The sequence below is a fragment of the Zosterops lateralis genome (genome assembly GCF_965231275.1).
Source record: "Zosterops lateralis genome assembly, chromosome: 5".
Lineage (NCBI taxonomy): Eukaryota > Metazoa > Chordata > Aves > Passeriformes > Zosteropidae > Zosterops > Zosterops lateralis.
This window is the reverse complement of record NC_139766.1, coordinates 57,022,626-57,131,812: the sequence shown is the minus strand read 5'-3', so window position 1 is coordinate 57,131,812 and position 109,187 is coordinate 57,022,626. Positions and strand designations below refer to the sequence as shown.

Here is a 109,187-nt window from a genome sequence, read left to right as displayed (position 1 = left end):
TTGGCCGCAGTCAGGAGGTTTTTCGATGTGGGTCCGAGCGTGGGGAAGGCAGGGGAGGGCTCTCAGGGGCTTAACAGCGGGAATTGGAGTGGGCACTTGTTCGCGAGGCCGGTGTCTCCCGGGGGAAAGCAGGAGTGAGTGTCCCCTCTGCACTTTGCGTGCCGCGACCGTCGGGGTACGCCGATGTGCAGCGGGCGATCTCGGCGGCCCCGCCCGGCGAGCAGGGAGGCAGGACGTGCCCCGGCCCCGGCGCAGGGGGCGGGCAGGGCAGGGCAGGGCAGCGCGGTGCCCGGGCGGAGGCGGCGGCGCGGGGTCGGGCGGGCAGCGCCCGCGGGAGATGCGGCTGCGGCTCGGGCAGGTGCTGCCGGCGCTGTGCCTCGGCGCCGCCCTCCCCCTGCTGTGGTACGCGGCGTGGCAGGGGAGCCGAGGTGAGAGCGGGCGGCTGGGCTGCCCCGTCCCGTCCCGTCCCATCCCATCCCGTCTGTCCGGGGCGCGAAGGGCGGGGGGCGCGGCGGCACCTGCCGTGCCCCTGTCGCCGGCCGTCGGGGCAGTGCGGCGCTGGCTCCCGCCCGGGTCTGCCCGCCCGGCGGTACCGGGGTCAGCGGGGTCGCCCCGGCCGTGGTGCGGCTCCGTCCCCCCGTGCGGCGGTGAGTCCGGGCAGGGCCGGGGTTGTGGCGGGGGGCGCGGCGGGTCCCGTCCCCTCCCGGAGCTCCGGAGGCGCTGGGCTCGGCGTGCTGGGCACATGGGGAACCTGTGCGGCCCCGGGTGAGGCTTGGCCGCGTGTAGGGGACAGCGTGCGGGTCTCGCCTGCTCCCCGGGGTCGTGCCTTAACTGCACAGCCTTGCGAAACAGCTCACAGGATTGGACCCTTGGGCCGTACTCGCCCTGTTAAAAATACAACCCTAAATTTAAGAAAAAATAAAAGTTTCTTTTAAACTTTTTTTCCCCCCCCTAACTCTTTTAATATATTTTTTTCAACTCTTTTTTCTAACTAGCATCTTGCATTAAGATGGAAGGAAAAATCTAAACACGCTTGCTGTGGCTGACACTTTAAAAGTGGTTTTGATTGTATTGTTGGGGAGGATAAAGTAGCATTATCCATCCTGCAATTTTTTTTGTGTCTCACCTACAGTCACTTTTTCCTTTGCATTTTTCCAGGACCAGAATACAAAGAAAAAACCCTGAATTTTTATATTTTATTTCTAAACTTTAAAACTATACACTATCATTTTAGTAGTTATGTAGGCACATGCCAGATAGATCTACATAAAGCCATGTGTAAGATTCTCTGAGCCAATATGGGAAACATAAAACTGATGATATTTTCCAAAAAGAAATGAGAAGGTCTTTCTAAATGGTAGCTGTGAGACTTACAGACATGTCTTGTTATGGGTAAGGGGGAGCTTGGTTTGGGATGAAAGATAGTGGGTCTTTGAGTGCTTCCTACGTACACCTTTGTAATAGGTTTGGTTTTATAGGTGCAGAACAATTAGTATAAGCCAATTAGTAATTTCTGGGATGAATACAACTCCAGCTAGCGGGTAATTAGTTTATATTAATTATTCCTGTAGCAACTGTAGCACGTGGTGTAGAGATCTTGGCCCCACAATGGAATATTGAATAGAGTCAAGGCAGTGTTGGTCCTCCTGCCTTTTAGGTCAACTATATGGTTGTTTATCCTTACAACATTTTGCGTTTTCTTCAGTAGCACTCCTGCTAGGAGTGGGGAGGGAAAAATGAAGGGTGTATCTTAGGAGGCTGAGATCCAAGAGATGTCAGAATGAAAGTATTTGTCCAATCTGCAGTTATCATTGTGTTGTCTTGTGGCTCATGTTTTGGGACTCCTCATTACTGACATTACATTTTCATTTCACTTTCTTTTTGACATTTCTCTGATGACACCGGGCTGTCTTGCTTGGGGATTTTATTAGTTTGTGTTTTGTTTGTTTGTTTTGGGCAAGAGGGATAATGTGTGTTGTGGTGTATATGTGTTGTCTTAACTTCTCTTTCCACAGTTGGCTCTTCCTCCACAGTAAACGGAGTAACTAATTCCTCTCAGATGGTATTATTATTATTAGCACCTGTTTTTTCAGCAAACTTTTGACCATTGCATATGTGAATATGTAGTCTAAAGTCTAAAAGACTCTCTTAAGCTAAGTAAATCTCACAAATGTGTAAATAAAATAGTTAATATTAGTAACTAAAGTAGCAGTACATGGTGAATGACTTTTTTGCGTATTATGTTTATTTTTATGTATTATGTATTATTTTTATGTATTATGTTTATTTTACTGTAAATACAGTCTTTGCTCCCAAGGGACAAGACAAGCTTCTACCCATCCAGAAAACCTTAAGAGCAGCCAGCCATAGGTAACAACAACGGAGGTTGTTGCCTCTTTCTACAGAGAGAGAGGCATTGAGAGCAAACCCACTAATGCTCTGTTGTTGTCACAGGGTATTTGTTTAAGAAAGTGGTTTGAAATTAATCTTTTGCTCTGAAAACAAGCAGATATCTCTGCTTAGATGTTGTTAAACCTCTGGTTTTTTTTCCTTTTGCACTGCTGAATTTGTTCTCCATTGTCATGCTTGGATCACTACAGGAATTTCCACTTTTGGTGCCTCTCAAACTATGATATGTGTTTTTTATTCTAATGCTCTTTTTACTTAGCCCACCAGTTACTGTGAGTACTGTTGCAGCTTGTCAGCTCCCCTCTCTTTCCCTCATTTGTCAAATGTTTTCTGGCTCATTTTCTTTCATGCATTTGTTAAATCTCCCCTAACTGTTGTTACTTCTCTGCTCTGCCCATTGAAATGTTTAGGCTGCTCTTGATTTTTGACTCCAATTTATCACACTAGCAGCAGTAGTATGTAGTATTCCCTCAGGTTTCTGACTAGTTAATTGTTTATTGGACAGCATTGATTTTGAGATGGTAAATAAGCTTTGTAAGGGCAGGGCACCCAAGCTCAAGACTAGTGGTCTTAAGTACTTCTAGAATATAAAAAGCACATAATAGTCCTGTAAAATATTGTTCAGTTTGCCCACAGTCTCAGAGCCTGTCAGACCTTGAATATTAGAAGTTTAAATCAGATATTGCCTCTGTCCCGATTTCTGTACAAATAAAAATCAGTAGCTTAAGTCTATGACCTTTAAACGCCTTACAATAAAGGTAGCTTGAGAGATTTGAGTTGAAAGGTATTTGCTGTCAATGACATCAGTAAATAATTGGTTCCTTGGTGCTGCTTCTGATTATAATGTGCAGCCTGAGTACTGACTTGGAGTTGTGAGACTAAAATCAAGTACAAGTAACTCAAACTGACATAACAGGGAAGATGCTACTCGCTTTTTCACTTAAAAATAAAACATAAGAATCTACCACAGTCGCTAGTGGTTATTGTGGATAATACTGTGTGTATTTTAACTATGGTTAGGAAGATGTTTTTATAGGCACTTTTCCCATTGCTTTATAAATATAAGCAAAGGTTTCATACTAAACATGACGATATTTTTGCGGCCAGGAAAAAAAAAACAAAACATAAAAGTAATTGTGGAGTCATCTGGTAATGATCAGATCTTCAGTGAAAGCTGTGTCTAAAGTTGTGTGGTGATTCCTTCAGCATCCACTGAAGTGCTTGTGAACACAGGTTGCTATCAGCTGGGCTGCTGCAGCAATTCCTGTTCCATGTCCTGCATGGTTTTGCTGTGAGCATTTTGGTCCCTCCCCAGGCCTCAAGCAAAGAGTTTGTATCTGAGCAGAGGAAATGCAGTTTTTAGGACGATGCAGAGTTTTCTGCTTGTGAAGCTGAGTTACAATTCACTTGTGAATTCACCTGACCAAAATTGTTTGCTCTCACAAAAACACTCTTCATATAGGTTTGGAGTTCTGAGAAATAGTATACAACTTACAATATTTGTAGTGATTTTGTCACACAGTTTTAGCTATCATTTTCCTCATAAATACTAATGCATTAAAAAAAAATCACAGATCTATAAAAACAATTAAGTAAATATAAGGAGGGAGCAATGTTTTTCCCCACTTGAAAAATGGAAGGCAAAACAACATTATAAACTCATTATGAACTTAGATAAAGTTTCTTCAGAGGAAACAGTATTCCTGAATAAAAAGAAATTTTGGTGTCTCTGCTGGATAATGGTGACATTTTTGTAAGTCATAGCAGCGAGGTAAATCAGATAATCTCTTTTGGCAGTGCTTCTTCATTTTGCTCTCAAGAGTTACAAGATTAAATCTCTTTGAAGTGATTTGTGACATGTTGCTGCCCTCTTCACCTAAATTTGTGGGATACTTTGTCCAAGTAAATTAAAAGTAAGCTTTGCCTAGAAGTTAGGAGAAATTGATGCTGAAATATGATGTCACTAGGCATGTTAATATATGCAGACATTGTGAAACCTGAATTTCAGTAGTTATTCCTTTGAGGTGGGATGAACAGGAGAGAAGCTGCTCATACAACTATATTCACAGAAGTATACGTAAGGATCATATATTTTTTAACATCTACATTTTGAATTTGTTCCACAAATTGGGGGGGAAAAAGTTTAATTATTGCAAAGGGTTAAAGAGGTATTTCTGATGAAAGTATTTTTTTTCCCAGTTGAAATACAGTAATGTACATGCTAGTCCAGACACCATGATTACACATTTCTTGTATTTCTAGTCATCTTCTGTCTGTGGTGTTATGCTTTGTTTTGGCTGTGCAGCCAAGTGCAGGTCCTCAGGAGATTTTGTTATTTGTGATGGAATTCTTTGCAGATTTCCTGTCCAGTCCCAACTGGCATACTCTGGCTCAAAGCTTCAATTAAATAGTGGCAAATTGACAGATTTGATAAGGAAGTCTTGAATTACACTGCTCTCACTTCAGCCAATACAGCTTATCCAGATTTCTCAACATGCAGAAGCCAATCTTCTTGTCTTCTCTAGGACTGCTGGGCTGTGTTTAACCCTACTTGTCCCAGCTGACTGATAGTCCATGTCTTCCCTTCATGTGTACATTTCTTTCCAGTCACACTGAGAGCAAACAGAGGTTATTGCACATAAAGGTTTTGCCTCAACATGCAGTTGGGTTGTGGCTGAAATTCACAGTGTGATAAGGAAAGAGGTTTTCAGTCCATCAATTGCTTACTCAGTTTCTTTGTGTAGTTCTGCATTTTGGCATTAAAAAAAACTCTCCAACATACAACAGCCTCAAATGGTCCACTTAAAGCTTAGTATTTACTGATCCAAAAATTTTCTATAAAAATTCATATCCAAGACTTAAAAAAGCTGTGTAGTTTTACTGGCTTCAAACTGTGTAATTTACTAAATGAAGCTTCTGCTGCTTCTTACTTTTACTCCAGGCAGGACTGTGCCTAAGGAGTAGAGGAACTTAGCCATAAATCCTGTGGTACAAAAGAAGGCCAGTTATTGTTGGGTTTTGTAGAGAAAGGGATAAAGGAGCATTTCAGACCTCTCTTTGTTTGCTGTACAGTGTCTCCTCATAACCTGTACTTAAACAATTGTAAACCTATGACCTTCATGCTTTCGTAGTGTTGGGCACTGAGTCTTGAGGAACAGAGTTTTGTCTAGAAATACCTTAGTGACTAGGCATTTAACTAAATGTGTGTATAATTTAGTAGTTGTTGCTACCTCAGGAAGAGAAGTAAAATATTTAAAATACCAACCAGAACAAAGCAATAGCAATCACTTGAAGTGAATGAGTACTACCTTAAAACCAAAGTATACCAATTATGGGCAAACACCATACAATATCCATTCAATTACTATATTTTTTCACTTATTTTAATAATATTGTTTTCCTATATGGTGATGTTCTGACTGAATGTTCTAAGATCACTTTTCACCACATTCTAATATAGGAAAAGACTTGTGTTTAAGATGAGGCTTGTTTGCCAACATTTAAGAAAGTATTATTAGACCTTAAGTTGTATTTTCTTTGAAACAAGTTTGCTTATCTGTTTTCAGTGAGATACAGTATGTAAATTGTTCAGTAAAAAATACTCTGTGCCAAACTCAAGACTGAGTCCATGTTCATTAGACAATATTGTGAGTTTTTTAAAATCCAGTTATTAACTTTGATCTGCCTTTAACTCTGTAAGGTGTTTGTTTGTTTTAATACTGAAAGTATTCTGATTCTCCTCCCAGTATGGGAATAGAGGAACCCTATCTCCTCTGCCCCAAGTTGCTGGCACAGTGCTTTTCTTTGATGTCCCTGGGTTAATGCAAAGTCCCTCTGCTGCTTTGTAGCTCCTGATGTAGACACTGTCAAAGGCAAGTAAATGTCTCTAATTTTGGAAGACACAACACTGTGCTGTAAGACTCTAAACAAAACAGTTAAAGGTAACGCACATTGTTGAATTTAAGTGTTTGCATAAGAACTTGCTATTCTGACCTGAGACAGAGGCATTGTTTGGGGATTTTTTTTTTCCCTCCTTGCTCAGAGAGCACAAAACCTGAGCATGCCAAGCATGTAACAAGATTCAGAAAGGTATCTCGTATTAGATCAGTTATGGAGAGATAATCAACTGCAGTTATTAGTGCAGTGCATGCCTCAGTGGTTTAATATGCCTCATTAACCTGAACAGTGAGCAGTGGTTCCAAGCACAGAGTATGACAAGATCTTTTGCAGTTAGTGTGCTTATATAGTTTTCCTTTAAGGAGGCCTTTAACCAAATAGCAGTTTCTCAAAGAAACAGTCCTTGGGTATGGTAAGCAATGTAGCTTGTAAACAAGAGACAGGAACAAGATTCACTGCTAGACTTGGAAGTGTTTTCTTCCCTCCTTTCTGCCACTCCCAATTCTCCTTTATTTTCTTTTCTCTTTGAGTGCTAGGAGGAGATAGTGATGAATTGTTCCACAGCTCTTAGATATTGCTAGAAATCATTAATGAGATTGGAAGCATTTATGATTATATGGGAAGTATATATGTGTGGAGCTAAGAGAAATAATCAGTTGGCTTTTAGAATGGGTATTTACTTTAGAGATTGGTATTGTTTCTAAACAGTTTCAATTTGCAGTGCAGAAAGTTTTATATACATATAATGTATCTATTAGGAGATAACATAAGAACACATTTAAAACCATTTTAAATGTTGCTATCTTAGAATTACAGTATCCATAGCTTTACATATGCCAATGTGTAGGTAACAGTCAGAGGAAAGCTGCAGTAGAGCTGAAAATTTACTGCAAAAGCTTTTGAGTGCTGTCATTCTGTCAGGGAGGTGACGTGGTCTATTTTTTGCTCCCATGGCTTGTGGGTAGTATAGCCCCATTGATTTTTCCTAGAAGGGAAATTCAGTGAACCACTCTTAGCCCATCAGAGTGATTCATCTTCAGCTCACCAAGGGGAGATGCCTTTACACAGAATTCCAGAATATGCTTAGATGGAAGGTACCCACAAGGATAATTGAGTCCAACTCCTGGCCTTGCACAGAGTCACACCATGTGCCTGAGAATGTTGTTCAAAAGCTTATTGAACTCTGTCAGGTTTGGTGATGTGACCACTGCACTGGGAAGTTTGTTCCAGTGCCCAACCACCCTTTGGGTGAAAAATCTTTTCTGGAAATCCAACCTAAACCTCCCCTGACACAACTTCATGCCATTTCCTTGGGTTCTGTCACTGATGACCACAGAGAAGAGATCAGTGCCTGCCCCTCCACAGCTCCTCCACTTCCCCTCTCGAGGAAGCTGTAGACCACAATGAGTCTCTCCTCAGTCTTCTCTTCTCAGGCTGAACAGACCAAGAGGCCTAAGCTGCTTCTCATAAGTCTTCATTTCAGACCCTTCCTTTGGACCCTCTCTAATGGTCTCATGTCTTTTTTACATTGTGGCACAAACCTGCCCCCAGCACTGGAGGTGAGGCCGCCCCAGTGCAGAGCAGAGGGGACAATCCCCTCCCTTGCCTGGCTGGCCATGCTGGGCCTGATGCCCCCAGGACAGGGTTGGCCCTCCTGGCTGCCAGGGCACTGCTGGCTCACATTCAGCTTTCCATGGACCAGGACCCCCAGGGCCCTTTGCCCAGCGCTGCTCTCCAGCCTCTCATTCCCAGTCTGTCCATACAGCCAGGGCTGCCCCATCCCAGGTGCAGAATCTGGCCCTTCACTTGTTAAACTTCCTCCAGTTGGTGATTGCCCAGCTCTGCTTTGTTGGGGTCTCTCTGCAGAGCCTCCTTTACCTTCATTTGCTTTTTGTAGTTTTGCCATAGGTCCTCATCTTGCTTTTTGCTGGTTTTACTCTGACACTCCTCTCTGCTGATGGAACCATTGTTAGACGAGGCATTGCCAAGTCAGGCTGTTGCTGGGCACAGAGGGTGTTTAATGCTGTACCTAAAATTCCATCTCCTTGACCCTCCTTGTCAGAAAGCACTGTATTTGTAAAAATGCCCTGTGTCTTTCTAAGCAATCTATTGAAAGCAACTGTTTTAGTCTCTGTGGATCATTAGATGCTGAAAGAACATTTTCCACATGCACAACCACACAAACCCATTTAAACTCAAAAACTGTTGAAATATTTAGGGTGTTTAGCTTCATATGGATTTCTAAACACATATTTTTTGGCAAAGGTTTAGTAATAGTTAATGTTGGTTATTTACATGTGCTCTAGTAAAATTTAGAATATTTTATATTCTATTTCCAACTATATATTTTTATAATAAATTTATTCTTCACCAAGGGTGAGTGAATATTATGTTCCTTGTGTCAAACCCTTGCTTCCTGAGCCATCGAAATCAAGTGAGATAAGTGATTTCTAAGAACCTTGTTCTGCTAACTGAACAGAGGGTTCAATTCTGAAAGACTTAAAAATGTAGTTTCCCTCTTCTGGCCTGAAGAAATAGATAAGGCCAATCACAAATGCCAGCTTATTTGGCTGCACTCAGTGATAGTTGAGTGTTGACATTTTATTTCCAAGAGGCACCTTGGAAATAAAAGGTAGGTTTTATTTTGGTAGGCTCCCCTGTAAGTAAGCAAATACAACTGCCATTACTTGGTGTTTGCCAAATTGTCAGCCCAGTGGTGACATTGGTCATTCTGAGTCACACTGACACTGCATAGATGAAACAATTATGAAGACAGGGACTAGGATGTTATAATTTGTCTGCAATTTCTTTACTAATTCTTTCTATAAATTTGAATTTAAAGAAAAAGTCCCATCCATTACTGTGTCTTTAGCTTATACTTCTGAATTGGTCTAGGAATTGCAAGGTAAATCTTCACCATGTTTACGTGTATTGATGTTGTATTTGGAATCACTTTCTTGCTATGAGAATGGTGTGATGATTATCTGTCAGTCACCTGAATCAGCTTAAACCTTTTGTTTTAATTTTATTCTTATACATTCTAAAGGAAAAAGCTCTAAAGATTGGATTATAGCATTGGAAACATAGCTACAAAAGAAAAGCATAAATGAGAAAATGTATTTCTATATGGTAGGGGATGAAAGGGATCTTCCTTAGGTATGCCAAAAAATTTATTTTGTCAGGGGTTCTAGCTCTGCAGCCTGATGCCTTGTGACAGATTTTTAAATTTGAAATCTATTTTAATTTATTTAATCTATTTTTATATTGTTTAAAGATAGACTCTTCATTTGTTTTGATCTTCTATTTGTTTTTTGGGTTTTTTTAAAAATTCTTCTCCAATTTTCTTAGGGAAGCCTACTTCAATCAAGTAGAAATGTCTTGTTGCATGAAGCTGAAATAATCCAGATTTCCCCTCCCTTCAGCAATGCTAGATTTATGTTCATAGCTCCATGGTATAACATAGATACAAATGCCTTTCTTGAAGTCAAAACATTTTTAAGAGTGTCAGAAATTTTAGGAAGCATTCATTTAATGGGATTTTGTTAAACATCCTTTAAAATTTTCATGAGGTAAATAATGATAATACACATCACATGTTTACTTCTTTTTTTCTAACCACTTTCTTCCAGGATATTTTCAACTGATTCTTCCAATCACACATTTATTGATTAAATTAAGGATTTGTGCTTAATGCAAAAAACCCACCCTGTTTATCCAAAATGCAAACGAATTCCAGTTTGAAACATCTCTGCAAATCCTCACAAATTTGCATTACCTCTGCATTTCGCTCGTAGTGTCTTTTACAGGGAATTCACTTTTCCAGAGAGACAACGGTGGGTCCTAGAAAACAAGAGCGGCCACAGATAAGACTTAGCACAGCCCACAAATAGAATGGGAGAAGTCTCTAAATAACAGCATTTCGCTAAGAAAAAAACAAACCCAACCAACTAAACCACAACAAGACCAATAAAAGGAGCAGCATTATAAAACATTTTTAAATGAGGCAGAAGTTCCCTTCTACCTTCTTTACTCTCTGTTGCAAAGGGGTGATGTTACTGAAGTATTGCTTTATATTAACCATCTTCAGTAATAGTTCTTAACATTCTCTAGATACCTTGTAACTCATAGATGAAGACTGAATGCTTTTAATATCTCTGTTTTATTCTTAATAGTGTTTGATACACAGGACAAGCCATTACATAATTATACTTTTCAGTGTGAAAAGGGTCATCACAATTTGTTATTTGGTGAAAAATGTAGCACTTTCCCCTGCAACTCACAGTCTTTCACTGAATTTTTCCTTATTATAGATTCCTTATTCTTGGTTTTGTCTTCAATTGACCTTTACCCAGCTGTTCTCCCTAAGCTCTACCTTCTTAATACTCTTCCAGACTACTTCTTCTCCTGAATAAACTTTATTATTGTTTATGCACTTTGGTGATGTGACCTTCTGGACATCTCCTATTCTTTAACTTTATTCCATCATATAAATCACCTTTTAGAAAAGAAATTATGTTCTTATTGCAGGAAATGACTTAGATATGTACCAAAACCAGTTGCTGGAACTTCAGCAAAGACTATTGTATGTTCAAAAGGAAAATAAAAAAAGATCACATGAACTGAGCAGTGCCTTAGATGAAATTAAACATATAGTTGCAAGAAGAATGAACACGACAAAAAATCACACAGGTTTGTAGGGGTTTTCTCTGGGTTTTGTTTTGTTGTTTTTTGGGGTTTTTTTTGGGGCGCCAACATGTGAAGTTTAGTGATCTGGCTTCTTCCCATTGTTTAATTGAACTTTTTAGTTACCTTGCCTTCTAGACTTGTACATCTCTATTTATCTGCACACTGTAGTTACATGCAATAGATTGACAGTTTCATTTTGTCACCTCAAATAAATTATGTAGTTGTGCAGGGTCTATCTTCCTCCTTGTTGAGACTGACAGAGCTTCTTCCCTGGGGAGAGAAGGGAAACTAGAAGAGGCATCTCTGTGCTGGAGGCATTTCGCACTGTACCCCAACTTCAGAAAGAGACTGGGTGTGACTGAAAACTACCATTTAACAGTCCTTATTTTCATTTAGTACAGCAGGCTGATAATCAGACTAAAATAGGGAATTAACCAGGACTGTTACAGGGGAAGAAAGAACAAGGTGCATTTCTTCTTTGTATAGTTAGAGTTGTTTCTTCTTCTGTTCTCCCCTGCCAGTTTTTATCTGTTTATCTGATATTAATTCCCTGGGTCTGTTCAGATGTGTATAAACAAAGGGCTGAGCACTGGCAGGGTGGTGGCCTTAGGAGCTTTAGAATAGAGTAATTTTGTCAGCTCCCAGTAGCCCCCCACACTGTGGGCAAAGAGTTACTGCCTAATGCACTGAACAGCAGTAAAGGAGAGTGCAAATTCCCCTTCCCCCTGCTTTTGATTCTTACTGGAGCCAGGTAAATTTCAGAAAGTATTAAATCTGTCAGTTCACAGGATTTAAGGCAGAAATTTCTTCAAGTCGCTGAATAATTTTCCTTTGATTTTTACTTACCCTTCTGCTTCCCATTCCAGAGGTGTTTTATTATACGACCAAAATTGAAAGGTTTATTGTAGTCAATGGAACTAAACTCCCTTACCCAATACTTGATAGGTGCTACTTCCAAATAAAGAAGGAAAGTCCTTGAAAAGTTGTTTTCTTTCCTTGAAAAGGTGGTTTCTATGCAGCAAAATTCCAGTATATTTAATGGCTTAACAGTATGGAAGAACTTGTGGGTCTCTGTCTCATACACAAATTTCTGGGCAGATATATATGGTTGTTTGGAAGGTTTTTTAACTGTTTTCTGTAAGGTAGGAAATCTTCTTTTAGTCCTAATTTTCAGTGAGAGTATCTTTTGGAAGTTGAAAAACTTAAGATATTGACCAATCAGTAAGCTTCTGCCTTTCTTAAACTAAGCTGAGTGAATAAAGCTGATGATGGTTTTTGTGATACTTGTATGTAACTTTGAAGGGTGGTAAATTTTGGGAGTTATCTTAGATGCATTTTTTGGGAAAAGTAACTTTCCATCCCAATCAATAGAAGTTCTGTTGCTTTCATCTTTATTTTAAAGTAGTAAAGAAAAATAAAATCCCTACATTTCTCTTTGCTACTATACCCTTTTGTTTCTTGAATAGTTTTTAAAGGCCTGTATGTGGTTATTCTTTTTACCATGGACTTTTTATAAACTGAGAACTTTTGCTTGAGCTGTGAAAGCCACCACGTGTTACTTTTTGGGGAAAGCATTTAAGTTTATTAAGTAGTTAAGAAGATTATTATTCAGAATTTGTGTTTCTTTTATTTAAAAATTGTTTGCCAACCATGAAAAAAAAAAAACCCCAAGCAAATAGTTTTTTACTGCTGCCTTTAAAATAACTATTTACTGTGTTTTAAGATGACTCAATCCTGCAAGTGTGCAGACAGAGGGAAATACAGATGGTATTCCCAGAATATTCAAACTTGGAGTTCTGCACCACCACCTGAGTGGGAAGGAGTTGTACTGGGAAATTCTCAATTTGATATAGTGTAATATATATGACATACAATCACTTCTGAGGAATAGTTCTAATTGGATAACCTTGTGTGTGGTAATCTACCAGCATTCAGCTGAGCAGAACAGGTGAAGAAATAGGCTCCTCTGCTTGCTCTTTATTTGATGTGCATCTCTGTGTTTGTTGTGTCTTTAAGGCGATACGAAGTGGAAGGAGTTAAATTTCTCCAGAAAGCTCCCCATACATCTTACAAATATCTACTACTACCTCCCTCACCTTCGAGAATATGAAGATGCAATTTCCCCAAATGTTATTTTTGGGCAACAGAGAACTGGAGGTAGGAAATAAAGTTTGACTTCTATTTTCTATGTGTTTGTATTTTTTATTAATTTCTAGCAATGAAGCATACTCAAAAGTTTGGAATGGATTTTCTCCCTTAACTTTCTAATGTTGCTAAGCTGAATGAATTTGACTGGCAATAGCAAAAGTACTTTTAAAATGCCCACCTTTATTTCAAGTCTTCATCTCAAACTATTCTGAAAACCTTTTGAAATATCAATTAAAAATAATCTTAATTGGAAAAGATTTTTTTTTTTTTGTTTTAGTCATATATTCATATAGCTAAGATGCAGTAGCTGACATTTTTTCCCCACAAAATTAGTGTGGATGAGGAAGCCACGGCGAATTTATAATGCATTCAGTTTGCCAATGTGAGAAGCAAAAGGAAAGGTGATGTGATCATTTAAAGGATATTAATATATCTTCAATGTAGCTTTTTCATCCACATGAGAAATCAGCAGACACCTGTAGAAATCACAATAAATTCCAGTGAACTATAATACAAATTTTAAATGCATTGTCCTAACCATCATGGGACAGGTAAAAGGAACATGCAAAAATAATAACCAAAGAAGTAGCCAGTCGTCCATTTTGCTCAGTTTTGTGTTTTGTTGAAAGTTTTACTTTTCTCTAGGGTGATTTTATATGAAGAAACATTGGTAGTGTGTGTGATTTAACTAAAAACCCCAAAGCCTGGGCCATGCTCATGACAATGGATAACTTTCTACAGACTCCTTGTTAGTAGGTATAGTTCTACAATGTGATCTAGTGTTGTAGTTCTCACTGGAGTGCCTCTAGATCAGTGTCACTAATAAACAAATACTCTGTGTTTAAGCTTCTTTTATTTGTATGGGAAAATCACAATAGCAAGGCTGTAGTTTAAGAAGTACAGGTTGATCTTCAGTGTAGAAAATTAAACAAACCCCAGTGGTTTATCAGGATATATGCTGGGAAGGAACATTGGCATTTGGGTGTTTTTGAGCTGACACTGGCGTAGAAGTTAAAGTCAGAAACAAGTCCCTAATTGCACCTACTGTTTTATGTCAAACTGTTGCTTCCTCACCAGCCTTCTGGGACTTTGGTGAATAGAAATCATCTGCAAGGACTAAGATTCCCTAGGTTTACTGAGCCATGTTTGGCTGCTGATTTAAGTAATACCCATAGTAATGAGAAAAGAGACATCCTGCTTATGGGTTAACGATGTAATAGAGCACAGGTTTGCTACTGGTGGAGTCTTTGCCAGAGACAATTTCAGTTCCTTTATTTTTAATCACAGTAGCATCTTAGTTCTTTTATTCTTACTGATGCTATGAAAACCATTGATGCATATCAAGTAATCTGCTCAGAAGGATTTTTAAATTGGATTCCTTTCTGAAATACACAGCATTCACTTCCTGAGAACCTGCTCACCAGAGCGGTGTTGGTTTAACCCCTACTTAGATCTCCAAAGCAAGAGCAAGCACTTATTTTGCAATACTCACTTTTGATTCTCAGTACCAAACATGTGTTTGTCAGTGTCTCCCAAGTTCTCAAGTGTAGACCTGGTGTTTATAACACAGACACAGGTGTCTATAAACTAAACATAGCTGAAGGTATCTCTCCTTCCAGGTAGCAGAGCAAATGCTGTCACAGTGCTAAGGAAATAGTAACTGTCACCAAGTTTTCATGGTCACATCAAATAAAAAGTAAAATGTAATTTTAATTTCCCTTAAAATTACATGGTTTGAGACATTCTCCCTTTACAGTCTCTCTGGTGATGGGTATTCCTACTGTGAAAAGGGAAAAACAAAATTACCTGATGGATACATTGCATTCCCTACTGTACCAACTATCTGAAGAGCAAAACAAGGACTGCATAATAATCATCTTTATAGCAGAGGTAAGTTTGCATGGAAAGGTGCAGAATGCTGATAAACAATATAGAGATTTATGTCTAAATGTAACAGTGCAAAATACTGTCAGGTTTGGCCTTTGGGAGGGATTTCTTCAGGGCTGGAGGAGATGGTGAGTTAGTGCCTCAGTGTTCATGTGTGGAAAAAACCCCTGTAATGCAGATGATCAAAGGAAAAAAAAGTCATATTGCATTTACCAACACAGTTGTTGGGTCAGATTTTCCAACAAAACCATATGAATCATTATTTATGTCTGAAAGTAAGGTTTTCTGCTTCCAGAATGAAATAAGTCCTCCACAGACAAGTGCCATAGAACCTGAAGAAAGTAAACTTAGTCTTACAAATGCTCACATTATGTATCTGCTAGTTTGATAACATATATCTTGCAAAGCATCTTAACATATTGGAGCCTTCTGCATGTGTTTGGGCATTTCCCATTCAAAAGAAAACTGTTCAGAGCCTTGAACATGTTTGGGAAAGTAAACATTGCTCAAGGTAAATATAATGGATAAATGCTTTCTTTTTCTCTCACTCAAAACTTGATTATATCAGAAAAAGAAAAGGTGCAGGAGGGAATTAGCTAGTAATAGCTTCTAGCAGGTAAAATGACTGCAGTTAATTCAGATTTCATATTTCTTTATCCTTCTGTAAGAGCATTAAATTCATGCATGTATTCATTAACGTCATAGTTTGCTATTTTTATTATTTAGTCATCACTTTTGCAGGTGTAGAAGTGTCAAACAGAGTATAGTTCATTTCATAAAGTTTGGCTATGACTTTCACGTTTCTGTTTGGATCACAATGATGAGTATGGAGGACCAATTTTATTGGCTGTAGTTCCTCTTCAGCATAGCTTTTAGGGGCTGAACTTACTTCACAGTTGGTATTTCCCAATGAAGAGCCCTGGCAGTGATGAGCTTTGCCTGGCTGCCACTCAGGTAAACTTCTTATCACAGGGCTTCAGAGGAATCTGTGAGTTTTTAAGGGATAACTTTTGAATAGTTTCCCAGTGTGGAGAGTCCTAATGTGACACTTTGAACAAACAGGAGCTGTGGTTGTAGTAAAAGTCCCTATCAGCCAATTTAGGATTAAACTGCCATTGTAAGAATTACTGTCCCATTTCTCCCAATCCAAAAGTTATGTTCTCACAGCTGCCATTTTTTGCAGTGAATTGGAGCAGATAACCATGCTGATCTGAGATGTGATGAGAACATTTTATTATGAGAGCAGGGCAGATGTGTTCACTCCTCATGAATCCACACCTTGCTTTTCCCACAAAGTTGTAAAAGATCAAAGTAAATGTTTACGTCATAGGTTAACCTTGAGCAACTTATTGACTGAGAGTGAGTTTTAAGTTCTGGGTATTTTTTTTCTTATCAAAGTTCTTTACTTCCTTTTTTTTTTTTTTTTTTTTTTTAACTTACTACAAATTTAATATATAATTGGTAGGCAATTATATATTCAACAATTTGTTTATTTAAACAAAAATCTGAACGCTAGGACAGTTATTTTGTTGCTTTAGAAATCACATTCATAAAACTTTGCACTCTTAATATAGTTAAGAGATATGTTTGGCACACTAAAACTGTTACTTTTATGAAACAGCAGTAATGAATGTCCTCAAAATTTCCAAACAAAGAGCCATGAGTTTGTTATATTAGGAAAAGACTAAATAAAAAAAATTAAGTATTGCTGACTTTAGAATATTTTGCTTAGGTGATTTTTCTCATCAGCCATAACCCTCTTTTGTCCTTTTTGGATGATTAACCCAAACCAGCTCTTTTTACTGATATATCATATCAGTAAAAATATATAATGTATCATTCTGATATATGGCTGTGCTTTACTGGCATAGCTGAAAAGAATTTTAGCCAGAAAATAGCCTGGCCTTCAGCAAAGGCAGTGAAAAACAAAGTGCAGAAATGGCAGCTGGAGATAGTTGGAAGCAAAAGTGAACTACATCGAAAATTTGGTTGGCTCGAAAAGCCCATACTGTTCCTTAGTAGAGTAGAAATGCTGCTGTAGCATAACACGTTTTTTTGGAAGGAAAAAAATTAAAAATGAAAAAAAATTGCATATACATATTCCCTACAAAGTCTTGTTTAATACAAAAATTGATGACTTTTAATAAAATCCTCTCTTCTTTTCTTTAGGTGGATGCAGAGTATGTTAAGAGTGTTGCAGAAAGTGTTAAAACCAGGTAAGTCCTATAGAGTGTAACACTCAACCACCAGTGTGAACATATTTGGAGCTTTTATGAAAAGAATTAGGACATTTCAACACCGAAATGGAACTGAGGCAAAGGTGCACTCTCAGTATGTGTGCCATAACACACTGTGAAATTGAGAGCAGAAATATGTATATCGATTTATTTTTCATTTTTTATTTGATAAATACATTTTAACTACCTAGTCACAGTCTCAGCTTAAATCTCTAATAAATATTTACTTGAGCGTAAGTCTTTTCCCCATGAAATTAATGATGCAATTCATGCATCTGAGGCTACATGTATGACTACACAACCCTGCAGTGTAATCTGCCATCTGTCATAGAATCAGAATTCATTAGCTTGGAAAAGACCTGTAAGACCAAGAGAGTTCAACCATTAGCCCAGCACTGCAACCACTAAACTATGTCCCCAAGTGTCACAACTCATCCATGTTTTCCCAGTCTTTGTTCCCTTTTTTAACTATTTTTCAGGAAGGCAATAGACTTGGGATAGGACATTATAATTACATTTATAATGTTAAATGCTACTACATTATGGGCAGCATGAGATGGGTAGTCTTTGCCCTGCCAAATTAACCTTGGAGATGTCAAATGGAAGCTTGGTTCCCATCACAGTTCTGCTTGCTCTTACCTTTCTTGAACAAGATCCCTGGAGGACTTGACCTTTTCTCCTCATTTGAGGGTTTCTGCACATCCTCCTTCATTCAAGGGTTTCCCAGGCTGTATTTTGTGTGTGGGTCTCCCCAGAAGGCTCCTCATACTGAAGCTGTTAGCTAAGTAATATTCATCATTTCCTGCCTTCAGTAGGAGTACTGTGGCAAGGACAAGGGGAAGAGGCACTCCTTGGCACTGCCAAGGTACAATGTCTACAGCAATTTAAGCATTCAGATAATTTTAATTACTGCTTTATGCTTTTGAAAAAATTACTGCAGAGTATTTGCTTTGTCAGGGTTACACAGTAAGATTGATATTTTTCCCCATAATGCTGGTACTATGATGTGTTTAATTTTTAGTATTATCTTTTGTTTACTAATCATAGGAAATGGGAAACTCAGTTTTGAAAGCTCTACCTGTTTTGTGTTGGGGTTTTAAAATGTTGTTTGTTTGTTTTTGTTGGGTTTTTCGTTTAATGGTTTTTTGGTTGGATTTTTTTTGGTTGGTTGTTTTGTGGGTTTTTTTGGAGGAAGGGGAAAATTTGCCTTCTAGGTTTGGCTCCCAAAGTAGGTTACACATTTCTTTCAATGTCTCTTTAAACGGAAAATTTAATTCTTGGAGCAGAGACTAGAGCCAGACTCCCCATTTTAAACTCCTGCTCCGGGACACTGTAATTTTGCTTAGAAAGTAGAATTAGAGTTGGAGCAAGGGTAAGGAAACTGGGAGCTCTCGTGCAAGGGGGAACAGTTGTGTGTTGTTCTAGATAGTGGGTTTGGCTGTGAATTACTGCTGCATTTTGGCAATCATCTCAGGATTGTTAAGTAGCATCTACAGACGTAGGAGGGGCAGGATTTCTGGGACACACTTCTCTCCAGTGTTTTCTGAGACTTGGATGAGTTTCTGAGCTGTCTGTTCTGATAGTTGTTAAAGACTCCTTCTTGATTCCAAATTTGCAGTCAGCTTCTTTGCTAGAGTTGAGAATTCCACTTCTGGAGGAGCAGACCTAACTTAGGGGAGCTGCTGTCTGTGGTTGCCCTCAAATGTCTTTTTGAGGAATGGGGTCTTACTAAGCTTTTTCCCAGCTTCCCCAGAGAAGTCCAGTCTGGAGTCCTAGAGGTTATTTCTCCTCCTGCTTCTTATTACCCAGATCTTTCCAACCTGAAGGAAACACTTGGAGATTCTGAGGACCGAGTAAGGTAAGATTGCTACAGAAAACCTAAGAACTTTTGCTAAGAGTGTAAAATGGAAAATTCAGATAAAGTCAGTGTTGTTTGAGCTCATAATGTTTCCATGCTTCAGAGCTAAAGGACCTCAATTGTACTTGTAAAACAAATTTACAAGGGGATCTTGAGAAAAGCTATGCTGCAGATCAGCTTCAGGGTGAGAGCCAAGGCATCTCCTTGGGGGTCTTGACTCTAGGCATCCAACAGGTTTTAAACCAGATGGATAATGCCAATGAGCAATAGGCTATATGATCTGGTCATAAAGGAAAAAATAGAAAAACCTTTAAGGTAACTGATAAGGGAGAGTCTCTGTGAACACACAGGAAACCTCTCTAGCTAACTACTGACAGCTACTGTGGGTTTAATTAGTGACCTAACTTCTGGTGATCATTGACTTTTTATCTACTGTTAATACATCCTTAATGTCATTCACTCACATGCCCCAAATTCACTAAGACTAAAAAAAATATATTTGTTTATTTATTGGAGGAAAGTAATTTTCTTTCAATCAACAATAACTAATTTATCAGAAGCCACTGCAACAATGCAGCAAGAGAGTTGCAGTACTGAGAATTTAGGCTGGAGGAAATCAGGTAGTATATTTATATATATGTGTGTATGTGTATTGGCTTTATAGGTAAACCTTATGTGTTCATACCATAGACCATAAACAAGTTTACATGCTTATAATTTAGTTTTGGATAGGATTAGATTTGGATCAGTTATACATTTATGTTAATTAAATACTGATAAATTACTCTGTAGTCTTTCAGTGTTGATTATCAAACATCAATGTCATCCTCTGGTAAAATGAGAGACTGTACAAAATATGTGTTTATATTTAAACCTGTAAATTAAGGTTCTTGCTGTTGTGCTGATCGTGTGTAAAACCACTTTTTAATCTTTAAATAATCCATGGGTGTTTATTTCTACTGTTCATGAAATGAGTGTAGAATGTTTTAAGTCATTTGACATGAATAACTTGTTAGACATTTTGTTTCAAGCTCCATTGACAGAGATCAAATTTTTTGTTTATTTAATGTTTACTTTTATAGGAAAATAAAATTATTTACAAATGTTTACACTGATTGTAGAGGAATGCTTTTGCACTTCGCACTGGGTTAGAATACTCAACCTTACAGTTTTATTGGAGAGACAAAAAATGCAGAGCATTAGAGGTTCTTGTATTATAGAAATAACTCTTGCAACTCCCTCAAAAAGCTTATCAGAATTTGCTGCTTATGTTTAGGTGGAGAACTAAACAGAATTTGGATTATAGCTTTTTAATGCTATATGCTCAACCTAAGGGAACATTTTATTTACAGGTATGTCCATATTATCATTAAGTAGCAGCAATATCTCTGTACTGATTATTAGCTTTGGCAATTTTAATTTGCTTCAAAGGCCTCAATAAAACCAGCACTCTGTTGTCATTTTCTGTGTATTTTGCCTGGGCTCTTTACAAGCATCCATGTATTTCTGTATTTATACACATCTTGCAGCCAGGTTCTATTTGATTAAAACCATCTCTGCCTTCCTGTCATTTGTGAGGTTGAAGAGCAAGGTAACTGAAGCATGAAACTCTGATTTGATTAGGTTAAGAAAGTCAGGGTTTAATATCTTTTTACTTACTGCAGTCAGGAAAAACAGTGGCAATAGGTCCAGCTTATAGCCCTGAATGAAGTGAAATGTAGAATGTGAAGTGAAATATTTCAGACAGGGAAACACCAGTAGAGTGATACTTGAGATAAGGTCAACTACAAGTTGGCACAGATCCTTAATTCTCCAGAAGATTTTGTGTTAGCCTTTAAGAAGATCCCCATGCATTTAAGCTTAGCTTTAACCATCATTCTAGATTTGTGCTAATTTGCACTCCATACAGATCTTAATCACCACCAGAGACTCCAAAATTTCTAAGAGCTGGTCAATCATGGAACAGGTCTATAAAATTTCACATAGCTTAATAATGTCAACAGTTTTTTAAAAAAACTCAGAAGAGCATTTTGCCTCAGAGTCTGTATTCCAGAAGGACATCACCAGATTCCTGGAAGCAGAAGGCTGCAGGATCTGGCATCTCCCGCAGCTTTTCTCAGGATTCAACACAAACACATTTGAGCTGGGATACATAAGAGTTCCCATGCTCTGTTCTCAAATGTGGCATAGGTGCTCAGGATGTAGGTGAACCAAAAAAATGCTGTATTTTGAACAATTATGGTTTAATGGAAAATGGAGTATTTTCCTGTGGCTTTTGTAGATTTTTAAGAACATTATAAACTCCAAGTTTACTGAGTGCACTACAGCATTAAGGTGTAGGAAACCTGGTGAAGTGAAATGCTAAGATGCTGCCAGACATTTGATGTCCCTTCCTGTTACCAAGCTCTCCAAGCATTCATATTTGCACCACAATGACTTACTTATGTTTTTGTATTTCTAAAGGAATTTAAGAGCATGTGTTTTCTTATCTGAGACGTTATATAACCACTGAACTGTGTTATTAAGAGCAAAGGCTGGATGGTGGTGGTCTGGTGGGGGTTATCTCTACTTTCAGAATTTTCTCAAAAAGAAACTATACATTCCTCCTACCATTCCTCATACTGTTCTACCATATCTATTCCTTCTTTGTATGTCCAGCCTGCAGCTGCTCTTGTAGCACAGATGCTGCTCTGCCCAAAAACTACTCTGTAGAGAGCAGATGTAAAGAATGAACATTTGCTACCTTAGTTATATCCTCCCTCTATTTAGAAGTCTTGTATTAAAGGAAAGCGAACAACTTAGAACTACTTTTCCTTAGCCTGGTACAAGATTTACTTCAGTAATCTTAAAGAAAACTTGAGCTAGGTTAAATTTTTAATTTAGTTTAGTCAGGAATAGTATTGATTGAGTGGCTGATACTAACTCGCGAACCTTGAAAGAAGATAAGCACACATAATTAGTCTTGATGTCTACAGAACAATTGATGTCATGAGTCAAACAAGATCTTTGCTGAATAAACAGTTGGTCCAGGATACTGCTGAACCAGGATTTAAGTAAGTAGTTTTGTGAAGTCCACTAAAGCTAACAGGCTTACACTGGGGATGAACCTTACCCACTGATTACTCACTGATCAACTTTTCTACTTAAAGCATCTTTTTTTTTTTTTTTTTTTTTTTCCTGAGAGAACTTTGAGGTCCTTGTTTCCACTTTCACTAAACCTCCTGGCATTCACCAGAGGCCATTGAAGCACTTAAAATAATGGGATTATAATATAGCCGTAAAAGCAGGCAATCCAATCCCAGCCTGATAGTGAGGATATGCATTTGTTATTTCTGTACATGTAGACTTAATTCACTGAGGAATCAAACATTTCAAATCTGAAAGAAACACAGATACAGCAGTTTTTAAGTGTTTTCTGTTAGCACTGAGATGAAGGGAAAATAAACCATTAAATAAATCTTAGTTTCTTCAGTTAAAATCTGTTATCAAGTTCTAACTCAACTTGTAGTAGTTACCTGAACTACTGCTATGATTTTTTTATCACCTCATATGGAAGCTGGGAAAACTTTGTATGTATATATATATATATATAAAAAAATATATATACACATGTAATATATATTGCCAGCAGCACTTCTCTACTGGGATTAAAACCTGAGCAGTACCTCAGTGAGTTTATTAGGGCTCTTTATATAGATTTTTTTTTCTTCCACTCACTAGACTCTAGGTTAGGCCTGCTATTTGGTAGAGCTCCTAAAAGGAGTTCCGGTTTCCACATATTTATTGTCAGTGAGACAAAATGTAAAAATACTCTAATAAAATTCAGAAAGGAAGAACCTTCCTGCCTGATGCCTAAACTTTCATTGTATTCTTCCACTTTTTTGTTACTGCTTTATTTTTACTTCTCTCAGACAACCTGCATAAGAAAAATGAATGGAAATCCATTTGTTACCTATCATGTAGGAAATTTTCATAGTCTTGCTGTAGTGGATATGTATTTTTTCATTCAAAAGCACGGATGAGTGAAGGGAAGTTAGTGATTATGTGTTTTGCTGGCCTTCCCATGGCAATGGGGCAAGTGGACTAGGCAGTTCATATCTTAAACTTCCTGACCCAGCTATGTGCAACCACTCCACAACTTTCTTTGGTAGATAACAGCATATGAGAAAACAAGTGGCTGTAAGCTGAAGGCAGAAAATAATTCAGATTAGAATTTGGGTGCAATGTAGTAAACATTCAGGATAATAACATGTTGTATAACATAGTAAAAAAAACCTGATACTGGAATCTCTAAGCAATGGGAGATGTTCTCAAAGATGTGCTTTAGTTGAACACAAATTACAGGGTTAAATAAATCATTTTAATGGTTTGTACTACATGGGATCAAACTACATTGTCTAATAATCACTATCAGCTTCAGGAAAGGCCATCTCAGACATCAAAATTACTTTCTGTTCATAACCACATTCACAGTCACTTAGCATCAGAGTCTCTGTGCTTTTAATCTTCACTGGTTTTGCATATTTTCTACGGTGTGTCTTGATAGGGTGGCCTCCCTAGGTTTTTGAGATACTCCAGTCTGCTTTTCATCCTTTTTTAGTGCCCCTCAATTTCTCTTCAAGAATTCTCTAAAACATTCTTTGATTCTTTGTTCTTCTCCCTTTACATTTTGCTCCTGGCAAATCCTCTAAGCTCATTTAATTTTATGCCAAATTTCTTGTAAATTGATCTTTGGGGTTTTTTTTCCCCTGTTCTCTTCTGCATGACTGTCAACTCAGCTCAATCCCCAGACCTCAGGATCTGTTAAGATGCATTCATCTTGATCTGTTTGTCTCTGTCCATCTATTTTTTATCTTGCCATCAGCCAAAGCTGACAGGGTCAAAACAGATCTCTTAATCTCATCTTTCTAACCTCATTCTATGTACTGCTGGCCTCACTGTTGCTAACACACTTCTTGTCAGCCAGCCCTAAACTTCCAGTGATGCCCAAATTCAGCTAAAACCTGTGGCTCTGATCTCTCAAGCTCTTGATGATGACTCTGTGCTGCATCAGTAGAGGACACAAAACCAGCAGGAAAGCATGGTTTGTTTGTTTGTTTCTCAAATGATTAATTTTCTAGCTACATAGCTTTCTGAAGCTGGTTCCAGCACAACCAGACATGCAGTAGGGCCAGTGAAGTACAGCAGTTAGAATAAATTACTGTATGATTACACTGCACCCCAGCAATATTTTCCTGAAGTCTTGGTCTCCTCTTCCTGTGTTTTCACACCCATACTGAATTCAAACCATGAATTACTTGCTCCTTAATTATTTCTGGAATACATTTATACATTTATTCCTTTGTGTCATTGCCTCCAACCTCCTTGTCTGGATTCATAATGCTCAGCTTTAGCAGCAGGAACAGCTTCTGGCTTTTCAGATGCCCAGATCTTGTCTGAAAGCCAGGCAAAAATGAAGCCAATGCCTTTCCCATTTCCTTGATGGAGATCAGTCTCCTCTTCCAAGTCCCTTTACCTGGCTCTGCTGCTGTACTCTGTGCTGGCCTTTACAACACCTTGAAAGCTCCATGCATTCCTGTCCTTCAGTGTGATTCACTGAGCACATCCCTTCATTACCAGTATTCCCTGGGACAACTTGCTTTCTACTGGCATCTCAGTAATCATCCACAGCCCTTCTCAGTCACCTTGTATGAATGACAAAGTCTGCCCAGGCTACCAGAGCTTTTAGACACCTTTCCTTTCAGACAGTTTGCTGCTGCTTATCACTGTTTATACAACCTAAGAACAAACTGTTTATTGTTGTCTTCCTTAACCTCATCTTTTTGCTTAATGTTTTCTTCTAAGTGAGACCTCTTTAAGGCAGGGAGTCCTCCTTCATCAGAAAAAGGAAAAGTACCCATGGTGTTATGGTCACTCCTGTAGATAATTACTTAATGACTGATACTAAACCAGAGTTACATGTAGAAGCTAAATAACAATCCACTATTTGAAACAGCTTCAGTACATGCGGTACAGCAGTTAAACACAACACAGTTTTCACTTGCATATGGCAATGTCAGACCCCCTCTGCAAGGAAGAAAATCACTGTTTGCCTTCTCTTTTTCTGTTGCATTTTTCCCCGCCAGCTGGAAGATGATATTATAGCCAAACCTGATTATATTGAAAGTGTAAAAAGCTTTGCTGCTCAACAGTCCCCAGACTGGATGGTTCTCGAGTTCTCACAACTTGGATTTATTGGTAAGTATTAAGACCTCAGTAGGATCAGTTGGATCTGGGGCTGTGTAGATCAAAAAGGTCTCATACATAATTACATCTCAAAGCATGGAAAGACTTGCATATCAAAACTTCACTGGTTCTTTGGGAAACCTCCCACTGAAAGTAGTTTACTTTTTATTCTCTGTAAATTGTGTTTTTAATACAGAATCTCTTCAGCATAGAATCTATAATTGAATTCCTGTAAGGAAGAAATTGTTCCACCTCAGGGAACTGTGTGCCCCTGTAAAGTGTAGCTGTCTTTTCAAGAATAGAATTTGAACAATATATTTAAACGGAAAAAAAAAATAAAAAAAGCTTTCTCCTTTCCTTTGTGAAGAATATGCATACCATAGGGCTGGATGATCAGCAACTCTTCAAAGCCAGATTCTATTTGAAATTTTTCATTAAATATCATAATTACATTAATGCGTGCAAGGCTGGTGTGATACTTAAACTATTTAAATAAATTACATTTAAACATAAAGCTGGTGATTCTCGCATAGCAATAAAAATATAATTTCTCGTCTTGCTTTCAGGAAAATTGTTCAAATCAGAAGACTTGCCACTCATAGTGGAATTTTTTCTCATGTTCTATAAGGATAAGCCCATAGACTGGCTTATAGACCACCTGCTCTGGGTTAAAGTGTGCAATCCGGAAAAGGATGCAGTAAGTATTACTGTGAGTTTATGAACATAAATAACATTCAAGCACTCTCAGTGACAAAGTTTATTTTCAAAAAGTGGAATATAAATATCTCAAACTGGTCTTACTTTGGACTGACCAGAGTTTCTGCTCCTTCTTGGGTTTTATGGTTCAAGACTTTTAACTGGTGCAGCCAGTTCCTGCTCCAGGATTTGCAAATGTTACTTCTGTGTTGATAAAGGAGCAAGAAGAAACAGACAGGAGTTGTGCAGAGCAGGAGATTAAGGGGAGTGGAACAAGCAAGCTTCAAGTTCTACTCTATAGCATAAGTGACTTCTGGGAATAGCAGAAGGTCCCTGGTTTTGCAGAGTCTCCAGACCCACTTCATACAGATAGGAGCAAGCTTTTAAATCCTGCTCTGTGGGTTAGGCCAGCTCATAGGAGTTAGAGTGAGCCTAAGTTCTTTCCTGCCTGTGAAAACAGATTAAAAACCTGATGATATTATGTTGACATCACCCATTCAAGATCAAACACGTGCCAATCTCCATCCAATAGATGAAATACTTTATTTATGGGTGCCCCATCTTCTGAGACCTAATTTCTACCTAAAATGAAGCTGTGTTCCCAAAAGGCACACAGGAAGGCAGCTCATGGAAGTCTGCTCTGACCAAGCCAAAGCAGAGTGGTGTCCACAGGTTTCTACTGAGCTTCACTTCTGCATTTGCAATTTTAATTGCTGTGGGTAGCGAAAACCTACAGAGACAAATCAGTCTCACAAGGCCCTTAGGTGAGAAGGACCAGTGGCAAGACCTGCTGGGACTATTCATAAGAATGCAGAAAATGGAGACTGGGAGAAGGCTGGGGATCCCAGCTGTGGTGCCTTCTCTGTTTGACAAGTTAAAGCTGTGAACTTTCCTATAGGCACCAGAGAAGGCAAGCTGACAACTCCTCACACTTTCTCATTTCCAACCAACTAAGAGTGTCACAAAGTGATGACATACTGTGCTACACAGGAGAGTCAGCAGGGCACTTGTTTGTGGTTTCTGTGTCCCATCCTGTGGTGATGGATGTTTGGCATGTATTTATGTAGAATCATAGAATTGTTTGGGTTAGAAAAGACCTTAAAGATCATCTTGTCCCAACCCCCTACCATGGGCAGGGACACCTTCCACTAGACCACATTGCTCAGAGCCCCATCTGGCCTGGCCTTGAACATCTCCAGGTGTGGGGCATCCACAGCTTCCCTGGACAACCTGTTTCTGTGCCTCACCATCCTCACAAGAAAGAACTTCCTCCTCATAGCTAATCCAAACCTATTTTCTTTTAGCTTGAATCCATTCCTTCCTGTCTTTGTCACTGCAGGCTCTTGTAAAAAGCCTTGCTCTATGTTCCTTGCAGGATCCCTTCAGGTACTGAAAGGCTGCAATTCCCAAAGCCTTTTTTCCAGGCTGAACAATCTCAATTTTCTCAGCCTTTCCTCATAGGAGAGGTGCTCCAGCCCTCTGATCACCTTGGTGGCCTCCTCTGGATTCAACAAGACAAGTCCATGTCTTTCCTGTGCTGGGACCCCAGAGCTGGGTGCAGCACTGCAGGGGGGCTCTCACCAGGGCAGAGCAGAGGAGCAGAATCCCCTCCCTCCCCTGCTGCCCCTGGGGCTCTGGATGCAGCCCAGGACACATTTGGCTCTCTGGGCTGGGAGTGCACATTGCTGGGTCATGTCCAGCCTCTCACCCACCAGCACCCCCAAGTCCTTCTGGGCAGGGCTGCCCTCAATCCTCAGCCTGGATTGACACTGGAGGTTGCTCCAGCCCAGGAGCAAACCCTTGCAGTTGGTCTTGTAAACTTCATGATATTCCCATGAGCCCACTTCTCAACCTTGTCCAAGTTTTCAGCCTGAACTATTAACATATCAAGGTGCATCTACGTCTGCTCGCCAAGTTGGAAAAGACAGTTTGTGATGATCAGAGCCATCAGATCTCTGCATGGTTCAGAAACTTTTTCATGCCTCCTGTGAACCATCATTCACTGCTGGGGTCCCCAGTACAAAAAAAAGCCATGGACCTGTTAGAGCAGGTGGAGAGGCCACAGAAATGGTCAGAGGGCTGGAGACAAGCTGAAAGAGTCAGAGCTCTTCAGAGTGAAGAAGAGAAGGCTTCAGGGGAGACCATTTAGCACCTTCCAGTACCTAAAGGGAGCTTGTAGGAAAGAGGGAGAAAGTCTTTTTATGTGTTGTGACAAGACAAGGGGCAAAGTCCTAAACTGAAAGATGTTTAGATTGGATATAAGGAAAACATTTTTTATGGTTAGGGTGGTGAGTCACTGGCACAGGTTGCCTGGATAGGTGTAGATGCCACATCCAGTGTTCCTGATGAGGCTGGATGGGGCTCTGAGCAACCTGGTTTAGTGGAAGCCTGTCCACTGCAGGGGAGTCAGACCAAGATGATCTTCATAGGTTGCTTTGAACACAACCATTCTGTGGTTTTGTGATCATATGCAGTGGCCTGTATCTATCACATGCAGTGGGAACTACAGGCTGCAAGCATGGAAGCCCTGACTCAACAAGCAGCCTTATCTCAGCTCCTGCAGAAATGACCACACCTGCCTCATGCCACTGATTATCCTCACCTGCTGCCAGAAGCAGCTCTTTTGATAGTGCCGCCATAGCACAAAACAAGACATTCTAGAGTCTGTATTATTGCAGGGGATGAATTGCAAACTCTGGCAGTAGAAAGATCACAAGTTTATTTTCTTAAAATTATTTCTTCTTTACTGAGTTATAGTGTACCTTTCAGAGAAACAGCTGCCAGCAAATCAATTTGCACACAATGTGTTGTGGTTTTACATTGTTTTGCTGAACACCTGCTGTGGACAAAAATAAAAATACTTAGTTTTTTTTCAATAGGTTTCCTCAGGGTGTTTTGAAATTTTAATTAGTACTCCTATGGAAACTATAAATCCTCATGATGGTTTTAAGCCAGCTGAGTGAAGATTCAATCACTCCTGGCTTTAGAAGGCATTAATATAGTTAATGTAACATTTTTCTTTTATAAAACTGAAAGTCATTGATGGAAGAAGTAAGCACATTATCCTTTCAAATTTTAAGGTATGAGGCCTGGGATACAGAAAAGTTAAATGATCTTCCAAACTCATATAATAATTCTGTGGCAGCACCATGAGTACAACCCAGGGAGTCTCAGTTTCGCTCTTTGCTTTGTTCCTTGCCATTATGCAATTCATTGTTGTATTAATTACTGTGGCATGTTTGTGTCATTGTATCAAACCATGATGCTCTATATATACACAGAAAAAAAAAATGACATTTAAAGAAGTAGTTTGCTATCATTCAAAGATCAAGAAATTCCAAAATTAATACCAATTACGGTTATTTAATTCCTTGATATATGTCATGTCCCAGGTGTAGTAAACCAGAAAATTGTGGTTGAAACACAGTATTTAAGGTCTTTATCTAATGGTGGGATAAAAGATCCAAAACTTATAATACATTAAAAGCCTCCCATGCACAACAGAAAGAGGCAAAATTATGAAGATTGAAATGTAATCAGGATCTCTCTTAAGAAGATCAGTTTTGGTCAAAATAGTTTAATTAGAGTGATATGGCAAGGCTAAGAATTGAAATAAAATTTGTTAGAAACAGCTAAGAAATCAATCAGTTTCAGATTTGAGTCCATTTTTGTCACCCTGAGATGTGATTCATCACGTACTGTCCAGAAATCCTGTGTTACTGGTGGTTGAGCCTTCAAATCTAGATAAGAGCATGAATGGAATTGGGAGTTTTAGTATAGAAAGAGTGTGTTTGACATAAGGTGACTGTCAATTTAAGGAATTACTCATTTAAATATGGTACTCATTTAAAAAATCTGGACTCATACAATTAACTACATAATGAAATTGCCTTATGGAACATAGTTTGTCTCTCTTTGGTTAAATAATCCTTCACTCCTTTTACTTTCTTTCCAGACACACTGTGAAATGGAAAAGTCAAAGTTACGTATCCGTGCTAAACCATCTCTCTTTCAGCATATGGGAATTCATTCATCATTGGCTGGGAAGATACAGAATTTGAAAGTAAGAATAAGAAACTAATGCCATATTTTTACATTACATTTACATATGCTTGTGTTCTGACTTAGTTCTCAAATGAGTTTCAAGGACCACATCTTTGGCATTAGATGGCATTTCCAAATCAAATTATGTATTTTGCAGATTTGGTAGAGAATTTTGATCTGGCATCTAAGCTGCAGGTGGAGCACTGCTCCTGCACAAACACCGTTGAATCTCTCATTGAACAGCAGCTTTTCATGGCATGTAGGAACCCACTTCACAATGCAAGGTTTCAGATGCTCTCCTCCATGCAAACAGAGCCACGATTGTTTGTTTTGGCTGAGCAGTTCACATTCCCAATATGAGGGAAAATTAAGAAGGTATATTGGTAGGACAAGGTGTGCCTAACATGATGGCCACAGATTTTTAGGAAGAGTTTGGAGGGTAAACCACATATCTGATAAGGACATGAGCAATGATGAACCAGACTTCAGGAATCTCCTGATAGTGCCATCTAGACTAGTGACAAGACTTATCAGTTGGCTCAGACTAGAGATTCAGGTAGCCCTTAGCAGAGCCCAGCAATCACATGTTCTGGCAGAAGGCATCCTAGACTGTAGGAGAATACAGGTGACCTCACCCCTGATAAGTAACAGCTGTGTTAATTACCCAGTACAGCCTTGCTCCTGATGGGTCACAGCTGTGTCCAGTAAGGATGAGTGAGATAAAAGAGGGGGTGAGCTGGTAGGGGGAGGATTGTCATGGAGGAGGATCCTTAAGGAGCATGAAGGAGAGAATCACGAAGAAAGATCCTGGGGAGAGAGAATCCCTGCTGTGAGGTCAGTCTGGGTCTGCAGTCAGGGCCTGTTGTTGGAACCTGCAGTCACAGTCCAGCCAGGTAAAAGCTGCAGTCAGAGTCTGCACACTGATCCCTGCAGTCAGAGTTCAGCAGGAAATAACCAGCAGTCAGAGGCTGCAAGGGAAACCTACAGCAGGAGCTGCTGCAGGCAGAGTCAGGGAATGGTTGGAGTCAGGATGGCTGAGCTATAGAGAGGAATAAACCAGGACCCTTTTCATGCTGTGATAAGCAAGAAGTCTGTGCCTCAGCTCATTTCTATCCTCTAACAAGATGGCTGTTGAAACACTAGGCAACTATGAAATAGCCTTCTATGAAGGTTTTTGTTTTTAAGTCTTGGCAGCTAAGAAACAATCAGTATGCCTCTGTCTTCAAATTGTAACACTGAGTCCCAGTGATTACTCTGAAATTAATATTCTATATTAATTAAAAATAGATTGTATATTTTTTGACATGGAGGCGATTATTTTCTGGAATCGCTTCCTGTAGTAATTACAGATACCGATGCACTTTTTTTCCCATTGTATGGGTGAAATTACATTTCCTTATATCAACAGGATAAAGATTTTGGAAAAAATCTACTATATAAAGCACATAATAATCCACCTGCAAAAGTGTATACAAGCCTAAGAATATACCAGCAATATACCCTGGAAAAAGTTTACAAAGGACAAAACTTTCTTTGGGCTTCAGCTCCAGTGGCAGGTGACTACATCAGGTTCACATTTTTAAATCCACTAGAAGTTGAAAAGTAAGTATTACGTTATATGGAACGTAGAAACCTACATATATCCAGTTTGGAAATACCTGAGTCTGTTGGAAGTTATTGGTGTTCAACTGTTTACATAAACCTTGTTACTGAAAAAAAATTTCCATGATTTGCTATTTCTCTACTCTTCTTCTTGAACTCCCTTCCTGAAATACATTTCTTCATTAGTAGTTAGAAAGCTTTGTAATTTTTTTTCTTTCTTCAGCTAAATATTTTACACTCTCTTATGATAATTCTCAAAGGAATTTGTATTTAACTGATGAACTTCATCAATGGTGTCACTGAAAACTTTGTGTAGCTGCCAACAGAAAGGCTGTTTGTGTGATGTTGAGTCTGTATCTCCACCTAGTGAATAAACAATAAACACGAGTGTAATGTAGTGATTAACTGGTTCATGCTTTCTGAAACCTTGGGTAAGCTATAGTTTTGCATATTCCTGTTACTGAGAGGCTGCATTGGATGAAGGTAACTTACATATGGTATTGTCCAGTTGCTGGTTCCAGCCCCATTACACTGCTAGTCTGTGAAAATGTATGGTTAATCCTATAGTATTTGGTAGTTTTAAGCCTTGAATATTTGATATCAGAGGATAGAGTTTGGTGCTTTAAACTATCTTAGCTTTTCTGGATCTAAACCCCTAAGAACTGCTAATTTTAGAATGTAATTTTAGAAACTTCAAACAGAGATTTTTATTCTTAGATGTTTTTGCTTGGATTCTTGTTTGGTCAGTGCTCTTGCTTATTGGCTATAAAGGAAATTGTTTAGAAGCACCTGAGTTGACCAGTACTGGTAAAGGAGGGGAATTCTCCTGGCATGTAGTATATGGCCTAGTAGAAATAGAAATTTTTGCTGCCACTAACCTTCCAGAAGCCCATTTCAGTCTTCCAATTATAGGAGCAGATCAGAGGGCATAGCCATTTAAACATGGGAAGTTAATTTATTTGGAACTTGAGCTCTAGAAAGTGGGAACACTTGCATTTGTGGTCCCAGAGAAAGTTGGTTTATATATTTGTTATTTTTAAAACAAAGCTACTATATTATGGTTTGGTTTGTAGTTCCAAGGCCTATTTCTGTTCTCCATAGCCCAAAATTATATAAAGAAAAGCTATCTGAAACTTTCCTTCCAAACTGGAAAGAATTACTTCCCTAGAAGTCTTCTAAAGTATAAAATACCTGGAAATAATACACCTTTATCACCAGGTACTTGTTCAGAAGTGGGAACATGGAGCACCCTGATGATAAGCTGTTTAATACTACTGTGGAAGTATTGCCAGCTGATGTAAGTCTCTCATTTAGAACCATATTTGATTTTCAGAATTATATTCAGCATAAAATGTCATACCCTAGAAAATACTTCTTGAAATGTTATTGTTTTATTTTTTTTACAGAAAACACTAAGGAAAGAATTGGCTGATGAGGGAAGTAAATTTAACTACCCAGCAACCAAAGATGGATATTTAAAAATAGGTAAATTGTTTATTGTCACTGCAAAACCAGAAATTTTGTTCCTACATATGAAATGTTTCTGCTCTTAAGAATTTCATTAACTCTATGATAAATTCAACATTCTAAGGTGAGCTAGTAAGGAAAAGAAACCCTTTGCATTACTGCATGTTGTAGTGTATGGTGTTTGACCAATGACTCTCCTATTTTGTTTTAAATACTATCTGTGGTAAAAGCAAAGACATCTAATTAGAAGAAAACCTAATTACAGTCCCTGTAAAGGGTTCACATGGCAAGGTTTTGGTAGCTGGGGTAGGGGGGTGGAGGGAAACTACAGGGGTGAAACTTCAGTGAAAAGCTGCCAGAAGTTTCCCTTATGTCCAGTGGAGCCAGGGGCAGCCAGCTCCAGGACAGACCTACAACTGGCCAAGGCTGAATCCATTAGGGATGGGGTAGTGTATTGTGGGATAACACATTTAAAAAGGGGGCAGGAAAGCTCTGTCTAACAGCAATTGCAGCTGGAGAGAAGAGGGAGAATACATGAGAGAAAAAACTCTGCAGACACCAAGGTCAGTGAAGAAGGAGGGGCAGGATGCCATTCTGATTCCCCTGAGGAGGCAGGAGCAACAGAGTCAGCATGTGATGATGAACTGACCATCACCCCCCATTCCCTGTCCCCCTGCACACCTGGGGGTAAGAAGGTAGAGAAAATCAAGAGTAAAGTTTAGAACAAGAAGGGAGGGTAGGGGGAAGGTGTTCTTAAGATTTGGTTTTACTTCTCATTACCCTACTCAGATATGATTTTTTTTCCCAAGTCAAGTCTGTCTTGTCCTTGAGATTAATTTGTGACTGATTGATCTCTCCTTGTCCATATTTCAACCCATGAGTCTTTTCCAAAATATTTTTTCTCTAACGTATTCCTGTATTTTATTTATAATTTGTAATTTAGAGCTTTTTCAATTATTTAATTCTAATAAATGTTCATATGGGTCTTGTTTGTGGTTGTTTTTTTTTTTTTTTTTTTTTTTTTTTTTTTTTTTTTTTTTTTTTTTTTTTTTAGGGGCTTTTGAAAATGGCATTGCAGAAGGCAGCGTCAATCAGTCCATAGGAAAAATCCAGGCTATTCGTTTGTCAGTCACTTCTGATTCTCCAGTCTGGGTAATACTGAGTGAGGTAAGCATGTCAATTAAAGCATTTTTATTCATTATTAAATGAATTTTGGTTATTCCAATCATATAGTATTTCCAACCGTTCATCTTGTTTAATTTTGAATAGAATTTAGTGTGGAAAAACACAAGTGAAGAATTATATTAATTATTTTCAGGAGAGAAGTTAAACATGCTTCATTGGAAATGCTGGAAATGCTCAGATGGGATGATTCCCCAGTTTTGCAGTGCTGTAACTGTAGTTGCTAGGACTTGGGGTTTGACAAACAAAGCTTTTTTCAGTCACCATCTTGGATATTACATTCTGTCAGCATTTTCAGATGAACCTCTGATTTTTTAATTCTTCCGAGTTTTTCCCGAGTGTTTAAATGTCAATAAGTCTATAAATAGGAAATACACAGCAGAAGTCACTGAAGAGAATTACTACAGCCTTAAACACTAGCCATAGCTGGAAGAAGGGAAAAACTAATGTCATAGGAGAAGCTCCTGCAGGTTTTAGAAAGTAATAGATTTTGTTTTTTTCCAGGTCCTTATCAAGACATCTGAAAACTGAAAAAAATACACTTTTGATGTGTCACTTGTTATGTATTGCTTGAAAACAAGGCTGACTGCAAATACAACAAAAGGACTGGGTCAAAAGATCAATTCCATACCTGTTTAATTATTAACACTCTGTATTAGGAAAGAGTTGAGATAAATCTTACGTCTTTACATGACAAGGTATATGAAAAGAATGTTAGTAATTTCTATAAAATGTTCTTGAGTAATATGTCATATATAAAAATCTTGCCTTAGTTTGACAACATTAAATAGATATTATTATAAACAATTGATAAGGCATTATAGCCTGCCTCAGGGACTAAAGCATAAAGGTATAAAAAGTTTCACCAGAAATAAAAATACAGATATTTTTGAAAAATATTGAGGACATGGTGTTCAACTCCATTGAAAATACTGGTCAATTTTGTAGGGAAATTAGAACTGAAGGAAAAGTTGTCAATGTTCATTGCAAGTATTTAAAGTAGTTCACAGGAACAATATAATGTTATGAAAATTGATCTCAAACTTAATATAAATGTGTTTCAGCCTTAATGTAGCATAAGTTATGTGAATTTTTTTTTAAATGAGAAGTGCCTACAAGTTACCATTTGAATAACTTGAAACTTAAGCAGGTTTGTTTTTTTTTTTATGATTGTAAAACTTCTCAGTGAATTGTGCATTGAATTAATTAAAGGAAATAAGGGTATGATGGGTGACTATATTTTTGTAGAAAGAAAATCTATTTAAATAAATTTTTGGATCTGAGAATTAGATAATCAGTGTGTACTGTTATTTCAATCCTTGTCACAAGTTCAAATTCAACCTAAATTTGAAAATAAAAGCTAAGCCACAATAGGTTCATTTGAAAAGTTTTTGGGAAATGACAATCCACCTTGGACATCTGCCTGTTAATGGGCAGAATTCCAGTATCACATCCTTAGCACATGAAGCATGGCTGCATCCTCATTCCCCTGCACAGGCATTGCATCCTGACAGCAGCAAATAAACTGCAATAAGTGGATTTGTATTCAATGGGTTGCATTAATGTACAGTTGTATTCCTAATGCCACTGTGTTTTACATTTAGAATGAGATGGGATTAACTTTTTACATTAAAACAATGCAGAAGAGTGGGTTTTTTTCAAAGACAACCTCTAGTAATATTTCTTAATATTGCTTAGAGGTTTATTGTTTATTTCATTTAGACTTTTATGTACGAGATTGTTTATATACTCTGGTGCTATCTATATGTGCATGTAGATATAGGTACATAGGTGTGTTGGACAAAATGTTGCAGCCTTCATTAAATTTGGAGTTTTAATGCCAGTTAAGAATTAGTGCACTAATCCAGCATTCTTAGAGGTATACTGGGGGACACCTTTGTCCCTCAGCACTTACAGTGAAAACATAAAACCCTATGTTGCCATTGCTTTCACTGCAGCAGATTCATTCTTGGGAGCAGTGTCTGCATTCAGAGTGCCTTATGCTCACTTGTTACAGTGTCACTATGCAGGAAATTCCAGAGCAATTATTTAAATCAGAGAAAACATAGATTATACTAAAATAATAGATTTTGATACCAAAACATCCTATTTTCACAGTGAAATGAGATTTCTCTCTAGTTGTTGAAGTATACTTTCAAAAAGGTCATTAGAATACTTGAAATTATATTAGGAAACGATGACTGGGTTTTAAAAAAGTATTTTAAATGAATTTTTTTATTCTGTGCTGCCAGCTTGGTGCTTCGTTCCTTGTTTCGTTTTTACATATTTTATATAACTGTTGCAATCACAGAATTCCCTTCCCATTGCTCTGATGTAAACAAGGTTTTAGTTGATGATGTAAATAATGAATGCTTCACAAGAACCATTAATTCTTCCCTGTGCTTTTGCAAGAGAAGAGGTTTCTTGCACAGTCTCCAGAGCCACTGTAAAACCAAAGGAACCTCCTAAGAGGAATTCTGGATTTTTCACTGGAGAAGCAATAGCAAAAAAGTGAGTATTCCAGCCCCAGGAAGTTTACAACAAGGGAGTGCAGTGGAAGAATACTTCAGCAATAACACTTGTGTGTGTTATTGGCAGCAGCTACCACTGGTGAGTGGATTACCTGGCTTTGTTCACAAGGAGTGGTTACAGAACACCTGCAGCTTCTTTTCCACCCTGCAAGCAAGATCTTACCTGTGGTTTTCCAAGTAATAAACCTATGCACTGAACCTTTACAAACCACACCTCTGAGCCCAGATCAAAGACTGAATATAGAAGCCGTTCCATAGGAAGGCTTCAGTTCAGGTCCAGGGAATAAGGAACTTCCTCTAACTTTACAAGTGACTGGTTTTGAAGTCTAGGCATTGTGATTACCCAAGGTGCTAAACCATAAGTGAAAAAAACCTAAAACCTCTGAAATGAGTTTCAGAGCATAAATCACATCACCAGGCTGACTGAGTGAGAAATTTTGCTTCAGTAATTTCATGTGGTTTAAAATGTAAGTCTCAAAAATAAGGTCTACCTCAGGCTTATTGTGCCTGTACTTAATCATGTTAAATGTCTGTGTGGTAAGAAACCACAATTTTCAAGCTTAGTTCTGTTACCAAAATTCTCTGAAAACATTGGGGAAAATAAGACTCTCTCAACACTTGTCTTTTTACTGTTAGGGAGTAAGGCATTACTTTATTCTTGGCCAAGAGGTGTGTGCAGCTGGCAGTTTCAGCCTCTGTGCTGGCACACTTCCAAAACTTTTTCACTTATGCCTGCATTTTTAGCAAAGAAAGGATTTTAAGGCTCATTGGTTCCAAGTTACATAATTCTCTTGATGAATTAGTATTCTGTCCTCTAATGGTTATTGATTTTGTGCTCTTCATGCTAATTTGGTCCACATCATCTTTTTCTCATCTTTTTCTCAGATGGGAGGTGTCCAGATTTTCTGGTGTTAATCCCCTCTGTGTCTTCTGGTTACTTCAATATCCTTCAAGAGCCACAAAATGAAGATCCCAGATGTCCAATCTTTAGTTCCCTTTGGCTCTGTTTACTGAAGCTAGTCAGGTTATTTTTAGCAAAATTAAGGTTTCACTGATTTAATGATCACAGTAACAATAAGTCTGTGAAGAAAACTAGTGCTGGCTAAAAGCAGGCACTGCTTACAATTAATTAAAAAAAAAACTAATTAAAAATTAGTTAAGAAACATACGACTTTGATCAGTTCAATTTTAGGAATTCAAACAATTTTGATTTTCACTGGAGCATAGGTATTAATTTTCTGAATGATGTATCTCCATTCTCGTCTTAAATCTTTTTAGGGACTTTTGAAAAGGGCGTGCCAACATTTGTCTTCAGTACAAAAAGCAGACAGGAAATTGGCTTTAATATTTTATTTAAAATGTTTTTATTTCGCTGTGTATATTCAAGAGTCAGGGAGAGCGTCCAGGTGTAACTACGGCTTTCGTTAATTCGAGGTTACAGGCTGGAAAATTCTTTTTCCCGGCCGCTGTCTGGCTGCAGCCGTGTGGGACAGGCCATGGGCGCTGCTGGTCCCGCGGCCCTGCCGCCAGAGCCCCCGTCATCGGCGCCCACCGCCGAGGGGCGGGGCCGGCCATTGGCTGAGGAGCGCCGTGCTGGGCGGGCCGGCGGCCGCGGCTCCAGCCCCTCATTGGCTCTCACCTCAGGTCGGGCAGCTTCGATTGGCGCGGCTCGCTGCCAATCTCCCGCGCCCACAAGCGCGCTCCGTGGCGGCTCCGCTCGTCCGTGCCGTGCGCGCGGGCCGGGCCGGGCCGCGCGCGCTGAGCCGTGATTGGCCGGCGCGGCGCGGCACGAGCGGCGGCACCTGCTCCGCATCCCCGGGAACGGCGGGGGCGCTGCGCGCGTGCGCGGCCGGGGATGCGCCGGGACCACCGCCCGTAACCACCGGTAACCGCCCGCCGCGGGCCGGGACCGCCGCCGGTAACCGCCCGCCCTGGGAGGAGCCGCGTCGCGGTGCTTGGTAACCAGGCCGGGAGGAGCGGCGGCCGCCCAGCCCCGCGGTGCTGGCGGGAGGTGCGTGTGGATCCCGTAGCGAGGGGAGGGGGCGGTGGCTCCCCTGCTCCGGCCCGCTCCCCTCAGCCCTTGGGGGGCGGTGGCCCCGGCTCGCCCGCGCCTCACGGCCAGCGGCGGGTCCCGAGGAGGGAATGGGGAATGGAGGGTCTGGGAGCTCGGCCCCTTAGCCCGGGCCGGGCAGGAGGAGCGCGGCCTCGGGGGTGAAGGATGGGCGCAGCGCCTGCTGCCCTCGTTCTCCCTTCGACGTATCCCAAAAAGCGGGTTCGTCTTGGCTGCTGACGGAACGCCGGGTGGCCGTTTGACCCAAACGTCTATTTTTTTATATATATATATTTTTTTTAATTAGAATATAAGGGGTTCTTGAAGATTTTTTTAGTGGAGCTCACTGTAGCAGCAAAATATCTGGAGGCACCTGCAGATGAGCAGCATTGCGGCTGGAGTAGCTGCTGAATTTCACATTCGGCATCCATTGCAGCACAGAGTGCTTATTAACAGCCCGGGTAAAGGGAGGGAAGTGCAGTTTTCACACCCAACAAAGGAAAAATTTTAAACGTAACAATTCTTGCATGCTGTTCATGGGGCAGTTTCAGCTGGATGTTGTCTTATGTCGGGCTGATGGCAATGTAGTAGAATGGGGGAGGAATACAATTGCAGCTCATGGTTAGGGATGGAAAAAGGGGTGTGTGAAAAAAATCCTCCACTTTTCGTGGCCCTGGATGGAAGGGGTATTTGGCCCTATGAAAAGCCCATGTGTTGATGCTGGATGCAGGAGCTTTGGACTTTGGAGTGAGAATGCCTGTCTTATTCCCTTTCTGCTTGAGAATCCAGAACTCTGAGAGTTATGTGAAAAAGGCATGAGCATTTTGCAAGTCCAAAAAGAATCTAGATCTAGTCTAAAAGATCCTGACCTCTTACTTAGTTCTGCAGCAGATGGAACAATGATGCCACTAACTTGTGGCATGTATGCAATACACAGAAGACCATGGTGCAGAGTTACAAGGGTTGACACGTTTTCACTGTGCAACCCAAATCATATCATTCAGGTGGGAAGAGACACCAGGAGGTCTCTCCTGACCTGCTGCTCGCAGCAGGGGCAGCCTTGAGGCTGGTCCAGCTTGCTCAGAGATTTTATCTGGGCTGTTTTGGAAAACCTCAGGGACTGAAATTAGGCAGCCTGTACCCGCTGCTTACCTGCCCTTGTGGTGAAAAAGAATTCTAATGTCCAGTCAGAATATGTTTTCATCTTCTGCCATTGTCTTTTATTAATACTAGTCCGTGTCTCAGAAAAAGCAGCTTGTTACTTGAGGTGCAATATTGTGCTGATGTTGCAGCACTGTTGCTGGTCCCTGGAGCATGCTTTGCAATAGCACTGCTGCCTTAAATGTACTTCTCATTTGTAGCTGTGCTGCAGCTACCCAGGGTGAAAAGGGACCAAGCTATGCAAAATGTAAGCTTAAAATTACAGGTCTGAATTTGACAAGATACATTGACAAGACTGATATTAAATATGTTCAGGGCTTTATGAGAGCCATATACTTTTAATTTGCTTTGTTCTCCTGAGGAAATTTTAGCAGTGGGAATCCTTTTGGCTTATTTTCATTGCCACCTTCAAAATAGAATTCCTCATAAGTCTTCATGTGTTAATTAGGAAAGTTCAGTAGGTTTTAAAGATAATTAAATGTGTAGTGTGAAGTTCTGTTTTGAGACGGGAAATTCATTGGCTTAGTTGAAAGATTTATTTTATATTCTAAAACTGTAGTGTGGCAGAGTTCACAAAAGTGAAAGATGCCATGGGTTGGTTAAAACCATCTTTGCCTGGCATTTGAGTGATGACTGTAAATGGTCTTGATAACATATTTCAGCATTTCTGGGATTATTTTAAAAGTCTAGCAAAAGATCAAAGGTTAAAATGCACCTTCTGTTCTTGAAGAAATAAGAGATATAATTGAAAGCTGAAGGAAATTAGGGAAGTCCTAGGTAGGATGAGGGTGTAGTGATAAGATTCAGTGGGAACAAAGTGAAAGCATCAGAAATTTTGGCAGGGAGCTGTTTGGAAAGGTGAGTACTAGTGTGACTTCTTGGGTGCCCTTGTTTGTGTATGGAACAAAAGTGAGTGGGGCTAATTACAGTAAAACTACAGCTACATAAGTGAAAAGCATTTTGGATCATACACAAACACACCTGAAATGTACTGGAAGAGAAAGTTATCCCTCTTCTTCTGCTTCAGGAGAAGCACAGAGCATCTGCATGGCAAACTAGGTAAGGTAAGGTAGGCAGGCTGTATGCTAAAAATGTAAATCTGATACATAGTTAATATATGACACTTGAGCTAGGAGCAAACGAGTCCAGAAGGTATTGATATGGAATTCTTTGCTTGTCCTAATAGGATGATTAAGGAACAGGAAAATGGGGTTGGTAAAACTGATACTGCTCAAGCAAAGGTGTTTAAAAATACACTGTAAGATTAAATGTTCACCTGTGATAAATTCAATTACTTTAAGTCCTCAGGGCAAGATTATTTTAAGTGCTAGAACTGCTAAGGAGGTCTATGAATTAACAATATCTCTAGTTTATTAATTTAAATTTTAAAAAAGGTCAAATACAAACCCCTAGTAAAATTTGCAGATAACTATTGAAATGTATCATCCGAAAAAAAGAGGGAACCACAGACTCACCATCTTCAGGCAAGGTTGTCAAGTCCCACAAAGAATGGCAGGGATTGTGGATAGTAGTGAGGCAGAAAATAAGAGTGGTAATATGATTAATGTAGTTTTGTGGAAAGTAGGTGTTAGTCCCAAAAAAAGAGGCTTTTGATTATTTCCTAGTATTGACTAGTACTATAGTGTGAAACACTTCTTTGAGATAATCCTGTGTTTTGGCTCTAAATATAATCAGTGCAGTTAATAATAAATTAATAGATCTTAAAAGAAATAAAACTCTGATACTGTTTGATCTCTGTATGTGTTGCTTGATAAAACTTTCAGGTGTTAAAAAATGAATGATGAAATAATTATTGGTGCAGTTATAATGTTTGAATTGCTTACCAAGTTTGATAAAACCAGGAAGGAAAAAAGAGACTCACACTTTCAGTGTAAGATAGTATCTGTAATTGCTGGGATGTTAGAGTTGTAGGGTAAACAATTTAATCTCTAAGGAGTGATGATGTAACTGAGAGCCTGGCTGCTTTCTCAGGTGCAAAAGGCACCTCACACCAGAGTATTTAATATAACTAGTAGTGGCTACAAGTAATGCAAGGCTTGGAAATGTCTTACAATAGCAAAATGAATACCAGCATTTATTTAAGATTACTGTGAATAGAAATTAGTAAGGACTAAGTGATAAATACCTGTGCAGAGGTGTCTAGAATCTGTCTTCATTCTGTTTCCAAATTCAGACAAAAATGATTTCAGAAAAAAAGCTTTTTTGCAAGACCTTTGAGGAATCTTGCATAGGCATTTTTTGACACTGCACTTCCTCAAACCACTGGATACTCTTAACACAAAATTAGATTTGTATGTCTTACAGATGTGAGGCAGAAAATACTGGGCAACCGTCTTTTTCACAGCAGATTAAATTAAGAGGCTGGGGCAGTTGTCTGCTATTGATATTTATACAGATTAAAGATTTTCAGGTTTCCCTGTAATTAGGAAGGTATTTGCATTTGGTCTTAAACTTTTGCTCTACCTAACTTAAACTTGAAAATTACTGGATAATAATTTTGAAACAGAAAATATTTTCTGATACCATCTACACTTTCTTTTGGCACTTACAGCTGCAGCGGCATAACACTCTGCACTTATTTAAATGTAGTCATTGGAAGTGGGGGCAAATACAGATGCAGTTCTGGCAGTAGATAATAATACATTCTAAATCTGTAATTTTATTTTTCCTAGCAAAAGGGGTGTTACTTATTGCTGCATTGTAGAGACTGATTCAATTTAATTACTTGTTCAGATTGTTGATGAATGAGAAAAATAAGAGCAGTTTTACTTAGTTCTTAAAAAAGCATATATATTGCAGTCAGATTCTTGCTAGATTTGGCAAGGTAAAGCAGCAGGCTACAAGCACTTCCACAGGGAAAACAGGAGGGAAAAGAGTGTCTGAGTCAGGGCTCAGTAATAATAAAAAAAAAAAAAATAAACAAATCAGCATATTATAGTGACAATGCTTTCTGATAGTGATTTCTCATTATTTTAGCGGGTTATCTTTCTTTTTTTAGACAAAGTCTGGGGTGAAATTGAAACAGTATTGATAATATCCTTGAAATGATATTTAAAATCTAAAACTTTGAATTCTTCAGCTAACCAAGATGCATTTCCAGTGGGACTGGCTGTGCTTGGGTGTCCTGATAATTACCTCAGTGACTGCAGGAATGGAGAACGAAGAAAATCTGGATGCAGATGTTGAAGTGGAGAATTTTGACAAGCAGTCCCAAGAAGCTGATGTTGACAGAGATAAATCTTCTATAGAGGTAAGATTATAGAAGTCTTTAGTTCAAGCTGGTTAAATACAAGATGCATAGTTATAACTAGGGCAAGTTAATCTGCATTTGAGAACTGAGTGGGTCTCCAGTATTGCAATCTGAGTTTTTCAGTCGCTCTGTGTGACATACAGGGCAAACTTAATGAATGAATCTCTTATGCCCAAGTGTAAAATCTCCTGCCTGTGGTTGATAGTAATGAAAAAGGTTTTTCTTCAATCTAGATACAGAACCTTTTGTTGCAAGTCCTAACATGCCACTTCTAAAAATGTGTATGGAAAGCACTTCGGTCTCACTGAGACTTTGACTTTGGACCAGTTTCTTGACTTCATCAGTCACAGCTGCCTTTTGACATTGTCTTTATTACCAGGAAATCTGTATGCTATTCTTCAAAACAGATGTGGACAGTAGATGGGAAAACAGGAGAATGGAAAATGTACACAGAAGGAAACAGGAAGGAAGCGGATTTGGTGGAAGTTCAGAAAAATTTTTGTGTTTTGTTTCACATAAGATGTAACAAAACTTTAGTTACGAGCTTTGAACAGAAGGAGCAACTTTTAAAATTCAGAGATGTGAAATTGCTCACTGATGGAGGGATGCACACAAACTATTAAAACGTGGGTGGGGGTTTTATGCTGCTAGGTATTTCTAATGAAAAAAATCTGTTGCTCTGCCTGGGTGGATTACTTCTGGAGATATGAGACTGGATTTCAAATGAAAAATTGTAATTTATGTTGGGACGTGTATCTGTATGTATCTCTTAGGTTGTGTACCAGACTCCAAAGCCAACTGGGGAAGTGTATTTTACAGAAACATTTGATGAAGGAATGTCTAGGTAAGCTTATGCCTTAAAATGATAAACTTTTACTCTCAGCAGTTTAACTTACAGTGGCAGGACTTAGTTGGTATTCATTTTTCTGCTACTATCTTTATAAAAATTATCTTTATGGGTATTAGAATTGGAAAGACTATTAATGCTTGCTCCAAATACATCATAATGTTAAGCTGGACATTTCATTTGTATATTGTACATATATGTATATTGTACATTTCAGATGTATTACTTTTTTGTGTGCGTGTTAAGGAAGCTTTTAATAAACTCTGTATTTATGGACGTTAAGAAAAATAATACAAAGATTCAGCTAGTTGGGTGTAACTAGCTGAGAGGTGAAGTGCCATTACATTTCAGTAGCAAACTCTTTCTTTTCACGTCACCTTGGGTATGTGTCAATTCTAAATGTCAAGTGCAAAAGCAGCACCTGTGATGACAGAAAAAATTTTATGAAATAGAAGAGGTGATAATGGTTGTTAAAAAACCCAGACAAACAAACCACTGAAAACCTTGATTAACAGATGCAGATGTTTAATGGGAGTACTTGAATGATATCATTCATCCAAGTTTCTAGCTTTTTGAGATCTGTTCAGAGATTAGTTTGCCTTTCTACTAAGTCTAATGTTCAAAGTTTTAGCTGCAGTGCTTGGGATTTTTTTGTCTAACTATGCATAATTTACGTAAGACTAAGGAGTATGGAAGAAAGATTTATGAGAATGTAAACAGCCTGCTGCCTTTCTTCCCTAAAATGTGGAAAAGAGTACCTATAAATTGACTAGGTAAGAATAGAGTAGCTTTTTTGAGGATGGACCTTGAAAATCCTTCACATGACTTGTAGAGATGTTTTACATCCTCACTGATCTCTCCCTTGTAGGCCAAGGATCTAGTTTGCTATTTATTTTTTTTAGCATCTGTTAACAGTGGACAAATGTGACTGCAAGGAGGAGATCAGGAGTATGTTTGCCCTGTTGGATGTCCTGTGTGCAGTACACTTGGAATCTTACCATTCCCTTTTGTCCTCTGCTATGCATGTGTACTGTTGCTGTCAGATAAAGCTGCTTTGGCAGATTTTTTTCATATCATATTGAAGGTACTATATTTGAAACTTGCTATTTTCTATGCATTATTTACACTACATGCATATCCCATTCTGCCAAACTGAACTTGTATATAAAACCGAAGCTTATTCAGAATTAAATAATTCAGGAATGTAATTACTTTAGACTTATAAGCATCTATTTATTTATAATTTTAGGAAGTATTTTGAAATGCTGCATTAGACTACTCTCCTTTAATTTTTCTTTGTATGTTCTTTGAACTACATGCAGTTCCATGATGCTGACTCAAAATCAGTATTACAAGTTCACAGCCTAGAAGCAAAAGCTGGTTTTCCTTTGTTTGTTAAATAATACAGCTTTGCATAGATAGACCAATGACCAGTATAATTTTTGTTTTAGATGGGTGTTGTCTGTAACTCTGAAAGAAGACATGGATGATAATGTGGCTAAATATGATGGTAAGCAGCTTTAATGTTTACCTCCACTATGTAGTTTGTGATGTTCAGTTGCTTTTTGAGAAATAACTACTATTTCTTTGAGAAATAACACAGAACTTATCTTTGAATATCTAGATGGCATAGGTCAAGAATGTTAGTTTGTATGATGACTGTTATCCTGAAACTGAGATGTGAAATGTTGCTTAGTGTGAAGATAACTTTTTTGTCATTCCAACAATGTATTGCCATGGATGATACCAGAATAACCTTTGGCATCTGAATATTTAATAATATTAATTTATGACTATTGTTTCTTTAGAACTGTCTTCTTTGAAATCATGTGAGAGAGATTTACCACTTCAATTTCAGTTGTTAAAACAGTTTTCTAAAGCACTGTGTTCCATTTTGCTCCATCTGTCCTGCTACTGATTCATGGATTGGTCTCTTGGTACGGCCTCTGAAACAAGAAAGTAAAAACTGCACAATCTTTTATTTTTCAAATACTTTTTCAGATTGCCTGTGCTTGAATGTGGGGCTCTTCAGTGGTTCTTGTACAGTTTAGTCTTAGAGTAGCAAAATACAAATTTTGAAAGCAATAATGAAAACCTTGTACTGATGGTTTAATCATTGCAGTTTGCACTTGTGATTTCCTAGTCTAGAATTGGCTGCTTAAAATTTTGGCAGATGTGTGATCTGCAGCAATAACTTTGTGACCTGAGTTTGTTTCATTCAAGAGGGAGTGGGGAGAAGAGGAAAAAGTCTCTACTACAACAGAGAAGTATTTGCTACTGTTCTTATTCTTAAATGAAATCAATTTATGTTAATAGAAAGTGGTAAAGGAAGCATAACTTGCAGAACTCTGTGCAGAACAGAGTAGAATTGATGATTTTAGATTTAGTGGTTACAAAAAATAATTAGTAAAATTAAGAAGTTGCAGAGGAGATAGTCACACAGATGAGGTGCTTATGAGGAATGAGAGCTCTATGAATACTTGGCTTCATATTAGATAAAAAATTGTCTTTAATGTCAGAACAGCCATATTTGCTTGAAGTCAGAAAATTCAGCATTTAATAAAGTCTGTGATAGACATATTTTTGAACTACTTTCCAATTCTTTTTTCCAGTCTTCTTGTTTTGCCTTGCGTTATTGTTTGGCCTTAGTTTCCTGGAAGGAACAATAGTGAAGAGGATGGAATTTTCCTCCTTTCTGCTATTAGGCTGGAAGGAACCAGGAATTTGTTGTTGACTTGCATATCTGCCCTTCCTTAACAACTTTGACTAATCACACTTCAGCTGAATAAAAGTAAATCACTGTTTTGTTTGCAAATCATAATTATGAATCTTCTCCAATTATATGCTGAGGAACTCCTGATGTTTTCTTCCTTTTTACATTGACACAGGCATTCTTCAAGATTACAGTGGGTTGTAAAAGGAGGGTTTTTTTTTTTCTGTGTTCTTTCCTGGAAAAAAACTCAGTGAATCTTGTCCTGTTAATCTGAGAAAATGTAACTGCCCTTTTAGAAGAAATCTTGTTCTTTGGATATTGGGCACATGTGTATTCAACTGTATTTATCCCAAAGTTGGAGAATGTATAAATATAGAATCTTCTACTTTCAAAGCTGTAGCCTTGTTTTGGACCAAATCTGATAATTCTTGGAAAGACTTTGGGGGAGGAGGAGGGAACTTCATCAATGCTGTGATGAGATTTGACTCAAGATGCTAATTCTGTGCAAGGAGAAAAAAGTAATGATGCAGGTCTTTAGCTTTACACAGTTCTCTGTGACTAATATTTTTTATGTGATGATGGTAGAAGTAAATCTACAATCTGGAGAAATATTTTATTCCTCTAGCCATTGTAGGATACCACAACCTAAAGATACAGATCTGCAGTATTAAAGTTTACTTAGAGATTTTTGTAAATTTGAGAACAACAAGGAATAACATTTTTGATGCCAACATTTCTTCCCTACTGTGGCAACTAGTCTTTATTTGTTGCTAACTCTTTGCTTTCAACAAGGCTGTGATTTCTTTACTTCAGATTGCATTTTTTCAGACTTTGTGTGTGTTTGTTTTAGGAAGATGGGAAGTAGAAGAGCTGAAAGAAAATGCAGTGCCTGGAGACAAAGGATTAGTGTTAAAATCAGTGGCAAAGTATCATGCAATATCAGCAATGCTAACAAAAGCATTTGTTTTTGATGATAAACCTTTGATTGTTCAGTAAGTAATACTTCAGATTTTTTTTCTTGATGTCTATTAGTAAGTTAAAACATTTTGCTTACATAGAAGTGTTTTGACAGTAGGTACTATACACAGTCTTAATATATTCATAAATAGATCTGCAGATTAGCAGTTATTTCCTATTTTCCTGATACTCTGAATGTTTTTATCACTTTCTTTTTGCCTAGATATGAAGTGAATTTTCAAAAAGGCATTGACTGTGGTGGTGCATATATTAAACTTCTCTCCAGTAGCAATGACTTGAATCTGGTATGTCCTCTTGCTTAATATTTGCTGTCAGTTGTTCATTTAAGGAACAGCTTGGTTCTCCATGGGTGATGTCTGATATCCAGGAAGGAGGACTTTTGTGTATGTTTAGTATGAGTTTCTGTATTAATAGAAGCTGTAGGATCTTAACTCATGTGCATGTTATTGGGTATTCAAATACAGAAAACATAAGTAGTCAAGAGATGCTCACATAACTGTGTAATGCAACATATTCTCAAGGAGAATAATTATATCTTATATTTTCAGGATTGTTTGTTGCTGTTATTTAATACAGAGAGAAAAATGTACTGATAAAATACTGGATATTAATATCCTAGGGTTTATCTTTATTGGAAAACGAAATTGTTATGAAGAACCGTAACTAGTTCCTTTCCATCTTTTAGTTTAATGTTTGTAGAGGGAGAGGTTAGTTGGCTCTTTTGATTTGTGACAAGCATTCCTATTTAGCATAAGGATAAAATCTAGAGATATAAATGTATTCATCTTCCTTGAAGAGACTGAGAGCTAGTCCATTCCCTGAGAACAGAGAGCTCTCGTCAACTCCCGAGGATTGATGAGTTCCCTTCATGCTTTACCCTATCACTTTTCATTTACTTTTTAGAAATAGATAACTATGCTCTGTGCCAAGAAGCAGAAGTAGCAAAAGTGATGTAATAAAATGTCCAGTATAACACATGCTCAGCTTTCTTGCTTCTACAGGAATACTTTTTTGACAAAACTCCTTACACAATTATGTTTGGACCAGATAAATGTGGAGAAGATTACAAACTACACTTTATCTTCAGACATAAGAATCCTAAAACTGGAGAATATGATGAAAAACATGCTGAACGTCCTGATGTGGACCTAAAAAAATTCTATTTGGACAAGAAGACACATCTGTATACTCTTGGTATTGTTTAATTCTTTAAAGTGGAATTCCAGCTCTTTAATTGGAAAGGAGAGATTGAAAATGTGGTTTCCTCTGCTGAAGCTTTGTAATTGAGTCTTTGTTTGTAATAGCCTGTAAATACTGAGTGGTGGTTGCTTAATGATTCGGGTTAATGGTTTAATGACTGGGCTTAACTGCAGGACATAAAAGTAGCTTTCAAATACTGCTGCTGCTTAATATTCAGTTACAGGAAAAAACATATCAGCCCTGTCTAGCCTTTACTAATAAATGCCTTCAGTAATTATTATATTAAAACTGTTTTTACTGGGAAAGATGTTAAAATATACAACTGCCCAGTATTCTAGGAAGGTGTCAGAGTTCAGAGGAATGCAGTTAAATCTGTAGCATGCCACACACCACTCCTTTCCACGTGTTAAGAGTTCTCACCAACACCTGCATCTGAAGCAGAGTGCCTGAACAGATAGGTCTGCACAGACTCTGAAGTGAATGAGTATGGGCTGGTTTTAATTCTTCTTGTACCAGTGAAATGTACAGAGAAATGAAAGTTAAGTGAATTTTTACCCCCTTTTTCTAACTTCTGAGGAAGAATAGCAATCAGAGAATGGGCTAATCTGTGGCATGCTGCAAATCCAGCCAAACTGACTGTACCTTTCAGCTTCCACTGAATAATGATAACAATAACAGAAGACACGTTCAAGTGCTGCTGATGGGAAAATTTAGTGGTTTCTAAAATAGATTGCTGTAGTATGCCACAGAAAACTTAAACTTCAGGGTAATAGGAATCTCATAATAAAGGAATGCATGCATTCCTGTACTTGGATTGTTTGTTAGAAATTATGAATCAAGGTACTTGAACTTGGTTTGCATTTATTCTGTTATAATTGTTCAAACAGACTCCATAGAGCTATGTGATTCCAATGCATTTATGTGACTGATAAGAGTAGTTTAAAAATTAGTTCTTTGTATTTTATCTAAAGGTGATAGGGAGAGTTCATTTTTGCATTTGTGGATATTTTAATACTGTTGAAAAATTTCAGGCTGGAAGGCCATCATTAGATATTATCTAATTGTTAGATATAATTAGATATTATCATACCGTTACAAGACTGTTACTCTGGTTTTCTTAACCTGTCTTTAGAAAACTGTCATAAAAGTAGAATGGCAATTCCTTTTACTTAATCATCTTCATTATGTTGAATGGACAGTGGAATATGATTTTTAACCAGTGAGCACATTTATAAGTGCTTATTAGAAATAGATGTGGATGCTGAGTCTGACACTGCTCGGTTCTGTGACCTTGGCCTCTCAGTTACTCACACTTGCTAACATCCAGGAAATGCTTTTCAAATGTTGAAGCATTTGCAGTATGGCATTTGAGAGAAATGGCTGTTAGAGGTTAGAATCTGATAGAAAATGCTGCTTTGATCCTACTGTGATGTTATTGGTTCCATTCTTGTTCCCACACTTTCAAGTGTGAAGTTATAAATTAGTAGCAGAGATGCCTTTTGGGACAAAGATCCTTTTTTCCACTGTCTGTGCTTTTGAAGTAAAACCACAGAATTTTGGCCGAGTTGGTAGGATTTTGAAAAGTCTCTTAGGATGTGTTTGGATGTGTTTCAGCAATTGAATTTTCCTCAAGTTTCATCTTTGGAGGCCTGATGGTGGTCATACATCCCCTCAAGGGCAATGTTTTGTGTCCAGATGCAGTGCCGGAGTGAGGAGTCTGTCTCTTCAGCTAGTGAGGGTCCTGTTAGCTGTTAAGTTGGCTAAGTCTGCACTTATTGTATAGTTCTGGTTAAATGTGTCTGTAAAATTAAATGGCTCCCTTATTTCTTCAATTTAGTGCTGAAACCAGATGATACATTTGAAATATTAATCGACCAAACAGTTGTCAGTAAAGGAAGTCTTCTTGAGAATATGATTCCTCCAGTAAATCCTTCCAAAGAAATAGATGATCCTACTGATCAGAAGCCTGATGACTGGGATGAGAGACCAAAAATACCTGATCCAAATGCTGTCAAACCAGATGACTGGTAAGGAGAACATTTTAATTTTTACAATGTCTTTTACATACAGGTTATTTTATTTGAAAGATTTGACTGGTTTTGTGTTGGGGTTTGCTAATGACAGTTGGAATACATTTCACTAAAAGCACTGAAGTTTGAAAACATAATTGAGGTGGGTGTAGGGATCTGGTCATGTTCCAAGGAGACAAATACAATTGTTATTTGCTGATTTTGTACCCTGCATGGTTTGAAGTAGTAACTAAGGTTGCTACATGAGAATAAGAAGTTTTTTCTACCGTATAGTCTTAATTTACAATGAATTTCTACTTCTGTGTGAACCTACTGTTCTTGTGGCAACTCAGGAAAAGTAGGGAAAACCTCAATGGGAAGACCTGACTGACACCTGTCACTTGATATCAGCAGTTTCTGGACTCAATAGCACTACAAAACAACGTATATATAATCCAGATATTTATAAGCAGATAATTAATTATATGTCTGATGTTCATGATCAGTGAGTCTAATTCTGTTGTGTTTTTGAAAATCATTCCCTTAATGCCAGTTGTATTCCTCAGAACAGAACATTAGTCCAAAGTCAGGCTGCTGTATTTTCTAACATATCTCTGTAATTGAAGGGATGAAGATGAACCTGCCAAAATAGAAGATCCTGATGCTGTTAAGCCTAAGGGGTGGCTCGATGATGAGCCACAGTATGTTCCAGACCCTAATGCAAAGAAACCAAAGGACTGGTAAGTGCAGGTTGTTACTGTATTTAGTAGATCAGACTGTTCTCTGTGGCAGATTATTAGTTGTGGAAGTCAGTCCAAATCTCATTGTCTTTTGAGGTAGTAAATTGGAATGTGTAAGGTATGGCCACATATTTGTTGATGTGGGGGACTGCTTCTATAAAAACATGAACTTGTCCTTGCCTGTTGTTTTCTGAAAATAAACAAGTAATACCAGAATATGAAGGTCCCCTTGGAAAGAATTTACTACAGTTTAAGCTGATAACTTAAAACCATAATGTAAGTCTCAAAGGGATCTGTAAACATACTGGGTAGAAGTCTTTCAAGCTGTCTACAGATTTAGGAATGTAATTCAAGTCAGTCATGCTGTGGTAGTCATGAACGTGAGACCTTTGAATATAAAGGTGTAGCACTCATTAAAACAAGTGTTTATACTGTTGGGTAAAGTTCTGGGAGCTCAGAGTTCTGAGGTTTTTACAATAATATGCATGGACCCTAACTTCAGACTGCTGTGTTTGACACCTGGCTGATCTTAAAGCAGTTGTTAGGAATTTTTTTTTTCTCTCTAGGGATGAAGAAATGGATGGGGAGTGGGAAGCCCCTCAGATCCCTAATCCAAAATGTGAGACTGCACCTGGTTGTGGAGAGTGGGTGCGTCCCATGAAGAATAACCCAAAGTATAAAGGAAAATGGAGGGCACCTATGATAGATAATCCTAACTATCAGGTAATAGCCAAACTCTTGGTCATTGCTAAAAGACAGAGAGTTCAGCAGAGCAAGCAAGTCAAAGTAGTATATTTACTTAGGCTTTTTTGCAGTATACTTATATTTTAGAATGAGTCTGAATACCTCACTAATTTGAGATTTTTTTTGCTTTTAATTTTTTTTTGCTTGATGTATACTGGGAAACAATGTTTCCTGTGCTAAAACAACTTAGGTGTTTAAAGTTGCCTTTTGTAGTTTGCATTGGTACCATTTATTTAGTCTGGTCTTCAAAATTGTATTCTGAATTACAGTAAGGTTTTAGATATGAATCTTTTGAATTAGTTTGTTTTTTAATATTAACAAATGAAACCTTTCAGTAAGCAGATTGCCTTACCAGTTCAATTTCAGAGGAAGCATCAATTTTGGATAATTAAATTCCCCACCTCCCCTCCAAATATAAGAGGTAATCAGGTGGATATTAAAGAGAGTTACTTGCATTAGTTATGGCTGAGGAGTACTTGAATCTGTTTCTGAGGATAAGATCCTAAGCAGGTTTGCAAACAAAATTTGGCTCTAGTTGCGCAGGTATCATAATACTGAATTTTCCTTCCCTAAAATTTTCTCTAGCACTTCTGGTAAGAGTCAGTTATTACTGTAACCTCTACAGTAAAAAAGAAAAAATTACTTAGGAGGTCTGCCCTAAGCCATAAATTTGAGACCCATCTGCCAAAAATCCTACAGGCTATTTCCAGTTGTGTTTTAGATGGGTTAAACTCTTCTTCTTGTCTTTTGAAATGAAAGTTCTTATTATTTTGAAATCTCTTTCACAAGTTGTTCTTTTGGCGAGCTATAGGTAATATGGTTACATTTGTTTCCATTAACAGGGAATCTGGAGCCCTCGGAAAATACCAAACCCAGATTATTTTGAAGACCTTCACCCATTCAAGATGACACCTGTCAGTGCTGTTGGTTTAGAACTCTGGTCTATGACATCTGATATTTACTTTGATAACTTCATCATATGTTCAGAAAAAGAAGTAGCAGATCGCTGGGCAGCAGATAGCTGGGGCTTGAAGAAATTAGTAGCAAGTGCTAATGAGGTATAAACTTTATTATGTTCTTGATAGTAGAAAGTAGTGAGGAAGCTGTGGTGTTGGAAGAATTTTCTGTCAATGCTGACAGAGTGTTAATTTGTCTGCAATTTATAATTATGCTGAGTAACTGATGGGTTTTCAGTCTTGTAGTTTGGCTTTTTTTACCTTTCCCGGATGAATATTTTCTTGAGGTTAAAAGAGTACTGCATTTTACTTAAACACCTAGTGAGACATTGACATTGTGAAGCCTTGTGCTGTTCACATTGATATTAGAAATTCAGTACCTGACAGCAAGTGAAAGAATGAAGGCTGAGTTGCTTACACTCAAAGACTTCCCCTCCTGCCCCCTCACCCCATTTTCCCTTGTGGCTATATCCATGATATATATTCCTGAGATGCTTCTATCCCATGAGGAATGAATAGTCTAATGTTTGTTTCTGTTTAATAATTTTAGGCCTTTGGCTGCTTAGGTGTGTGTTATGCAGCTCTGAAAATATGACATGTGTGTTTATAGAGCTGCATCTGTTCTGTTTGTCTGTGTGCATCCGCATTTTGTTTGTGCGCTGCACTTTGACAGCCTTCCCCTCCCTTCCCTCGGCTGTGGGGTGGATGTGCCCGGCCATTCGGGATCGTGGGGCCCTCTAGTGGCTGCCTGCGCTCCTCTTCTGTCCAACACTCCTCTTATTCAATGGCAACAGCAGGCTGCACTTGTGGGGGAGAAACCATGGCTTGGTGGCAAATGTGGCCAATTCCTTACAGCTGCTTCTTGTCACAGAGTGAGCAAGTAGCAACAGCATATCCATCCGTGCCAGCAGGAAAGCTCTCTCTTCACACAACCTTGCCCTTTTCCAAAATATTTGGGTTTATGTCTGAACCTGTATCTGTACCTTTACACACAATGGCAAAAAAAAATTCCTTGTAAGTCCCCTTGTTCCACTGTGCCTCTCAAATTTCCTCAGTTCCTGATGTAGCTCTTACAGAGATGCACAAGGCACTTGCCTAAGTGTCTCCACTGTGTAAGTCAGAACTGTTCTGGGACAACAATTTACTCCCTGAATAATTGGCTGCCAAAGGAGAGAAGGTGGTAGTACAGGTGGAGCCAGCATTGCTCCTCAGGAACTGCTGCCCTCAGGCTCTTCATGCTTTGGAAACTTTCAGCTGAGTTGGCACAGTGGGCAGGAAAAACAGAGTAGCTGGGGAAGGGTGTAAAGTGTGAAGTTGCCAAGACTCCAAAAGTTACTTTACAAAGCTGAGTTGTGGCCACTCTGGTATGCTTGGAGTTGTACATCTGTTCCTTCTCACTCAACACCTCCCATTTATTTGTAATTTATAGAGTCGTTGCTTTACTAGTATTGAAATACAGTATTGTTTTAGTCATTAAAAAGAAAAGGTAAAGAAGGGTTTTGGACAATATAAATGTATACAGTACATTTCATGAAGTTATTTAAGTGTTGAGAGGGATATAAATACAATTCTTTTATTTATTTTTTTATTTTTATTTTTTAATACAGCCTGGTATGTTTAGTCAGTTGTTGGCTGCTGCAGAAGAACATCCATGGCTTTGGGTTCTTTACATCTTTACTTTAGCACTCCCTGTTGGTCTAACTGTGTTGTTCTGCTGGCCAGGAAAGGTTAGTGAAATCTACTATATTTTCATTTGGTTTTATTCTTAATACTTTATTTGAAAACTCCGGAGCATCTGTGCAACAATATCCCCTTTTAATATGCCATTGGTATTACTTAGCTTACAGTGCCTATTTAATTCTTAATTGGAGTTGAAATATAAATAAGTTTTTAATTTGTTCTAGAAATCTGATGAATATATTGACTTCAAAAAAACTGATGTATCTAAGCAAATTGCAAAGGGAGAACTAAAAGAAGAGACAGGAGAGTTTGAAGATGATGAACTAGAAGAGGAAAAAGAAAATGAATATACTGGTGAAGACGGTAAGATGAGTGTGTCAGCTTGCAGTTTGGTTAAAGACATAAATAGAACTAGTTCATGGATTGCATTGTCAATAATCACACCCTGTTATCTTAGACTTTGTGAAATGTGCCTTGCTTTAAGCCTTTTGTCCTCTTTGATAACTTCCCGTGAGTGGTACCCCATGGCTAATAGCTCTGATAAATATAAGCAGAAAGTAAGGCTCTACTCAGCATTTTTTCACTCTCAAGAAATGAATATGCTTCCAGCACTCTTTTTTGTGTTTTTAGACAGTGATACATATGTTATCCCTTCTAAATATTTCATGTATTAAATACATTTTAATTGTTCAGATATAAGTACTTGAAACAGTTAAAGACACTTTATCCTTTAAAATAGGACTGGAATAGCTTTGAGTTTCTAACAGAAATACACCTCTCTGGGAGGGTTATGCTATTTTATTGGTCACTGATTTGAGTTATTCTTGTTAAAGCTTGAAAATACAGTAGGCTTGACCTACTGAAATCTGCAGTTTCCTTTATGTTGCTTTTTAGCAACTTATTGCATGCCTGCCAAGGTGTGTCTACTGCCCAGGGGAGAAATTAATCAGTAACAAGTCAGTAGGTTGAGCTGTACTTCAGCATCCAAGGATAAAATCATCTTGTGTTCCTGTATTGAAGATCACTGGGTACTGCTCAGCTATAGCTTTGAGGGGCTGTTAGCATTTCCCTGTGTCTATATAATGAATAAAAACCAAAGCACCTAACTCACAATGCATTATCTTGACTTTGATGAGAAAATTTTTAGCTTCAGAACTTTGCAAGATTCTGCCTCTTATTTCACTCTTCCTTGGTGAGAACAAAGGAAGTGACAAGGGACTGGCATGGATAATTAGAGACATAGCAGACATTCATGTTTTGTTGGGGTTTTTGTCTTGGTACTGACATCACTTTGTATTACTGAAACTTGGTGGGTTTTGTCTGTCTTTGCACCATGTTCCATGAGTGTTGATGGCTTCTGTCTGTGTAACTTAAAGGTTTTCTCAGCATCAGCATTTCCCATGCCAGTACTGACAGAATTGAGTGCATATTTGGCACAGTGCTTGCCACACCAAACTTAGTCCATCTGCCTTGCTGTTGGAGAGCCTTACCAAGGCACTTAATTATTCTGGTTATGCTACATACATTCTTTACTTTAGCTTAAATTGTAGGTACATGATTTCAGTGTTGTATCTTCCTACATTTTCCTTTTGATCTTACTCTACTCGACCTGTTCTTTGCTCCCGAATTACAGATTCTGTTTTATTCTACCCAGTCTTGGCGTAGATCACAGTTTGTATCTAATATGCTGCTGTTGCAAGGCTGCCATTCCTCAATTGCAATATTCTTCTGTTAAGTCACTTAGTTTATTTAATTACAACACATCACTTAATAAATAATACGTTAAAATGTGTGTTTTGATGTTAGAAATAAAGCCCGGGCAATTGCAGAGGAACATTGTTCAGCTCCTACAGCTGTCTTAAATTGTACTTGGAACAGCTGTTCATGGTGCTGCAAAGGTAGGTTCTATTTTAGACCTTTACTTTTTAGTTACTAAACAGAACAGAGAGTAAAACGAACCTATCTAGCTTTTGCATGACTATTCCAGGGTTTTCAAATTCTAGGCTTCAGAGGGAAGGATTACACTTTGCTGTCATAAGACTTCATGGTTTCATGCTTTAAGAATTGCTTGCCTTGCCTTAGCTTCCTGCCACCTTTTACCACTTGCAGGTTGAAATATTCCCTTTTTTTTTCCTATTGCTCTTTTGCCTCTTTGTATCTTGAGAGCTATAGAGAATTTGTCTTCTGCCTCCTTTTCCTGATTCTTTTTGCTACAGAGAGAAGAGAAATGGATGAGATAAAACGAGAGCTTATAAAGGAGACAAAGAAGATGGGAAGGGAGGCTCCTGTTTCAGGTACTGGAAGAGGGAAGTAATTTGGGCCAGGACTTGCAAGTCGGTCTCTCCTATCTGTTTTCTTCCCTCTACTTGCTCTCTGATGATAGAACTTCAGGCTGGTGGATGCCAGCTTCCATCAGGTGCAGATGCAAGTTTCCTCTGAGACTCCTCCCTATGATATTTGTAGTCATAAATATTTTCTACTAGTATTTTGTCTCTTTATGATTTTTATAGTTTTTTCATAGTCATTACCTCCGCCTTTGGTTTTTTGGAGTTGAAGGCAATGAGGTTTCGAGCTGTGGAATACTGAGTGACTTGAGATCCACATTGTATCATGGGACCATTTGAAAAAGGAAGAAAAAGAAAGTGCAGCACAACAGCAAATATTAGAAACACTTGGCAATTTCTTTAACACCAGTGACAATGAGTTGCTGGCAGACTACTTCTTGAAGGGCATTGTTCATGGGATTTACTGTTGTATTTTGTTCTGTGTTAGTTTTTGTGGCCTTGTTTATTTGTCTGCTTTGTCTTCTTGCTTTCCTTGACCTCTAGAAAGATGTTGCAGGATGTAAAAGAATGTTGTCACAAAATGAAATTTCAGGGGCACAGTCTGAACCTTATTTGTCAAGCTCTACATTTATTTATAGGAAATAATACTTAAATTACTATTTGATTAAATTTAAAATAATAATTTTAAATAGTATAGTTTTCCAGTTCTGGGTTCTACAGCTTCTGATGTCTGAAGTATTTTTTATTTGGGTTTTTTTCCTCTCTATTGAAATTCGTATGTATGGGAGGAGCTGGATTTGCATAATTGATAATTTCCAATCTCTTTATTAGAATATGAGTAAAAGTTTTGTGATTTTCTGCCAAGCTCTTCTATTAAGGGCTTATTTTTAGGACAGAGATCTTTGTCTACATCTTTCTTAAACCATTTTTATTATTTGGTCATATTTCTCCTTCTGATAATAGAAATAGAGACATAGTAGATACAAACCAGGTATATTGATAGATGACAAAACTAACGTCTTACTTCATAACAATTAGTGAAACTCTGTTTGGCTCAATTTATAGCTATATTGCAACCAAAGTTCTTGGTATTTCTACAGAAATCTCAAATATTTTAACAAATTAGGTATTTCTAGATTTTCATCACCAAGAATCAGGAGAGTCTGGTCTGATATGTCACTACATTCTAAATTTGTATGGATACTTCTGTTTCAGTTTAACCGAGATGCAACAGTAAGAATTTGGTGTAGGTACAGATTTTTGATATTTGTTTTTGGCTTTTTTCCTATTTTTTTCACACCTAAGTGGTGCTTATGAGATGTAGATATGACCTGACAAAGACAGGATTGAGCACTGCTTCACTGCTGTTTTAAAATAAGCCACTGGCAGACTGCTAAGTCGCAAAATGCTGATGACTATCCTTTTGTCAGGTCTAAGATTTCTTTTTTACTCTTGATAGAAAGTATTGTAAAGGGTACTAGCAGTGCAGTAGTAGTGCAAGCTGGGCATACTTTGAGTGAGCTAAGGGGTGTACAGCACTTTTCTGACTAGTTTCTGCATTGCAGAAATGCCCAAAAAGGGGGGAAGTAAAGAGCTGCTTATCCCTCAATCAAAACAGTATGTCAGAAGGACTCCCTGCTGGAAAGGGGAGTACCCTTAGGATGTAGGAGTCTCCCATGCTGGATGACTGATAACTGCAATATTGTACTTCCCCATCGAAATCAGGATTTAGTCAGATTTGGGATGCCTGAGTTATCCTATTTTGGACTCTGCTCTCAAAACTGTCCAATACAGTAGCTAGTTTTAAAATAAAGTACATCAAGTCCTTTAAGTTAGTAACTGAAGACAGTATGGGCTTTTATGAAAAGAGGCAAAGTTGGAGCTATTAAAATTGTTTATTAAATCTGGCCATTACTACTTTCTACAAATTACTACTTTCTACTACATTCTACTCTCTGTATCACAGGGATGTTTTTATGGGGTCTTCTAAACAAGCAGTTCATTCTAGGACTGAAATTGGCTTATTTTTCTTACTAGTATATCTGGATATAGTGTATTTGTAATTTGGTTTTGTTTACCAAGTAAAATCAACTTCTTCTGCAGAAGATGAAGGTGAATATGTTGAAGATATTTATGATGATGAAGAAGAAAATGAAGTTCCACATGAAGAAGAAAATCAAGTTCCAGATGAAAGTCAAGAAGGTGATATATTAAATAAATCTGATTCAGAAGATGAGGTAAGTTGTATTTTTCCCTACTTTCTCCTTGCCATTGTCTGATATCATACTTCTAACGAAGCCCAGTTACCTACAAATGTTTTTCTTCTGTTGAGGCATAAAACAAATCCTGAGGCAGAAATATGTTTTCCTTTGAGTTTGACACCTCAAATGCTCTGCATCAATATGGTTATAATATAGAAGTGATTGGGCAGCTCCCTAAACATGAAATGTTTTTACAGGAGTATAATTTTTAACAGATTATAAATGAATTGCAAGTCTTGAAAATTTGGATGCTGCAGCAGATTGGTCAGTTTTCATTGTGCTTCTTAATTGATAGAACATGTGCTTCCAACTGAGTAGCTTTTTCCAAAGACCTAGAAAAACCTTAAGTTTTTCAGTTACATATTGGGGGTTTTTTATTCCAAGATAAAACTTAAGCAAAATAACAATACTGTTTTTGAACACAGTATCTGCAGTTTCATTTTTCTCGTGCAGATTAATCCAGTCAGCCAGATATTCCACAGAGTTATTTTCATAAATAATCATTGCAGAATGGAATATTTACTTTTCTTGTTTGTCAATTACTCATTATTTATTTATTTAGAAACTGGTAGTGTATGAAACACTTTCGATCCACCCATTGATCATCTTGTGGTTGTCACTCCCTAAATGAGTCACTTTCCAGGTTAAAGGAGTTGTTCAATGTAATGTTAACTTATTTTCATGTAAAACTCTTCTAGGAAACTGTACCTTGCATGAGGTTGCATTGTTTCAGCACTGAAAGTCTTTGTCAATTACCCCTTCTCTTTGTTCCTGTAAGAAGTTTTCTTTTCCTTGTACATTTACCCAGGAATACAGTATGTACTGAACCTTACTAAGATTCAGGTGACTCCTTGTGAAAGCAATAGCAAGCTCTGACTGTGTCTGTGGCATGACACAGTGTCACAGTGAGGCCATGGCTTCCTTCTCTCTGAGTGTTTTCAGTGTGTAGGTGTTTCTGTTGTGAGCTGTGTGGAACACATCATGTACCCATGTCCTCACTCAGGCTGGGCCACATTCTGTCAGCTGTTCCTTCTAAAGGAGGTGCTGCCATTAGGTGATGCAGGAGAGTGAGGAAGCAATGCACGGGCTGAGAATGGATTTCACATTGGAAAGGCTTTCTCTGAGCCTCTGTAAGCCCATTGCTTTGAAACTGGGAACACCACATCTGATTTAAGGACAGTTTGCTCTATTTGTAGCTCTCCAAAGGGAACAGTTCAAATGTTTTAAATGTGTCTTACTTCAGAAGTGGAAATAAAATTAGCAGAAGGTGCATTTTAAGGAAGTTGCTAAATTAATTTAAAAGTAACTGCTTTTAAACCAGCAAAGACAAGGGCAAAACCAAATTTCAGACATCAGTTTAGACATGCTGTTCTCTTCCTTCCGAATATAGAAATGAAAAGTCTTCTACCCACTTTATTAATCATCAGATTAGAAGTGTGGAAAAAATGTCCTATCACTTAAATGCTGCATTTAGTGATAAAATGACTGGGGAAATCACGAAGAGGAATAACGTAGCATGTCAGTTTCAATAATTAAAAGAGGTTTAAAATGTTAATGCTGAATTTTATTTTTTTTTCAGAAGAAAGAAGCTGTTGAAGGAATGGGAGATCGACCACTGAAATCAGTGCGCAAAAGAAGAGTTCGAAAGGACTGAGTTATTTCCAGCCGTGAGACAGAGACAGTAACTTTTGGTGTGCCACTTCAGTGGGCCTGGCGCAAATTCCTGAGCTTTGACAGGAAAAGGGGGGGCTTATTGCTCTTTAACCTCCTGTTTTAATTCTCTGACCTCTTTAACAATCCCAAACTTCCTCAATTCCCTTTTTTTAAGGATAAATGCTGTCTGCGAAGAGTTAGCTGGTATTTCACATTCAAAATAAAAGGGAAATTACAAGTTGACCAACTGATTTTTAGGTGAAGATTCTTAAGATTTGAAGTTTCTTAGAAATTAGTATTAGTTGGAGATAAACTTACTCTAAATATTTTTTTAAATGAATGCATTCTAATACTTTTGTAGCTCTAGCACAAAATAAGCTGTTTACAGTTTTCAGCTAAAAGAAGGTGGTAGTATAGATGTAGCATCTATAGCAGTTCACACTGCTATGAGAAAAGGTACTTTTTTCTGTGCAGAGCTAAATGCAATAATTGTTTTTGTATGATGATTTTGTGCTAGCAACAATTTTTATTGTAAATTATTTATTTTAGTTGATCTTGTTACATGGGTGGTCACCTGTTCACTTTAGGCATTGGTTACAGTAATTTATTTTCAAGATATATTTTAAAGTAGAATACAAGTGGTAATTGATGTGACTTGTTTTACTCTTGAATGCAGGTATCAAATCTGCAGAAGTCATATACAGATGATTTTTCAAACTTTTATAGTTCTCATGTTCTAAAACAGTGGTATGACCTTTTTATAGAATACTTGCTAAGTGTATATTGTCACCTAAAAATATTTATTAATTCTTGCTTAATATGAAATTTATTAATATAGATAAGAATTTTTGATGGATTAAGTTTTTTACTATGTGAGTAACTTGGGCATTCTCATAATATGGTTTAAATAAACTGCTTATTGTAAAGAAACTTTGTTTTGTTGAAGTTCAGCTGTGTATTAAACAATAAAATTTCAGTCACCAGAAACCTCTTTCTGCTTGGCAGCTGCCTGTAGTAGTAGTAGAATATGTAGATGTTAGCAAAAGTAGTCATACATTACAAACAAGTAGAAATATATTGACTCATAAGGAATCTTAACAGATTTTTTGTGCCTGACATAACATTTGTCTGCTTTAGAATGAAATGTTTTCACAGCAGATTCCATAGAAGTCTCTAAGAAATGAATGCTTTGCCCTAATGGAGAAGCCAATGTCCTCAAGTGCTTGTTTGAAGTGTTCAAAAGTTAATTATATTTGACTTTTACTTGGTGTGAATTACATGGAAATGTCTCCAGGTTTTTGTTTGATTTGGGGCTTTTTGTGTCTTTTTTTAAGTTAACTGCAAGTTCCCACCTCTTTATTTAGGGTCTCCATGAAAAAGGTAAGAAGTGAAGACTCCAGATTACTCCTCAGGAATGGATAGAAGCTGTTAGCAGTGTAGTGTCCTGCTGGCAATAGTTGCTGTGAGCTGTTTGGAGCATTTCAGCTCACCTTTAAATGAGTTATGACTGAGTCTGATAGAAGTCCTTTGGAATTATTACAGCATTTGGGTTTCCTGGGGGTCTGATTTGTTTGTTTGCTTAGGGGGTTTGGAGTTTTTTCTTTTTTCTCTGATATGTGATAGTTACTCTAGTTTCTTCGATGTAATTCAGTTACTCCAGGTATTGGTCACCCCATGGGGTATGCTTATCTTCCCTTAGGGTTTTGAACTTGAAGTTCCCATGAAGTATTAATTGATGCCCATCAGCTTTGATCACCTAGAATCTAGAGACAGCATACATCCTTCTGCCCATCAGCTTCCTTGGATCTAGATTTATGCTGGTAATTAGAGGAGAAATAACAGAGATGTTGAGGATTTGAGGCTCTAGAGGTAAAAATCCAGGCAAAAGGGCAACCCCTGTTCATTGATACAGTGTAACAATGAGATTTTACCCACACTTCCTGTGCATTGTTCATTTTTTTCTGAATGGGCATTTTTGGGAAACACACTTCATCTTGCTATCATGGTTGCTTGAAAGAGCTTTAAAGTTAACAAAATAATGATTTTCAGTTCCAGCATGTCTTGCTATTAAAACTGTCAGTCATCTTTGGAACTCCCTAAGTAGCAAGATCTCCACAGCCTGTACTCCCTCTGGCTATGTTGTAGCTTGGTGAAAGAGCTCTTACTGAGGATGGCAGATCCCATTACTGAACACTTTTTACATGCAGGGAAGGCCAAGTAGTACTGAGGCCCTTTTATTTAGTTACAGCTGAAGCTACTTTTCACTTGGCATCTACATTCATGAAGGCATGATGAAGTAATAATTCTGGTTTCTGTCTCAAGTAAAGCTCAATAGAAGTGTAGGATAAAGTAACACTTCTAACTTGGCTTAATGGTCTCCCACATGAAGGAGTGCAAACTGTAGCTTTTTGACAACAGTAGGTGCTTCTCCTTCCAATCTGTTTCCTTTTTACTTCAGCAAGTACAGAAAAGTAGACAGAAATACAAGATTGATGGCTGAACATAGCAAGTGAGTCAGCAACTGAAGCTTTGCTAAAACTAAATTCATTAACCCAGGTTTAATCTCAATTCCATCTAGTTTTTCAGACAGTTCAGCTACATCAAAACCATTAAGATGATGACTAACCCTACTGCTTTTTCACCTTTTGATTACAGATAGTTATGAGAAGTTTTAGGGTTTACAAATGTTAAACCAAACAAATCAAGACAAAAGAAAAGTTTTTATTTGGTGTAAAGTCAGAAATACAACATCTTTAAAACGTTCATAAGTTAAATGAAGGCCGCAGTAGTGAGATGTAAAATGGCATGAGGATGCAATAACTGCTGTATACACACTGATGGATAAAATACCACTATCCAATCTACAATACAAAACCATGATTTTAAAATTACGTTATCTTGGGAATTGCTGAAGCCTAACAAGCACATGCTGTGTTACCAGGTGATCTACAGTGCGAATGGAGATGGCAGTGACGTGGCTTTAAAGCTACGATGGCTGTAATGCAATGCAGTCTTTACAAGTCAAGTGCCTGCTGTGATTGTTCTTCCCTTAATGCTCAAACTCTGGACTAGCCATGCGATCTGCTCTACCTGCTAGCAATCCTTGGATTAATCTAGAGTTCCAGTAATGTGAGAAAGTAGTCCATAGAAGATTAAAATTAATTTTAGATGTTGACAAGGACCCCATGACACAAATGGTATCGTTCATTTTTTGTCATTGGGTTTCTTGACCCAGACTTGTAAGCAACCCTCAAGACTGTATTGTTAGTGTTTTCTTTGCAGTGTTTTAACTTTTGACTCCTGTGAGCATTGTGCAACAGTTTTAAATGGGGAGAAATGGGAAATGTCACCTTTGGGAAGGGGAAGCCTCACAATGTAAACTTAGACTTAAGACACAGCAGTACCTAGCTGCTAAGAAACTTGGGATTTGAGAGGGATTTATTCTTCCATTACACTGACTCATTCACACCATGCTTGAGAGCGATCCTTGAACTAGTGGTTTCCTTTTAAAAAAGGTCAAGTAAAATGGCTTCATTACTGAAGTGAGAACTCAGTCCTAGCCATGTCCTAATGTCCATGAATAAGTCTGTAGGGCAAGAGGAAAGAGATGCTACTAAGTACTGCTGAAATTTACATACTTGTTTGTATTTCAGCTTTCACTCTCTCCCCTAATACTGATTATACTGGACATGCTGCTTCTGTGGGAAGTGCTCAGACCCATAATCTGGGCTGAGCTCACCTACAAAACCTAGCATCCAAGCCAGGAAATACCACCTTCACACCAGGCATTGCTCAGAGCAGCAGTTTTGAGAGGAAAAATCCACATCTGTTCCACTGCATCCTTCTGCCTCAGATGTTTTTATGCAGTGCCTCAAGAATCACTTCACAAGCTTAGGCTGTGAGGCAGGAAAACAGCTGCTCTGAGGCCTGAAGCAAAGACAAGTTTGGCACTTCAAGAGGAAAGTAAAAGGTAGGAAGGAAAGACCTGTTCTCAGCTCCTCAATGCAGATTGCTCACAAGCATGAGGAGCTCGTGACCTCATTCTGGAAAGGTTGTCACTGAGGTTTTTACTTAACTTTTCATCACAAAACAGAAGAACTTCAGGAAGATCCTGCATTGTGACAATGTGTCTGATCATTCTTCAGGGAAATGGGAAAGAAGCAATGGTTTCAAGAGTACATGTTACATCTGATACTGCATCAGTTTGGTATTTCCCTGATTAAGTTCCTTACCCTTGTTCCTCCTCTTGCCCTCCCCCTTCCCAAAAGATCTGAGGTGTTTTTCTGTATGCAAGCCCTGCAAACAATTTCATACTGTTCCTACTTCACAGAAATGCTTAACTGGTTTATAGGTTTTTGTTCCGTTTTGCAGAGCTATGCACAGTACTACCACAGTAAACACATCTCAGGTGAAAAAAAATCAAGGCAGTTAAACTGAATATTTTTATCAAATGAGATTTCAACACATTATTGTAACTATTACTTGGCTAGTCAAGAAATCTACCATAAGACCTTAGAGTGCCAACAGACCTTTTTTAACCTGACAAACTAATCTGCTTTTTAACAAGATATGGTAACTTTTAAAACAAATACAAAAAAATTGCAATTATCTACACTCCATTTGCACATTGCCTTATCTTAATACACAAACTTCTGTCTCCCACTCATGACAATGCTCTTAATTCTGTTTATTACCAAAGTTTATAATCTTTGAGAGTCCAGTAAACCACAAACTAAATTATTTTAGCTTATGTAGCCTATGCCAGTTAAAAACAAAAAAAAAAACCAAACCAGCAGCAATACAATGACATAATCTGTGAGTCAACCCTTACTTCCTTTTGCTTTTTGTGTCAGTTGTCTGGAAAACACTAGATGCTGACATCAGATTTTCTATATACTGTCCAAGAACTTGGTTTTCTGATTTCAGTTTCAAGTTTTCTTCCTTAACAGCATCTACTCGTGCTGAGAGATCTGTGAAGGTGATATTATAAGAAAAACATTAGACACTATTGCAGACAATAATGAATATGTTCTGTGGACCTACATCAGACTAGTCACAGCTTTAATCCAGAAAACATCACCATAGGGTATTATGTTACACAACATTCTCCTAGCCATGTTTTACCTAAAGGACATTTTTCCGATATTATTTTGTAGTACAATATTTGGACCAACCTGTTAAACTATACTGCTAGTCTGTAAGTTTATTACTTGCTGGAGTTTTGAATTATGTTACTGCAAACTAAATTACTTGGAAACAAGAGTTCAGTGATGAGCAGCCTCAGATGTGTCTTCTAACAGGCATGAACATATTAGCTGTATCACCCGTTCTATTCGCTGTGTACTACCAAGGTTGAGCAAATGTAATGTTGCATAAAGAGGAACAAAAAAACTATTTCCAAGACCTTGGTTTTGTACCTTCAACTGCTTTAAGTGACATGCTTCTGGACACTGTGACTAAGGGCAGAGCAGTCTTCTCTTTTGCTTATTACTGTGTACTTGTAAAACATCTGATGTGTCAAGCTGCTAACCTTCAAGTGTGTGCTGCAGTTCCAAAACTTGATTAATAAGCCGTGTTTTCTCTTCTAATTCCACCTGATTCTCAGCCTCAACAGCTGCAATAAATCATGAGAGTTTTAGTGCAACCTCTGTTAACAGTTCGAAATTATACTAATTAGAATAACAATGAAGAACAAGAACATTAAGAATTTATACCATCCATATCGGCGTTCATCATTGTAGTAGGGGCTCTTTCCACTTTTGAAGAGCGTTTTCTTGAGCGATACTCTGCTTAAAGAAAAAAAAAAATAAAAAAAAACAAAACGGAGGCAGCAATTATTAGAACTTCCATTATATTTGATTTTTAGATGTATTTTTCTAATTCTGAAGGGTCAGTGCTTTAGCCTAAGGCAGAGCAACCTTTTTCACCGTTCCTTAATGTTTTTTCCTAGGCCTCACGCCGTACGTACCCACGGTTCAGTGAGTAACTATGCCTCTGTTTACAAAAATAACTGATCTAGATTACCGCAAAGCATGAAATATCGCTGTTTCAGTGATGTAATCGCCGCCTTCTCAGCAGCTCCGATCATTCTGGAATGGGTTATTCCAGCACCGGCTATTCCTGCAGGCCGAAGCGGAATTGCCCCGCATTGTCCCCGGCCACTGCTGGGCCTGCGAGCCGGGGGGTGTCGGCCTGGGGCCCTCGGGCCTCGCATCCCCCGCCCGCCCGCTCCCACCGCACCGCGGGCCGGGGGGTGGCAACACCGCAGAGGGCCGTCCCCCCTGCCCGCAAACCCCGCCACGCCTTCCCAACCTGGCTGAGCCCCGCGGTCTCTCCCGGTCCCTCCCGCCCGTCGCTCCTGCCCCGCACCTGCCCCACCGCCGGCGCCTCCCGCGGGCTGTGCCCGGCCCGGCCCGCTCCGCGCTGCCAACGCGCCTGCGCCGCGCCGGGCGGGGCGGGGCGGGGCGGGGAGGCGGGGGCGCCATGGCCCCGCCCGCCACAGCACAGCCCAGCACAGCCCAGCACAGCACAGCCCAGCCCGCTGAACGGCAGTGAGCCCAGCCCGCGAAAACAGTGTGTGTGGTTGCTGTTAACTCCCAGGCGCTTCTATGTGGAGCTCTGGGGGAGAGGAGGCTCCTAGCCGGTGTCCGGCCAGTTTTCCCTGCCCCATTTAGAGCCGTGGCCCAGCTGCTCCACTGTGGCACCTCAGTGGCCTTTTCCACAGCAGTGTCCGGAGTAAGAAACTTGTGCTGTAGCTCCGTGCCTCTGGGTGGCTGAGATCACATCACACAAGAACCTAAGGAACTTGACGGAGTTGCTCTCCTCTAATGGCTCAGTAGCTCCAAAACAGCCCTCCTGTGTCACTGTCGTTCCCCTAATCCCTGAAGGGAAATAATAGCCCTGCACAGGATCCTCCCTTTGACCTCACAGCACAGTCTGCGAGCCACAGCAAAGGAATGAGAAACATTCAAGACCTGAGCTAATTGTGGTGGCTTCACTGAAGTGACTGCACTGCACAACTTGCAGTACTATGTACTCTGAACCATATGTTGCAGTGAAAAATATTCGTATTGTGTCTGTAAATTACAGTATTCTGTCTAGTTGTAAACAAATAATTCAATTATCAATTGAATTGCAGACACTGTGCAGACACTCAGGAAGATAAAGGCATTTGGGAAGTGAGCCCTCTGCTGTATTTTTAAATACACTTCAGAAAGTGTGTATTTCTAACATCTTCATCTTCTGGCTGCCTCCACAGTGTTATTATTGTGTCAATGACTTCTTTTAACCTTACAATCAGATAAATTCAGATTAGACTGAATGGTATTCAAGGTCTGAAAATGTACTGCAATTAGAGTCTTGCTGTCCATCTGTACTGAAAAATGAATCTGTTTTTAGTTCCATTAGATAGTTTACTTAAAACCTTATCACCATCTCTACAAAGGGCATTTTCAATACAGCAACCCTCCTTATTTCTTGCAAGCTGAAAATCCTCTCAGGTGGTGACTGGGCTTTAGGAGCTTGTTGGAAAATTTCCTTGAGTGCTGTTTTTAAAATGCCAGGTGCTTGCTGTTTCAATCTTGCTTGCTGCACTGGCAAACCTGGCAATCAACAGGTTCTCCTAATTCTTTCTAATGAGACAATCTCCAGCACTTGCTTTAAAAGGGGAGAAAATTATGGCCAGATTCTTCAGGTGTCTGCAAATGGATGGAGACCTTGCTTACCTGGTGAGAAATGTGCTGTGTTTTTATCCTGTGAGAGGGGGGAAAAGTTATTGTGGCCTGATTTTGAGGAAATACACCTCTCTGCTGCAGAAATTCCACTTTTCTTCTTGCATTACACTTGGAGATTATTGTCACACTGTCCCAAAATGAGCAAATGGGTGAAATCCTTGATGTTAAATTATGGGGAAGAATGGCTACCAGACATATTGGCTCCTGTGCTGTTGTAGCCAAAGCAGTAGTAATTTCAAGAGCTGCTGGTTTACCCACTGTTTCCTTTTTGGGATGTGTGCCGTTGGGGTTCATTCTACTTTGCCTGGTTGTGGTTTCTCACTGTAGTACTTTCTTTTGATTCTGAACTCTGAGCATGAGCACCGGGATGAACTCCTTTTCAGAAGTCAACCTCTATGAGAGGTTTTTTTATTATTTTTATTTTATTTTATTTTTTTCCCCTTTAGAGAAAGCTGTTGTTTTGAGCTTCCCCTGTTGGCATTGCAGAGGGGTTATCAGCAGAGAGCAGGTGACATTTCTAGTCTACAGAGTGCTGTGTGTTACAAGGTTAGCACTGAATGCTCCAGGCACCAAAAGGTTTGGATTGATACTGCTGGGTGTAAATTCCTCAGAGACAATGCCTAGATCGTCCTGTGTTCCCTTAAAAAGGCTTCTTGCATTCCTAACCCTTCCTCTACTTTCCAGTGCAAAGAAGGCAACTCCAGAATTCTAAATATCCAGCGCACCACTAGTTTTAAACAAACAAACACCAAAAAACATGCACATGCTCAAAAAACCCAAAACGCAAATGCAGAAATGCCCAAACCAAATATATCAGAGAATAGAGGTCCACAGCCCAAAGTGTTCTTGTATGAGAAATCAACCAATGACCAGAAGCTTAATGTGTCACATGATTTACCTACTGGCTTTTTAAATTCCTTACCTCACTTGTCTTGCATTGTGTATTATCAATCAAAATTTTTGTGCACTTGAAATGTAAAGCTTTAGGGACTTAGAATATATCCCAAATAATCAGATTCCTTTTATAACACAGACTGTGTCCCAGGGAAGGCACCTGTGCACATTATGACACGAAGGTGGGTGGGAGCATTGACCTGATGGGTCCTGCACTTGGGTCACAACGACCCCAGGCAGGGCTACAGGGTGTTTTCTAAGGCATTTGGTTAAATCAGAGGAGGCATTAGTGATATTGTCATTCTATTAAATTTATAGGAATAAGTTTCAGTTTACAAGTGCAGCTATCTATACTTACTTCTATCCTAAGTTCTAGTTAGATTTTCTAGAAGTAGCTGATATCACTGGCAAAAGGAATCAATTTATTCAGTTTCACTGAAAGAGCGATTTTTTGCTGAATATAAATCAACCTCCCTAGGATATAAAGTATCATTAATAGTTTACCTGAATTCACATACACAGTTACAAACTGAGAGGAGAGGATTTTATTGCTCTGCACTCAGACTCGCTCTCAGCCATTGCTGCTAATGACAAACATTTTCAGAGGTTTTATTTCTAGAAGTCCGTTTTACATCCTGTTTTTCCTATGGCACTCAGTGCAGACCAGCGAGCCTCTGACTTCCCTTCTGGCCGCGTTCCAGGCAGCAGAGGCGCCTGCGTGAGCCCCGTGGTGACAGAGGCTTCGCTGTTCACCGCTACAATAGAAATGTATCCTTTCTTTCACTGACAGGGGAAGGCATTGTACGTGTTGCCGAGATGAATTTGCTATTTGAGCTGTACCGTTTGCTCCTTTGACTAATTATTGCCACAAAGAAAAAGACAGGAACACAAGTGGCTTAAGTCTTTTTCCTTGCAGTGCTACCTTGCAAGACCTTTTCCATCAAATCTTCATCCTTTTGTTTCTCTACAGAAATAACAGACCCTGAGGAGGTTTTGTTGTTTTTTTTTTTTTCCATGTAATGTTGCTTTACACCAAATTCTCTGTAATTCCTATTAGTCTTTCAGAATAACCTCAAAAAACTTTTGTTGCCTAGTGAATATTCTTGTGCATATTTACAGCTGGGGACTTCTGTTAAATGCAGAATTTGAGTACTTTTTAGATAGTGCTTTTTCCAACAATTTATACAAATCAATTTATACAAAATGAAGAAGTACTTTGGCTTACATTGTTCTAACTCATCTGTGTCCTTACTTATTGTGCATGTCTTGGTTTTGCCTTAAGTGCAAAGTGAGAATGGGACCTCATCAGATGATGTAACGTGTGAGCATACAGTTGGAATGAAAAAAAAAAAGCAGTCTCTTTAGAGAGTCTACAAAAAGCAAGCCTCAAAGTAATAATTTCTCTTTATCCCTGAAGAGGGCTGCCTTCATATAGCTACATACATCCATATAGCCAACATATGGCTGCATCCTATCCTTTGCAAGATTGAGCATGAGTGCAAAAGTTCTCCTTTCTACTGACTCTACAAAAATGCATTTTTAAATAGACTCTGCAGCTTTGGGCTGTGGATACCAACATATATTGTATAACGTTATCCTCTTAACTGTTTCATCCTCCTTGTAATCATCAGCTGTAGGTTTGCCACCAGGTTTTGTGGAAGGATATTTAGCAAGGTTCCATAAAGCTTCATTGGTAACTTAATTAGATGAAAAACTGCTTTGTCTTTCTGTAAGTTAAGGGCTTGTATCTACTTTTAAAAGGATGGGTTTACGTGAGGAATGTAGTCACTAGTGTTGGCTTTCTGTAAAGCATATTTAAAAAAAGTAAGATAGTTTCTGGGTACTCTTCAGTGAGGAAAGAGAACCTTGATCTTCTTATTCAACAATGATTGGAAGTACAGTAAAGAAATTTTTGCAGATGTTAGACAACATTTCACTGTTTTGTTTTACTTTTGGTTTGATTTCCTCTGTGCTTTTGTTTGGATAGGCCATTTTTTGAGGGAACTTTAGTGGTGTGAGTTTCTAAATTGAAAGATATTTCTTTCATTAAAGGTAAAAATATTTTCACATATGTTTTCCTTTATTTCACATGCTGTGAATGTTGCTATTAAAATACTTTCCTGAAATTTTCTATCTTGCTACCATTTTGCGTTTGTCATAATTTACATGGAAGTGTTTTATTTTTATTACCTGCATGCTTAAATGGAAAGAAGCTGCTGTTTTGAAAGAGCAATAGCTATTAAATATTCATGGCTTGTGCTTGGTTAAGGAGGCTCAGTAACCCCTGTTGCTTTGACACAATGGCTTTTCACTGTACCACTGGAACTTTGATATGAAGGCTGTATTCTGATTGTCATTCAGATTGTACATATATAACATGTTGATCTACTTGCCTGTTTTGTATCTTTCCAGTATGTTTTAAGAAATGGGGGCAAAACCTTATGCAGTAACAAATGTGCTCAAGGTCACTAAAACCACTGCACCTTTGTGAACCGTTTTAATAATTAATGAAGGAACACTTGCATATAAAATGTCGTCATTCTCAGACAAAGTCCACTTAAGGTCTACATATTGCAAGCCTAGTTTCCTTATTCCTTGCTCGAGTTTGCTCTTGTCCATCCTAGAGAATCTTTTTCTCTCTCTCACTGTGTGGACTTTTAGTTTCCCTGCTCTTCTGGAATTGATGTTATTCTCCAGTCTTACTGGAGATGCCCCAGAGTTACTGTAATTAGTCTTCCCTCCAGTTGGGAGAGTTAAAGAATACTGTTTCCTACAAAGTATATCATTGTCTCCTCCTCTTGTAGGTTAGGAATTTTCTAATTTTTCTAAGGAATTATACTTTCTTCAGGTGTAGCCAGAGGAAATGGACCAGGGTTATTACGTTCACCATGAATCTTACTATATTTACCCTTTGGGCCTTCAGGCTATAAGGTTGCCTGAAGATGCCACTTATTTTCAGTTATTCTGATTTTACTTCTGCTTTCTGACTGGTGGTCCCCACCTCTTCAGTACTAGGGGAAATGCTGTAATACTGCTAACAGATCTTTAATAAAGAAGCCTCTGTGTTGTGAACATGAGCTTTCTCTGACCCTGAGTGTTCTGCTTCAGCCAAGAGTCAAGAGTCCAGCAGATTGCTCAGTTTCTGAGGTGCAGTACTGTCCTATGTGCTGTGATGCTGATGAGGTCTTTTTTATAGCAGTGACATCTGTCAGGACTTAGCTTTGAGTATCAAGCCTCAAATGCCAAGATTGACTTGGAAACCCACTGGCAGTTGGTGCTTGGATAAGAGAGTTTTTAACCTTGCTTTATTTTCTCGTGGGTATTAACATATTCCAAGCTGCAGGGTGCTGAGGTTTGAGCAGGAGAGGAGGCTGGTGGGTGTTTGCCTTCTGAAGAAGGAGACTTGACATCTCCTAAGAGACTAAGACAGCCATATGGCAAAAACACCCCTCTGTGAGACAGAGCAGAGTGAAACCCATCCAGTATAATGGAGTCATCCCTAACTCAGCTTCCTCTGGATGCTTTGCATGGAGAAGACGATCCTGCCACCGAATGCCACCCCCCATCTGTTCTTGATACGTTACCAGCTGTGCAGCAGGTCACAAAACAGTGTCCTGTAGGATACCTTTACTCTCCTATACCCTGCTACAGGAAATGGGTGAGATTCATTGTCAGGAGAACCCCTCATTATTGTACAGCTTGGACCAAGCTCTGACAGATTGTCGTCTTGCCAACCACATCTTGGTGTCAGCAGCCCTATTTGATGGACAAAGGGCATTCAAACATCCAGCTCAGCCCCATCACACTAATATGGAATTGCTAATAGAAAATTGTGTTCTAGAAATAAGGTTAACTTAATGAATTTGGGGTTTTTTTTAATATAAGAGATAAATACAGCAAGAACAAAGCTTGCAATTCTTTTTACCAAAAAAAAAAAAAAAAAAAAAAAAGTTGGGGGGGAGGGGAAGGAAATGTGGCTTGCTCAAAAATAAACCCTCCAGATCCCTAGCAGTGTGAATTAGCAGCCATGCTCTTTGGCAGCCATGCCGACATAATCAAGTTGATACTCTGGCCTCACGTTTCTAAATAATTTATTATCAATTCATATTAACTCACTTCATTTGTCCACTATGTAGGACTCTTCCTACTTCCCCTTCCATTTTTATTCCATAAGTGGGGAGGAGAAGGGTGGAGGTGTAGACAGTCTTTGCTTTTTTAGTTTCCTTTAAAACAATTAAATGCTTAATAGTGGGAATTTAAAATATCACCTTATTTCCATTACCAATTAACTTGCATCACTCCTTGTGAGTTCTCACTAGAGTATGCCAGAGGTTTATTATTCTGTATACAGCATTATATATATTTTATTTGATAGTAATAACTACTGAGTTAATATTTCTGTAACAGTGTCTCTCTAGCCAGTGAAAGGCTCTGTGTGCTCAGATGAAGAGTGTGTATTACCATATGCTAATATATGAAAACTGTGGTAGCCTCCTTACTCCCAAACCCTCAATTCCTAGCTCGTCACAAGGCTTATTCAAACCACACAACTGAAAAAAGTTTGCTTGAGGGTATTTGCTAAAAATACCTTGTACCTGGTAATCAGGACAAACTTGTCTGCTCTCACAGTGCTGTTATTCAGCTTGTGGAATTTGCATTGTATCAGCAGAGTGCTGCAGTCTCTTACCTGAGTCATCTGCCAAAGAAATGTTGGTGAACGTGCCATCCTCCTCGTCCAAAGGTAACTCCATTTTGCTGCCTTTTCCCAGAGTTTTTGAGGTGAGTGTTAAGCATGGCAGTTGTCAGCCATCTTTAAGTGCACACGTGACTCCTCTGGTTAAATCTTTAATGAGTCCAGCGCAGGTGGTGTTGGCAGCTGCACACGTCTTGCTCCGCGCGCCGTCTCCTCTGAACCTTGAGCTCTTCTGCGGAAATTGTTGAGCTGGAAGGGTTCTGACTTCTCACTGCTTTGTCAAACAAGTGCTGAACAAACACTGCTGTTACAAGTTCTTTCTGTAACAGAACTGTATCCGTCCTTGCTGGCTTTTTGTTACCACTGTTCTTTATTTTCTCTAGGGCTGTGCATAGGATTTTCTTGGAGGGGTTTTTGATAGAGCAAAGAGCAAAAGTAACTTATTGTTCAAGAAATGTTGCTTACAGTCCACAAAAATGCAATGGACAGACCTGGGAGCAGCAATTCTAAAAGACAACCTTCAAATACTTAGGAATGTGAGTGATTTTATTTATGTGAAACAGCTGCATCAAAACTGATCAGGTAATGTGAAAAAGTGAAGGTTTATAAGTGAGTGTCTGACATTCTGTGGTAGAAGACAGGAGGAAGGAAGAGAAATCAAGTTCAAAGAAAACCCCACTTTAGTCATCTTGCTTTGCTTCTTAAAGAATGCTGGACATAGTTTGAACATACAAATTAAAAATTCACCTCAAACTACTTACTTTGAGAATATCTTTCGTTTGTACTCCTGGAACACAGTGTTTTCTTGCAATTAATTTGAAAATATAAAATGGCCTTAATTGAAGACAGAATAGGGAATAGTGGAATAACTATTTTCAGGATGTAGCATGTTCAGAATCTACCTGTCCTTTATTTTTTAGATTTTGTATTCAGAAAAATACTGTAAATTAAGGGTGTTGACAAGTGCTTTTTTTTCTTAATTGTAATTCAGAACCTCTCTAAAGTCTCACTAAAAATCAAATCTTAGTTTTGTGAAGCACTGACCAATTATCAAATGAGAATTCTCTGATTTTACAGTCTGCCTTTCACACTTTTGGATGTAATCTTTGACTTCTGAGACAGCTTCTGTGTACAAAGAAAATGCATATAACTTTGCAGGACAAAGGATATAAGACACAGAATCACAGAATTAATTAGGCTGGCAAAAACCTCTGAGATCATCAAGTTCAACCTTTGACTGATCATCACTGTGTTAATCAGACCATGGCACTGAGTGCCACATCCAGTTGTTTCTCGGACACCTCCAGGAATGGTGACTCCATCACCTCCCTGGGCTGTGCATTTCAATGTTAAAAAACCCTGTCTGTGAAGAAATTCTTCCTGATGTCCAGCTTCAACCTTGCCTGGTGCAGCTTGAGGCCATTTCATCTTGTACTGTTGCTTTTTGCCTGGGAGAAAAGGCTGACCCCCATCTGGCCACAACCCCCTGTCAGGGAGTTTTAGAGAGTGATAAGGTCCCCCCTCACCCCCTTTTCTCTAAGAGAAACACCCTCAGCTGCCTCTCACAGGATTTGTGCTCCTTCAGACCCTTCCCAGCCCCACTGCCCTTCTCTGGACATGCTGCAGCCCCTCCACATCTTTCTTGTAGTCAGGGGCCCAGAACTGGACACAGCACTCGAGGCATGTGCTGAGTGCAGGGGGACAGTCCCTGCCCTGCTCCTGCTGGCCCCACACCATTGCTGATCCAGGCCAGGATGTCACTGGCTCTCTTGGCCATCTGGGCACAGCTGGCTCATGTTCAGCTGCTGTTGACCAGCGCCCCCAGGTCCTTTTCCTCTGGGCAGTTTCCAGCCACTCTGCCCCAGCCTGTGTTGCTGCCTGGGGTTGTTGCAGCCCAAGAGCAGGACCCAGCACTTGGAACTTCACACAATTGGCCTTGTCCCATTGATCCAGCCTGTCCACATCCCTCTGCAGAGCCTTCCTGTCCTCCAGCAGATCAAGATTCCCAAGCAGTTTGTTGTCATCTGTGAGCTTACTGAGGGTGCACTTGAACCCCTCGTCCAGACCAATAAAGATATTAAACTGGACTGACTGGGCCCAAGAGTGGGGACACCACTACTAGGCCATCAAGTAAATGTGGTACTATTCGCCACTCTAATGACACCAAGCATTGGAATTGGTACAGCTTACAGAAAGTATAAATGTTATGCTACTTTTTAGGGGTTTTCTTCTAATCTTTTAATTGCTTTGTTTTATTTAGGCTTTTCTGTTGGTGTCAGTGAAGTTGTTGAGAGCTGCTTTCAGACACTATTGAAAGCCAAGCACATCTTGCATTTTCAAAACTGTGTTGAGTTGCTCATTTTTTGTTTCATACAGATCAGAACCAGCTCAAAATTTACCTTATTGGTATTGGGCTTCTCCTGCCCAAGGCTAGGGATTGGACTAGACAATCTTGATAGGTCCCTTTCAACTTAGAATATTCTGTGATGCTTGATACTCTGTAAAGAGACATACTGATTTCATTCCAGATCTTTGAGTATCACAAAAGGGTTCTGGATCAGTTGAGATTTTTTTTCTTCTTTCCCGGATGCAACAGCATGATTCAAAGCTCTCATGATGAAGATAAAGCTAGAATACATTTTGATCTTTTGTCTCCATTGCATCTTCTATTGTTCTCAGACATGTTGTGTATGGTGGAAGCATCTCAGCAAATTGACTTGGAAGGTCAGTTTCTAAAAACATATGCAATTATAAAATCTGTTCATCTGTTACCTCTGAATTTTTAAAAATTGTATGCTAGTGGAACCTAAGGGCTGTATCTTGTCTGACCAGTGAAGCCCCTATCTGACCAGTTTAATTAACTTCTCAAGCCTATATCAATATTGTTCTGTTCTATTGGCCATGCAGGTACCCTCAGGTAGATACAGGTTCCATGTAAATTATTAGATGGTTTTAGATACCTTTTCACAGCAGCCAAGTGAGCGTGGATGTTGTGCAGTTGTTAGCCATGTCTAGAACAAAGACATTAGAAGAAGTGTTGCAGAGCAAAGGCTGTATTTTAAAGAGTCAGTAAGAAAGACTCCCCCAGGGTGAAGGAGCATATGATTCAGGGAGGAGCTGGGCTGTCTCCTGAGAGACACCAATCCTTGCACTTTATGGAGTCAAGCTCTTGTGTTTGTGCCAAGTGCATTCCACTCCATATGGCACCAAAGAGCCGGTTACCTCAGGAGTTTTTTGTCCTGCCCTAACAGAGTCAAGACTCCAAGGCTCAAAAGTAAAGGCTCTCTGCAAGTGTTTCAGAGCTCATTAAAGCTCCCTGTGAAAGACGGGCCTTTGGACAGATGGCTTTCCTCAGTCAGTGCCTCTGCCTCTGAATGAGAGAGAGAAGGTATAGACAGATATGTGCCTTTGGGTGCACGTGTCTGCCTTTGTGCCCCTGTGTATAGACAGACAACATGGCACTCACATGGTTCTACAGCAGCCTTTTGCTTCCCGTGAGGACATGGGAAGACTCATTTACATAGAGATGAGGTTTACAAGGAGTCTACAGTGTGATCTTGTTTCTTTCTTGCCCCCAATAGTCTTCATATTTTAAACATGCACCTGTGTTCTATAACTTAAAAGTACTGTAGAATTATCTGTGGCTTGCTTGTTTTTATGAGTGCTATAGTGAGAAATATTTTCTTTGGTGGTGTCTTTGTATTTTATTAGTGAAAAAACAACTTTGGACAGGAGATGACATGTTAAAGTACAAGCACCCATTTCTTGCTGTCACCATGTTTCTTTTAAAAGAAGGTACATAAAGTAACAGCAGCAGACAGAGGAAGAAAAAAGCTTAAAAGAAAGCTGTGTAATGGAATTAACTGTCAGAGTACAAGGAGTTTAGTTATTTCCATGAGTGAATTATTTTCACTGGAGTAATGGACATTAATGTAAAAGTTAATTTGGTTATAAAATATCAGTTCATCTTTCGAAGGGCTTCATTACCAAATTGAGCAGAGGTTGTGGAATGCTGAGCAGCTGTCTGGCTGCCTTTTAAAAATGAGTGCCAGGAGCTGTCAGAGGAGGTTTGAGGGTAGGGGAAGTATGGGGACTGCGCCTTTTGTTTGATTTTATAGCATTTTATTTGATTTTATGCATGAAGATCAGTCATGTAGCCGTGTGCTGGCCGATTTTGATGAGCGTTGATCACAAACACATCAGCAGATCACTGTCTGGTTATGATGGCCATGAAAGCAATAGATAAATGCCCAAGAATGTCTTCAGACTTGGTACTGAAATGAAGCCCAGCATTTTGTAGTTGGTCTGTGTCAAGGACACAATTGCAGATGGATGTAGGTCCTTAGATTTAAAACAAGGTAGCTAAACCTCCCTGGTAGTAGGTTTGCATTTTTATTACTGTGAGTACTGTGTAACTGTTTTCTAATTAAAGTGATTTAATAGTGACCTGAAAAGGAAGTTGGCTCTGAGTTAAGTATGGGTTTATGGAGTATTTTAGTGAAACCACAGCATGTGCTATGACTGCTATTTATACCAACAGTGTAACAATGCTTATAGCAGCATGGGTGAGGCAGGCTTCAATACCACCTCTTTATTTAGGGTTCAACCTTGCACTTACAAACTGAGCTACAACATCAAAACATTCAACAGCCCTCTTCTCCTGCTTCTTTTTTTTTTCCTATTACAGTGGTAATTCCCTATCTCTGTGAGTGCACAGGTACAGTGCTTTTTGGAAACAATTTTCAGTGACTGTTTCAAAGAGGGAAGAGTTTAGTCAGTTGAGAGACATTTTTGTTGTCTGCATCACTTGGCAAAACCTCACTGACTACTTGTCCCAAATATGTAATCCTCTAGATGTGCCTGCTGTTGCTCTGGTACTTTCTGTGTTTCAATAATAGAAAAGTTGGGGATTTTTTAAAGTCAGAAAAATGTTCAGGTAAAAGAAGGTTGCTGTTGCTTTCAGGGAACACTGGGACAGAGTCAGAACCCTGTTGGTAGGTAGATCCTTGTTGCAATGCAATTGTAGAGGCTGATCTTCCATCAGGTTGCACCTGCAGTCCTGAAGTGTTCTGCTTTTGTTATACCGTGGTTTGATCAAGAGTCTAACTTGAACACAAGTTTTGCAAATGTGGATGTGTATGATGTAAGCAATGCAGTGTAGTAGGTAAGCCACTAAAAGATTCTGAACTAAGAAAACTATGTTTTGGATTCTGAGGAAATGTATTCTTCTGCTTTTAGTCGCCACATTTAAAAACAAACCCCAAAATACTCCTTTTCATACTTTTTTTTTTTTTCCAAGTAAGACAATAAGCTGTGTGCAAGGAGCAGTACTTGGAATTATTTCTCTTACACAAAGCATTCTAAAATGCATCCAACATATCAGTTTCCCACTGTATATAAACCACAGCATTTTAAAACTACATGTCTTGTTAGGAAATGGAGCTGCCAGTCCATTTTTCTTTTAATGAACTTTGACAGAAGGAGCTGTGCTGTGTGTTTTAGTGCATGCTAATAAAGCATTAATCATCCCAGTGAATTCACAGGATGTTCAGTGCTAGACTGACACTGTGGGACAGTAACCTACTTGCAGAACAACAGTTTCCTAAGGTGGTGACAGAAGTGTATTAAATGTGTTATTCACAGATTCAATCTGTAGGCTGAGGTATGTTTATACGTGTTTGTAAGTGTTCTAGGTGTTTATTTTCTTCCTCTGCTTCCTTTTTCACTCACCCCTTACCAGTTTTAGGTACTACAAGCCGTGTTGTGGCTGATTGTCTTCCAAATTTTGAGATAGATTTCAAGATGCTCATGCTATGCAGAGGCCCATCATTATTTGCAAATGCTGTTTCTGAAGCTGCATCCAAAATTGCCACCTAGGAACCATCCACAACTGCCTACTTGTACCCGTGTCCTCTGATTTACTACATTTGATTTTTGTGAATGCATACATATTGTTCTTTTTTGCATGAGCAATTTTTTTTTAAAAAAATTTGGATCTGCTCTCTCAAAATGAGTGACTTGTTTATAACATCTGGTAGGTATATCTTAAAATAGACCCACTTTCCTTCACACTTGTACATTCTATCCTCTCAGATTTCCTGTCATGTGTCTTTCTAGACTTGGAGAACATCTGCCTTCTAAATTAAAAAAAAAAAAAAAGAAATCTACTGCTTCATATACTCCTTAAAGTTTAATTCTTTTATGATTCCTGTGTAAACCAGACAGTGACCAGGCAATGGGTGAGCCTATCTATATTTCACTAGTGTGTGCTTTTCCGTTCTTTTTTCTTTCATCTGATAGATCATCGTTCTTAACTAGGTGTCTCAGCATATGTGCAGCAGAACAGGACTCTTCCCAGGACTTTGGAATGATCAATCTGCTCTTCTCTTTGAATGAAAGCCCTTTCTGCTTCAGTCCATTGATCTATGATTCCAGAGAAGGCAGTAATTCAGGAACAGGCCTCAAGTAATTTCTGCATCTCTGATAATATTTCACAGTGTTCATTAAAGGCACTAGGAAATTGTTGGTTAGCTCAACAGAGGGTACCAGTGTAGAAAATTATAAGACACTGTTTTCTTTCATTGCTCTATAGTCATACTAAATATTTCCTCCATGTCTTTGGAATACAGAGATTAAGAGTATTTAGCAGTGCATACCCTATCCCACAGTGTGTGTTCCTTCTGCTTCTGGCAGTATATTTGACCACTAGCATCCTTCTGAAGTGAGTGTGACCCAAACACAGGAACTCTTTCTTCTTCTTGCCTGTCCCTAGGCCCCTCCAGGTCTGTAACCAGCTGACCTGTTTGCTGCTTGGATCCATAGTGCAGATAAATGGAAAAAAATCCAGATTTGAAGTGTGTAGCCATTAAAATTGTCATCATCAAATGGATGGGGGAGGCTTAACCAAAGAAAGCTTGTTGATTAACCAACAATTAAATGCATATAATACTAAGAGATTTTACTTTGTAAGAGGATTGCAAATGTGTGTGGATCTCAATGCAGCCATAGAAACTTTCTGTACAACAGTTCAAGTGCTGAGATCTCTAGTTTGAGTACTTAAGCAATGTAATTTAAGTACAGATTTCAGTGCTGGCCTCAGAATTAGAGCTGGTTTCAGGAGTAGAGTGAGTGCCTTGTGCTGCAGCAGCAAGGCAGACATTGGTACACAGTCCAACAGGGTGTCAGCCTACCAGCTCTTCTGCAACTTTTCTCAGAATCTTCCTGCTTTCTGGGGGAAAAATAGGGGAGATACATAAAGCATTTTGCCATTTGCAAAATCAGATACAATCTCTTCATGGCCTGAATCCTGCCTGTAGAAGAAAGGATTACAGGCAACCTAGACTATGATGAGTCACAGCTATATCCAAAAAAGATAAGTGTGATAAAAGGGAGTGGGTTGGCTGGTCAGGGGAGGACCTGGAGGAAAAGGGACTGAGAGGACCTTGAGGAAGAGGAACGAGATACTGAAGGAATGATCAGAAGAACTGGGCTAAACGAGAGAGAGAATCCCTGCTGTGAGGTCAGTCTGGGTCTGCAGTCAGGGCCTGTTGTTGGAACCTGCAGTCACAGTCCAGCCAGGTAAAAGCTGCAGTCACAGTCTGCACACTGATCCCTGCAGTCAGAGTTTAGCAGGAAATAACCAGCAGTCAGGGGCTGCAAGGGAAACCTCCAGCAGGAGCTGCTGCAGGCAGAGTCAGTGAATGGCTGGAGTCAGGATGGCTGAGCTGTGAAGAGGAATAAACCAGGACTCTTTTCATGCTGTGGTAAACAAGATGTCTGTGTCTTGACTCATGTCTACCCTCTAACAAGAGGGCTGCTGCAACATCACCTGTTCTGGGCTTGATGAACTTCATTGGCCACTCTTACCAGCCTGCCTGCTGTTGCTGCAGGCTTTGAAGGAGAGGATCATGTGGGAACTGCATATGCTGGTCTTGGGTGCTTTGTGTGTGCACCAAGGGAGGATTTTGGCTTGTTCATAGCTCTGTAATGTGCAACCAGTGAAGAGGACTGGGTCCAGAGTACCAGGCAGAATTCCAAGTCCTTGATGACTTATTAGCAGAAACAAATACGACATTTGTCATTTTCTCTGCCCAAGCAGTGGCCAAAGTGTATAAACAGGCTGCTTCTCCTTACTTGGAGCACTCTGCAGAATAGGTGTGTGTCAAACAACAAAGTCCATGCATGTACACCTATTTTTAAAACCCTCATACTTAAATAAATATTATTGTTTCTTGTATGCAGATGCCTCACTTGAAGATCTTCCACTTGAAGTTTCCTGTTGTCACACATCTGGTTTCTGGAGGAATCTGCAGTGAAATGCAATCATGTAACATGTTTGCTCAGTCATTTGTTTCTTGCTTATTTTTGGATGTTGTCTATTTGAGCTGCAGCTCTGCTGGCTTTTCTTTAGTACAGGTCTCCTGGAGGGTTATTGCTGATGGCATCTGCGTCCAAAGCTGGTCTGGAGAGATGAATTATTTAATGTGACTAATGCATTTAATGGACTTGCTGATCAATAGTACTTATAACAATACAATAGCAGGGAAATCTCAGTTGAGAGCGAGAGATGTTTTCATGTATGATAAAAATGGTTTCTGGAGAAGAAAGTGGTTTTTGAACACGTTTTTCCCCTACAAAATGGGCTATTTCCCAGTGACTTTAGCAGAGTTTTGTGTAGGTCTTTGTTTTATCAAGAGTTTTAAAATAGTTGGTGTTTCCTTAAAAACAAACAAACAAACTGAAATTGTGTGAGAATCTTCATGGGTTTTATTTTTAAATGCATGACTTGTGATTAAGGAAATTAAAAGGATACCTGTGAACTTTGGCAGAAAGTGAACACAAATGTGAAGTACCTGAATGTATCAGGGAGAAATTCTGGTACTTTAAATCTAAATCCATGAGTCACAGTATTTAAATGGTGGAGTACTCACTTTGTTCCCATGTTTCACTCTAAAAATATTTTATCAAGGCAAGTTTTTTTTTTTTTTGGTTTTTTCTTCTTTTGAGACTGTGGAAGTGGTTACAAGGTGTTATCTCTTATATTTGTGTTTGAGTGGCTTTCCTTGCTGAATTTTCTGAGTGGGAATTGCATCATCTTGAAGAAAAGGTTTTCAGTTTTTGTTTGAGAAAGCTGAAAGTAGGTGTGTGTACTAGTTTGAAAGCAAACCAGTGGGAGATCCCAAGTTGGAATTACAATTTAACAGGAAAATTAGGATAAAGGCAATAATACAGAAACACTGGCTTAAACTGACAGAGTCAGGAGACAACCTCACGCCCTGTTGGCCAGGCTGGTGGTAGGAGTCCAGTTAAATGGTGGCTGCAGTCCTCTTGAAGTGATGGATGTGGTTTTGTTCAAGCAGTGATCCTGTAGAAGCGCTTGGTCTTCCTCTGAAGGTCCAGTGGTGGTTATGTAGCTCTTGCACTCTGGGAATCGAATAGATAAAGCTGCTTGTGGTGTTCCAAACCTCAGATTATATCCAGGTAGGAACACTTGGTTCCTCCCCCTGGGTGGAGCATCTCACAGTGGGATGGTGTAATTTTAGGAGTCATGCAGTCAGACTTTGATGGCCCATTAGCAGAAGATATCCCCTGGAGTTATCAGGGATGAGTTATGGAAGAGATAAAGAACCCTGCCCCACCTGGTTTTAACACGTTATGAAGATGGTGATAGAATACTTACTTTTGGTTGCATCTTACTGTATAACCTAAGACAAGGGAAAAGAGAAAACACTAAGAACAAAATGAAGCTCAGTTTCCAGACCAAGTAAACTATTCAAAAAGGAAAGAATGAAGTTGTGACAGAAATGCTAAACTCCAAGATTCAAAAATGCTACCCTGTAAGTAGTTCGACCTGAAAGAATAATATTTGGATTGTTTTAACCTTTGTGCTCTTTAGCTATGGGCATTAATGCTTCTCACACCTCTTTGGGCCCAAACTTTTTTTTTTTTTTTTTTTTTTTTTTTTTTTTTTTTTTTATAGGGCATCAAAGCTAAGACGTTATGAAAGTGTATCAGTTCAAGATACAGGAAGAAATACACCACTAGTTGGACACAGTCCAGGATAAAATTATAAGAGTTGTAATGATACCTCACATAATGAGAACCAGCTGCAAGGCCCGTGCAACAGTAACAGTACACATTCTATGTGAATGTTTGCTATCAAAAAAAAAACTTACCAAAAGCCAACAAACAGAAAAATTACGCTCAGGAGTTGCAAGTCTAATGATGGAATTACCTGGCATGGGCCAAAAAATGGAGTAGGTGAAGGAGCAGCAAGAAGCTTTTCTGTGTCTGTCCCTCAGCTGAAATTTCTGTAAACATGGGGAGGAACTGAAAACCCGTCACTCACACTGGGCTGTGGTTCACAGCTTTGCAGGCTTTGATCAGAAATATAAGGAAAGGGAGAGGGATGGGTGGGAAATCTGCCCTTATTTTTAGGAAAACTAGACTGAACAGCTTAATATGAGATGATACCTTCACAGAGTAAAGTTAAGATTGCTTTATAATTATCATGGGTTTTGTCCTTTGGGAATGAAATGCAGTAACTTTAGTGGTTACTGGAACTGTTTCAGACAAAAAGTGAAGATATCTGCACATACAAGAAATTAATGGGTGAAGAGCTTTCCCAAGGTCCATGGGTTCTCTGTAAAAGAAAAAAAAAAAGAAAAAAAAAAAAAAAAAAAAAAAAAAAAGTTCTCCTCATCTAGTGTATGAAGAGCCAGATCTGAAGATACATGTGTGGTTTTCCCTTTGACAAACTCTGAGGAAAACTGTGGTTAGGAAGCAAACAAACAAACCCATCTAAGCATCTGCTCAGGATGTGACTCTTTACAGTCCTGTTCTCATTAGTCAGACCAAAGTGTAACAGGATGTATTTGCTATACAAAGGGAAAAGGAGCCATCTTTTTTTCCTGGTAATGTTTTCCACAGGAGGTCCCCTTCATCTTTGACTTTCCCAATAGACCTCAGTCCCTTTCCTTGTACTAGTTCCCAGTGGTACAGTATTTCCACACTCCAGCAGTGTTGTGAATCAACAGCCAGGCTTCGCTGATGAGTTTGACATTCATTAATGCTAATTATTCATGCTCTGTGTATTGTATGCTTTGCATGTGTATGGACCTCAGATCTCTACAGCTATTTTGTTTGATTATCTGAGAGTTTTCTAAAATCCATTGCTTTGTATGCAAATTTTCCTCTCTAGTGAAAGTAGGGAAGATACTTCTAAGCCATTTTGTAATGTCCCTAAATAAATGTCTGGAAGTGGCCCCTTGTCATTTAGATTGAAGCTGGTTTGAGGGACTGCTGCATAAAGTGTTAAATTGAATAAATATTCCCCTCTCCAGGTCTATAGCAAGCATGGCATGAGATGTGTGGGGTTTCAGGGTGGTATCTTTCAGATGAGATTTTAAATCATGATTTGTTTGGGTAAATTCTAAAGAATCACCTGAAGGATGTAATACCAGACTTAACTCCTCCAGAAGGGATTTTCTTGCTGTATTCTGAACTGAAGAGTGTTGATATCTGATCCAAAGGAGGGCAGTGTTTTCTTCTTTTTTTTTCTTGAAAAGCAGAGTTTCTTTCAGTTTGTTTGAAAAAGTCTGGCTGAGTGACTTTACATTTTTTTTAATTGAAGTTGCTGTGCCAGTTGTTACTTGGGTCAGCAGAGTGCACGGTCAGCTTCCAATTACCAGTAACTAATGGAGAAATACGTTTTACTAAATCATTGCCTTGATATATAGTTTCATTGATTTTAAATTATGGATGAGGCAATGAGTATTCTCATATGCTCACAAAGCAGTTCACCAAGGTGAGCTAGACTAACATAGCACTTGTGGCATACTAGGAATGCATCTATCATCAGTTACTACGGAATAATTTGGGAAGTCCAAGGGTGGTTAGTTTGCATTTCATTCAGCTAAATATTTCTAAAATTTACGTGCAGTTCTTGTAAGTTTTTGGTTCTTTTTAGTTTGCTTGGTTTTTTTTACAGAATGTATTTCTGAGCAGACTAGAAAGTGGAGCTAAACAAATCTATAAAGGCTCCTGTTTTGGTGGGAAAGTTTGCTTGATTTTTGGAGTGCCAGAGTAACAGAACTCGGCAACGAATTCTTACACACATAGAGCAAGGAAATCAAACCTCAGCATTTCCAGTTCTGCTTTTTGTTGTTGTTCACCCCTAATTTTAGCACTTTTATGCTGTGACTCTAATATCCACAGCACATATCCCTAAGTTAAGTCAGTTTTGTGTGATGAGGCTCAGTTAAGTGATGCAGTTGTCATCTGTGCACACAGACTTTTAAAAGTTTGGCCTTTGGATATACAAATAAATATTAGGAATTCAAGGTCTTTTGGTGGCTCAATAAGCATAGCAACATTTGTAATGCGGAGTTTCCCTCTACCATAGTTGCCTTCACAGTAAAACTTACCTCAAGATTTAATGTAGAGCGCTCTAATTTGTGAAATTCTTGCTTACAGCTGTGCCAACAGCCTGCAAGAAAGCTTTTTCTCAATTTTTTTAGCTCTGAAGTGTTTTTGATTTCTGACAAGATATATTTTTTAAATAACATTTTGCCAGAAATGCCACCTAGAAATATAGCAGTTTCCTAGAGAAATGAAAAAGTGTGGCAGGAAAATTTACCTAAGTGTAGTCCTCTGTAACAAATATGACTTAAGCTCTACTGGCATCTCCTCAGGCTCTGCCTTGCAGTATTTTCTCAAAGAAACTGTGAACCTCTTTAATTTCTTTATTGTTTATATTTATGTTGTGTCCCTGATACTTAGCCACAGATGGAGAGTTCACTGTGTCTGATGCTGTACAAATGCAGAACCAAAGGATCACTGCTCCAAAGAGGCTGCAATTAAGAGAAACTAAGAAGAGGTGAAAACATGCAGTGGGATAATGTTGGCTATATGCCAGGCAGTATTTTTAGCACACTCCCAATCTGACTGTTGTCCAAGTTTTCTTTAGAGCATCAAAGGAAAACTGTGGAGAAAAAGGTAATTGGGCAGTATTGTCGATATGTTGCAGCTATCTTTAGGGAATCACCAGTTTGGAAATGTAACAGTTAACCATCCAAACTTGCATGGCAGTGTGATCAGAGTGGAGCATCTCAGTGTAAGGCACAAGAAGGTGAGGAAGGAAGAGAACTGACAAGTCTGAGCAGTCAAAATGAGTTGGGTTTGTAGTAGAGAAGCAGCTGCTATTTGAAAACTACAAGGACAGAGAGATGGCCCAGTCAAAAAAAAAAAAAAAAAAAAAAAAAAAAAAAAAAAAAAGGCACCAAGAGAAATTATCTTTGCAGTGGTATTTTGAATGAAATAAGAACAGACAAGATTGCAGCTGCCAAGGCCAAGGAGAAGGATGTTGTGGTAATCAAGATGAGAATCAGAGTTTCAGCTGTGCAGATGGGTAAGAAAAGTCATGGCTTAGATTTGTTATCCAGTAAGAACATACAAGACACACAGGTTGCCTGCTTGTGCTGAAGTGATTAACTTCTGATGGAAAGTACAGGTCATCTGCCTCAAGCAGGTGTTTATTAAAACAGTTGTCAAACTGTTAATTTCAGAGGAAGTGGGAGGAAGGGTGAAAAGACAGATGAAAGAGGTAAAGAATAAACTGTAAGAAGGTTTTTAGCACTGCTTTCATATGTCACTGTGCCACAGCCAGAAGCTGATGGCACATATCTGATCATAAGGTGAAAGTTGGTCTTTTTCTTCATTATTTCGGTGTTTCTCAAATCAGCAGCCTTGGTGCTATAACATTGAAGGAGTGTTGTGCATCCACCCTTAGAGGTGATGATCCTCAATCAGGGCCTGCAGGACACCTCTGCCTCAAACTCCAGCAGACCAACTGACTGGCCTTAAATTATCCACCAAGACCTGTTTTATGGGTTTTCACCAGCCATATGTTTTGTTATCAGTAACCACTTTCCTAATGAAGTTTGACTTGATTCTCCTTTCTTACTTCATAACAACATTTGGGCTCTTTTAAGTATTATTTACTGAAAATGCTGCTGGCTGGAGTAACAAGTACATCATTTCTCCCTGTTCATGTACAAGTAAACCAGTTTATTTGTTAGCTAAGACTACAGACAGAATCTGGCAAACAAGTGATTGCAGAATTTGCTGCTCTCTGGAATATCTAAGGGTGATAATTGGCCATTTCTTCTTCTGACTTCAATCCATGGGAATAAAGGTTTAATGTCAATTGATTTATGTTGTTAAAAAGATGGATAAATCTGCCTCAGTATTACACTTCACAGATATAAAGCATTGAGTCCCAGTGAGTCATTACTGTATTTTGTTACTGGGCATCTTTCTCGCATGGTCCCCAAACAATCTTTTCTATGTAATAAATATGAATTCATGTGGAAGATAGCTTGTAGCTCAGAGAACTTCCTTGAAGTATTTCCCTGTGAAATCTTGTTGAGAATGTGGGGGAAGGATTGCTCCAAACAAGCAAAAGTTTTGCTTTTACTCCTTTTACTTGGCTAGGTGATGAAAATAGGTCCTGAATTCACAAAAGCTGCAGTTGCATGTTGTGAGATTTTTGAAATACAAGAGAACAGTGCTGAGACCTGGGAACCCGTTAGGGAGAGTGACATTGCTACTTAAGGAGAAAAACCCCACGAAGCACAACACATTTATTACAAGGGGAGGCAAGGTTTACATTCTTGCATAAATGTGTTGCTCCTTCTGTTCCTGAAGAGCAGTAGGTGGTGGAAGAAGAAGAAGGAATACAAAGAGAGCTCAGAAATCATGTAATCTGTCATACAAAGTTGTAGATGACATGATACCTCTTTTCTGCTAACACTGTCTTGTTAAGATTTCACAATCCAAGGAGGCAGACGAGTTCTGCAATAATTAGAGAAGTGATAATTCTTTTCCTGACAAATGTGGTGCAGCAGAAGAATGTGTTCTCCTGAATTATCTTTGAGCATCCCAGGAACCTATTCTTTGCTTAGGTTGCTTATGGAAGAAAAAAATTTGAACACTCATGAGGTGAAATAATGTTTGGTTGGCTAATATAATCCTTCCTTCTTAACTGACACCTTAAATTCACCCCTAAGTTCAATGCCACTTGAGAGACTTGAGTAACATTTAACTCTTACGTTATCTTGGGGTCATTTTATACCTGGGTCTTTTATTTCAATAAAAATATCAATAGGAATTACAAGTACAATTAAATGTACCTGAATTACAGCTTCCCTTTTGTGAAATTACTGAAACAGGAACAAGAATTTGCCATTTGTTTTTCATTGCCAGAGATTTGTTGGGGTTTTTTTTTGCTTAATGTTCAAAACTTACCTAACTATATTTTGTAAATATGTGTTGGTTTATTACCAATACCAGCCCAGTTATTATTATATCCACAATCTGGATCTATGCATTTGTTATACCCTTCTTCTTTGGGTGTCATTGGCTGGAAAGATGATGTTTTACTTGTACTCCAAAGTGCATGTTCAAGTCTTTAACAGCTGGTACATATAAGAAACAAAACCATCAGTGTCCTTGTTTGTTGAAATGATCTCTAAGTTTGTAAGTGGTCCTGCATTTTCTTTTAGTCTGTGCTACTGTGGAAGCAGAGAAAGAAGAATGCTTCTTAGACAGTGAGACACTAGGTAATCAGAAGACAGAAATTCAAACTAGGACAAGTTTGGGCAAGGTCTGGTGCTCCTCTCCCTTTTTCTCATTTGGGAGTATCTCTTCTCTGATTTCTCTGGCTTATCTGTTTAGACTGTTTGCCCTACTCTGGAGAACTGTTTGTTGTTTTATATTTGAACAATACCAATTTTAGTTGGGGTTAATTTATCCCTTTAGTCATCTGTGTCCTCATTTGATGTTCAGTTGCTCTTCCTTTTCCAGTACTTGTCAAATACTCACAGTTGTTAAAAAAAACTTTCAGTTTTTTAGTGAAGATTTAAATTTTTGATTAGCAAAGTTTGAATGCAATTGTCTTCAGCATCTCATTTCCTTGGCAATTGAAAGCAGACTATGTTTCAAAAGAGAGGTGTCTAGTATAATATTTAGGGCTATAGCACAATCCTGTAAATCAAGACTTTACTTCAGAAGGATCCAGCCACTACTGTGTGACTTTCAGGATTTTGAGATTTCCAGGGAATGTAGAAAAAACCCACCTACCTCTCCATATTTTCCATTTGCATAGCTTTAGATCCAGGACCTTGTTTGGTACTTGAAAATTAAGTTAAGCTGTGTGGTTATTCTTTTGGGGAATAGATTCTAAGTTTTCAGGCCCTTGATCTTTTGATTTAATATTTCAGTTCACAAATATAAACCCATCTAGCTGCTTATCCAAGTACATGGGCTAGCTGACTGTATCCTGAATCTAATGCTGTTGATGACTTCCCTAAGATAAGTTATGGTATCTTGATTTCTTTTCATTAGTCATAATCTAAGCATAAGAATTTAGGAATTTGCTGCGAGGTGACATTGCACAAAAACTGGAAAGGTTACAGATCAACATAAATGGGTGGTTGTGTGTAGTGATCTAACAGAGTATTTTAAGTAATTATATTAAAGCTGATCCTATTATAGCTTGGTATTACAAAGAACAGGAGGAGAATGTTTCTTTTGTCAGAAGATTGCTTTAGTAGGTTATGGTGACTTCTGGTTTTTGTTGAACTACATAAATTAGATCTGCATCACTGGGGAGGAACCAGAAGGTTTTCCAGTATAATTGTTGACCTTTAAATAAATTTAAATCTACCTTCTTGTAGATGAGCTAGTAGTGCAGAGGTTTCTTTTAAAGTCTCTATTTGAGTGTCTGCTGTGGAGAAGAGCTGCCAAAACTACAGAATTTTGTTGATGCAGAAAAAATAGGAGAAGTGGTTTAAGACTGAGGCTAGGGAAGTTATCATTTATTTGAGCAAAATATCTTGGTTTGACAGTATTTTTGTGCTCACTTGCCTGAAGAGAAAACTGCTGTAGAGGGTACAAGGCAAAGGCAAAGCATCCAAGTGAACTACATTTGTTGTATAGAAAATTTGAGTCTCTTCCTCCTCCAGAAACAAGTGCGTGTGCCTTTTGCTCCAGATTTGTTTGTTTGCCAGTAATTAATGCTTCAGTATTCCAGAGCCTTGGTTCTAACTGTAGATCAAGACACTGGGGAGAGCATGACATCTAAAAGGAAAGAAGTGAGTCCATTGTGATCACTGTATGCTAGGAACTGAAATACTTTGGCTTATTTTCACAGAATAAAATTCCCTCTCTTTCCTCGAAAGTAGCGACAGGTAGGGTACATAATCTGCTACCCACTTAGTGGTTAAACAAATAATTTTCTTTTTTAAACAGATGTTGCCTACAGGAATGGTTTAAAATGTATGAAATATCCATTACTTGAGTTTCATTTATTTTTATGCTTAACACTTAGTGAAAAATGTTTTGATCAGACTGAAGTTACTTATGCTTAGGTAAATAACAAAAGAAAATTTGCACATTACAAATGAAGTGTGACTTGGTAGTTTTAAAGTTTGCTTTTGTTGTTTTATTTGCTTGCCTGTGACTTTCACATTAACAGCATGCTTCTAAAGTGCCTATTTGCAGATGTCACTTTAAATATTATTTTTCAAGAGTTTCTTTTTCTTAGAAAACAGATGTCTGTAATTATCTTCTTTGACCTTGAGACTTGTCAAAGTCAAATAGGTAATCATCCAATCAGACAGGGTATCATTATCAGAAGAAAAGTAATTATAATCTGAATATGTTTGAACATGATTATTACAAGCTTTGAACAGTTACACTTCTGATTGGGACAGAGCTAAAGATATTATCACTTCATATTTCACATGATGTAACTTCACTTACCCTTGTCATTTTGGAATATGAAGAGGTAAATTTATTGAACAGTGTAGTTTTTAAAACTTGAAAAAAACTTATGCACTCTCTAAAACCAGAAAGATTCTCAAAATCTTTATACTGAAATTAAGAAAAGAAATAAAACACAATGGAGAGCAACTTCTGAAAGAGCTGAGGAGTACAGCATGTGTTTCTGTATGAAAATGCTTGGAATGAAGTGAAGCAGAAAAAGCTGTTGATAATTGGAGAACGGAGAATAGATGGGGAGAAGGACAATTCTTAAATGCACAGGGTTGCCTATGGGAGGTGTTTTGATTGTTAGGGTGTGGTGCTTCCACCTGATCAGACAGGTAGAACTTGAGCTCAAAGCTCAGAAGTCACACTAATCTCATAGCCAGAGAAAGAGTTATTTTAAAAGAAAATTCCTGAAGAGATTTTTACCTGCTGAAGTTTGTGTGGGTCTGAAGAACAATGTGACCACATTCACTTGCTGAATAAAATAATCATGATGATCGACTTCACCAAGTGTGAGCCAGCAGAACCAGAACCAGGTGATGCAAAAATGCTCACCAAGGGATAGTTCAGATTCTGTTTAGAGTATTTCAGCACTGTGCTTTATGTTCAAATTGGGTGGAGCAGAGTGATCTGAGAATTTCTGCTTAGGATTTTGGATGTCAAGTTCTGTTATACTGGTCCTGCACAAAGTGTGTGTGGAGTACAGACTGGCTCATCAAGCAGTTTCAAAGAGGGCAGAAGCTTCCCAGATCCCTGGGGAAATCTATCAGAATGATCTAACTGCACTATTGGCCATTTCTTGGATCTTGCACATAATTGGGAAAAATTACCAGCATTAGATTCTCTGTGGACCATTTGAAAATCAAATAATTTTGAAAGATGAGGAAATAGATTCTTTCACAGCCGGATATGTCCAGTGGTGATATGAATGGATTTGGGTTTTTTTTTGCCTGGGACATCCCTCAGAGCTTCACAGAGACTTGTAACACCTAGAACATGTCTTGGTGCTTACCACACCTCTGAAAAGGAATCAATACCCTCACACATTAGGCATTACCTGAAGGCTACCAATCTTAATTAAAGCAAAAGAAGTGGAGATTGTTGTTTAAAGAGAAAAACCACTTCCAGCATAACCAGTGAGACAAGAATTTGCTTGGAGGAAGAGGGAGGCTGGAAATTCTGCAGAGCTATCTAACTCCCTCCAAAACTCACTGGCCTGCAGGTTTTTAAAGGGCTCCACTCCCATTACAGAAGGTTTATCTGTATGCAAACCCATATTTCACCGTTTCCCTGGGTGAAAAAAGGAAACCATTCCAGGAGTCAGCTGCATGATTTAACATTTTTCAGGACTGAGAAGGGAGTTTGTGCACTTTTCAACTCAGCCATGTCTCAGAATCTCTCTGATGCTAAACACCACTATTAGAACTTACTGTCTGCCACAGAACACAAATGATGCTGCTGGCTTGCTACAGGAGAGAGCTGAACTCTCCATAGAGGAATGACTTGCACTGTCTAAAATTTACAGCCGTGATTAAAGGTCCACAACTTTTCCACTGGTATCTGTAAGAAAGAAAGGTTATAAGCAGGAGATAAAGTGCCTCACTGTGATGGGGACTTTGGATTCAGATGTTCTTCTTGTTAATAGAAAAATTAGTGTTTTGATGTTGCTGCTGCTTTTAAGTCCAGGCATAAACAAAATTATGCTGCTGGTGTCTGTAGACAGTGTTGCAGGTGGTTTGTTGTTTTTTCCATGCCAGAGAGCAAGGAAGTGACTGTTCAGCAAAAAATGTGACTGCTGACAAAGAAAGCACAGTTGTCATTTTTCCTCCTTGCTTATCAGAAGTAGAAATATCTCAGTCCCCTGGAAGAAGGAACATGGAGACCAGAATTAGCCTCTATTGCAGTTAAAAGCTTCTATGATACTAGAATAATGGATGACTTGCAATTTTAGTTTCTAGTAATGAATTAGAACAAAATGTTCATATTCTACTCCTGCCTTTCTGTATCAGGGATGAACTAGAAATACCCTTTCCTCATTTGCTTAAAGAAATTTGGGAGAGAAGGGGGAAAAAGCTTTAGAGTGATGTGGACAAAATGGAAATCACTTCAGGTTTTTGTAATGAAAATGCTGAGATACAAATGATAAAACAATTGTTCTTTCAGTCAGATGTTGAGTTGCCTAATTCTTGCTGGACTGTGTTATTCTCAGAACTGACATTTGGGACCCAGATGCGAAGTGTGTCAGCTAATGATGAAATTATTTGGCATGCAAATTCAAGTTTTCTTTGGGCTTTGTGGAATTAGGTTCTTTTAGCAGCAGGAAAAGTGGAACACTAGAAGCTGTTGCCTGTGGTAGTAACATGGTCTTCATGGAGAAGAGCTGTGGGAAAGCCAGCTCAGGAGTTGAGAGATTTCCCTGATGTAGACTCTAAGGCATTTCTAAGTGAGAACACCAGTGAAGTGTAGGTTATTTGAGAGGCAAGAGAGACAGCTCATTAAAGCACAGGATTGATTAAAAGGCAGGCTGGGATTTCTGAGCAACAGCTCTTCGTCCCTAGTACATTCAGAGGACCATAGTTTTATATATATATTTAGCAGAGGAATCTTAACTTGCCAAAGAAATACTCAATATTGTTTTTGCAGTGGCACTTTGAAGGGGTTGATATATTGTGGTTTGGTCCAAGGTAAAGGGGCAACAGTGTGTTTAATTAACCAACTTCCTTTGGTTTATTTTTCTGAATTTGCAGTAATTTTGAATTTGTTTTACTAATACCATCCCTTCACAACTGCAACCTTGTGTAAGTTTGGAGAGTGAGTATTGTCAGGATTTATCTCAGGCCTTCAGTCAATAAAGTCTGACTATATCTTCTAAATTCTTTCTTGTCTACACATCAGATTATTTTAAAGATGTTCTGTAAAAATCTTGGGTAAAAAGGAGATCTCCCCAGACATTTCACTCTTCACAAATAAGTGAAACCCATGTAAACAATTGATTTTATAATGAAAAATGTCTTCTGCACTGTTCATTTCCCAGCCATTCAACTCCTTGATCAAAACATAAATTCAAAACCAGATGGGATGTCTTTCTTCAAAAAATATCCATAAATTCTTCTTACATCGTCTTTGCAGAGTTTTTTGAGCTAAAAAAAAAAAATCTATTTTACAATTTTATTACTCTTGAGCTCGAGTGAGTAAAGCAATAGTGTGAATATGAAAACAACTCTAATTGTTGATCATTTAACTTTTCTCTTCTTTGGAACTTTTTTCCTGTTTTTTCAAGACTTTGAACATTTAGATTAAGGAAGAAAACATTCAGGTTGAGAATGAGTGAAAATTGTTTTACTGACAGGGTTTTTTTTCTATTTTATTAACAAGTTCAATACCTGCTCTCGTATTTCAGGCATTTCAAATTTCCTTCATGTGCAATTTTTTCCCTTCCCTCTCACTTCTTATTTATCAAATTAAATCACAGATTTTTTTTTTTCAGTGATACCTTGACAACCTAGTGCAGCCTGTTGCTTTTGTTACTGCCTCACTACATGCCCATAAATTAGTTTAGCTGAACTAAGCTTCATCTTGTTGGAGGAATAAGTCTTTTTTTCCCTTCAATCTCCTTGTCTTACATGATGGGTTACAGCTGCTTGACATGGCTCTTTCCACAAAAAGGTACTTTTCTTTGGTCTGAAATATTGCACTGTTGGTGTCGTCTTCCCTGTCCTTGCTGCCCCCAGAGCTACTGTGGCCACACTTCCTGAGGAGGGAGCCCTTCTGGGCACACCAGGAACATAACTTTGGAGATGTACTAGAAATGGCTCTATAATTAAAAGTGATTCCTGTTTGGAAAATATGAAGCTATAGACAGATGCTGAACTTCCTCATATGGTCCATTCTCTAAATTACTTATGTTCCAGGTTATGAGAATGAAATAAATTATATCCCCTCTTTTTAACATCAACAGTTTGGAGCCCTGAGCTGTGAGAGCACATTGGTATTTACAGACTGCCAAGTGTACTCATGGAGCTCAGTTAATTGAATAATAAAACCAGTACATGTCTCCCAGTTTAGAAGCATCCATTCTTTGGATCCAGTGGCATCTGCCTCAGGGAGTCAAACCATGCAGTAGTAGGGCTTGAAATGTGTGGAGTAGTGCTCTTCTTTAACTTAGAATCATCTAGTGTCTTTAACTTGACCTAAAATACAAACTGAAATATAGGTTCAGTAATAATGGGATTCCCATAGAAATATTTCATCATTAAGAGAATAATATTCCATGCTCCAAATTTTCAGCAGCTAAAGCAATAGAAATTTTGTGAACTAACTTCTGTGGAGAAAATTACCTGCAGATAAGCTTCCAGGGAAGCTGCACATATGCATGATTATATGTTGCTGTAAGTTAAAATAGAATTTGTCTTGCAGTTTTTGTAATACATTTCTTATACAAAACAACTGGTGTTCCCCAAGAAAATTACTTTCTAGTTCTTATTTATCACACATTTAATTCCTTTCAGTGTTCTCTTAGGAACTACCTAACCTAATCTTTAACTTTCTTCCAAAATCAGGCCCTTTCATTCGTCTATTCCCTATTCAATTTTCAATTTCTTCCTCCAAACTTAGTCCACCTGTACATGTGCATGAAACAGAGCTAGTCTGCTAGCTAAGCTTTAATTAGAAGTGCATTTACATTTGTTCGGGGCAGATTCTGAATGCAGTGATAACCCTCACTTGCAAGGCTCCCAGCAGAGCAGCTCCAAAGTAAAAGTGCTCTGAAATACAAGGCAGCCATCATGTTCTTAGTGCCAAACCTTAATGCCTTAATGTATTGTAAAAGAACCATATTTCTCATCTGGTTTTGCACAGACATTATGGAATTGTGCATCCTAAAACCTTCCTTGCCTTGTCTAAAATATCTAATATGCCATGGGGTGGGTGGCAGGATTATAGCAGTTTTATTTACATTGGGTGCCTTTAGCTTCTCAGAAGGGAAAGAGCAGATTCTGCAATTTTTTTACTCTGCTTTCTATCCAAAGTTATTGACATTTCTGTCGTTTGCTAAATTTAATCTTAATTTCCTAAATCTAGATGGATTTTTCTGAGAGAAAACCCCCTGCTTTTTCACGTTTTCTGCTAATTCTAGTACTGACTTGACACTGTACATGTCTATTTCTGCTATTGCAGATTCCTCCCTCTGTCTTAACCCCAGTATCTTTCCAAAGGAATCTGAACTTGCTTAATTAAGTAATTTATCTAATTCTGCTTCAAAAATTCATTTGTTCTGCATCACAGCTAATCCTGAAACTTGGCATGGAACTATGCACGATTTATTTTGCATTATCATGCTGTATTCTTCAGAAAATCTGACAGCAAGGTTAGTGGACACATTTTCAAAGTACAAAACACTGAGACCTATTTAATCTCTACCTTTGGCTCACGGAAGTTCCTGACCTACAAACAGTTCAGACTAGATGGAGTGTTCAGTAGCTCCTCTGTAGCTGTTCAAGCTACATATTCTATCAAAAAACCCCCAAAACTCTACCCAAATTTAAATAGAAACTATTCATACTGTGCTATAAATAGTGTCTGTTATACCACCATTGAAGTTACAGCAAGTAGATGATGTTAGTCTTGAATTATGACGTGTTGGTCTATTGGAACAGTGGCTTCTGTCAGTTCATCAGGTGTGCCACAGCTTCCATCAGTTCTGTTTAACTTTACTGGATCTGAATGGTTGCAGCATTGTAAGAATAGAGAGCATTTGTAGAAGAGGCATTCAGTTGACTCAAGGTTGATACGTGTGTATCTTAGCTGAAAACCCACATTCTCACTTAAAATGCTTTTAAGTGTGCTTGTGTCATTACGTTCCTGTGCTTCTAAATCATCATCTTTCACTAACTGGACCAAATATCTTCTCTTGCGAACAAGTTTGGACAATAGGATTTGAACCTCTGTTTTGTACTCTGATATCAGTAGCCCTGTCTTTTGCATGATATTTAGTGACAGCTTTTCAATTTAATGTGGATTAGGAACCTGTTTCATCGAGGCTCTTCTTCCTCTAATATGTGTAGCTGACAAATGAAACAATCCATTTCAAAACTGAATAGTTTTCAGCTTTGAGAAAGGTGAATATTTAGTAAATAGTTAGTATTAATAAATCCAACATTTCATTGTTCAAAATAAAAGTATTTTTTCATAATAAAATATAAAAATCCAAGACTACTTCATTTATTAATATTTTGCAAAATCATATATTACTCATAGTGTTTCTATAGACACTGATTTATGAGAATAATTTATGTATCTGTCTATATCTCTCCACGCACAACTAATTTGTAATAACATTATTGTGACTGCAAAGTCAAGTGTTTAAAATTGTGGGTTGTCATAATTGACACCTTATATTTAACCTATTTAATTTTCACCTTTTTTATTTTGCTTTGTGAAGTGCAATTTGGCCATCATTGTATTCTGTTGGGTTTTTTCCCTATTGATCTGTCTCAGTGTCCCGCAAAGATGGTGTTAAATGGAAACAAGTCTGTGCAATGAGACAGAAGTCAGTAACCTGGAAAGTACAGGTTACAGGGACGGTTTCTCAGACTTTGCCCACTTTTTAATGCCATCTCCTTTATTTAGACATTTTGTAAAATTTTGGTTCTTTTCTTCTGTTGCTTCTTGGTCCTTGTACATCAGATTAGCTCTCCTAGGTATTTGAGTATCTCATCACACCTAAATTCAACTGTCCCCTGGTTTGCAGGTCAATTTCATTTCCTGGGGTACCTCAATGAATCAGTTCCTTCTTCATCATCTTTAGCTTCCCTCCTCGATTCATATTCCTACACTACTTGTCAGGAGAGTTCATCTGCTTCCTTCCCTATTCCAGTTTTTAGATTGACTCTATCCCCAAATGAGGTCTTTTTCCAGAACTGCAGTGATTCATGCCTTACTCTTGACCCTTCTGCAGCTGATTCAGTAAACTGTATTACCTAACTGAGAGCTGACTCTTGACTCTCACAAATTTTCCCACTGAAAGGTCTTGGAGAAGGTTGAAATATTTCCCCAGGTACAGATGGCAGTGACACTGCTTCCACTTGAAATCTTAGAGTTGCAGAAAGCAAAGATTAAAAATAATGTATACTACTAATTATTGAGCAGCTCCACTAATAATATATTTGATCATCTCTCTCAGTTTCTGCTTATCAATATGATATTTTTAATAGAAAAAGCCACATGATACATCTTGCAGAGAAGACTTTTGATAAGCACAAGTGAGAGTAAACTTGTCTGACTTTCCTTGACATCCTGTGTGATATAAGAATTTGATTGCTAGTCAGAGCTTTGCCAAAATTTTCCTTGCATCTTTAAATATATCCATATAAAGCAAAGTAAAACAACTCCTATGTTGAACTATAGTTATTAAAATATCATAAATGTGCTTTTAAATGTACTTTGTTATACTTGTCTCCATAGCATCATTTTGGTTGGAAAAGACCTCTAAGATCGAGTCCAGCCATTAACCCAAGTTCACCACTAAGCCATTTCCCTAAGGGCCACATCTAGAGTTTTAATAAATGACAAGTAATCAGTTTAAAAGCAGTGCAGGAAAAAACAAAGAAGCAGCAGTGGAACATAGCAGCAGTTTTGATATGTTGTCTTTGTAAGAATAATAATTTTTAAGATGAGTTGATTGCAGCTTTTAACTGGAGCTCGAAGAGAATTAGGTATTTTGCACTTCTACAAATAATGCCAAATGTAAGAGGTCTCTGGAGAGCTGGAGAACTTAAAAAGTACTGTATAAGTAGTGACTTAATCATCTCAGCAGCTGGAATGCAAAAAGGAAATTACTTTTCAAATTACTTTCCCCGGATTGTGTTCTTAAATATTTAAATATAGGTGCACACATGAGGAACACAGTGTATGTAAATAATCTCAGTCACTTTGGTAAGTGATACATTCATACAGATACTCAGGAAAAATAGGTGTCAGATCTGGACATGAAAATGCTGTTTTATGGAGCAAACAACAGGAGTGAGGATTAAGTTTCTGCTGAGGATCAAGGAGAACTTCCCAATGTTTTTTGACAGGCCTTGCATTGATGTGTGCCACAGCCATATTTCCATCTCCAGCACTGTCACTGTTGCTTTCCTCGTGCAGAGTTTCCACTGTGAACGCTGCCACTGCACTGTCATAGCCACAGTGCTGGGAAATTATCACAGGGAAATTGGGTTCTGGAAGCCTGTAGTGCTTGCTTGGAGAAATGGCTGCCAAGCTGACAGGACAGCAGGACACTGGTGTGGCAAGAAGAGGCAGAGTTGTTTGGGATATCATGGCAGAAATCTGCAAAAAGAAGGCATTTGTAATAAGATGATTAGAAGGAATTTTCTGATTGAGGCTGCTAAAAGTGGTTTTAGCTTGGGATCAGTGTTTTCAGTGGATCTGCAGTTATCTGTTTGGATTATAAAGTATGCCATATTCACCTGAATTGTTTCCCTTTAAATATAAATGTTATTAACAACAAAGAATATTTTGAAGTTCCAGTAAATCAAGTCCCATTATTGCATTTTGGAAGGGAAGTAGTAATGAGGTGCTTCAGCTCTGCTTTGGTTTGATAGGTCTTCTAAACAGTCATTGTTAGTGTTGGCTGTGCATGTTCACTAATTGTTTTGGGGAAGTAGATTCTGTTCAACAGATGTTTTAACATGCCTGAGTGAGGGGAAAGGATCACTGTTCCTGAATTAGAAATTTCTTCTGATGGAAGTTACACAATAAAAGAAACTTGTAGTAGTATGAAATGTAATGGTTAGGGTTTGTGGGTTTTTAATCTAGAGGTATTTCTCAACTGCTGTGTTCTATTAAACCACATGAGCTCTGGTTTGTTCCTCTTTGGGAAGAGGTGTTCTTCAGTTACTAGGAGAGATCCCAGTGTGCAGTGAACTCTTAGAGAAGAAAGGAAAACAAATTGCAGCATTTAAAGCAGTGCAAGTCTGAAAAAACTGAGGGTGTCTGGAGATGTTTTACATTTGTATATCACCTCCTTTCCCAGCATCCACAAGGTTGTAATAATGCCTTACAGACTCACAGTATCATAAATTGTGTATTGCTACCTCCATTTCATTGACAGGGGGCTGAGATACAGAAATACTTGTGGTTTTTCAATTCATTCTGTGAGCTAGCTTAGAAAACGGAAATGCTGTTCCCCTTTTTTTGAATCCTAATTGTATTTCAAGTAAAAAAGGTCTTTTTCTTTTCATAAATTAATATAATTTTTTAAAATTATATATATTTATATATACTTGTAATCCCTAGTAAGAGTTCTGGTTTTTTTATATCAGTCTCAAAATATGTTTGTTTAATTCATTCTCTAGTGACAAATACATGACAACCTCTCCAGGCAATATGTTTCAATGTCTCCCTGTGCTTATGGCTAGAGAAGTTTGCTGCAATTTAAATCTATTACTTCTTGTTCACAATGGGCAGGCAGAACAAATTACTCCTTTGCTTTGAAAACGGTGGCCCTGCTCCTCCTCAGCCTTCCCATCTGGAGATAAAACAGCTGCAGTTCTTCTGATCTTTCATTGCAGGCTGTATTTTCTAGCCCTCTGATCACTCTCTCTGCTCCCTGCTGCTCTTTCCAGTTAACAACATTCTTGACATGTGCCCAAACCAAGGTGCTGCACGCAGGTCTGATGCCTTATTGGTGATGAATGCAGCAGGAGGATTACTTCACTTGTCTCACAGGGCCATTTCCTGTTCCACACCAAGTAGGTTTGCCTTTTTCTCCCCCCCAAGAATGACTTTGCTGAATCACATTGCTTGTCCTGAGTTGGAGACCTGTTTTTTTAGAGTCAGGCTGTCTTCATCCTTTCTAGACTGGATAGACAAAGCTAACAGGAACATAAAGCACAGAGCCCACCCAAGACCCAAGCCATCATTACTGCAGCCATCACCATGAAATATCTACTTCCATACATTCTTCAGTGTTGGGTTTTTTTTTTGTTTTTTTTTTTTTTTTTTTTTTTTTTTTTTTTTTTTTTTGCCTACACCCTGTTGATCAATCTGGGACGTTTGTCACCATCCAAGGGTGAGGAAATATTTGATCTAGTTGAACTGTATTCACTTGTTGTCATAGCAGAACATTTTCGGTGGTGTAGATAGCTGGGCAAAGAGCAGCCCTGTCCCTGGTTACTTTTGCACGGCCCTAGAAGCCAAGGCATTTTCCTCTCCAGTGTGCTGAGAGCTGTCAGCGACAGGATCACCTTTGGCAGCATTGCACGTTTGACTGCTGTTTTCCTGGGCCGGGGAAAAAAAAAAAAAAAAAAAAAAAAAAGACAAAATATTTATCTGCAGCATCTGTCAGGTGATAAACAGGTGTTTTACTTTATTTTCCATTTATCTTCACAGTTGTCACTTGTTCCCCTATGAAGTTGGAGTGGAATGTGAGCGGTGCCGTGTCGGGCGCGGTTCCGCCGGCGGCCCGCAGGTGGCGCCCGTGCAGCGGGGCCGGGGAGCGGCGGGCGCGCTCCGTGCGCGGGGACAGCCCGGCCTGGTCTGCGCACGGCCCGCGGTGCCGGGAGCGCGCCCCGCTCCGGGGGATCCGCTCCGCGCCTTATCTGCGGCTGCCGGCGCGTCTTGCCGGGCTCCGCTTTCCCTGGATCCCGGGGCTCGCCGCTGGCCAAAGGGCATCCCGGGCCGGGCAGCGCCGCTGGCTAAAGGGCATCCCGGGCCGGTCGTGCCCGCTGCCGGCACACGTGGCGGGAGCGCTGCCCGGCCGGCCAGGGCGAGCCTTGCCCGGGAGAGCCTTTCGGAGCTCGTCCCGCCCCGCCGGGCGCTCCCTCCGGGCGCTCCCAGAGCCTTGGCAGCGGAGCAAGAGATGGTGGAGCGGGAGAGGGTCTGGAAATGCCCGCTGGTGACGGGAGAGTGGAAAGGCTGGAGCCCCAATGCTCCTTGCTGTGAATGGTGTGCGGGGGCACAGCCGTCCCGCAGGGATTACACTTCACTAGGTGTAAGCGCTCAAATAATCAAAAGGGTAGATTCAGGAGGGAGACCAGAAATAAAGAGGCACTGATGAGCCAGACTTGTGGTGTCCATGGTGTTGCTTCAGGCTCTCCATTAATTTCCTATCAGTCTTGTTAGTCTGACCGACAGTTTTGATAAGAGGCTGTCAGAGGCAGCAGGGCTACCTATATCTGTGTTGGGATGCAGTGGGAATGGAATTCTGTACAGTGAATCTTACTGGTACTGGATGACCATGCTCTGCACTTTTCAGGATATTTCACTCCGTGCTGGCTCTGGTCTGGAGCAGTGGACTGAATGTCCAGTGATGGCTGGAACACATCTTCCAATTCAGCTTCGTTTGAAATTAATCCAGCTTCAGACTGCTCCATGGATTGAACCAGCCAGGGTGAAACTATCAGGACAGATCTCTTCAAAAGCACACACTCCTCATACAAACTGAAATGGTAGTGCCAGGGCAATCTGTGCATATATTTTATCATCCAGTCCTACAATGCTTGCCTGCTTTTAGTACCGTGGATTTAATTCATCTATTCCATGAAGTTTAGCAGGACTGCTGGCCCAATCCTTGCTAATCATCTGTGATCAACTGGGATAGAACAAGGGCTTTCCAAGAACAGCATGGGCCTTTGTGGGTTTTGGAATGCAGATAGCTGCATCTCTTTCCAAACCTGAGATCAAGACCACGTAGTGGTTATTTTAAGTGAAAAGAGTAAGATTTTTAGGGCACTCTATGTAAAATATACTACCTTTTTTTTTTCCTTTCATTCCTTCAGCAACAGCTTAAAAAAAAAAAAAAAAAAAAAAAAAAAAAAAAAAAAAAAAAAAAAAAAAAAAAAAAAAAAAAAAAAAAAGTAAGAAAGCTGCAAGCCTGCCTTTGAAAGTTCACAGAATCTCAGATCTATCTCTCTTCCTCATGCTGAGCAACATTATAACTCCCTAGAGAATTCACCTCAATTAAACAGTATCTGTATAATTTCCATTCAAAATTTGGAAATTTCGGTGTGAGTACCCAGGTGGAACACATCTGAACCCTGCTGTAAGTACAAACACAATGAGTGTTCACAGTTTTAAAGTTTTCATCATAATGTAGGCATATTCAAATAAAAGTAAGTTAAAACATGGGATCTGTTTTGATTTCTGAAGAGCACTTGCATTCTGTGCTGGGGTGAAGAGAGAAGTTCTTCTATAACATTTGCTTTTAACAGGGGATGCTTACAGTTGATGTTGGATTTTTGTATTTGAAACTGGAACTGTCCAGTGGAATAACCACTGAATCACAGAAGGCAGAGATGGAAAAGCCCCGTTATATCATCTAGCCTTTTCCTTCCTGGTGTAGGATTATTGTGTACCAAACACTTCAGTGCTTTTTCCAGTGTAGTTTTAAAAGTCTTCAGGGATATGCCATGCCTCTTCCTTTGGGCAAGTACTCCACAACTTTCTGTACTTTACCATTAGGAATCTTTTCCTGCAATTTGACCTAAATTTCTCCTTTCTTAAGTACATTCCATTTGCTGAAGATTTATTGCCTTGAAGCATTCTAAGTAATTCCAGTCACTCTTTAGTATTGACATCTCTAACATGCTTGTTCTTTCCTGATGCTTTTGTCCTTTAATCAGAACAGCTATCCATGACTAGCCTGTGTCTTTACAGTCTTACACCCTTCTGCTTTGGTCTCTAGGCTAATAAGGATTTTTGCACCATTTATTGCACTTCCACCATAAGGTCATTTTCTTGAGAGTAACTTTTATAAGAGTGACTTTTTCATGGTTAGGATGCCTGAAATTGCAGGGTTTTTCTGAAGGAAAATTGTAAAAATTCTGTCATCATGGTTATATTATTTTTTCAAAGATGTACAGGTAGAAATAAAAAATTGTCTCTAATTACCAAGCACTGGCACAGGTTGCCCAGAAAGGTTGTGGGGTCTCCATCCTTGGTGATAGTTAAAACTCAGCACGCCTCTGAGCTGCTTGGAGCAGGGGACATGGAGCAGACAATCTCTGCAAGTATCTCCTAACCTCAACTATTCTGTGATTCAGTTGGAAAAAGACATATCTGGCACTAGCAGTGGTAATTACATGACAGTGTCCTCTGAGTTCACACACTCTATTGTTAGTGCTTTGTAACTAACATCATGAGGTGTATGAGACCCTAAATATTTTCGTTCATCTAGCCTAAGAGATTCCCATTTGCAAATCCTATAGCTAAGTCACTGGGAATCACAAATTGCTTAAAATGCAGAAGTCAGATGAGCTTGCTCCTTCCAAGAGGTAAAGATTAGAGTGTTGAGGTCCATCCTCGAAGGTGGACAAATGGAAATTTGCATTTGTCTTCAGGAATACTAATATGGAATTAAGTTTCAGAGGTTATCAGAAATGGAATTGAAAAGGCAGAACAAAGAAGTAGCCAGTCCAGATGTGTATCTGTGCTGTGCCTACACAGCCTCCCCTGCTGTTTCACCACTTTGCTTTTGTCCCTGACTCTCACACGCCTCAGGGACACCAGGACACCATTGAGGTTTATCATGACCTTTGATGACTGGCAGCTAGGCTTTTACTTTTTAGAAAATAAAAATCCTGCAGTGCCGGTGAAGCTCACAGGAGCCAGCACGTACCATTCCAAAAGGGCCTTCATCTCCAGTTTCTGTCCCTGTGGGATGCACAGCTCCTTGTTATGGGATGTGCAGGGCCGGCTGTCCGCCAGGGAGGGAGCAGCAGGCGGATCTAGGGAAAGGAGGCTTTCTTCCCTTTAAACAGATGGATTTAGGGGAAGGGGAAAAGGGGGAGGGAGGCTGAAATACCCAGTCCTTTTAGTGTCTCTGGAGGCTAAGCTGGAATGTTGCTCTCTAACTTCTACTACCACAGCATGAGTACCTCATTGTGGGTGTCCATGCATCAAAGCCTGTGGATTCCCAAAGCCTGGGCTTCGTTCTGGGCAGATAGGTGCTGCTTGCTCTGCTCTCAGCAGCCCTCGGCAGCTGCCTGTAATTACACACTGCAGCTTCAGAGGAAGTTGGCTGTGGGGAGTGCGCAGGGCTTGGCTGCGGATCTGCCGCTTTTAAGGGTACAATGGGGATGGAGAGAGTAAAAACGGTGGCACAGGGTGAAAGCCTAATTATCCCCCACTTAAACTAGCTGCCTTGTTAAATCATTACGTGGTTCTGAAAGTCCCTAGATAAATGCAGATCCTAAATGAAATAAGATGAAGGAAAGACCATATTTAGATGCCAGGAACTCTTGCCACAAAGGATTAAAACTTTAGAAAAAAAAAAAAAAAAACAAAAAAACTCTAAAACTATCTGGAAGAATATTTGTTATTTATTTTACTACTCTCTACCAAAAAAAAAAAAAAATAGGCCAATTTTTCTCTTTTGGAAAGAAAAATTACATTGAGCTAACATACTGCAGTGACTATTTTTGGTCTTACCATTTAAAATTATAGAGTTATAAATAGAGCAGTGCAAAATGCTGCTATTTTGGTTCTCACTGGGGTTCACACAAACATTTGCTTTGCTTTCTATCATTGGATTCAACCCTCCACTCAATGCTGATTCTTCTTTGAATACAGTGGATTCCTCATTTTTTGATTTTCAAACAGCCAAATCAATTTGTCTTTGAGATTTTCTGCTGACATTTGACCTTAAGCCATCTATTGCTTTTACATCACCAAAAGAATTGCAAAAATTTCAGTGAAGGTGACTCATAGTGGTGGTTTGCGATGAAACCCAAAATGAGACAAATTTTGTCTGTCAGTGGACATTGTAACAAAAGCTCTGGTTATAAGTGTCAGGAAAAGAACATTTGTAATGGAAGTGGCCAGTGAATCCTAAACAGCAACAGAATATATTGCTATGAAATGTATGTACCTAGAGGGGGAAAATATTAACCCACTCATGATAGAAAAGCAGCAGCTTGCTCAGAGCTGTTCTCAGATGTTAGAGTCAGTCATCAACTCCCTGGTCTGTGGTGGCATCCTTCTAAATTTTGGCTGCTCCAGGCAACTGTGATTTATGTTTTTAACAGATGGAGCAGCCAAAGTACATAGAGAAAAGGTGGGCAAGGCTACCTGTCATATGAGATTAGGTTTAGGGGTGCAGCAGAACTGTGACTTGAATATGTTTGGGATTTTTTTTCTTTTCCTCTGTTTCTCAGATGTGAAAAACTTCTTGAGGCCATCCAGGTGAGTTGTCTTACATCCCTAAGTGTTGATTAATTACAGGTTGCCTTATTACATTAACAGTTCTTGGAAGCAATGTCTGTGCTGAGTGTGGATCCTATATATTGCTAGGCAAGTACAGCTGGGCTTGAGTCTGGGAGATAACTCCAGGTTGTTATGGCTGCTTTGCTACCAGAGTTTAGCAGAGGATATTAAAACTGGGATGCTTTGGACAGGCTTCTCAGGTGAACTTTCCTGTCTGAAAGCCTTAAAGATCTCTTGTTGAGAAACATGAGTTGAGCATTTAGAGGTCTGTGATGGGGAGGTGGGTTTAACCAAACTAGTGCCCAATTATTATGCCATTGCTTCTTTCATTCTCTCACTTCATACCACAAGTATGTAAGAAAGAGTATTATGTACCTCTAATGGACCAAAGGCTACTTTAATTTACCCAGTCTCGATATACATATTTTCACATATGTTAAAAAAATTAGCTTCACAGCTTTCAATAGAATTACTCCAAAGAATCCCAACCCCACAGCCCGTTGTGTCTCCAGATGTTTTTTAAGGTTTTCCTAGATCCTGGCTCCTGCTTACTCTAACCAAGAGCTTGCTGCTGTTCCCATCTTAGTAGACATAAGGATTCTATGGAAATCAGGCTGTAGAGGGAAAAGGCTGATACCAACATGAAGACAAGATTTGATCAAGCCCTAGGAAAACTCTTGGACTTTACATATCATCGGGTTACCTGCACAGATGGGAGGGAAATAGGGATCTGTAGCTCATAAACCTTTGTTTACATAGGTGAATAAATAGCCTTGTTGTTGGAGACAGAGAGCTGCACCTTCACATCAGAGCAACACAGCTTGTTTTATGGCAGGAGCATAATTGTGACTTAGGTACTTATCTCAGGCATGCAGTATTATAGACAGTTTGACCCAGAGACATCACCGTTGGTGGGGCTTTTTCCTTGGAAAAAATATTCTATTTAATAATGTTTCCCAGACAGTTAAACATTCAAAGGTACATTTATTAGCTGATACATTGCTCAGAAGAACACCTGACACTACAAAACCTCTTTGGCACCCAAGAGCTTAAAAAGCAGATGGATTTTTTTCCCAGCTTAAAATTAAAATGCTCATGGACTGAAATTTCTAATAGAACACATTCTTAAGAGCAGCTTTTAAACCTGTACAAATAGGGAGTAAATGTAAGCAGTTTTTTGAATATAGGAACAGTATTGATGCTGACAGAGGTTTATAGAGTTTGGAGATGAGTTATTAATTCGTTGCATTAGGCATTAATGAAATAATTTGAAGATATAGGAGAAATTCTGCTCTTAATGGTGGGAGAAGGTAATACTGATGAAATGGTCTGAGCTTATTTTATGCAATACTTCTTTTATTAACAATGTCTATTAAAGACACCTGCTGGAAGTCTGTAACACTGATTTTATAGAGAG

At 38.9% G+C, this 109,187-nt stretch overlaps 3 protein-coding genes across 9 annotated transcripts; 2 read left to right on the top strand and 1 right to left on the bottom strand.

Moving 5' to 3' along the window:
- Window positions 1–320: 320 nt before the first annotated feature.
- MGAT4D (MGAT4 family member D) lies at window positions 321–35,765 on the top strand (the record flags this gene model as incomplete). Of its 2 annotated transcripts, XM_083861754.1 has the most annotated exons (15): window positions 338–428; window positions 10,834–10,995; window positions 13,009–13,149; window positions 14,897–15,030; window positions 17,197–17,243; window positions 19,009–19,122; window positions 20,399–20,474; window positions 25,248–25,359; window positions 25,914–26,044; window positions 29,999–30,106; window positions 31,496–31,689; window positions 32,908–32,986; window positions 33,096–33,174; window positions 34,211–34,323; window positions 34,843–35,765. In XM_083861754.1, the coding sequence occupies 15 exons, from the start codon at window positions 338–340 to the stop codon at window positions 34,867–34,869; spliced, it is 1,608 nt and encodes a 535-aa protein (XP_083717880.1). In that variant the 3' UTR covers window positions 34,870–35,765. The 2 variants fall into 2 exon arrangements, with proteins under 2 accessions (XP_083717881.1, XP_083717880.1); XM_083861755.1 differs by lacking the exon at window positions 10,834–10,995 and having other exon boundaries at window positions 321–428.
- Window positions 35,766–38,818: 3,053 nt separating this feature from the next.
- Window positions 38,819–62,350, top strand: CLGN (calmegin). The gene is made up of 16 exons (XM_083861369.1): window positions 38,819–38,880; window positions 43,181–43,351; window positions 44,125–44,195; window positions 45,650–45,708; window positions 47,762–47,903; window positions 48,092–48,173; window positions 48,891–49,083; window positions 50,927–51,116; window positions 51,725–51,838; window positions 52,405–52,561; window positions 53,425–53,640; window positions 55,146–55,265; window positions 55,443–55,581; window positions 57,435–57,512; window positions 59,607–59,740; window positions 61,344–62,350. Exons 2-16 carry the CDS (start codon window positions 43,190–43,192, stop codon window positions 61,416–61,418), a joined length of 1,932 nt encoding a protein of 643 aa, XP_083717495.1. The 5' UTR covers window positions 38,819–38,880; window positions 43,181–43,189; the 3' UTR covers window positions 61,419–62,350.
- Window positions 62,351–64,118: 1,768 nt separating this feature from the next.
- Window positions 64,119–74,900, bottom strand: SCOC (short coiled-coil protein). 6 transcript variants are annotated; one of them, XM_083860895.1, is made up of 4 exons: window positions 74,732–74,897; window positions 67,132–67,206; window positions 66,948–67,031; window positions 64,119–66,387 (listed from the first exon to the last, which is right to left on the bottom strand). In XM_083860895.1, exons 1-4 carry the CDS (start codon window positions 74,793–74,795, stop codon window positions 66,245–66,247), a joined length of 366 nt encoding a protein of 121 aa, XP_083717021.1. In that variant the 5' UTR covers window positions 74,796–74,897; the 3' UTR covers window positions 64,119–66,244. The 6 variants fall into 6 exon arrangements, with proteins under 6 accessions (XP_083717021.1, XP_083717022.1, XP_083717025.1 ...); XM_083860896.1 differs by having other exon boundaries at window positions 67,132–67,203; window positions 74,732–74,895; XM_083860899.1 differs by lacking the exon at window positions 74,732–74,897 and adding an exon at window positions 67,787–67,845 and having other exon boundaries at window positions 67,132–67,203.
- Window positions 74,901–109,187: the final 34,287 nt, after the last annotated feature.

What these genes read in the sequence shown, in the direction of transcription:
- CLGN (XM_083861369.1), top strand. Translation starts at nt 43,190, where the DNA reads ATGCATTTCCAGTGGGACTGGCTGTGCTTGGGTGTCCTGATAATTACC. An exon ending in GAGATAAATCTTCTATAGAG is followed by an intron (nt 43,352 to 44,124) that starts GTAAGATTATAG and finishes TGTATCTCTTAG; the next exon opens with GTTGTGTACCAGACTCCAAA. An exon ending in GCAAAGAAACCAAAGGACTG is followed by an intron (nt 51,839 to 52,404) that starts GTAAGTGCAGGT and finishes TTTTCTCTCTAG; the next exon opens with GGATGAAGAAATGGATGGGG.
- SCOC (XM_083860895.1), bottom strand. Translation starts at nt 74,795, where the DNA reads ATGGAGTTACCTTTGGACGAGGAGGATGGCACGTTCACCAACATTTCT. An exon ending in GATGAACGCCGATATGGATG is followed by an intron (nt 67,032 to 67,131) that starts GTATAAATTCTT and finishes GATTTATTGCAG; the next exon opens with CTGTTGAGGCTGAGAATCAG. An exon ending in ACTGCAGCACACACTTGAAG is followed by an intron (nt 66,388 to 66,947) that starts GTTAGCAGCTTG and finishes TCACCTTCACAG; the next exon opens with ATCTCTCAGCACGAGTAGAT.